The sequence below is a fragment of the Castor canadensis genome, chromosome 5 (genome assembly GCF_047511655.1).
Source record: "Castor canadensis chromosome 5, mCasCan1.hap1v2, whole genome shotgun sequence".
In the NCBI taxonomy this organism is placed as follows: Eukaryota; Metazoa; Chordata; class Mammalia; order Rodentia; family Castoridae; genus Castor; species Castor canadensis.
The window spans coordinates 155,388,146-155,524,080 of record NC_133390.1 but is presented as its reverse complement, the minus strand read 5'-3'; the positions used below and the strand labels follow the sequence as shown (position 1 = coordinate 155,524,080).

The 135,935-nt window shown below is 44.5% G+C and overlaps 4 protein-coding genes, 1 long non-coding RNA gene and 1 other non-coding gene across 13 annotated transcripts; 3 read left to right on the top strand and 3 right to left on the bottom strand.

Annotated features, from left to right (window-relative positions):
* The first annotated feature begins 19,748 nt into the window (after positions 1 to 19,748).
* Trib3 (tribbles pseudokinase 3) lies at positions 19,749 to 31,031 on the top strand. Of its 2 annotated transcripts, none has more exons than XM_020164578.2 (4): positions 19,749 to 19,989; positions 22,046 to 22,336; positions 26,149 to 26,438; positions 29,455 to 31,031. In XM_020164578.2, exons 2-4 carry the CDS (start codon positions 22,046 to 22,048, stop codon positions 29,951 to 29,953), a joined length of 1,080 nt encoding a protein of 359 aa, XP_020020167.1. In that variant the 5' UTR covers positions 19,749 to 19,989; the 3' UTR covers positions 29,954 to 31,031. The 2 variants fall into 2 exon arrangements, with proteins under 2 accessions (XP_020020167.1, XP_073930603.1); XM_074074502.1 differs by having other exon boundaries at positions 21,991 to 22,336.
* Positions 31,032 to 33,672: 2,641 nt separating this feature from the next.
* Rbck1 (RANBP2-type and C3HC4-type zinc finger containing 1) lies at positions 33,673 to 49,109 on the top strand. Of its 5 annotated transcripts, XM_074074497.1 has the most exons (13): positions 33,673 to 33,719; positions 34,300 to 34,384; positions 34,889 to 35,033; positions 39,018 to 39,111; positions 39,223 to 39,421; positions 40,116 to 40,237; positions 40,310 to 40,483; positions 41,419 to 41,579; positions 42,425 to 42,536; positions 45,262 to 45,441; positions 46,413 to 46,511; positions 46,775 to 46,918; positions 47,690 to 49,109. In XM_074074497.1, exons 2-13 carry the CDS (start codon positions 34,363 to 34,365, stop codon positions 47,768 to 47,770), a joined length of 1,533 nt encoding a protein of 510 aa, XP_073930598.1. In that variant the 5' UTR covers positions 33,673 to 33,719; positions 34,300 to 34,362; the 3' UTR covers positions 47,771 to 49,109. The 5 variants fall into 5 exon arrangements, with proteins under 5 accessions (XP_073930598.1, XP_073930599.1, XP_073930600.1 ...); XM_074074498.1 differs by lacking the exons at positions 33,673 to 33,719; positions 41,419 to 41,579 and adding an exon at positions 41,715 to 41,851 and having other exon boundaries at positions 33,777 to 34,384; XM_020164654.2 differs by lacking the exon at positions 33,673 to 33,719 and having other exon boundaries at positions 33,780 to 34,384.
* A 1,177-nt stretch (positions 49,110 to 50,286) lies between these two features.
* Tbc1d20 (TBC1 domain family member 20) lies at positions 50,287 to 69,360 on the bottom strand. Of its 2 annotated transcripts, XR_002212449.2 has the most exons (9): positions 69,256 to 69,360; positions 60,673 to 60,858; positions 58,974 to 59,054; positions 55,110 to 55,296; positions 54,897 to 54,998; positions 53,793 to 53,934; positions 52,688 to 52,875; positions 51,785 to 52,427; positions 50,287 to 51,257 (listed from the first exon to the last, which is right to left on the bottom strand). XR_002212449.2 is itself a non-coding variant. In XM_020164653.2 (8 exons), the coding sequence occupies exons 1-8, from the start codon at positions 69,320 to 69,322 to the stop codon at positions 52,172 to 52,174; spliced, it is 1,209 nt and encodes a 402-aa protein (XP_020020242.2). In that variant the 5' UTR covers positions 69,323 to 69,360; the 3' UTR covers positions 50,287 to 52,171. The 2 variants fall into 2 exon arrangements, 1 of the variants encoding a protein (XP_020020242.2); XM_020164653.2 differs by having other exon boundaries at positions 50,287 to 52,427.
* A 2,587-nt stretch (positions 69,361 to 71,947) lies between these two features.
* On the top strand, positions 71,948 to 72,009 carry LOC141423680 (U7 small nuclear RNA). Its single transcript, XR_012448507.1, has one exon. It is a non-coding gene; the product is annotated as a U7 small nuclear RNA (small nuclear RNA).
* A 2,392-nt stretch (positions 72,010 to 74,401) lies between these two features.
* On the bottom strand, positions 74,402 to 78,186 carry LOC141423391 (uncharacterized). The gene is made up of 2 exons (XR_012448211.1): positions 75,600 to 78,186; positions 74,402 to 75,091 (listed from the first exon to the last, which is right to left on the bottom strand). It is a non-coding gene; the product is annotated as an uncharacterized lncRNA (long non-coding RNA).
* A 674-nt stretch (positions 78,187 to 78,860) lies between these two features.
* Positions 78,861 to 135,678, bottom strand: Csnk2a1 (casein kinase 2 alpha 1). Of its 2 annotated transcripts, none has more exons than XM_020164650.2 (13): positions 135,543 to 135,678; positions 104,097 to 104,306; positions 101,183 to 101,294; positions 96,504 to 96,605; positions 95,945 to 95,995; positions 94,680 to 94,739; positions 93,087 to 93,170; positions 87,771 to 87,881; positions 87,125 to 87,226; positions 85,692 to 85,792; positions 83,909 to 84,057; positions 82,531 to 82,617; positions 78,861 to 80,229 (listed from the first exon to the last, which is right to left on the bottom strand). In XM_020164650.2, exons 2-13 carry the CDS (start codon positions 104,195 to 104,197, stop codon positions 80,114 to 80,116), a joined length of 1,176 nt encoding a protein of 391 aa, XP_020020239.1. In that variant the 5' UTR covers positions 104,198 to 104,306; positions 135,543 to 135,678; the 3' UTR covers positions 78,861 to 80,113. The 2 variants fall into 2 exon arrangements, with proteins under 2 accessions (XP_020020239.1, XP_020020240.1); XM_020164651.2 differs by lacking the exon at positions 135,543 to 135,678 and adding an exon at positions 124,928 to 125,002.
* Between the last annotated feature and the right edge of the window lie 257 nt (positions 135,679 to 135,935).

Below are 135,935 nucleotides of genomic sequence, written 5' to 3'. Positions count from 1 at the left end.
ATAAGGCCCTGAGTTCAAGCCCCAGTACCAGGAAAAAAAAAAAAAAAGGCTTTGACTTTTGTTTACTCATAGCACTGGTCACCTTTCAGCCCACTGTATAACTTAGCTGCTTGTTATGTTTATGTGTTTATGGCCTATCTACACCCCCCTCTCCCATATACAAGCTCCACAAGAGCAAGGATCTTTACATTCCAGTGTGTCAAATAATGCCTGGCACATAGTAAATGCTTGAGAAAACTTTGTTGTCTTAATCAGTCCTAGTTTTTGGGTTTATCTGTTTTGGTTTTTTTTTTTTTTTTTTTCAGCCCTGAGGTTTGAACTCGGGGCCTCATGCTTGCTAGGCAGGTGCTGTACCACTTGAGCTGCTCCATCAGTCCAAAGACATTGATGCTTAGAGAATGCACAGTTAACAAGTGGCAGATCTGGAATTCAGAGTCCATAGCCCAGGCTGCAACCCTACACTGTTTCCTTGTGTGAAGGCCCAGAGTTGGGGACATAACATGACCAAAAATTTATCCAGATGTTTGTTGCCATTCTGAGATGTAAGATGTGAGGTTTGGTTGTTTTGTTTTGTTTTTCTTTCCAGAGAAGTTAGGAATCCCAATTCTTAAAATTTATCCACTTTAAAATATTAGCATCCAATATGAAATTTGACTATGCCTTGGACAAAACAAAATATCCCCAATGCAGCTTCAATCCATGAGCAGCCATGTGTGACCTCTGACCTGGACCCTCCAGGTTGCTGCTCACACTGGTCAGGACCAGAGATAGAATTCCACACTGACTAAATGGCCCAGGAAACTGAGGTGGACTCTATGTCACATCAGCTTTCCTTCCCAGATGTCACATGAGGAGCCAACCCTTGTCTGCAACCCACACAGCCCAGTCCCTACTGAGCATCGAGTTACAGAGAAGCAGAATCCAATAACCAAAATTAATTCCTAATCCTGTCACTGCCACTCAAGTCCCTGGAGAACATTTAAGGAAGTTCAATTTCACTCTCAAATGCTACTAGTGGGGACATGAGCTAGGTTGAAGAGTGTTTCCAAAAACTAATGAGAGCTGGACCCTGTGAAAATGTGACAGGATTTGGAAACAGGGTTTTGCAAATATAATCCAGTTAAGATGAGGTCATGCTGGATTGGGATGGGGCCCTCATCCAGTGGCCAGTATCCTTACTGAAAGAGGGAAATTCGGACGCAGCAGAAAGGTGGTCACATGAGGCAGAGATTGGAGTGATGCACATACAGGCCAGGGCACACCAAGGGCTGCCTGTAAGCACCAGACACTAGAAGAAGCAAGGAAGGATTCTTCCCTGTAGACTGCAGAGGGAGCAGGGCTCTGCTGACACCTTGGTTTCAGACTTCTAGCCTCCAGAGATGTGAAGGAATAAATTTCCATTGTTTTAAGCTACATAGTTTGTGCTACTTTGTTATGGCACCCCTAGGACACTATTACAGGAATAATTGGTGCAGCCTTTACGAGAGACAATATGAGCTAGCTCCAGTGGTTCACGCATATAATCCTAGCTACGTGGGAGGCTGAGACTGGGAGAGTCTTGGTTGGAGGCCAGCCTAGGCAAATCGTTCTTAAGACCCCATTTCCAAAATAACCAGAGCAAAATGGACTTGGAGGTGTGGCTCAAACAGTAGAGCACATGCTTTGCAAGTGTGAAGCCCAGAGTTCAAACCCCAGTCCCACCAAAACATTAAAAAAAATGTAGATGGAATATGTACATGCCCTTTGATCTGCCCTCTTCTGACAGATGTATCCAATGTGCACATTGGAACACTACAGTATTGTCATAGGAAGCATTTGGAAACAGCTGAAATGCTCATTAGTTGGAGGATATTTAAGAAAGTATTAAATACACTGGGAAACTGTGTAAAAGAACGAGACAGCTCCTAGTGGGGCATGGTGGCACACATCCCATCTACTCTGCAGGCTAGGCAGGAGGATCAGTTGAGTTCAAGGCCACCCTGGGCAACACAGATCCTTAAGGAAAAAAAAAAATCTTTCTGTGGTAGCGTATACCTAAAATCCACTGACTTTCTGAGGTCAGCTCCATGCAAAAAGTGTGAGACCCTATCTAAAAAACAGCTGAAGTCAAAAAGGATTGGGGGCCTTCCTAGTAAACTTGAAGTCCTGAGTTCAAACCCCAGTATCACCAAAAGAAAACAAAACAAAAAAGAAACCCTAGCCAGGTATGGTAGCTTGTGCCTATAATTCCAGCACTCTGGATGCTGAGGCAGGAGGATTACAAGTTTGAAGCCAGACTGGGCTACATAGTGAGCTCCTGTCTCAAAAAAAAAAAAAAAAAAAAAAAAGCAGGGCGGCAGTGGCTCACACTTCTAATACTATCTGTCTAGGAGGCAGAGATCAGGAGGATTGCGGGTTCCGGAGACCCTATCTGGAAAAAACCCATCACAAAAAAAGGGCTGGTGGAGTGGCTCACGGTGGAGGCCTTGAGTACAAACCCCAGTACTGCAACAACAACAACAACAACAACAAAAACAAGCCAACAAACAAGCAAAACAAGATCACCGTAATTACTGTTGCAGACAAAATCCACCAATGTATGACAAAACAAGTGTATGAAGATTCAGGGTGAAACAGGAGTACTTGCATGGTCACAATGTATCTCCCCCCAGATATGTACAAATTACTGTGGTATTTTTAACATATGTGAACCTGTTCTACTTTCTAGGAGGAGAGCTTAATTCTTCTCCCTGATGCCATGGGACTTAGCAAGTAGCTTCTGACAAGATAGTAGAACTCAGAAAAGCAAAACTAGTAACTTTGCTGGGGAGAAAAACCTGGCAGACAACACCTTAACCAAATGATCAAGGTTAGCATTGCCAGTAAGTACTGTTAACAAATCCTCTGGGTGATGTGAGGAAAAGGGTGCTTCACCTGGTGGGGCTCTTCCCCCAAATCCACAACTTCAGCCTAATCAGGAGACCCATTCCACTGAAGATCTGGCCAGCACTTTTCAAAAGTGATCAGGTCAGGGACCGGGGCATAGCACATGCTTAGCATGTGTGATACTCTGGGTTCGTTCAATCTCTGGCACCATAAATAAATAAATAAATAAAAGTGTTCAAGTCACAAAAGTCCAGGAAAAGACAAGACACCGAGACTAAGGAAATGTGGCACAACACCACACACACACAAAAAAAAAAATTCAAAAAACTCCAATTGATATGGTCAAGATTGAGTAACAGGCTGGAGGCGAAGCTCAAGTGTAAAGTGCCTAACTAGCAAGCATGAGGCCCTGAGTTCAAACCCCAATACCATTCCCCCACCCCCACCCGGGTCAAAAAAAAAACCAAGATGGAGTAACACAGGGATCAGGTTTATACCCCAACAAATCTGAAAGAACAAATGAACGTACCAGGAAGTAAGTGAATGAGATGAACTGATGTCCCTGAGAAAGAGCCCAGGCCATAGTATAAATTGTAATGTCCTCTCTCCCTAACTGGTGGAGTTGACAAGAAGTCAGTGAGGATGGGAAGACTTGACCTTGACCTAATTGAGAATGCACAAAGCCTTGGCCTGGGTGGTTTCTGGAGACCCCAGGGGGCAGATGCAGTTTCCTGCAGGTGCTCCTAGGGGTGTCTCAGAAGTGCTTGGCAGCCCCCTTCCCTCTTCTCTTCAAGGGGGATCCTGGGAGAGGGAGGAAGAGAGACTGGCCAGTGGGGTTCACCTTCTGGTCAGCACCCAACCCCACCCCAGCTGGAGGCTGCCTTCCCCCTACTGGGTCTCAAACTCTGCCCATCCCTATCAACCTGGGGGACTAGGTTATTGCAGAGAAATCTCTTTGCCTCATTCCCACCGAACCAAAAAGGGGTGATCTGGGGTCATTATGGTCTGGCCTCTGGCAAAGCAGGGAGCCAAGATGCCTAGGAGTGAGAAAGAAAAACAGCAATATTCCTAGAGATAAGGGAAGGTGAAATGGGAGGAGGGAGAGAGCCGGCTGGGGGCAGTCAGAGAGAGCAACACTCGTGCTCTAGCATCTTCTTCCAAATCTTCTGTCCACTGGGGGCAAGGGTGCAGTCTGTGATCAGAAGACTTCCAAAGCCTTTGTGTCCCTCAGGGAAGAATCCATGGCAGGACACTGGCTATAAAGGGAGTTCATTAAAAGTCAAGGAAGGGAAATACAAAAGGGAACATGGCAGGCACAGGTGGAATCCGGAGGCTGAGAGATTGAGCGTCTCTTCTTCAGGTGCTTTGAAAACTTAACGCCATTCGAGAGGAAGGGAGGAACAAGGTGATTCCCATTCAATAATCAATGAATGGGGAAGGACCCCCCCCCTGCCAGGTGAGGGTGGTTCCTGACCCAGAGCACCGGCTATCTAAAATGCATTATTTTTCTATATGTCCCAAAATTTCCCTAATTTTAGCCTGCCTCATATCTACTGCCTGCTGAGAGTGAGCCGGTGTCAGAGTTCAAGGCACTGTGTGAGGCTAGGGAATTTCTTAACCTCTCTGAGCCTCAGGTTATGTTGTTTTGGCTTTGTTTCTGTTTCTAAGATAGGGACAACAACGATACCAATCTCCTGAGATTATCTGAAGCCCTAATGGGTTCAACATGGTGCCTGGCACACAGACATGCCCATAAATGCTAGCTAATACTGTAGGCTCACGCGGTCTCTGATCAGAAGATTTCTAAATTCTTTGTGTCCCAAATGGAAGCATCTAGGCAGGGCCTGTGTGTGTTAGGGAGGTAATGGCGTTTATTAAAGATTAAGGAGTGACAAAAGGCCATGATGATGCCAAGTGGAAGCCAGGAAACAAAGAGAGCATCTTCCTCTTTCCAGGTGCTTTTAAAACCTACACTAATCAATGGGAAGGGAATAACCTGGCAATTCCCAAATGGGGAGGGGCATGGGTGGTCCCTGGGCCAGGATGCGAATAACCTACACACATTTACAACTGAAAAGGCTGAGAAAAAGAGGAGAATGTTCAACCTGGAATACAATATTAAGTCAAAGATGTTTTAAGAGTCCTGAACTTTTCCTATCTTAGCCTGCCTTAACTTCCCCCAAGGGACAATATTCCAAAAAAAAAAAAAAAAAAAATCTGTTCCTCTTTCCTTAATCTGGAAAGAGGAAGACGCTCTCTCTGCTTCCAGCTTCTACCTGGCCCCACCATGCCTTTTGTAACTTCTTAATCTTTAATAAATCCCATTACCTTCCTTCCTACACACGTGACCTGCCTGGATGCTTCCATCTGGGACACAAAGAATTTGGAAATCTTTTGATCAGAGACTGTGTGGGCCTACCACAAAATGAAAAAGAGAAAGCTGAGGTTCAGAATAAGGGGATAAGGCAGGTTAAAACTACTACTACTCAAGGGCTGGGGGCCGGTAGCTCACGCCTGTAATCCCAATTACTCAGGAAGCAGAGATCAGGAGGATCGCAGTTCTAAGCCAGCCAGGGCTAATAGTTCTCGAGACCCTATTTCAAAAAAACCTTTCACAATAAAGGGCTGGTGAAGCGGCTCAAGGTAAAGGTCCTGAGTTCAAGCCCCAGTGCCATATACACACACAAACTACTACTACTTGGACAGGACCCTGCTGTCCAGAGACTCATGGTGTAAGGGAAATGACATCCCGGCCAACAAATGATGGCAATGTGCGGGGTAAGCACTGTACCAGAACAATGTACTATCATATCATGGGGGCAGCAGGGACATTCCCAGAGCAGCACATGAAGGTGGCGTATACAGCACCTGTCTGGGCCAGGCTCGGTCTTCAGTACCGCATACCGTCCAAGGATGGTCATGATTACCACCAATTCACAGATAAGGAACCTGAGAACTGAGCATTTAAGCATCCCACTCAAGACTGCAGAGCTAGCAGAGTTGAAATTTGAACCCCATATTTCTGGCATCCGCAGGCATGGAAATGACCCCACAGTGTCTACCAACCAACCCACTTGCTAAGAGGTGGGTTCATACACCTAACCCCTCACCCAGGTCTACACAGACACAGGCAGCGCGTGTGCGTGTGTGCGTGTCCAGATGAACATCAAAGCCTGCCCTGGATGTTTTCTCAGAAAATCCTCTGGCCATCACCCCCAAAATGGTGTGCATTGCTGGAAACAAATAATCAGTCTCAAAGACATGTATTCCACTGGGGTGCTGACGACTCACTCACGCCTGTAATCCTAGCTACGCAGGAGGCAAAGAGCAGGAGGATCTCTGTTTGAAGCCAGCCTGGGCAAACAGTTCAAGAGACCCTATCTCAAAAATGCTCAACACACACACACACACACACACACACACACACACACACACACACACACACGGCTGGTAAAATGGCTTAAGTGGTAGAGAGCCTACCTAGCAAGCATGAGGTGCTGGGTTCAAACTCCAGTACCTCCAAAAACAGAAAAAAGAAGAATGTATTCAAACGCAACCAGCAATATACAAGTTCTGGAACAAGCATGGTACATGCCTGGGTACACAGCAACTTTTATTCATATGCACGTGACAGGCACCTAGATTATTAGGATGAGGTCTGTACAAATGCTGACACAATACTGTGCTTTGCTCTTCCTCAGCTACTGATTTTTTAGCAGTTACATTTATTGAGCACTTATTAAATGTAAGGTTCACCGAAGTGAAGTGGCTTGCCCGAGGCTAGCAAGTGGCTGAGGTTCAACTCCGGTCCCATCATATGAGGCAGCGGCGGACACCTGTGTCCCTGTCAGTGAATACGTGTGTGGTGGCTCCATCGTCCTCCTGTGGGTGTGTTCCCAGGAGCACTGCATGGATGCACTTGGCGATGACACTCTGGTGTCACTCCAAGTTTCAGCCTGGGTTGGTGTCAACAGGGCTGGGAGCTTCCTGTCCCAGCCTTCCAAAGCTAAACTCTGGGCTCCAGGCCATGAGGGACCGATGAGGGAAGAACTCACAGGATTTCATAAGTGTGTGGCCAGAACACATGGTCAGGGAGATGGAAGGAGAAAAACAGGATGTCCTCAGGGACTGGACCGAGTTCACCAGGAGAGGAGCTGCCCAAGTTGGCACCAACAAGATTGGCACTCAGGAGACATGTGCCTGTGTGCATGTGTGGGCACCGCAGCTTCACTGGCCCTAGGAGGCCACAAGTGAGTGAGTGGCAGGTGTGTGTGGTGGTGGTGTGTGGGGGGGTGGTAAATAAAGGAATAATGGGATGGGAGAGGGGGAATTCATTTTTCCACAGATCTCAAGTGCCTGCTTTGGGCTGGCCCTGGCTGGGTCCTGTGGATGCTTGCTGAGCAATGTGGATGCTAGAACAGGGCTGAGAGCCAGGCTGACCCTAACAGATTGGGGACTAAGAAGACCATTGGCATACAGAGTGACCGGCCAGTGGGAGCAGCAGGGGTGTGTGTGTATGTGTGTGTGCTCCTGTGTATGTGTGTACATGTGTGTGCCCGCACAGTCAAGTGTCTGCCAAAGTGTGTGTCCTAAGAGCACAAGTGTAGCCTCGTTATTTCCCTCCCATGTCTCCACCCTGGCCCTGTCCTGTTGCCCTGTGTGATGCCCAGGACCCGTGTAAAGTTGCTTCTCCAGTCACAGAACGTAGGTCACCTAGCCCAGACCTCATGGGGAAAGCCCTCCCAGCAGAGAAACCGGTGGTTCACCTCAGCCGGACTCCTCCAATAGAAGCCTCAGTGTTGGAAGAAGTCACTACCCTGGGTCCACGTGCCTGGGGGTGTGCTCAGGAATAGCCTGAATTCCAAGCACTGAAGAAGCCTTGGGGAGGTCCCTACCAATGTGCAAATGATGCTCTGGTCACTGAGTCCCCAAGACACAGTGCTAAGTCTTTGGAGACATGCTGACCAGCAAGGTGACCTGAGGCATGTTGGCCTCTCTGGGCATCAGTGTCTAATCTAAATCCTGGGGTGATATTCTCACTTCCCGTCTTGTTAAAATAACTCAGTGATCACGATCTCAATACAGCATGGTTATTTCCCCATAGCTCTTGTCTCCTGCGATGGTTTGAGTGTATCAAAAGGTAACCCCCCGTTCATGTGTTGTTAATGGCGTTTGGAGAGGGGACCTTTGGGAGGTGATAGGGTCGTGAGGGATCTGCCTTCATGACTGAATTAATCCATTCATGGATTAATGTGCTATCAGGGAGTGGCTTTGTCATAAAAACTAGTCCTCCACAAGCTCGTGGTCTCACTGTGTGATGCCCTCCTCCATGTTGGAATGGAACTAGGCCCCCACCAAAAGCCAAACAAGTGCCAGCAGCATGCCTTTTGGACTTCTCAGCCTCCAGAACTGTGATCTACATAAGGGTTTTTTTTGGTTCTGAGGTTTGAACTTAAGGCTGTGTGCTGCTAGGCAGGCACTGTACCACTTGAGCCCTAGCCCCATAAGATTCTATTCTTTACAAGTTACCCAGTCTATGTACTCAGTTATAGCAACAGAAAACAACTGTCTTCCCAGCTGTGTTGTGTGCACCCCATGCCATGCTGAGTCTTACACCCCTCTGCTTCTCCTCACACACTTCCTCGCACAGATCTGAAATACTTGCTCGACGAATTGCTGAGTGAAGTTATTTATTCCTCATAAATAACACTGAGAGCCACTAGGATTTATATAATAATAAGAAGAAACCATGTTGGGTTTTTTGGAACATCAGGCATTGTGCTCAGCACCTTACATTCCTTAGGTCAACAGATGTTCTCAGGACACCTGGCAGGTGCTGGGCCTATGTTTGACATGAGGGGTCCTTGCATTTTAGTGGGGGCAGGAAAGACAAACAATAGCAATTTAATACATAAATGAGATCACACGAAACCATGACAAATGCTAGGTGTAAAGGATGACAGAGTTACAGATGAGACAAGCTGCAGGGGCCGGGGTGGACAGGGTTCTTTGTGAGTGGCCAGGAGGACCTTGCTGAGAAGGTGGTATTTGATGTGAGACCTGAAGGAAGAGGAGTCTGGAGAGTTGGAACAGTAGGGCAAAGGCCCTGGGCAGGAACAAAGAATGGACATGAAACTGGAGTCCAGAGGGCATCATAGGAGTGGACGGTGACTCAGCAGGCTGCCAGAGGTCAGTTCTGTGATACTACCCCACCGTTACAGGCAGGAGACCAGATGCTCACAGAGGGCAAGTGGCTGGTCCAATGTCATGTGGATAATTAGAAACTAAGCAGGGGTCCCGGCCTCTCCTTAACCCAGAACCCAGGCATTTTGTCCTACTCCAAGCTGCCACAGAGACACACATGCCTGTCATACACAGAAATACATGGACTCTGCACACTGACTCACAACTAAGGCGGGACCAGTTGTGACTGACTAAGATGCCATTGTCTTCCCTGGTGTCTGTGCAGCCAACAGAGGGCTGGATGTCACTCCCCCAGCCCAGCCTTCCAGAAACTGGGTCAAGGAAAGGTTAAATGGCAGGAAGAGAGAAATGGCTTCCTAAGGAAGGGAAGGGGGGCCCAGGTGGCCTGTGGGATGCAATAACGGGGGAGATGATAGAGATGTGCGAGCCTATGGGTGCGTCCTGTCTGGGAGGAGGAAGGGGGGGCAAGGACACAGGAAACCAAGACTGTTCTCAGCAGCTGCAGGACCTCCTTGCTGACTGCAACCCTTGCTGAGCCATAGGCCTCCATCTCACCCCTGCTGGGTCACTGCCCACCAGGGAAGGTGCTGATTGGGAAGGAGTTCCTCTTCCACTTCTGCCTTTGGGTTGTAAAATGTGGAAAGATTCACCCATCAGAACAAGGAGAACTCCACGAAAGCTGCACAAAGGCACTTCCATGTTTCCAAATGGGCAACAATCAGAAACTTCGAGAACACCCTGTGCTGTGGAAGTTGGGGGGAGACAGGCACTTGCGCTCTGCTGGCAGGGTAGATGGGTAAAATCCCCATGGAGAGAGTGCTACAAAAGTGCAAACGCACCAACTTTTGATTTGGAAAGTCTGCTTCACTCAGCACACTGTCTGGGTGACCATCGCAGCACTGTCTGTTAGAGCTACAGACTGGAAGCACATGAATGTTCATTGCCAAGGTGGTGTAAAGACACCAGCACATCCCTGCAGTGGAGGACCACAGAGCCGAGAGAACTTGTCAGGAGTTCTTTCTGTGCTGATGTGGAATGGTTCCCAAGACAACTAGTTAAATAGAAAGGGGAAAGTCACCAGAAGGACGCTGTGAATGCTCCCAACTGTATAAAGAGGAATAATAAACCCTCGTAATTTATGTCTTGAAGGAAACACAGAAAATGGGTTACTCCCAGAAAGAGGAAGTAGGGAGCTGGGGAGAAGAGGGGAAGGGAAATTTTGTATTACCCTTCTATACCTTTTGAATGTTAGCCAAAATATGAAAATTATTAATTAATAATTGATATGATACAGCTAATAATTGGCATAAAATAAAATATTTTAAAGTACGTTCTCTTGAAAGTTTCATAGTCCCTTTCTTGCTCCCAGCTGAGTTCTGTCCTCATGGGAGAACATCCTGGAAAGGAAAAACCCAGGTGTGAGTGAGTCCTGGCTCCAGGGCTGACCTGCAATGTGACCTCAGGCAAGATTTGTACTAGGGGACAACTAGGTAAAGTCCCCCAACTGGCATTCTGTATTTTTCCTGCTAAGCCAAGCTCACAGAATGTAGGCACCTGGGGTCTTCTTGTCCTTTAATTCGTCCAGTTCACCTAGATGGAGTTCCCACTATGTACCAGCACTGGGTGCTCCAGGTCTTGCTCTCCTCACCCCACTCCAGGGCCTCGCCTGGTTGCTGGTGCCCTGCCAGGGCTCAGAACAGATTTCTTAGTTCGCGGAGGAGGGACAGATGGTTGGGCTGATGAATGGTAAATGGTAGCAAGTGCTCCACCATTGAGTTACATCCTCCACGGTGAAGGATAGATGGACAGGGGGATGGCAGGTAGTGGTTGAACAGGTTCATGGGTGGGTGGAAGTTGGATGTTGAAACTCGCCTTCACTGGACTGTACAGCCCTCCTTACAACTGCCACCCCATTCTTTGCTTCTTTTTGCACAAGTGTTTGAAAACAAGTCTTTTGCACAAGTCTGTACTCATTGTTCTACTTCTTTTCTCTTAAGTCCATTGCAGTCATGCTCTACCTGCCACCCCCCTAGGGAAACTGCTCTTGTCTAGGTCAGTGTTCCTGGATCCCATGTTCAACTCACCATCTTTGTCTTCTCGAGTCTTCCATAGTTTTTGACACCGTTGATGGCTCCCTGATCCTGGATGCATTTTCTCTCCACCCTCGTGACCCAGCCCTCCACACTGTCCTGCTTTTTCTCCTTCCCAGTCTGCTTTGTTTCTCCACAGCCCTTCCTGTGGGGGTGACCAGCACCCCCAGTCCTTCCTACTTTCACTGGGTCTCATGTTCACGACTCCCAGCCAAGACTGCCCCCCTGAACTCCTCCCACCTGAACCCAAGTACATGTACCCAAGTGCTATCTGAAGTCTTCCCAGGATATCTAAATGACATAACCCAAAATGGGCAAGGTGATGCACATCTGTAATCCCTGCTCCTAAGGAGACAGAGATGGGAGGTTCAAGGGCTGAGGCTAGAGGTAAAAAAAAAGACCCTATTTAAAAAACAAACTAAAAAAAGCAAAAGCCACCCTGCCCAGGGTGTGTGTGTGTGTCTCAAATGGTAGAGCACCATCTGCCTAGCAAGCATGGGGCCCTGAGTTCAATCCCCAATACTGCCAAAAAAGAAGAAAAAAGTACAAGCTAAGCCCTGCCTCTGGCTTCTCCCAAACACCTTGCTCCACCTGATGGTGGCTCCAGGCTTGCCTCTGTCCAGGTAGAGAAAACTTGAAAGCATCCTTTTCCCTCACACCCCAGGTCAGCAGGGGAAGGATGTAGCTCAGGGGTAGAGAATATGCTTGGCATGCACTAGGCCCTGGGTTCCATCCCCAGTACCAAAAATAAATAAAAATAAAGCAGCAACCCTGTTACTCCTATCTTTTTTTTTTTTGGCAGTACTGGGACTTGAACTCAGGGCCTACACCTTGAGCCACTCTACCATCCCTTTTTTGTGAAGCTTTTTTGAGATAGAGTCTCCTGGAACTATTTGCCTGGGCTGGCTTTGAACCACAATCCTCCTGATCTCTGCCTCCTGAGAAGCTAGGAATACAGGTGTGAGCCACTGGCGCCCTGCTCTCCTATCTGTAAAATGCAGATAGTCCCCAATTTACGATGATTCAACTTATAATTTTTCAGCTCTGCATTGGTGCCAAAGTGATACTATGTGTGGAATTTTGAATTTAATCCTTTGCAGGGCTGGTGATATGTGCTGTGATGGTTTCTTACCATGCTGCGCAGCAACAGCAAAACACAAGTCCCTCCAGTCACATGATCAGGACTGAACCAACTGGCACTGCAGCGTGCTGGGTTGCTAAGCTAGGGTGTTTGGTAGGTAGATGTATCCAGTGCCTGTGTGTGTGTGTGTGACTGGAGTTTGAACTCAGGGCTTCCTGTTTGCAGAGCAGGTGCTCTACCGCTTGAGCCATACCTCCAGTCCATTTTGCTCTGGTTATTTTGGAGATGGAGTCTTGCAAACTATTTGCCTGGGCTGGCCTTGAACCTCAGTCCTCCCAATCTCAGCCTCCCAATTAGCTAAGATTACAGGGGTGAGCTACCGGCTAGAGATGAAGAATGGTGTAGATTCTCCTTCCTTCCTCCCTCCCTCCTTCCCTCCCTCTCTCCCTCCTATCCTCCCCACCTTCCTCCCTCCCCCTCTTCCCCCCTTCCTTCCTTCCTTTCCTCCTCCTTTCCTTTCTTTTTTGGTGGGACTGGGGTTTGAACTCAGGGCTTCATGCTTGCAAAATAGACATTCTACTGCTTGAGCTACACCTCCTTCAGTACATTATTTTTTATTCATTTATTCACAGGTGCATACATCGTTTGGGTCATTTCTCCCCCCTCCCCCCTCCCCCATCCCCTTCAGTACATTTTTGACTTAAGATATTTTCAACTTCCAATGGGTTTAGCAGGAAGGTAACTCATAATTTGAGGCCTATCCATATACCCAGAAGCCAATCACGTCTCACCATGCACCCAGCCAGAACTATTGCAACACTTGCTCCCTGTCTCCCTGTGCCTGCTTCCTGCAGTCTATTCCAAGCACCGCTCTTTCAGTGGTGCTATTTTAAAAGTCAGACCACTTTATTTTTTATTATCTATTTATTTATTTTGTGACACTGTGGTTTGAACTCACACTTGGTAGGCAGACCCTCTACTACTTGAGTTACTCCAGCAGCCCAAAGTCAGACCACTTTCTTCTTCTATTTCAACCCTCCTAAGTACCCCCAGAACTCCCCAGAGTCCTTACAAAGGCCTCCAAAGCTCTAGATGGTCTGAACCCCCATTAACTCTCTGACCTCATCCACCACTGCCACCCCCTCACTTGCCACACTAATCTGTCAGTCCAGTGGCTCTAGAGCCTTTGCAGGAGCTACACCTCAGTCCAAACGATTAGACCTTCAGACATTTTCATGGCATCCACTGGACACCATCCGGCCCCCCCAGTCCTCCTCAACCTGTTGGCTCACCCTTTATGACTTTCCTCCCTAGCACTTTCATGTGCTATAATTTATTTATTCTGATTTTTTTTCTTTTTCTTCCTGATGCTACTGAGTTTGAACTCAGGGCTTCGTGATTGCTAGGCAGGTGCTCTAGCACTTGAGTCACAGCCTCAGCCCATTTTTTAATCTGTTAATTATTTTTGCATATTTCTTTCTACTGGGTATAAGAACCATTTTTTGGTTGTTATTCCCTCTGTAGTATCCCAGTCTTTACAACAGTGAAGTGGTAGATACTCAATAAATATTTAATAAATACTTGTTGAATAAATAAGTGAACGTATAAATGGTATGACTGGTACTGGAAAGACATGGCTGGCTGGCTGTTTGTCGAATGGCGTGTAGGTGGAAGAGGGAGAAACAGAAGAATGGGGAGAAACCCACCGTCGAGTGGATAGATGGTGAGTGGATTATGGATGAATGGTGCATGAATGGATATGAGATGAACGAATGTATAGAGCGACAGATGCTTCCAGCTTCTATTTACTGAGCACTTACCATGTGTGGAATCTGGTGCTGGAGGTTCTGGTGAGCTAAACTGGAAGAAGCCTGTCCTACTGGAGCTTATAGTTGAGAGGGGAGACAGGCACTAAATAATTTTTTAAAAATATGTGATTTCAATTATAATAAGTGCTATGATGGAAATTAACAAGCTGCTCTGGGAGAGAGTAAGGCAAGGAAATGATGGAAAAAATAGAAAATAAATGGGTTGATGGAGGTGGGCAGGACTTGGGCCTGGCTACTTTATATTAAAGGTCCTGGCTGGCTGGCTGCCTGCACCATCCAACATTTTCAGACCAGGGCTCCCCACACCACCCGCAGCTATGACCTCACAGACCCTGTCCTTTTACTCCCTGCACTGACTCAGCACCTGCACAGCTAGCCCAGTGGACTCCACCCTGCTGAGTCAGACTTGGACTAGTTAGCAGTCCTCCCTATGTTCAGTGCAGGCCCTCGGCCTCCTGGCCTTGGGCATCGGGGAAAAACCAGAGAGGGTAGCAGGCACCAAACTCTTAATGCCTGTGCCTGAGCCTTAGCCCTCTCGATTGTATATATTTATTTATTTTGGCAGCACTGGGTTTTGAATCAGGCAGGCACTCTACCACTTGAGCCATTCCACCCTCTTGATTCTAGACAGTGTCCATGACCAGTGGTTTCTGAGGCTACAATTGGGGTTAATCTGGGGACTGAGGTCACAAGTAATGGATTAGACAGAGCTAAATCTGCCTCCAGGTTTATAACTCCATCAAGAACTAGAAATGGAATTCAGGAGATGGATCAGTATGGGAAAAGATGGGTGCCCAGTCACGTGACCAAGCCAGTGCTCAATTTGGGCCAGAATCAAGGATTGGCCATGGCTAGGGGCAGTGATCAGGGCTCAAACTATGTCCCAGGTTTCAGGTCAGAGCATAGTCACAGCCCAAAGTCAAGCAATAGAGCTCTCTCTATGGTCAGAGTCAAGGATTAGGGCTCAGTCAGGGTCCAGGACCCTGGGCTAGTCTTCTCTCTCTTTGGAGAGGGACCAGGGCTGAGTTGGCTCTGGATCCCTGGAGGAGCACCTGGTATCAACCAGGAAGCCTAAGACTCTCAGCAGCAGGCCCCTCCCCTTCCCTCTGTCACTCCCTAAGGGCTAGCCTGGCACAGAGTTTTCCACAGGCCTGACAGGGAAGCAGGGTGGGGTCAGAGGCTAGGGGCAGGCACCATCTATCCAGGAGGATGTCTTGCGTAAGATTTTCTGATGCAACTAGCTCAACACTGTCCTGTCCCCCAACCCCCCAGGTTTTCTCAGAAAGGGAAGGGCTGGGCAGTAGCCTGGACAGAACATACAACATCCCTTTCCTTCCCTGGCCTCTGATGGCCTCCAGACCTGCAGAAGACAGGAAAGTGGGAGGAGCAGGGGTCAGATGTCCTGGGAGGGGGCTGGTTTGGGGGCTCTCTCCCCCTCCCAGCTGGGAGATAAGAAAAAAGTCAGGATCTCTGGAAATTTGGAGATCCCCAACTTCCCCAACCTCCCCCTTAACCCCCATCCAGCCCTACACACACACACACTAGTACTTAATGTGTTTGAGTCCCAGGAGGGACTGGTAGCTACCCAAGGTTACTCAAAGTCAGAGGCAAATTTGGAGCCAGAACCAATTGTCCTGGTGCCTTTCTAGCTCCTCCTACCACAGGAAGGAAAAGGACCCTTCACCCTTCAGAAGGGCATGGGGCTTCTTCTGCAACCTTCCTTCAGCCTCACTCAGGCTCCTGAAATAGTGGCTCAATGTGGGCTTTGGATCACATAGACCTAGGATCAAACCCTATCCACTTGCTGTGTGACCCTGAGCAGGTTACTTCTGCCCTCTGACACCCAGTTTACTCACTTGTGACACAAGCATAAATTCATCCTCACCTCATGAGAAAGCAGAGGGAGGGCCCAGGCAGGGCCAAGCTCAGGAAAACAGGTCCACTCCCCCTTCATCCTCTGCCCTTTTGTGCAGGAGGAGGGCTACAAGCAGCCTGTGCTGCTTGGAAATAGGAGCTACTCGTCACTGAATGCTGGCAACCAGCAACCCTATCAGGAGGGTAATACAGTGTTACCAGTCAAGTCTCGGTTTATACACCTGCCTGTGGGGATCAGAGTGGCTGTGTGATTTGCCCAACGTCTTATGAGTGCAAGGCAGCAGACCAGAGATTGCAGGGTTTGAGCCAGACCCACAGGTCTGAATCTCACTGGTCCCTTCCCCCTCTGGCAATGATGTCACTTCTCTGAGCGCTGGTTTCTTCATTTGTCTCCAGGGATAGGAGCAAGAACATGGCGGGGAGGTGTGAGGGTGACATGAGGTGATATAAGGGAAGCATCCACCCAGGCCACGCTGGACCCCAGCCACGGGGCCACCGCTTAGCTGTCCTTCCTTCCTCTCCTGGGTCCAAAACCTGAGACAACTCCAGAGAAAGGGAAGGTGCCCAGTTCCCTAGAAAAGGGCTCCCCAGGAGAAGCACAGGCCTGGCTACAACTTTTGAATCACCCACCATCTTCCCCATATTGACAGGTTCCAATCCATTCATCCATTTGTACCATTACCCCATGTTTTCCTTTTATCCAGCTCATTAAAATGACGGCACCTGTAATCCTAACTATTTAGGAGGCTGAAATCAGGAAGATCTTGGTTTGAAGCTAGCCCAGGCAAATAGTTCATGAGACTCCATCTCATGAACTATTTATTTGCAAAATAACTATTGCAAAATGTCCTGGAGATGTGCCTCAAGTGGTAGAACACCTGCTTTGCAACTGCAAAGCCCTAAGTTCAAATTCCAGTCTCACCAAAAAACAAAACAAAAACTCCTTAGATATATTTATTTAAACTGGAAAATTTAAATCACTCACTGCATTTGGAAAACTATCATTTGCCATAAAGACGAGGTCACCATAAAACTAAATACAAGGAAAGCAAAACAAGTTATGCAACCTTGCTCAATCCTCTTTCCGGCTGAAGGTTCTGGCCTGAGCTCTGCTCTCCTTCCCTATGGAGAGAGGTGTGAAAGGCAGGTGCTGTTCGGTGAGATTTTCCCCCAAGACACTGGAAGAACAGGAAGAACATCACATCGGAAAGGGATCGCCACTTCTCACTCTGGTCCAGTGTTATTTCACACAGAGTCTCAGAAACCCTAAAGCCCTCTGGACGCCATTACTGCACACAGTATATTTTGGAAAACACTGACCTAATCTAACTCTCTCTTACTATTTTACAGATGAGAAACTAAGGCCCTGAAAAGGGAAGTGACTTGTGTACAATCTCCCAGGTTCTTGACTTCAGCCAGACCTGGAATCCAACCAGGAGCTCCAAGGCACGGCTGCACTTCTGTGGGGCAGAAGGTATAAAGACAAAAAGTTGTAATTGGGTGCCAGTGGCTCACACCTGTAATCCTAGCTACTCAGGAGGCAGAGGCCAGGAGGATTGAGGTTCAAAGCCAGCCCTGGCAAATAGATTGTGAGACCCTACCTTGATAATATCCAACACAAAAAGAGGATTGGTGGAGTGGCTCAAGCAGTAGGGCTCCTGAGATCAAACCTCAGTGCCCCACCCCCAAAATTCAATAAAAAATATTAATTACATATGTCATTCCCATTTTGTTTCTTTTGAAAAGTCCTGGTCTAGAGAATTTGGATTTGACAAGGCTCCCAAATTGGAGGGCCATGCTGAAGGTGACATTCCAGTGACCACACCAGGTAGAGGCCGATTGGTTGAAATACTGTGAAATGTCCCAGAACACTGTGAGCATGGTATCATTTGACCCAGGTTTAAATATCAAATCTGCAAGCTAGGTGGCATTAGGTAAGCCCTTCATCTGTCACCCTTGTGATCTATAGAATGGAGGTGACAGTGCTCATTTCACAGTTCCTTAATTGCCTCAAAGTCCTGCCTCAGGGCTTTTGCAACTTAACTTACTACTTTCTCTGTCTCCTCTCATCTTTGCAGCACTCACCCCTTCTCTTCCTTAAAATCTTAAACATCATCTAGAAAAGTGGTGAGAACTGCACACCAGAAAATAGCCATTCTCAGTCATAATAAAGACAAATATATACAATTTTAGTGTTTCTTTCATGTCAAGAAAATACATAACACTTCAATAATCTATTTTAAGTGATCTTGGTTACTGATTTTTAAAATAATGATCTGTCTCCTTACTGTTTTTTAAAGATCTATGAGGACAGGTTTGGGTCAGTTTGGTCACCCCCATCCCAAGCATATTAGAGCAGGGCCTGTTAGAAATGTCCAAGCAAAGCCAGTACAGGTGGTTTACAGAGGTGCTCAGAAATCATATCATCCCTGGCTCCTTTTGCCATTACAGCTGTGGAATCTGCCATCTGTCTCCCAGTAAGGGAGTGGCCAGGGTTAAAAGAGATCCCAGAATCCCCCAGGAAAAGCTCGGAGACAGGGGAGCAGATCCCTGGGTCTGAGGGGAGACAAAGGTGACCACACCCTGCCTCCCCTCCAGCTCTGCAGGGAGGAGTTGTTTTTTGATATTGAGGAGCTGGACCCCTGGGGCTGCACAGGGATATTCCATCCAGGCCTGGGGCTTTGTCCTGTTAGAGACCCTTCCCCTCTGGGAGTCTCATGTTTGCATTCTATTTACTGAATGCCTCTGATGTGCCCCATGTGTCCTCAGCATCTCCTGTGTATGAACTTATTAAAGCCTCACAGCAACTAGGGTTGCGGGTGCAGGCTAGGCAAGTGCTCTGCCACTGAGCTACACCCCAGCTGGAGGCAAGGCTTTAAGTGGCTTTTCTGAGGTACCCCAACTGATGATAGCAGAACTCAAGTGCATACCTAGGTAAGATGGCTCTGGGGTGCTTGCTTTTAGCAACTAGGTCACCCTGCCTCTCTCAAATGAGTGCTAGGAGCTCACCTGCTGTGGAAGCTCACCTGATCTTGGGCCTCCCCAGGCCACCCCACCGATTCTTTCCAGGTCAGAGTCTTGTAGGATCTGAAATTTTTGTGTCAGGAACACTCTTGGGTGACTTTATAGCTGACTCTCAGTAGGATGAGGGACAATGGAGCTTCTCACCTGCCTAGGGTTTTCCTAGGGATTTAATAGGGTGAGAACATGCTTTGTAAAAGAAGTAGCAGCCTGTAATCCCAACATTTGGGAGAATTACAAGTTTCAGGCCAGCTTAAGCTACATAGGAGACCCTCTCTCCAAAACAAAATCAAGCCAGACACAGGTGGCCCACACGTGTAATCCTAGTTACTCAGGAGGCAGTGATCAGGAGGATCGTGGTTAGAAGCCAGCCCTCAGCAAATAGTTCAGGAGACCCTATCTTGAAAATCCCCAACACAAAAAAGGCTGACAGAGTGGCTCAAGAGGTAAGAGCAAACATGAAGCCCTGAGTTCAAATCCAAGTACCGCCAAACAATCAAAACCCACAAAAACAAAAGCAAAAAACCAGGAAACAGTCTGCTTGCTGTTTTTTCTTCTGAATCATCCTGAGAAGAATGTTCTTCCCGTTTCAAAGATGGGGAAACTGAGGCTCAGAGCAGTAAATTGTTTTTGCCAAGGTGATGGGGAGAGTCAGTGGCTGGTACCTGCACTTAAGAGTCTAGTCCCTAGTGGGGCAGCGAGGTGGGGCGGGCAGTGGGCGGACCGAATGGGAGAGGCCCGGTGCAGCGCTGGCGGTGACCAGGGAGGCGGGGCGCCAGGGATGGTGCAATCCCGGGCCGGAGGCCGTCAGGCGGCAGCCGATTAGCTCGGGTTTACATCACCCGGACCAGGAGTGAGACCCGGCTCTGGGCGCGCACAAGATACTCGCAGTCCAAGGGCTTGCGGCTCGGCGCGTGTCCGCAGCTCCGGGCCTGGGCGCGAGCAGACCCCGGATCTCGGAGCGCGTCCCGTTCCACCTGCGATCACCGACGGCGCGGGCGCCCGCGTGGGACTCCAGGACAAGGTATCCGGCGGGGGGCGGCAGAGTGGACATGCCCGAACCTGGCGGCTGGAAGGAGCGGCTGGGACAGAGGGACAGAGGGACAGAGGAACTGAGGGACAGAGGGTGCATCCGGAGTCCCCGGGCGCCGGCGTGTTGCTGCGAGCCGCACGCACTCGCACACACGCGCGCGCGCACAGACACAACTTTGAACAAACTCGGCCGCTGGGGGTCCCTGGGCGGAGAGTTCTGTCCCCAGCCTAGGAGTTGCTGCGAGGCAGGGCGTGGGGGATACCGAGTGTGGCCGAGTTGGGCTGGAGCGGGGTGCGCACCTGTAGGGCGTGGCGGCCGTGTCCCCTGGGGCGGGCGGAGCCCGGGACTGTCACCCAGAGGGCGGTGTGCGGTACTGGGTGTTTTTGTGTTTTGTGAGCGTGGAGCGGGGAGCTCCGTGGTCGGGCTGGGGGGAGGTCCGAGTGTGTGTCCAGCGGGACATCGCAGGATTGTGTCGGGTGGTGTGTGCATTAGCAGGGTGTGGGGGATCTGCGTGAGCGTGCGGGACAGAGGCCGGCTGAAGGCAGGTCCTGGGGATCCAGTAGATAGTGGGAGCGGTGGAGAGGGCTGGCCACCTGGTGGCGGAGGTTGGCTGTGCGAGGACACGGTCCGGGCAAGGCTGGGGTGCTCAGGGAACCTGCCTCGGTGGGAGCGCAGGGTGCGAGTGCAGAGTGATCGGAGGCGAGCACTGGAATTGGGCGCCGCAGGCTGCCCTGAACGCGTGTGTGGTGCGCCCGAAGACCGCCCCGGCTGCACCCGCAGTCTTCGGGGTGTGGAGGGCGAGGGCCTGGCTCCGTCCCCGCTCCCCGCCCAGGCCCAAGCTTCCTAGCTTTGCTTTCCCTCTCCCAGCCCTGGGGAAGAGGGCAGGTTTCCTTTAAACCTTGTAATCCCAGCTGTTGTCGCTGTCGCTTCCGCTCCCGCAGGAGAGGCCTGGCTGCGAAAAGCCGGGCAGGGAGAAGTCGCGACTGCCCTGGGGCCATGTGCGTTGTGTATTCCGTGTGCGTGCGTGTGCGAGCGTCCGCGCTTGCCCGTGGACAGCCAGGTGTATGCCACTGGATGTGTATGCCCCTCTCTGCCCTGGATGTGTCTGTGGCTGGTTGGGTGGGACAAAGTGTGTTTCTGAGAAGGGAGCGCACACCTGTCAGCCCTGGGTGATGGAGTGTGCGAAGTGTAACCTGGGGTCTCCTGCCCAGGTGTGGCAGAGGACAAGAGGTAGATATTAGGGGCTGTCTCCATTCTACAGCTGAGGTTCTAGTCTTGCTCATTTATGGACTCAGTTTCCCCATCTGTTCAGGCTCACCAGGCTCTGAGGGGTGGGTAGGGCCAAGGCAGCCTGGAGTTCCATGTGGCCACCTCCAGGGGACTCCAGGCCAACTCCTGCTGCTGAGGGCACAAAACATTTTCACAGCATTCTCTTGCCTGACTGGACAGTTGAGAGGAAAGGAGAGTTATGGAGCTCCTTTCCCTGGGGAGAGCGCTAAGGCTCCCGGGGCTGGCACTTAGCATACCCCCCTAGGAATAACAACAATAGTAAGGGAGCAAGGTGGGTGTCACCTACCCTGCCACCAGCCCGTGCTTTGTGTTTTCATTTCTTCATCTGAAAAATTCTGTGAGCCTGGCATCGCAGGAACCTAGGCTTAGAAAGGTGGAGGAACTGCTGGGATTAGAACCCAGAGACCCCCCCCACTACAGCACCCCTCCACTCTCATCCCTCTCTCCTACACCCCCTCCGCTGCCATTCCAGTCTTGCCAGGATTGTGGGTCCTCACTCGTCCCTCTCAGGCAACATTTGGGAGCAACAGGACTGAAGTTCAGCCTGAAAGCTGATGTTTCCCCTCTAGTACTGACTTGCACTGTTGGGAAGTTCTTTTCAGGGCTGTGCCACTTTCATACCCTCTCACCCGCAGGAGAGGAGAGGGACTGTTGGGAAGTTCTTTTCAAGGCTGTGCCACTTTCATACCCTCTCACCCGCAGGACAGGAGAGGGACCACCCGCATCCTCCCCTCCTGCCTTTCTTCCCCTGTTCTAGATGCGGGCCACCCCTCTGGCTGCTTCTGTAGCTTCCCTCACCAGGAAGAAGAGGTTGGAGTTGGATGATGACTTCAGTGTGGACTATCCCAGCCGAAAACGAGCTCGACGTGGGCCCCAGCCCAAGCCACCCCCTTGTCTGCTGCCCCTGAGCCCTCCCCCTGCTCCAGACTGTGCCCCTGCTGTGGCCCTTGCTTCTCGGCTGGGATCATATATCCTCCTGGAGCCCGAAGAGGGCGGGCGGGCCTATCGGGCACTGCACAGCCCCACAGGCACAGAATACACCTGCAAGGTATGTCCCCAGGGCGCTCTTTCCTGTGCAGCTCAGGGGCTTGCAAAGGGTCTGGGCTCCTAAGGATTGCCAGGATGCCAAGGGGTCCCCCTGTATTTGTTTATTGCTATGTTTGTTGGAGAAGCAGCTGGTGAGTCCCCGACTGGGCTGAGAGCAGAGAGGTAAAGCAGACATGTACCCAGCACTCAGGGCTTAGGCCCTGTAGCGTGGGAAATGCTGCTGGCTGGAGCTTAGGACCTATGGAAGTGCGGAGGGTACTGCTCAAGAGTGTGTCCTCAAAGGTTGAACAGGAGTTAACCAGCTAGAAGTGGGAGAAGAGAGTCCAGGGGACCTGTGCCAAGGCCCGGACAATTGAGCACTTGGCACTCAGAAGATGAAAAGGACCTTGAGCTGGCCAGAATGGGAAAGGTGTGTAGAATGGGGCAAGCCAGGAGGGTTGGCAACAGGCTGGCGTGAAAGCTTCGGGAGGGTGCTCGCACCTGATCATGTGGGCCGTGCAAGGTGTTTGTACAAGAGAAAGGCAGGGTATGGTAGGACATCAGAAATCCTAGGTCCCAGAGACAATGGGGCCTGACCTGTGCCACTTTACAGATGGGAAGACTGAAGTCGAGAGAGGGAAGGGGCTATGCATGAACCCACTTAGCACCAGGCCTGGAGCCTAGAATAAAATAAAGCAGTAGGGTGAGGCCCCTGAAGGTCAGCCCATGCAGAATGTTGCCAAAGGACATAAATGCCAGTAAGAAGTATATTATTACAGTAAGACAATAGATAGTTTTTGTACACCACACACACTACTCGGGACAGTCTCCCTGTCTCTGTCTCTCTGTCTCTCTCTCTCTCTACAGTACTGGGGTTTGAACTCAGGGCTTTGTGCTTGTGAGGCAGGCGCTCTACCACTTGAGCCACACCTCCAGCCCTCTCTTTTCCTCTTCACCTAAACTAGGTGGTAGTCTTCTTGGCCCATTTTAAAGACAGAGGACACTGAGGCTTATACAGCTATGGTCGTGTCAGAGTCAGGCTGTGTCAGAGGGGCTTGGGCCCAGCAGGTGGAGGCCAGAGCCCAGTGCCCACTGCTAGAATGAGAGTTTCTGACAGAAGCAGGGCAGGCTCCCCAGGGAGGCAAGCATAAGGAAGACGTTTATCTAGACACACAGTCCTTGAAAAGGTGCTGCCAGTGGAGAGACTTCAGCCTCCTTCTGGGAGCAGCCCAGGCTCAGGCAAGGGGATAGAGCTCGACTGGATCCAGCCATTGGCTTCTCCTGGACTCTGGGTTGTCTGATATAGGTCTGTGGTGCTGTACCCCAGGTACTGTCAGGAATCCTGACTTTGGGTCCTCTTCCTACAGTATCACAGGTCTTTCTATTTACACTAGGGAGGGAGCCCATGAGGAAAGAAACGACCCCAGTGGGCTTGGGGCAGAAGCCACGTGGTTTTACGGGACCCCAAATTCCTCCAAATCATTTAGGGAAACCCCTGGGATGCCTTCATTCCTATGCTGGTGTGAACTGTGGAGCCTGCAAGGCGATTTCCAGATCGCTTTGGCTTTTCTGGTCAGTTAGTGCATGGAAGGCTCGGTGTCTTGACTCCATACTTGTTAATGCAGCAAAACTTCACCAAGCCCTGGACATGCCACAAGATTGTGCTGTGGCTAAAAATCAGACCAGGCTGGGCGTGGGGAAGTATGCCTGGTAATCCTAGCACTTGGGAGTCTGAGCCAGGAGGACTGGGAGTTTGAGGCTACCCTGGGCTACATAATGAGATTCTGTCTCAAAAAAAATCATAAAAAAAACAAGGGCCAGTTGTGGTAGCACATGCCTGCGGTCCCAGCTATGTGGGAGGTTCTAGATAGGAGGATCACTGTCTGAGACCAACCTGAGCAAAAACATGAGACCCTATCTGAAAACACTAAAAGCAAAATGGAGCTGGGCACCCGTGGCTCATGCCAGTAATCCTAGCTATCCAGGAGGCAGAGATCAGAAGGATCACTGTTGGAAACTAGCCGCAGGCAAATAGTTTGATAGACCCTTATCTTGAAAAAAACTATCACAAAGGGCTGGAGGAGTAGCTCAAGCGGTAAGGGCTCCTGCCTAGCAAGTGTGAGGCCTTGAGTTCAAATTCCAGTACTGGAAAAAAAAAAAAAAACCCGCACACACTCAACAACAAAAAGACCTAAAACTCCAGGCCCAGTGCTGCTCTCAAGCTGATACTGTGGTGGCCACTGACAAGGTCGATAAAGAAGTACCACAGGGGTCAGGTGATCACAATTGCTATGGAGAAAAACACAGTCAGGAGACAACGGGCGGGGGGTGGGGGGTGGGCACCGGAGTGGGGGGGAGGATAGGGACCAGGGAATTCTAGCTAGGGATCTCCTGGAGGACCTCTGAAAGGTGACATCTGGGCAGTGACTGGGAGGAGCAGAGTCCAATCCTGTGGCAGCAGGTCCAGAAGCATGTGGGGCAAGAATGGGCCTACAGGAACAAAGGGAAAAGCAGTCTCTGTGTTTGCTTCCTCCATCACCCTAGGTGCTTTTTCTTCTAAAGTTATGTGCTCTGTATCTTTTTTCATGGACTATAAATATGTGCTTTATTTATTTTTTTCTGTGTGTCACTCAAAATAACATGCAAAGAGTTTAAAGTCAAACAAATCAGAGTGAGCATGCCCGCTCTGCTACTGGTTAGCTATGCCTTCTAACAAGTTGCTTCCCTTTTCTGAACTTCAATTTTACCATCAGTAAAAGAGGACACACCTTTCAGGTGATGTTTAATGTCCATCAAACTCACCACCCTCACCACATGCCCATCCTCCTCCTCACCCCATTCTGCCCACAATATACCTTTTGGCTGGGTTTCTGGGGCGGTGGAGCTTGTGCTCACCTCAGAGCCTGTGCCCCCAACCTGGGAGCTGGGAGGCTTATCCCATGAGCATCTCTCCATCACTCGAGTCACTTCCCCAGAGTCACTTCTAGACCACACTGTGTGTGTGTGTGTGTGTGTGGTGTATACAGTATTTGAACTCAGGGCTTTGTGCTTGCTAGGCAAACACCCCACTACTCCATCCACACATTGGAGCACACTTGCTAAAACAGTGCCCCTTCTAAAATGCTCAGTCATCTTTCTTGGATCCTTTGCAGCACTTATTAGAATTTAGTTAGTTGGCTTGCTTGCACTGTCTCCTTCCTGTGTTGTGCTGTGGACACCAGGAGAGCAGGGACCATGGCTGCCAGTTCAGTTAGCTCTCTAGTGCCTGGCACCAGTGGGCTCAGTGCCAGCTGGCTGGATGAGTGAAAGGGCTGTGGGTGTGATTCTGAGAGAGGAATGGCTTTGAGGATTTCTTTTTTTCCTTTCTTTTGTCTTGCTATTTAGCTCAGGCTGGCCTGGAACTCCTGATCTTCCTTCCTCAGCCTCCTGAGTGCTAAGATTATAGACAGGCACCTCCATGCGTGGCTGCTTTAGTCTTCTGGCCTTCTGGTCTCCCTGCTTCAAGGGCTGTTTTTTTGTTTGGACTATCCATGTGTTACTTTTCGGTTATCTGAACCTTAATGCCATACAGGGTGGCAGTTTAGAGCACAGAGGAAGGAGTGCATAGGTTCCAGTGCCAGCTGTGCTGAGTGCTGGCCGCCTGGCAGTCAGCTTCCTTCACTGTGAAATGGGGTGCGGCTTGGTCCTTGCAGGACTGTTGGCAGGGTTGGTGACTTGATAAGCAAAGTGCTGGGCACACCGCCTAGTACACGTAAGTGTCTAAAAGCTTGGCTGTGCTGTTTGCAAGGCCAGCTCGGCCCCCCTGTGCTCACCCCGTGCTTGCTCTGCCCACAGGTGTACCCGGCTTGCGAGGCCCGCGCAGTGCTGGAGCCCTACGCGCAACTGCCCCGCCACGATCTGGTGGCACGGCCTGCTGAGGTCCTTCTGGGTCCCCAGCTCTACGCCTTTTTTGCTCGGACCCACGGAGACATGCACAGCCTGGTGCGCAGCCGCCGCAGGGTCCCAGAGCCCGAGGCCGCGGCACTGTTCCGTCAGATGGCGGCCACGGTGGCGTATTGCCACCAGCACGGTCTAGTCCTGCGCGACCTCAAGCTGCGTCGTTTTGTCTTCACCGACTGTGAGAGGTAAGTGTGGTCCAGAGGCCCAGAGACATACCCAGGAGGTGGGTCATGGTGGGGAAACTGAGGCTCAGTGGAGAAGCCAGTGGCAGGGGGTGTGGCTCAGTGGTAGGGCTTTCGCTTAGCTTGGGTGAGGGGCTGGGTTTCAAACACCAGTATGTTCCCCCCAGCCCCCATCCCTTCCACACACACAGAAGCCAAGTCTCCCCCCACTGCCAGCTTCCCTGGAACAAATTGACTCGGTGCTATTGGAAGCCCCTCCCAGAGATGCATGGGGATTGTGAAAGAATAGCTGGTAGTGATGGAGGACATCACTGCATTATCTGCCTTGGTCTGGATCCTGTGTGTGGTACTTGGGATTGAACTCAGTGCTCTACAAGTTGAGCCATGCTCCTTTTTTTTTCTTTTGGTGGTACTGGGGTTTGAACTCAGGGCCTTGAGCTTGCTAAGCACACACTCTACCACTGGAACTAGCCCAGGATCCATAAAAATATGAACTGTTATGAGCCCCAAATGATAGGTAAGAAAACTGAGGCCCAACTAGGTCAGGTGACTTGTCCCAGATCCCACAGCTAGATAAATGGTAGAGCCAGGATTTTGAATCTAGATCAGATTCCAGAGCCCACATTCTAATTCACCCTGAACTTGAGAACAGGGGGCCTGGCTGGGCTGACCGGATCACTCTGGGTGACCAGTGTCTCTGAGCCTCAGTTTCCTCATTGGTACAGGAAAGGGCTGGATTAAGATGTTCTCAGGATCCCAAGGCCACAGGGAACAGCCTATACAGGGTGTGAAGTTCCCTGCATGGGAATTTTTTCTGTGAAACAGAATTAGTAATTTTCACATGAAAATGAATTGTCCTGGGAGAAGGCAGAGGTGCCTCGAATACTGTCCCATTCCCAGACTCCTTGGGGAGGATACTTGGTGTGCAGGATGTATTCAGGAGCACACTAAGGGGCCAGATGCACAGGAACAGGCCTGGAAGCATCATCTTCATTTCAATGGCTTGTGGAGGGAAGGGAGTTTTATCTCATTGCATTTTAAAAGCTTTTTACTTTGAGATAATAATATGAGACCTTCAGAAAAGTGGCAAAAATAATTCACAGAGTTCCCAAATATCCTCCACTCAGTTCCCACTTATGTTAACACCTTACGTAGCCATAGTACAATGATCAAAACTAAGAACTTGGGGCTGGGAGTAGTGTTATGTCCTTACTGTGATGTTAACCTTGATCACATGATAAAGGTAGTAGGAGAACTGGAGTTTGAACTCAGGGCTTCGTGCTCGCAAAGCATGTACTCTACTGCTTGAGACATACTTCCAGTCCATTTTGCTCTGGTTATTGTTGGAGATGGGGTCCATTGAACTAATTGCCTGGGCTGGTCTCAAACCCTGATCCTCCCGATCTTAGTCTCCCAAGCCACTGGAAGTGGCAAGTTTGTTTTTTTTTTTGAACTGGAGATCTTCCTGCCTGAACCTCCAGAGTCAAGCATGATTACGAGCATTGTGCAGCCCAGCTTGTAAAGTTTGTAATTAATAAATACATTGGGTAAGGTATTTGGAGGCTATGTATATAAATATCTAATTTTCCATAGACACCCACCTTGCCTGGAGCAGTAGACTGTGGCCTAAGGCCGCTTTTCTATTTCTTTATTCCTTTCCACATGTTATAATAAAACAAACATACCTCTGACCAAGGAGCAGAGTGGAAAATTTATATTGATTTCTAAGCCCATACATGCTTCAAACAGGTTCCCTTGTCGTTCCAAGGCCATAGTTGGAGAAGAGAGACTGTGGAGCCAGACAGACCTGAGTTTATTTGTTTGGTTTGGTACTGGGAATTGAACCCAAGGCTTTGCACATGCTAAACAATTACTCTGCCACTGAGCTACACCAGCCCCAGACTGGATTTAAATCCTGGTTCTGTTTCTTACCTGCCTTTTTGCCTTGAAGATTGGCATCACCAGCCTGAGCCTTCCTTTCTCCATCTGTGAAATAGGTAGTAATGCTCACAGCCCTCTATCTCCCTCACCCCCATCCCAGGCCATGATTCAGGATCAGTCAGTATTGTGAAAGGCCAGGAGGCACCCAGGAAGTGGGACCCTGAGGAAGAGGATGAGCAGTGGAGGTCACAGCATGATTGCTGTTAAAATCTGGAGTGCTCTGTGGGAATTGTGAAAAGAGGAAGTCACAGGGCTGGGGATGTAACTCAGTGGGAGAGTATGCTAGGCACATGGTTCTGGTCCTACCCCCAGTACTACACAATAAATTAATAAATAAAAATAAGTAAATATTTCTGGCTTTTCTTGGTACAAAATGAGAAGGGGGAGTGGGTGAGAATGACATGAGTGGCTCACAGTCATGGCTTTGGGTGGGACCCAGGGTTCCCTTTCCAGCCCCACACCCTGGAGCTGCACTGTGCTTCGTGCCAAGCCCAGGCACACACAGTAAACACTGGGCGGCTCTATTGTTAGTCCTGACTTTTTTTTTTTTTTTTGGCAGTACTGAGGCTTAAACTCAGGGCCTTCACCTTGAGCCACTTCACCAGCCCGTTTTTTGTGATGGGTTTTTTCAAGAGAGGGTCTTGAAGAACTATTTGCCCAGACTGGCTTCGAACTGTGATCCTCCTGATCTCTGCCTCCTGAGTAGCTAAGATTATAGGTGTGAGCCAGCAGTCCTGCCCTTTGTAGGCCAGCTTGTGCTACACTGCCTATTTCTCTCCTAAAAGGGCCCTAAGTTTGCATTGGTAGAAAAGACAAGCTTAATCCCTTCAGCCCCTCTCTGCTGGAATCTTAGTTTATAAGTAATTGCTTATCCTTTAGAAGCACTTTAGAAGCACTTTAACTTCTCTGAACCTGGGCTTCCTCATCTGTGAAAGGGATCCAGATCTCCAGTCGCACGGACGTCCAGTAGCACAGCATGGGCTCATGCCTGTCAAACGACAGCAGGCCCCGTGCAAGTGGGTGACTCGGAAGGCAATGGGAATTTCAGGTAGGGCCTGACTCTCTGTCTCTGCCCCAGGACGAAGCTGGTGCTGGAGAACCTGGAAGATGCCTGTGTACTGACTGGGCCAGATGATTCCTTGTGGGACAAGCACGCGTGCCCGGCCTATGTGGGACCTGAGATCCTCAGCTCCAAGGCGTGCTACTCCGGCAAGGCAGCCGATGTCTGGAGCCTGGGTGTGGCGCTCTTCACCATGCTGGCTGGCCACTACCCCTTCCAGGACTCAGAGCCTGCCCTACTCTTTGGCAAGATCCGCCGAGGGGCCTTTGCCCTGCCTGAGGGCCTGTCGGCTCCTGCTCGATGCCTGGTTCAGTGTCTCCTTCGGAGGGAGCCAGGGGAGCGACTCACAGCCAGAGGCATCCTGCTGCACCCCTGGCTGCAGGAGGAGCTGATCCTCTCAGCCCCATCCCAGTCCCACTGCGGGCCGGCTGACCAGGTGGTCCCCAGTGGGCCGGGACTGGAGGAAGCTGAGGAGGAGGAGGAGATGGGTGAAGGGGAGGTGGGTCTTTATGGCTAGGGCCACCCCACTGGACTCTCAGCAGCAAACAGTGGGCCTCCAAGCTTTCTCCTGCCTCTTTGGGATGAACCAAACCTTAAGTGCCTTATGGGAAGGAGAAAGAGGAAGCAAGAGCAAGCGTACTGTGTGCATACCTGTGTTCTCACATACATGTCATGCTTAGCTGCTCCCTGTGTACTGAGCCTGCTCTGGGTGCTGGGAGCACAACAGAGAGCAAGAGAAATGCAACCCCTGGCCCACAGAGCTGAGAAGGTGGCACATGCCCACAAGTCATTGTCTGAGCAGGCACACTTTGTACCAGGGTCAGCCTCCACTTGTACTGTGCCAGGCCCCGCTGTCCACAGGACAGTCACCTTCATCAACACCCCAGCTGCCTTGTATCTCACCTTTTCAAAGAAAGGGAGAGCTCTGTGCCAAAGGATGCAGGCCTGGCCCTGCAGGACTGTAAGCCTCGCTCTAGCCTCCTGTCAAGAGTCTCTTTGGAGCTGGGCACCAATGGCTCAAGCCTATAAACCTGGGAAGCTGAGATCGGGAGGATCAAAGTCTGAGGACAGCCCAGGAAATAATTTGTGAGGCCTCTATCTCCAAAATAACCAGAGCAAAATGGACTGAAAAGGTGTGGCTCAAGTGGTATAGCACCTGCTTTGCAAGCATGAAGCTCTGAGTTTAAACCTCAGCCAACAAAAAAGAAGAAGAATCTCCTTGGGCTGGGGGCACAGCTCAGTGACAGGGCGCTTGCCAAGCTTGCTCAAGATCCACCACTGCAAGAAAACAAAACAACAACAATAAAAAAGTCTCCTTGAAGGTCTACCCAAGGATTTGAGCCCAAAGGATAAGAATCCAACATGAGACCAGTTTTCATCTGACTCCAGGAATGATTTGAAATGAGGGTGCAGCCTGACCAGAGCACCAAGGCTGAGAGGCAGGATGAGGCAGGGTCTGTCTTTTGATCACATGGAGTTTCAGACCTTGTTCTGGGGACAGTCAGGGTCCAGGACTACATTGATACTATGGGCTTGGGATCCTGAGAATATATTTTCACCTTGTGCCTAATAAAAGAGAATATGCGATGCTTTTATTTCTCTGGGAGATTTCTTCTACCTTCTACTGTCTTCTGCCAGTTTTCCCCACCTTCATAAAGAGCCCCTTTCTGGAGGCATGGCTCCAGTGGTAGAGCTCCTGCCTAGCGAGCATGAGGCCCTGAGTTCCAACCCCAAAAAAGGCAAAAAAAAAAAAAAAGGATAAACAGTCTCACAGTGAAGGCCAGACATGTGTCAACCCCAGCTCAGTGGTTTATGAGAACAGATTCCACACAATCCTGCTATCTCCTGCATACTCCCCGTTTCTGAGTGGAGCCTCAGGTGGGATACTTTTCTGAGAATGGGCTGGGGGTGTAGCTCAGTGGTAGAACATTTGCCTAGTATGCTCAAGAGCCTGGTTCCATCCCCAGCGCTAGGAAAAAACAACAAAAAAACCCACAAGTGGCTTAAACAGAAGAAAAAATGCTTTCTTTTTCTTTTTTTTTTTTCCCCAAAAGGAAATATATTTCACACAAAGTAAGAAGTCAGTGAATGGGGTGGTCTTTGGAGTGAAATGATTCTCAGAGCTCTTGGCAAGGATGCCCAATCTGCTAGCTCCTTCCATCCTTTGCTCTGTTACCCCTAGAGACAGCTGGCACAATGATGACAGTAGTCACATGTGTTGCTTGAGATGAAGAAGAGTTGCCTTATAGTACTGGAGAACTCAGCACTCTGGAATCTGGTTGCCCAGATTTAAGTCCCACCTCCAGTATTCACTAGCTGTTTGACCTTTGGCAAGATTCTTACCACTCTGTGCCTCTTTGTTTGCGGGGGAGGATAATTGTACGCAACTCATAAGGCCCAAGTGAGTTATTTTATGTCAAGAATTCAGAAGAAGCAGTGCCTGGCATCACAACCCTGCAAGAAGAGTTCATTGCTGTTGTCTTCATAGCACTTTCTTGGGATGGAAGACTTTCTTAGAAGACCTGATAGAGTTCCCCACACATCACAGAACTGGGTCCTGTGGCCTTTTGGGGGCAATCACCAGCAAGGGAAATGTGTCCACACTAATTAAACCTACCAATGGCATACTCTAGTAGCCTTAGCCCCCCATTCCATATGGGTTTCAGAAAGCAGCAAGACAGGATAAGTGCCAATATGCATTCTGTGCTTGTGTCACATTAGCAAATGTCCCACTGGCTAAAGTGTACTACATAGCCAGACTCATAGGCAGAAAAATTAATTCTTTTTTGGTGGGAGTTGTTGATAATGTGTGACCTTTAAAAAAGGCATTGAAAACCAGGCATTGTGGTGTGTGCCTGCACTCCCAGCTGTTGGGAGGCAAAGGCAAGAGGATCACAAGTTCTAGGCCAGCCTGGGAAAAGAAGCAAGTTCCAGGTTAGCCTGGCCTACACAGCAAGACCCTGTTTCAAAAGACAAAAACAAAACAAACGCACACACACACACACACACACACATAAACACACACATACACATGTGTTTGTGCGCATATGTGTGTATGCACATTGGATTACGGCTATAGCTCAGTGGTAAAGCACTTGCCTAGCAGTCACAAGGCCCTGATTTTGCTCTATATTTATACAACACGAAATATACTTGACCAAAGAGGATGACAACTGTGTGCCTTAAACTGGCCCTGATCATTTGCTCCTGCGGAAACTGCTTGGTGCTTTTGGGCCTCCAATTGTTCCCCTTCTCTGTATGTGGCTAAGCCCTGCCCACCACTTGAGGCTGGACTTGGTACTTCTTTTGGCACTTGTCAGAAGTGTCCTGTTCTGCCCTGTGCCTCAAAAATCCCCAGAGCAGGGTTTCTTAAATGTAGCTGGTTGGTGCATCCATTCCCTGGGTGCTTGTTTAAGATACAGAGCCCCCCCCGCCCCCCCACCATAAGATCTGGCGTTTTGCATCTTACAAGCTCCAGGGGTGATGCTGGTGAGAATGCAAGCTGGAGAATTGCTGCTGTATTTGGAGAAATCCCCGCTTCTTGGGAACTCAGAGCACATTAGCTCCTCTCTGGACAGGTATGCTCTATTAGGGCCTTGGGGAAGACTTTGGCTTTTACTTTGAGCAAGAAGAGACTATTTAAGTGGGGGTGACATAAGTTTGATTTACATTTTAACAGCATATTCTGGTTGCTGGGTTGAAATGGACTGGGGTGGGGACAAAAGAAGCAAAGAGCCCAATGAGGAGGCTGGTTCCCGACCCCAAAACAATGAAAATGGAGGTGCAGCGGCGGGATGAGGCATGGAGGCATGTGACTCTTTTAGACCTATTCTGCAGGTGGAACCCACTTGGATGAAGAATGGATGAAAAATTAATAGGGGCAGAAGACTGGGGGACGCAAAGGGCCCCCAGCCTTTGCCAGGCGAATGCAAACTTCACCAACGGATCAATGAAAGGATAGAGGGTGATAGCCTGGTGCGCCAGTGGGCTCAGCCTGCCAAGCTTGGATTCAAATCCCCGGCTTGGGTGGCTGTAGGCAGGTCATAAACCATCAGAGCCTCCGTTTCCTCATCTGCAAACGGAGCCAAAGACCCAGCCTGTCCACCGGTTGGCCGGCAACTTGAGTAATCGCTTGCAGGCCAAGGCCGGCTGGGCGTGGCGCTGGGCTGACCGTCCTATATACTCGCCAGTCTGGTATGCCGGCCGGGTCGGCCCTGCCCCCTTGGTCCAGGCCCCGCCCCCACGCCCCGGCCCCTCCCACTGGGGGGGGTAAGGCGAGGCGGGTGAGCTGGGGCCCCGGAGTGGATGGTCAGCTCGCGGGACGAGGGGGGCCGCCGGGATTCGCGGAGGGGCGGGGACACCAGGGAGAGCCCAGGCTCCGGCCGCAGTGTGTGGGCCGACGGGGGTCCGGGATGAGAAGCTAGTGTTCCGGCCCCCCCACTTCCGGGGCCGCCACTTTCACTTTCTCTTCCGCTCCCTTCCCCCTTCGAATGACCTGGGCCTCCCGGGAGCGCAGGGTTTGGGGCGAAGGTCCGGGAGGCCCGGGCGCTCGCTCATGCGGAGGAGTGGGACCCCGGACTCCAAGCTCTCTGCTGTGTGGCGTCAGGCCGTCCCTTCCTGTCCCCACCCCGCTTTCCCGGTTTCCTTTGTCGCCAGTTGCGGGCTTAGCTCGGTGTCCCCTGCGCTCTCCCCATCCCACGCGGGGGTCCGGCCCTTCCCCTGTGCCAGGCCGGGGTACTGGGGAGCGGGTGGTGTGATGCTGCTCGACTAACGCCCGGGACCCCGAGGCACAGAGGGGGCTTGGTTCACGCCAGAGGCCACTGGCCGGGGCTGAGTCGCTCCTGGCCACCCGCTCTCTCCCAGGTGACCCGGAGGTAGCATTTTCTCAGAGCCGCAGCCCGCTTGGGATGGGCGCAGCCTGGCCAGATGGACGAGAAGACCAAGAAAGGTGGGCATAGACTGGTGACGGGAGACTTGGGGAAGTGGACCCCTGCAGGACCTGACCTCGCCTCCCCCCTCTCACCCCCCGCCTGCCCTTTGGTTTTCTTGGGTTGGCCCTGTACTGATGGGCGGAGGACTCCCAGAGGACACAGGGCACCTGGGCTGGTGGGGAGACGGACATCAGTTGACCTCAGTATGGGGGGGGTTCTTGCCTCTTCCCTCAGCCTTCCACTGGCACCCAGCCCAGCACGGTGACGCGCCCATCTCCATGCATTGCCCCCTTGCTCTGTGTGCTGGAGGCCCCCTAGCCTCTTCTGTTCTGATCCACCTATTTCCTGCCCAAGGCCTTTGCCGGCTGTTTTCCCCCATGGCGTTCAGCTGCTCCTCTGGCCTCTGTTACTTCTTCCCAGACGCCTTCACTTGCACAAAGAATCACCTTCTCTCCCTCCCCTCACTCCCACCTCCCAAAAATAAACCCTATGCTAACAGCTTGTGCTGTGCTGGTTTCCAGCTGAGGAGATGGCCCTCAGCCTCGCAAGGGCAGTGGCCGGCGGGGATGAACAGGCAGCTATGAAGTATGCCATTTGGCTAGCAGAGCAGCGGGTGCCCCTTCGTGTGCAACTGAAGCGGGAGGTCTCCCCGACACAGGACATCAGGTAAGGAGTGCACGGTTCCTCAGGGACTTAAGGCTCCCTGAACCTTAGTCCACAGCCTATGGAACAGGGCTTTTTTGTTTGTTTTTGCTGGGGATTGAACCTGCAGCCTCTTGATGGTAGATTCTGGTGTCAGGAGACTTGGTGTCAAACCCCAGTTCTGTCACTAATCAATTATGAGATACAGGGCAGGTGTTTCCCGTCTGAGATTGTTTTCTAATTTTTAAAATGAGACAATAAGAGTGGCCATCTCATAGGTGTAGGAGGTGTACCAGGGTATTAGGCAGAAAAAAATCTAGCAGTGATGGCAGGCAGTCCAGACTGGAGTCTCTGCTCTCCATGGCCCTCTGAGGCTCATCTTTCTTCCATCTCATTATTCTGTCACAAAATGCTATTCCAGCTCCAGTCATCACATCAGGAGGAAGGGAAGACTCCTCTTAAGAACATAGATCAGAACTGGGTACCAATGGCTTACGCCTATAATCCTAGCTGCTCAGGAGGCAGAGATCAGGAGGATCGCAGTTTAAAGCCAGCAAAATAGTTTGTGAGACCCTATCTTGAAAAAACCCATCATAAGAAAAGGGTTGGTGGAGTGGCTCAAGCAGTAAGAGTGTCTAGTAACACTGCCTAGCAAGTGTGAGGCCCTGAGTTCAAACCCCAGTGCTGCCAAAAAAAAAAAAAAAAAGGAACAAACAAACATAGATCAGGTGATCACATGAAGCTCTGAGTTCAAACCTCAGTTCCACACACACACAAAAAAAAACAAAAACAGAGATAAGAAATTGACATACTTCTGCTTAATTTGTATAGACCAGATCTTATTCTTACAACCACACTCAGGTTGAACAGGGTTTGAAATACAGCCAGATATCCAACTAGAATTCTCTTGTGAAGGGAACAAGGAGATACTGTCTGTCTCTGCCCCCAGGAGACTTATGCTTGATGCCAGAATGTTTCGTACAGTGCCTGGCACATGTTAATCACTGAATAAATATTGAGGATTCTTTTGTTGCTGTTGTACTGGGGCTTGAACTCAGGGCCTTCACCTTGAGCCACTCCACCAACCCTATTTTTGTGAAGGGTGTTTTTTGAGATAGGGTCTCATGAACAGTTTCCTGGGCTGGCTTCAAACTGTGATCCTCCTGATCTCTGCCTCCTGGGTAGCTAGGATTACAGGTGTGAGTTACCGGCTCCTGGGAAAGATCCCAAATCTTTTTTTGGTGGTACTGGGGTTTGAACTCAGGATCTCACACTTGCCAGGCAGGTGCTGTACCACTTGAGCCACTCCACCAGCCCCTGAGGATTCTTTTTGTTTTGTTTTTTGTTTTTGTTTTTGGAGACAAGGTCTCACTATGTAGCACAGGCTAGCCTGGAACTTGCTATATAACTCAGGCTGGCTTCGAACTCTGGATGCTCCTGCCTCAACCTCCCTAGTGGTGGGATAACAGGTGTGTGTCACCACTCCCGGCTTTTCCTGACATCTTGATTTTTATTGAAGCTCTCTCAGTCGAGTTCCACCTGAACCCCTAAATTAACTGGTATGTGGTTTCCTCTGAGAAATGTAGTGCTGCACTTAGCTTGACTCTCACATCAGCCAGCACCTTGCTACTCCAAGTGTGGCTCAGGAGTCAGTAATACAGGGAGAATTTTGGCTCAAACCTGAGGCCAGTGTTCTGAGAGGCTCTGAGCAGCAGTTTCATGGGAGACTCCAAAGAGCAGTTTTACACTCAAAACCAATGTCTGTGTACCCAGAAATTGGCCAGAAAATGTGCACTTATAAATTAAAAGCTAGTGCTTGGTCTTTTTTAATATTTTTTGGGGGAGGAAGGAAGCCAGAGAGAGCCTCACACATGCTAAGCACACATTCTAACACTGAGCTACACCCCAGCCAAGAATTTAAGCTGTATTGTAGCATTTCAGGGATTCTCCACTGATCACCAGTGGATAAGGGGTCTCCCACTGTATTTTTTTTTTTTGTTAGTAGTGTTAAGATTATAGCTTTTGGCTCAGTGGTAGAGTACTTGCCTACCATGTGGAAACCTGGATTCCATCCTCATCACAGCAAAAACAAGAAAACAAACAAAACATCCTGTAAGTAAGGCTTTTATGTTGCCTCAACATTGGTTCTAAATATATGAAGCATATAGCACTTTGATTATGGGAAAATTATCCACTATAGAATAAGTAGTGCAATTTGAACCATATGTACTTTCTTCCATTCTCCTGTATCAAATCCAACTTTTCTTTTTCCTTCATCACTGGGGTTGGAGCTCAGGGCTTTGTGCTTGCTAGCCTCTCATTCTGCCTCTTGAGCCATGCCCCCAGTCCTTTTAGCTTTTAGGTTGTTCATCAGATAGGGTCTTGGACTGTGCTCCTCCTACCTTGAGCTTGCAAGGCAGCTCTACTGCTTGAGCCATGCCTCCAGCCCTCTTTTCTGTTTTTTAGACATGATCTTACCATGTAGCCTAGACTGACCTTGAACTCAGATCCTTTTGCCTTAGTCTCATAAGTGCTGGGATTACAGGGGTACCCAGCACATCCACTGCATAGCATTTCTTAATATATCTTAAGTCTCTTTTATTCTCCTCTATATTTATGTCATTAATTTTATTGAAGAACCTGACCTTTTTTTTGCTGGGTGCCGGTGACTCATGCCTGTAATCCTAGCTACTCAGGAGGCAGAGATCAGGAGGGTCGAGGTTTAAAGCCAGCCCAGGCAAATAGTTTGGGTGACCCTATCTCGAAAATACTCATCACAAAAAAGGGGTGGTAAAGTGACTCAAAGTATAGGCCCTGAGTTCAAACTCATTGCCACCAAAAAAAGAAAAACCTGACCTTTTGGCCTCTAGAATTTTCCACATTCTGGATTTATTAACTTGGTCATGGTGTCACTATTTTCCATTTTTTCCCATAATTTATAGTTACATCTACAGGTTCATTTAGTCAGTAGTCACTTTACATTTATTTATTTTTTCTTTGTGCTGCTGGGAATGGAACTTGCCAAGGCTTCTCTGGTGCTAGGCCAGTGCTCTGCCTCCACCACTGAGCCATATTCCTAGCACTAACAATCACTTTTTTTTTGTTTTGATAGTACTGGGATTTGAACTTAGGGCCTTGCACATGCTAGGCAGGTGCTCTACCACTTGAGCCACAGCCCCAGTCCTAGCAGTTACTTTTTAATGCCCAGGAACTCTTCCTTGCCTTCTGATGGCCTCCTCTTGCCCTTGCTTTAAGGATACAGTGCTTTCCCAAATCTCTCTGAAGTACTAGTCAGACTTCATGGATATTCTGTATCCTTATTCTGTTTCCTTGGGGTCGGTTCTATTTTCTCATTTTGGCCTTTCGTTTTCTTGCTTTCGGTCTTCTAAAAATGTTTGAGGATCCTCGAGAAAGTTGATGCTTAAAATATTAGACCAGGGATGCAGCCCAGTGGTGGAGTGCTGGCCTAGCGTGTGCAAGGCCTGAGGTTTGATTCCCAGCACCACACAGAAATGTGACCTTGGAATAGCACTATATGGATTTAAATCCTGCCTCTAGTGGTTTCTGGCTGCTTGCTTTGGCAGTCACTGTAACAGGTATATGTAAACATGGGATACAATGGTTCCTGCCTAGTGGGGTGGTTGAGAGGATTGAATGAGTTAATACCCGCTAAATAACATGCATTGAGTAACGTTGGCACACAGTGAATAACTGCTGCTGGTATTTGGTGAAGGAGCAGAGAGAGAAGAGAGGAGGCTGGAGAGGGGAGGAGTGGCCGCAGAGGCTGTGTGTGCTGCAGTGAGCTGGTTTATTCTAAGAGATGTGAGCCAGCACAGAGGGGTAGTATGCAGTGGTCCCAACAGAGGAGGAAGCACAGATGATGGGAATGCAGGGAGACTCCCCCACCCTGAGGCTGTGTGTGTATATACATCCACTTGTATGCATGCAGACTTGATCATGTCTGTGCCAGTGGCTAGAGCCCTTTCCCGTCCCCCTCCTTGTCTGCAGGCTGTGTGTGAACGTGGAGGATGTCCAGATGCACACCGTCACCATCTGGCTCACAGTGCGCCCAGACATGACTGTGGCCTCCCTCAAGGACATGGTGAGGGAGGAGGCTGAAGTGGTTGGGGGGTGGATTCCTGGTTTGCTTGTGCCTCCTCTTTCTCTCTTCTTCCCTTCCCACTCTCTCTCTTTGGGTGTCCCCATCCCCCAGGTCTTTGTGGACTACGGCTTCCCCCCGATCCTGCAGCAGTGGGTGATTGGGCAACGGCTGGCACGAGACCAGGAGACCCTGCATTCCCATGGGGTGCGGCGGAATGGGAACAGTGCCTTCCTCTACCTGCTGTCAGCCAGCAATACCTCGCTCAATCCTCAGGAGCTGCAGCGCCAGCGGCAGCTGCGGATGCTGGAAGGTGAGATCCTGGCCCAGGCTACAAGGCACGCAGTGGGGCTGGAGCTGGGCTTTCTGTGAGGGACACACTGGAGGGCCCTGTCCCAGTGTGAAAAAGAGGACACTGGATGTTAGGGAGGGAGCGTTTCATGCGAGCAATTTGAGACTAGCTGGCATGGGGGGTTGGGTTCCTCTTTACCAGCTGTGTGATCTTGGGCAAGTTCATTCCTGTCCTGTTCCTCAGTTTTCTATATTTGTAAATTGAGTATGAGGCTAATTATAACTAGTGTTTATTCTAAATTTTTTATTTTTGCAATATTTCAGAGCCAAAGAAAATTAAAGGATTGTCTGAAAAATTGTAAAATGGTGGGCCTTTCACATGGTTCTCCAAATGTTAATATTTTGTCACATTGCTTTGCTTTGTCATTCTTTATATAAAACTATTTTATGAGTCATCTGACTTCCTCTCCCCTAAATTCTTCAGTATGGCTTTCCTTAAAAAGAAAGGTCATTTTTTTTGTGTGGTCACCTACAACTCTCCAACTCAAGAAATTGTCATTAATGTACGCAATCAATCTGATTTTACAAGTAGTCCCACCAGTGACATGCATTCGGCTGTCACCTCAGCCCTTTCTCACCTTGGGTCTCCTCAGTTCTTTGACTCCTGAAGGAACTGGGAAAGATCAGCATCTATCTCCCTTTACCCTCTTCCGCAGATCTGGGCTTCAAGGACCTTACACTGCAGCCACGAGGCCCCCTGGAGCCAGTCCCTGCCAAGCCCGGGGCCCCTCAAGAGCTGGGACGGGGACAGCCAGATGCACCACCAGAGCACCCACCAGTAAGCAACCTCCTCATCTACCCCTGTGCCCTGCCTGCCCAGCCCAGCCTGCTTATCACTCCTCTGCCCTAGGTGGGCTGGCAGTGCCCAGGATGCACCTTCATCAATAAGCCCACGAGGCCTGGCTGTGAGATGTGCTGCCGGGCGCGGCCGGAGACCTACCAGGTGCCGCCTTCATACCAGCCTGATGAGGAGGAGCGAGCGCGCCTGGCCAGCGAGGAGGAGGCACTGCGCCAGTACCAGCAGGTGGGTACGCACGTCCTAGGACAGACACCTGCAGCCTGGACGGTGGAAGCCTAGGCCAGGAAGGGAGCCACCTGTACCTGCCACACCTCCCTGCCACTGCCTTGGCTCCTCATGAGTACACCGCTAACCATGACCATGCACTTGAGTGAGAGTTGCTCTCGCTGAGGTCACCTTGTGCCTGAGGCTCCTCCTGGGTGTGATGCATATCCAGACTCCTTTACTTACTGTGACCCCTTATGGGCTGTGGCTCTGGCCCTGGTTTTGACCCTCTCCCCACCATACAGACAAGTATCTTGACTGTGACTTAAACCCTGTGACCTTGACCATCAGCTCAGACTTCACCCTGTCACCTGGGACCCAGCCATGACCTTATCCTGGACCCTATTTCTGCCCCACTGCCTTTGGCATGGCCCACCCCTGCCTTCTTGTGACCCTGGCCCCTCACTGCTCCCTTGGCGGGGGGTGACTCCAGCTTCACATTGGTGACACTAGCACCTCACAGTGGTGACACAGTACTCCATCCTGAGTGTTACGGCTCTGAAGACGTGCCCCCACACCCACTGGCATTTCCCTTGAACCCAAACAGTGCCTGCCTCACCCTGGCCATGACCCCATGCCTAGTCCCATCTGTGGCCTTGCTCCCGGCTTCGTCCCTCCCTATCTGTGATCTTGACCCAATGCCACCACCCCTCCACCTGCTCCGCCACCCTGACTTGTCACTCAGACCTTGACCTTTCCTTTCCCACCGCTATTGCCCTTGCATAGCCCTGACCATCCTGCAGCCCCATCCTGGCCCACCGCCTCTTGGCCTCCCCACCTGCTGGCCAGCTTTTTTTGCTTGGCTGGGCCCCCTGCTTCCACCCCCAGCTCTCCCCTGCCTCCTGTTTGACCACCCCTAACCTTGACTGGCCCCGTGGCCCCGCCCATGTGCCCAGCGGAAGCAGCAGCAGCAGGAGGGGAACTACCTGCAGCATGTCCAGCTGGATCAGAGGAGCCTGGTGCTGAACACGGAGCCCGCTGAGTGCCCCGTGTGCTACTCGGTGTTGGCGCCCGGTGAGGCCGTGGTGCTGCGTGAGTGTCTGCACACCTTCTGCAGGTGCGGCTCCCACCCCCACCCCAGCAGTGCCGCACTTATCAAAGCCCAAAGTGAAAGTGGGTGGGGCCTTGAGCTCTTACATCTTACTGGACGCCCACAAAAACTGCGAGGTAGGCTCTGTCTCCCCAATTGCAGATGAGGAAGGGGAGGTGCAGAGAGGCCAAGCAACTTACCCAAGGCTGCACAGCTCATGACAGAAGCCCAGAAATGAATCTTGGCATTCTGGCTCCAGAACCTCCACCCTCACTCTACCCCTTACTGCTCTGGCCTGTGTAAGCACATTGGGACCCCAGCCCTGTCAGGCCTGCACCCACCTGCCTTCTGCTGCTGAATAGTGCCCCACTCTGAGTCTCCTGTTGGGGGCTTTTTCTGACTCTGAGCTGAGAAAATGTGCCTGTTCACCACAGCAGACATTAGTGGGGCTGTTCTGGGTGCCAGATTCCCTTCCTGCCTCCTGGAGATGGCTTATACTGTCCATGGTGTTACAAGCTAAGTAACAGTGCGTTATGAGTCTTGCCCAGGGAGGGGGTCACACTGGAGCGGGGGTAGGAAGGTGCGGCCTATTTGAGGAGACCAGGGAAGTCTCTTCTGGGTGGGACAGGAGGCCCTGGGAAGGGACCAGCTACAGTGTGGAGAGTGGACTCCAGGGGCGAGGGGGAGGTGGGAGGCCAGTAAGGAGGCTGCTACAGTCACCCGGGGCTGGGGTGATGGGGGCCTGGACAGAGCAGCAGGGTGGACAGTAGCTAGGCCTTGTTTGGCCAGAGGGATGTGAGGGGAGGACCCTGCTCAGGCCCTGCCAGGTGGGGTGGAGTCCCCTGAGCCTAAGTCCACTCTCCCGTCCCCAGGGACTGCCTTCAGGGCACCATCCGCAACAGCCGGGAGGCGGAGGTCTCCTGCCCTTTCATCGACAACACCTACTCGTGCCCTGGCAAACTGCTGGAGAGGGAGATCCGGGCGGTAAGGCTGGGGAGGGGAGGGGTCTACAGACAGGGAGCACGGGGCTCCCACAGCGGACACTACAGAGGACAGCCTGGGCCAAGCAGGGCAAGACTGAGGGAAGTAGCTAAAACTTACTAGCTACTTTAAATTTCCCTTTATGAAGGAAGGACAAAATAGTTAGGGTAGGGAAACCCTGGTCATGGATGACCTGGACACTGTGACCTCCAGTCAGACACTCAACTTCTGTTTTCTCCATCAGGGCCAAAGTTACAGTTTCTGTTTCAAGAGTTGCAAAGTAACCTGCTTTCTAGAGTAGTAAGCAGGGCATGGTGATACATGCTTGTAATCCCAGCTCTTGGGAGGCTAAGGCAGAAGGATTGAAAGTTTGAGGCTAGCCTGGGCTACATAGCAATTCCCTGTCTCATTAGGAAAAAAAAAAAAAAAAAAAGGACACATAGTAAGCCCTTGTATCAGTTAGCTTTTGCTGTGTAATAAGTCACTCTAATGTCAGTGGCTTAAGACAGCTTAGCTCGTGAATTGTAAGTTAGGCATTCCTGTCGGGCCTCCCTGGGTGGTGTCCAGGTCCGGGCTGAACCTGGCTGGTGTCATCTGAGCTTAGCAGTGGTAGATGTGCTGGGCTGGTTCACCATTGTCTCACTGGGCCAGCTGGAGCCTCTTTCCACTTTGACCAGAACCTGCTCATGTGGCAATGGTCTGTGGGTTCCTGTAGGGCAGTCCCACAGGAATGCTTTCCAAGTGTGCTCTGTCCATCCCATTAGCCAAGGCAAGGCCCGCAGTCAAGCCCAGAGTCCCTGTGGGAGGAGCAGGAGTCTGTGGTGCTATGCCTCTGCCTGTGTGTGCCTTTGAGCCTCCCTGTGGTCCAGCTCCCTCTGACTGCTGATGGGCACCTGAAACATATCCGCTCCCTTCTCTGGGTCTATTTCCCCATCCATATGTGCACTGTCGGACCTGAATCTAGGACTTCATAAATTGCTGAAAAATGGCCTTTCCGAACAGGGCCAGAGGTGACCAGGACCAGAAGGGAGACCCCCAGACAGACACACAAGACCCCTGTCTCTTCCCATCTTGCCTCTCTTCACTGAGCCTGTTTCTTCTGACCTTCCCCATGTGTTTTCTGGAGGCCAAGGGGTTTGGCCTGGAGGAAGAGGGGAAGCTGTTGTGGTAGAACTTGGGCAAGGTCTACCCCTTACATCAGAGTGGCCCCACTTTTGTTTTTTTTTTCATGGTGCTAGGGATTGAACCCAGGACCTGGTGCATGCCAGGCAGGTGCTATACCTCTGAGCTACATTGCCAGCCCCCAGAGCAGCCCCACTTCCATCTGGTCCCTGGGGCTTCTGAGTAGGGCAGGTCCTGCTTTACTGAGGGGTCCTCGCTGTGGCCTTTGGAGACCCCAAGGCAGTCTTTTCATCTGTCCCCAGCTCCCATAGTCACTGGCCTTAGCTTCACCCAGTGAAGGCCCCCCTGTTAAGGGCTCTGCCCTGGGATGGGGCCAGTGTGAACACTAAGGGGCTGCAGAGCCCCGTGGAAGCCATTGGAGCTGACCCACACCTTAGAGCAAGGTTAAGTGAGAGGGAGAAGAGAGGAGAGAGAGACTGATGGAGAGAAGCAGGGATCAGCAGACTAATGCAGTAGAGGTGGCTTTTATAAAAACAGTAGCAGCAAAAAACACTTAAACCACAGAAAATCAGAGCGAAATCTGAGAAAATCACCTACAGCCCATGATCCTCTGAATTGTATTTTGACCTGCCTCCCTCAGTGTTTCTAGGTCAATGCCATGCACCCATTGTTGAGTGTGCAGACAGATGAGTTTTGACAAGTATGTCTTATGACCCCTGCCCAGTCAAGACACAGAACAAAGGCCTGACGTTTGCCTCACGGTGGCCTGCACAGCTATACCACTTTTGCTGTTGTGTACAGAATCTGGAGCGATCCCTTCAAATCTCTGGCCTACATCCTGTCTATGCGTCTTGGTAGTTAGTACCTAACTGCTCGTGGTGCCTCCTCTCATGTCTTATTTTCTTAGGATAAACTTGTGGAGGGTGGGATGGTAGAAACATTGCTGCTACATTGCGTTCGCAGGGGGTGGTGCACATGCTAATTTAAGCACATTGTCCCATCATTGCTTATTATGATTTCTGTCCATTTTCCTCTTTTTTTTTTTTTTTGGTGGGACTGGAGTCTGACCTCAGGGCTTTGCACTTGCAAAGCAGGCACTCTATCAACTTGAGCCACCCTTCAGTCCATTTTGCTCTGGTTATTTTGGAGATGGGATCTCATAAACTGTTTGCCCGGCTGACTTGGAACCATGAACTCAGCCTCCTAAGTAGCTAGGATTACAGGTGTGAGCCCCCTGCACCTGGCCTTCCTGATTTGTTTTTGAGGTAGAGTCTTGCTGCTTTTTGCCAGGGCTGGCCTCAAACCATGTCCTCCTCTGGAGTAGCTGGGATTACAGGGCCACCCACATACAGTTCTGACACATTAAGTGCCTTTGCACTGCTGAGCAGCCACCGCCACCCTCTGTCTTCCGGTCTTGGTTTAGCCTTTCTGGCAGTGCTGGAAATTGAACTCAGGGCCTTGCCACTGGTCTACAACTTGAGCCATGCCTTCAGCCTTGCTTAAGGGTTGGATGAAGGCAGAGCTTTGGACTACAGTAGAGTTGAAGGGTTGGGGGGTGTAATGAAGACCTCTGTGGGGGTCTGAGTGACCAGGGTGTGTCTGGCAGCTTCTGCCCCCTGAGGACTACCAGCGCTTCCTGGACCTGAGCGTCTCCCTCGCGGAGACCCGCAGCGCTTTCAGCTACCACTGCAAGACCCCTGACTGCAAGGGCTGGTGCTTCTTTGAGGACGATGTCAATGAGTTCACCTGCCCCGTGTGCTTCCACGTCAACTGTCTGCTCTGCAAGGTGGGAACAGACTTCCATGCTGCCTAGTCACCTGCATCCAGCAGGGCTTACTGCAGTTCCATGCTTGGGAAGGGAGCCATGACCCAGAGCTGTACGTCAGTGAGAACCTGGTTCTCGCCCAGAAACCGAGCCCCAGCCCTAGACAGGCCTGGCTCATTACAGAGCACTAACCCCAGCCCCAGCCTGAGCCATGAATCTGGACTGAGTCTTAGCCCTGGGCTCAGTTCAACTCTGGCCTCAGTCACAGACAGTCTTGATCCCATACTGAGGCCTTGACCTCATCCATATCCCAAACTGATTCCAAGTTCTGGTCTGAGCCCAGCCTCTGCACTGAGTCAGCCACTGTGGCCTGACCCTGACCTAAGCCTTACCCTGGCCACAGACCATGTCTCAGCCCGTCCTGAGCTGAGTTCTGACCTGAGACCTGGATTGAGTCCTGCCTAATTCTCCCCAGGCCTTCCTGCCCCTCCCCTCAGAAGCCACCAGTTAAGGTGTGGAGTAGGTGAACAGGCCTGGAGCCCTAGCTCACCTCAGCCTGGGTAAGCTCAGCCCCTGAGTGCTGCGCCTGGAATGGGCAGAACCGAGGCTGGGCCCTAGGGGTCACTACCTGGTGAGAGCTGCTTTAAGATTTCCACGTCCATCAGGACTTGCAACAGAGAAGAATATGCGATCACGATCCTGTTGACAACCCTGGCTCCACCTACCTAGCTGCCACATCCTCTTCTGTAAGATGAGTGTAGCTTACGGAGCTAGACTCTGCCGCTGATGACGTCCTACATCAAATACTGGTGTTCAGCCAGCACTTGGGAGGCTGAGGCAGGAAGATCATGAGTTCAAGGCCAGCCTGGGTTATATAGCAAGCATCTGTCTCAAAACAAACAAACTCGTGGCCATGCCTGCTCTGCCCCTCTCCCATCCCAGCTTCTTGAGCCCCTGGGGAGCCTTCTCACCTGGAGCCCTCATCCCTGCAGGCCATCCACGAACACATGAACTGCAAGGAGTATCAGGACGACCTGGCCCTGCGGGCTCAGAATGATGTAGCTGCCCGGCAGACAACTGAGATGCTCAGGGTGAGGCAGGGTCAAGTGAGGACCTGGGGATTTGAGTTCTGGGAGCTTCTTAGAAAGGGCTGAGTTCATCCATCCATGGATGCATGGGCCTCTCTTCAGGCCACACTCCTAGCCACAGATGGGCCTTCGGCTAGGTGGGAGGAGGGTCTGCTTGGTGGGACAAAGAGGCAGCTGGACAAGCCTGATCCAGCTGAGGAGCCTAGAAAGGGAGCACCCCTCTCGCTGGAGGTAGGCCAGCTTATCACCTGCCTGCCCCACCCTAGGTGATGCTGCAGCAGGGCGAGGCCATGCATTGCCCACAGTGCCGGATCGTGGTGCAGAAGAAGGATGGCTGTGACTGGATCCGCTGCACTGTCTGCCACACTGAGATCTGCTGGGTCACCAAGGGCCCACGCTGGGGCCCTGGGGTGAGTCCCCTGGGGAGCAGAGGGCTGGTGCCCATGTGCAATCAGCTGGACGGAGCTTGGAAAACTACAGGGTCACTTCCTGTATTGTACAGCTTGTGAGCTAAGGATATTTTTACATCTTTAAATGGTTTAAAACTTATCAAAAGGCTGTAATATTTCATGACATGTGAAAATGATAATCCAAGTTCAAGTGTCTGTTGGAGCCCGCCATGCCCACTCATTTACCTCCTGTCTGTATTCTCTCTGCAGAGGTTGAAGGTGTGAGGCTTGTGGGCAGGGTTTGCCCACTCTGCCCAAGGGGACAGTGGGAAAGGTTTAGTCTGGAGTCAGTTGCCTCTCAGCCTTCTTTCTCCCTGAAATAGGGACAGTGGCAGGGCTTCTTGTCAGAATCAACTGAAAAAATGCAGAAGTCCTCATCTGAGTGTGCACTCAGCAAATGGCAGCTGTTGTTACTGGTGTGCTGTGGGAATGGGGCTCCTGGTCCATCCCAGTGGTCTGAAACAGGTGGAAGTGAAGGGAGCCCCTGCACTGACCATGCAGAACACAGTTACAGCTCCTCCCCAGCCTGCTCTTAGGAGGGTAGACTGAGACCATGCAGTGGGGTCAGGGCATTGTAGGGGCCCAGAAAGGCCTCCATGACCACTTCCACAGGAGACCTGTGGGGCCATGGTGCAGGGTAACAGGTGTGCTTGGCCTTGGGCTGATGGAGTGGCGTAAGGGGCAGACTGTCTTCACCACCCTGACATCCTTTTCTCTCCCTCTGTCCTCTAGGGCCCAGGGGACACCAGTGGGGGCTGCCGCTGCCGGGTCAATGGGATTCCTTGCCATCCCAGCTGTCAGAACTGCCACTGAGACAGAGATGGCTAGTCCCCATGCTGACCCAGCCTCATGTCTATAGGCAGTTGTTGGGCAGGTCTGGGCCTGGGGCTTTGGCTCTTGATTTCTGGCCTGTGGGAGGCCTTTGTGCTTGGCTGAGGCAAAGCATAGGCATTACAATGACCCCACCCGAACCAGCTGTTGTCCAGTCACATCTGCTCCAGTGCCTTTGCCCTTCTCCTGGGGCTTGCCAGGCCAGATGTATCATTGCTTCTGGCAGCTCCCACCTCTGCCCAGTGTCAGCCTTAAACACAGCCCCTGGCCAGAGGCTTCACTGGCTGGAACTTCTGAGTGACTCCATTCTCACCCTCATCACCCTCACCCCTGGACACTGAGCACCGCAGCCTCCCCCATTCCCCTGCCAGCTTTCTGGGTGACTGCTCTGCTGTTGCTGTCAGAGGCCTGGTGCCTCTTGGGGCTGCTTGAACCTGTTCAGAGCCAGAAAGAGAGTGGCAGGGCCTCACTCTGCCTCTCCCTGTCACTGTGTAAGGGAATTAAAATGGCTTTCCAGGAAGGGGTGTGTGTGATGTCCTTGAGAAAGAGTGACTGTCATGACCTGGGGCTCTACTCACAGGCACAATGTCAGGAAAGTGATCTGTTGACCTTTTTAGTGGTAGGGTAAGGCTATGACTGAGCTCTGGGATCCCTATAGACCTGGCACCCCTGGGCCCAATTTCAGGGGCAAGGACACTCTAGAGCCAGTGTTAGGTGGGACAGGTAGAGTTTGCAGGGCATCAGGTCTGCAGAGCCGGGTGTGTGGGAGGGAGGTTGGTGGGAAAGTCCCACTGTTCCCTTTTGCCCTCTTGGTGGGCATCCAGAGTGAGGACCAGAGCTACCTCAGGAACAGTCGAGGTTGCTGCTATGGAGTGAGGAGGCCTGTCATGCTCAACGTATCAGTCAAGACATAAGTGTTGACCTAGGAATTTTGTTAGTGCTCACTGCTGGGCAGATTAGTGAAGTACTGGACTCGGTGTCCATTCTGTGTGCTTTTCTTCTACCCTGTCACCCTACTGAGAGCTAGTATTTGATGCCCAACACATGGTCTGCCCACAATGTGATTCTTACAGCAGGCCAAGGCACCTCTGCTGTTCAAGGCCTCACTCCAGGCTCCATGATGGGCTGGTGGTTTTTGGGGGGACAGGTTTATTCTAGCCCCTGGCACTGCCACCCTGTTGTTGAATGCTCAGACTGAAGAGTTGATTCAGGGCCATCAAGAAGTAGCTCAAGCAGTAAGAGCGCCTGCCTAGCAAGTGTGAGGCCCTCAGCTCAAACCCCAGTGCCCCCCCCAAATAAAATAAAAAATGTTTAAGCTAAACACCAGTGTCTCATGTCTGTAATCCTAGCTACTCAGGAGGCAGAGATCAGGAAGATCATGGTTCAAAGCCAGCCTGGGCAAATAGTTCGTGAGACCCTATCTTGAAAAAACCCATCACAAAAAGGGCTGGTGGAGTGACCCAAGGTGTAGACTCTGAGTTCAAACCCCAGTACCACAAAAAAGGAAAACAAGAGTTGGCCCAGGCACTGTGAGTAGAGGCAGCAGAGAATGTGTGAGGGGACCAATTGCCTTCAGCTCCAGTGTGGGCACAGGCAAGGGCATTAACTGGAGGGCATAGTTGGGGAATCCCAGCCCTGGGAGGGGCGTTGGGCAGTGCTATTTCCAGCTGGTGTCCTGTTGGCTGTCCAAGCCCCAGGCCTCCTGGGCTTTGCTGTTCCACAACCCCACGTTTTAGTCAGCTGTTATTTTTATGCAGGCTATTTTCTCCTCAGCCTTGCACATTGTGTGGGGTTTTCTAACACCAACCAGGCATCCAGTAATTCAACTCTGAAACTACCTGGAGTCAGTGTAAGGTTCCACATGCTAAACAGCTCAATCGCAAAGGCTGTTGCTTTTGGATGTAGTATGGAGTGCCCATACTACGTACACTTGTGCCTGTCCAAGGGCAAATTCAGGGGCTCCAATGATACCCCTCCCTCAGGCTCAGTAATTTGTTGAAACAACTCACAGACACTGGATTTAGCTTCACCAGTGTATTACATAGGATATGCGGAAGCAACCAGGTGGGCAAGGTAGGCCTTCCATGTTTTGTTTGTCTCTCCCCCAGCAGGTGACAGCTCCATCTCCAGGGCCCTCACCCCAGAAGGTCAATTTGACTATCTGGTCTTTCTGGTGACCAGCCCCATCCTGAGGCCATCCCACCTGAAAGTCCTACCTAAGTCACCTCGTTAGCATGAACTCAGGTGGGATCAGAAGGATCACTGACAACACACTCCTGGATCTTCCACTCCTTGAGAATTCCAAATTTTGCACACCACTGACATTTAGCAGTGACAGTACCCCACAGCAGCTGCAGTGTACAGGCCAGGTGAAACAAAATGACTGTAGGGATTGCCCCAGGTCTCCTGGCAAGTCAAGGTCAACCAGGTATCCATGGACCACCGCGTGGGCCTGGGAAGGTGGGCATATCAAGGCTTGGCAAATGAATGACAGGTGCTTAGTATCACATATGGCTCTTTATTTCATACAGGGCTCTGTACAAAATATTTACATGTATTCTTTACAGAACAAGTAAATTACCTGAAGGAAATGGATAATGCTTTCTTCTTAGTGGCAGGGGAGAATCCTGGTGTGAGCAAACCACAGAAAAAACTCTTCTCCTTAGGCCACAGCACAAGCATCACCTGCTTCCTGGGATCCAGAGTCATGGCTTCGGGACCCTGGCACCACCTCCTCCCTTCTTGCCATCATCTTCTGCTCATGTCCAAGCAGGCTTGAGGGTTTGTGGCTGGAGGTACAGACACTGCTGCCATCCATTTGCACAGAGGACAAGAGAACAAACTTGCCAAGGGAGAAGACTGGGAATGTCTGCCGCCTTGCCATCTCTGAGTCATGGGAGAATTTTCCTTTGTCCTGATGAATCTGCCACTTTCAAATTAATCCAGATACATTGCACTTACCCTAGGCAGGGTGAATGACCTAGGCATGGAGAATGACCCACCCCTGTGGGCTTGTTTTGGTTTTAAAGTGCTTAGTATAACTCAGCAGACGCCTGTCTCAAGTGCTCTGGTCTGGCGGCTGCCCGCACAGTGGGTGTTCAAGGAGAATGTGTCAGTCTGGACACAGTGGGGGGCTTCTAGCATGTTCACTTTAAGAAATCACCTGCTGAGAGAGAACAGTGCCCAGGAAAGACCAGGAAAATGAAAGCACATGGCTGCTTCATACTGCATACTCGATTCTTCAAAGCAGCAAAAGGCACTTTTTTTTTTCAAGCCAGAGCTGATGTGAAATCAACCTGGCTTTGCTTACAGGAACACTGTCCCAAAAGGAATGCGTGTCCTTTGTTCCCGAGGTCTGAGGGTCCATGGAAAAGCCTAGGGCAGGGCTGGCTGTTGGGGCTCCTGCCAAGCTCTTCAGGCTACAGTCTGCCCTTTTCTGGGTGCCGGCAGGTTTCCAATGCATTTCCAACTAGGCAGAGACCAGCAGTTAGGAGACAAACCCAAAAACCATGCCAAGGCAGCTGGGAGTAGAGGGGAGTTTGCAGAAATGGGAAGGAAGGAAGGAAAGCAGGTCAGGAGGGGACACTTTAGAAGTGCAGGACTGTTTACAAACAGCAACTCTGGCTAAAGTGAAATTTGGAACAACTGCGTAGAAAGGTAACTTCAGGATCTCATAAGCTCACCCTTCTGATGAGAACCATTTTTTCCATGAAGGAACTATTATTTTTAAAGTGAGAATACTTTACATGTTAGGTGTATATAATTCTAAAAATAGTAATAAAAGTGCCTTTTATAAGTAATGTCACGTGGCTTGTAGAGAAGCAGGTGGAAAAAAAGGCAGGTGAAACCAGTTTAGGTGACTAAGACTGCTTCGCTGGGCTGGGAATACCCTTGTGATTTCCAGGCTGAAAATAGGTAGGATTTAACTAGTAACCTAGTTCACATCTGGCTCTCTGGGTCTGACCAGCTAGCGGAGCCACTCTTAAAAGGACCCACCTGGCTCCCAGGCTACTGTCTCTTGCTTTCCTTCCAAGGCTTGACCTCTTCAGCAGCAGCCTCTTCCTTCCTTGTCCATCTGAAGCAGACAGAATGAGGCACTGGGAGCAGGAAATGCTTACTTTCTACAGGGTAGCCAGGAGGTACCCCGACAGCCAGGGAAGCCCAGGCCCAGAAGTTCCCCAACACGGGGAGGCAGGAGAGTGCTGTGCCAGGTCCCGGAGCCCGCAGTGTTGGGCTGCCTCTGCTATAGCCTCCCAAGCCAAGGCAAACAGACAGGCAGGCAAGGGTGGCAGGAACAGAACACCCGACAGAAACCCATTCAGTTACGGCAGTTTCACCCTCCCCGTCCTTCCAGAGGGCGAAACCTTGCTGCACTGGGCAGATTCAGGGGAACAGCTGTAGCTGAAACTTGGGGGCCCATTCCAGGGCACTTTTCACCACTGCCAGCGCTGCAGCCCCCAGTGCCACCGTCAGCCCCATCACTGCCAGTTTCACAAAGCGGCTGGTCCTTGGTTTGGTCAGGACATCTTGTGTTCGAGCCTCAGGCCGCAGAAGTCCCCGAGACCGCTGCCGCAGCACCATGTCTGGCCTCTGCTGGGCTGATGCCAGCTCAAAGTCTTCGAAGGTAGAGGCTGCTGTTCTGTGTGGGAGAGCGAGAAAGAAGGTGTGGTGGATAAGGAGAAGAGCTGGAGGGAGCAGCTCTGCTAGGTGGGCTGCAGGCCGAGCATTTTCCCACTGCTCAGGAAACTTCTCTAGACAAAGACCCATGGAGGCTAGGGACGGACTCCACCTCACAGTGTAGATCTGTGGCATCATCCCCAGCCCTGTCCCACCAGACACAGGTCCCCCTCACTTCTGCTCGTTACACCACCCAGCTCCACGTGGGCCTCAGCCCCTAACCTCTCGGCTTGCTGCTGGGCGGCTGCCTCACGTGCGAGTTCCGAAGGGGGAAACTGAACAAAGAGGTCTCCTGCTCTGCTGATGAGCGTCTCATAGGGAAGGTCCTGAGGGATCTGGGACAACAGGTGGTGGACTGAAGCCATGTCACAGTCACAGTCCAGAACTTCCTGCTCACGATACAACACGATCTGTGGGGAGTAAGGCCTTACATCAGAGACTACACACAAGGGGCCACTTGCCTTTTGTTCTCCACAGAGATGAGTTTAAGCTGGCAACAGTCAGAGCTCAGCCCAAATGGTTAGCAAACTGTCCAATGAGGAGGGAGTAAGGCACACATTTTCTGTGCTGATCCTATGGCTGACCCCTCCTGCTACAGGCAAACTTTCACTATGATGTGAAAGACTAACTTGGTACAGTAGGTCCTTCCAGGCACATTTGTCTGCTCAAGTATCCCTCAAAGTCATAAAAGAAATGAAGGAGTGTGTTAGGAAGAAGAGAAGGAGAGGGATCCCTAACCCTACTCCTAACTCTAGAGAGAGCTTACTAGAAGATTCTTGAAGCTCCAGCAGAAAAGAAATGGTTCAAAACAGTGCAAAGAATGGTCCTGCTCTCGCTAAAAATCTTCCTTTTGACTGCTGGTCCACAAATCCACAGCTGAAGGGACCATGAAGAACTTCCTGGGGCCAACACTCCAAGACATCACTAAGGCCCTTCTGATAATGGAGCCCCACCCGCTACCGCAGGCCACCTCCCTTCTCTAGCTGAATGCCAGGTCTCTGCTTCCCTTAAATCTGATGCTGATGGTGGTACCAACACTATTGACTGTCCCTAGTGGTGTTACCAGGTGAACAGCTCCAGGAGGTGTCAGGACACTGACAACTTACAATGATTGGGAAGAGTCTCACAGTAAAATCTGGTTATCTAGTATTTACCAACTTTTTTCATGACGCCCCCACTAATATCACACAGAATGAGTCAAGGGATACCAGACTGAGAAATGCTGTCTTTTGCAGGTTTCCATAATCACTGCCTTCCCTTCAGGGATCTAATCAAGCCAGAATGGGTGATGGCAAACCCAGTCACTGGCTCATAAGCAGGTACCTACCACAGCTGCAAAGTAAATGGGCATCAGTGGGTGGCAGGCCAGGAAGAAGTCATATAACCGCACAACGTGCCTTAAGTCTGACAGGACATGTCCAAACCAGGTGATGAGCCAGCTGAGGGCAAAGATGGTCCCCACTTCAGCACTAGGAGAAAAGGAAATCTATGTTAGGTTCCCTGCTGGGCAATCCCTGCCCTCTCTGGGCCTTCTTGGTCCTCAGAAGAAAGAAGCATTTAGAAAATATATCTCCTGAAACTGCCACCTAGGAATTTACCACCTTCTCCTCACAAAATATATAGTATTTGAAATGTATTATGAGCTCAGGAGTAGAGCATCTGCCCAGCAAGCACAAAGCCCTGTTTGATCCCCAGCACCACAAAATAAATAACATATTCTCATCTCACTAGGTGTGCTCTCCTAATGCTCAACAAGTGTCAACTACAGGATAAGGAGGAGATGTTTGCAGATGTTTGCCATATCTTATTCTTTTTGAGGGCCTAGGCATATATTCTCAGGCTTAAAACACAACTGAGCCAGGCATCAGTGGCTCATGCCAGTAATCCTAGCTACTCAGGAGGCAGAAATCAGGAGGATCGAGGTTCCAAGCCAGACCAGCAAACAGTTTGCAAGACCCTATCTCGAAAAAAAAAAAAAAAGAAAAACCATCACAAAAAGGACTGGCAGACTGGCTCAAGGTGTAGACCCTGAGTTCAAACCCCAGTACCACAAACAAACAAACAAAAAAAACTAAACTGCCCACGGATGGTCTTGTCCTTTCCTCCTCTGATTCCTCCAGGACTCTAATTGTTGGGGCAAAACTTCAAAGTCTATGTTGGCATACTTAGCCACCACACCCCGCCAAATGTAAACTCCTCGAGTCATGGGCTGTGTCATCTTTGAGACTCAAAACAGTACAGTACCAAAAAAGTGCCCTAAGATTGTGTACAGAACTGATTTATTCAGATCTTAAGTGACTAGAAAGGAGAGCTTGAAGCAACTTAACACTAATCAACATAAGATGATGATGAAACTGAGCTAGACTGGTAAGGAAGCAATAAAAGGTCGGAGAGCCAGGTGAAGGGTGTGTGCATGCATACACACACATACCTTTGCATGAAGTCATGGAGCTCTGGATTCACCTGGTCAATGATGGGCATCAGATAGCTTAATATGTGCTTGGTGTTGTCCATTGTAGGATCCATGAAATCCCTAGAGGGAAATGATCAATGAGTGCGGTCAGGCCTGGTGGGTGGAGTCGGCTCAAACCAATCAAGCACCTGACTAGAGAATGGGCCACAGCTTGCCTAACTTCTTATGTACCTGAGGTGGTGGGTAGACAACTTTTCAACCAGAGATACTGCCAGCCTCTCGCCCACCACCAGCAGGAAGGTAACCACGATGTCATGGTAGCCCTGGTAGTAGTGCAGCTGAGGGTTGCGCTCCAAGATCACCAGGATGATGTCAATCAGCTCCTCCTGGAGCCCCTCTCGCTGCTCATCTGGCATGCCTGGGGAAAAGGGGAGAAGTGCAGTTGAGCATTCTAGTGACAAGGAAGTTAGGAGGAGACCAGAAGTGGGTTCCCAGAGACAGTGTCCAGTAGGAGAAAACAAATTACAAACAAGGTAAGAACATCATGCAAGATCTGCACACTACTGATCCCACCTGGCACAAGGAAAGAACCACGACATCAACTTCACAGGGGGGACCTCTGGCAACACCTTCTTAACCAAGTCTTACAGTAAGTGTCACAATTATGGGACTAGGGGAAATCAGGAGGGGCCCCTTGAAGTGACGTGCTGTCAGGAGCGCTATGCCATGTCGTGCATAACCCTGAATCTCCTGAGGCAACACCAGACAAACCCAAAGTAAGGGACACTTAGCAGAGCAATTGCTCAGCCATAAAATACAAAGGAACTGTTACAGATTAAAGGAGACTAAAGAGAGATAATTATCAGGAGTGGTGCTATACTTGGGAGAATGAGTCAGGAGCCTATGCTACATAGTGAGATCCTGTCTCAAAAAAAGAACAAAAACAATGGTTGGGTGTGGTGGTTCACACCTGTAAGCCCAGTTACTTAGAAAGTGGAGATTGGGATGATCGAGGTTCAAGGCCAGTCTGGGCAAAAAAAATTAGTGAGACCCCATCTCAACCGAAAAGCCAAGTGTGGTGGTGAACAACTGTAATACCAGCTATGTGGAGGCACAGGTCAGACTGCAGACTGAGGCCAGCCCCAGCCAAAAGTGTGAGACCCTATCTGAAAAATAACTAAATACAAATGGCTGGGGTATGGCTCAAGTGGTACAGCAACTGCCTAGCAAGCACAAGGTACTGAGTTCAAACCTAGTACTGCTGAACACAAACACACACACACACACACACACACACACAACCCAAAAACAAAACTGGAGAGAGAGAAAGTATATGTGTTAGTCAGCGACTGAATGGGAAATGCATGAAATTGTATTTCCCTTTCACATGAAGGCCATTAGGGTAAAAGGTGGATTCAGAATCATTTTACAGATTAGGTGACAATTTATTGTCACTGATTTTGATAGGTGTACTGTGATTATGTTAAGAGGCCTTATTTTAGAATTATATCCTGAAATACTTGAGTAAAGGGGGGACCATGTTCACTGTGCTCTGAAGCAGTTTGGAAGATTATGTGTATGGTGCATGAAAGAGAGTAAGCAGTTATTGCAACTCTGGTAAAATGTTAAAACTAAGGAAATCTGGGTAAAAGGTAGCAGGGGACTTCTTTGCCCTATTTTGCAACTGTTTGGAATAAAATTATGTCAAAAATTATACAAAAACTACAAATTACAAAAGTTGTGTTACCCTCTAAACAAAACCAAGTATTCCAGCAAGGACTGATCTCAATGCAAACCTGCAGCTGGGACAGGGGTGCCATCTTGGAGCTCCCCAGAGCATGGGGCCAGTCCTGCTAGGGGCAGAGCGCAGCTCCTTAGCTCATCTGGTTTTCAGTGCAAAAATGCCGAACTTGCTCTGCCTACGCCAGCTCAACAAGAAGGCCGTGCTCAGCATGAAAGCACAGATCATGAAGGCCAAAGGTGAGAAGCTGATGAGGTCAACTCCAGCATCTCCCAGGCACTTCTGGAGTTGGAGGTGCACTCGGACCTCAAGGCTCAGGTAATGAGTTGAACACAACAGCACCAAAGAAAGCGGAGTTGGCAGTGGTCAGAGCAGATCATCATCTTGCTCCAGCTTCTCATTTGAAATCTTTCCAGAATATCCAAGTCTGGCTGGCATGTGAGCTGGAGAACAAGTTCACTGGGAAGCATGTGGTCTTGACAAACAGCCTAAGCCATGTGAAAAAGAAGCAAAAGTGTCTTAGGAAGCATATTGAGTCATACACACTGGGATCCTTGAGGAACTGGTCTTCCCAAGAGAAACTACAGGCAAGAGACCGTGCTACATGTGATGGCAACCTGCTCACAAAAAGGTTCACATGCACAAAACATGGCAGAGCAATGGTGAACACAAGTGACACCTTTTCATCTGTCTGCAAGCAGCTCAGGCAAAGATGTTAATTTTGAATTCCCAGAGTTTGAGTTGTAAATAAAAATGACTAAATAATGTATTATTCATGATTTAAAAAAAAAAAGAGCAAAGGAAAAAAGAATGTCAAACTGTGGACCCCTGAACTGCTTCAGAATGGCTCGGAGCACAGTTTTCCTACACTGCTAGCATACCTTTCAGTTACAAACACATACTGAGAGAGAGAGCAGCTATGTCAGGGCCCAGATGACACCGAACAGTACAGGGCTCAAGGCAAGGGCAAAGCTCACTTCTTGCCCATATTTATTCCTCCCCTTCTCAAAAGAGGCATACTGTAAAAGATAAAATAAGAAACAAAATGAGGCAACCCAAGAACTATGGAGAGGTAAAATAAGCAAAGTAGTGGGAGTAAAAATTACAGCCTGTTTGAGTTTCCAGGGAAGAGTGGTCAGTCAAGCCCCCAAAAACTGGATGGACAAAAGCTGAAACCACAGGACGGACACTGCAGAATGATATGACATAAAAGAGGAATCCAGGGTTCACGGGGAAAACAGGATGCTGTCCTGTATAGTCTCATCTAGACTAGCAAGACAAGAAAATGGGACTGGACCATGGCACAGGTGTTATCAAAACTAAGTTGTCAGACAACTGGCAACATGGGAGTCACAAGAGCCTCTCCAGTGAGCAGGAAATGCAAGTGGGACAGAAGGCCTATAATAGACACATCCAAGCCAGAGCTTGGTTTCTGGTAGGTAAAGCAAACTGATCCTTATTCCCTATAGCAACCCTCACCTCATGGACCTCAAGGTTGAGCTGCCAGAGGAAGAGAAGTAGATCACACAGAAGAGGCTTGTTGCCCAGTGAAAATGGAAACAAAGGTTATTCTTTTTTTCCTGGAAAGTGAGAGGCAATTTAGGAACAGATTCTATAAACATGCAGGGAATGGCCTCCTGTGCAGTCCAAGGGACTCAAGGTACACATAAGTAAGATAATATTTATAAATCTAATTATATGAAGGTACTAACAGTTCTTGTTAGGGTGCAATCCCAAACCAATCTGCTTTCTAAAGCCAGACCAATGGCCTTAATGATTCCTACCAAATCCTTTCTGTGGCATGAAGAAAACACAAAGATCAAATCTCCTCTACTCTCACTCAACATCTCTGGCCTGAGAAATTACTCTGGGTTCAGACCTTCACAGTGGGGGTCAGACAGTGCCGCATCAACAAAAGAATGACTCAGCTGAGCACTGGTGGCAAATGCCTATAATCCTAACTACCTGGAATGCAGAAATCAGGAGAACTGCAGTTCAAAGCCAGCCCAGCAACAGTTTGCAAGACCATATCTTGAAAATACCCAGGACATGCACGCACACATGCACGCACATGCATACACACGGCTGGCAGAGTGGCTCAAGTTGTAGCGCCTGGCTAGAGAGTGAGAAGCCAAGTTCAAACACCCCAGTACCACCAAAAAAAAAAAAAAAGAGAGAGAGACTCAGCAGATTAAGATTGAGGGCACCAGAGTGCCCGAGGAGAGGGTCCTGGCATGGTCAGTCGCTAGATGCTAGGATAGAAACTACTGCAACTGGCAAGCACCAACTCAAGAAGGTAGGTGCTGGGGACAGAAAGCCTTGAGCAGATGTGGGAAGATCAGACTGCTTCTCACCAGGAGGGAACCGCCGTAAAGACCGCCTGACGTCCAGCAGCACTTGTTGGTAGTCCTTGCTCATCTGCCGTAGGTCCTTCCCTATGTGGGGCGGGGGGAGAGGAACATGTTATTGTAGGAATGTCTGCAAAGCCAGAGAAGGAGCAAAGCATTCTTGGGCTACAAATGGAGCTCAGTGATACAGCACTCGCCTAGCATGCCCAAGGTCCTGGGTTTTGAGCGCCAGCACCACAAGTTAAAAAGAAAAGAAAAAGATTCTTAACACCATTTGGTTCTGAAATTCTAAAACTAAGACACTGTGAACAGGAGACAGAACTTGTGCACAGCTGATAAGCCCAACACACTGTGAAAGGAAAGAAAAGAGTCTCTTGGATTATATATACAAGTGTACATTTCCCTCAACCCAAACCAGGTGCTGTATTAATAAGGATCTAGTCTCCTCACAACCCAAAATGAAGACTGGCATTGGAACCTGTGCGATACTTCCTCACCCATAAATGTCATCTCATAAGGGACATGGGAAGTCTGGAATCTGCCAGAAGAGCATCGTCCCAGTACTGAGCATATGAATATGGCAATGCCTTTGCCTTCCAGCAAAAAGCTGACTGCTCTGAGGCAGTCCATTCCAAAGATAATAAGAAGTGGCAACTCAGCACCTACTTGGTGGCACCATGACACTGTGAACTTTTTAGCTGCAGAGTCCTGTTTTAATCACTTCCAGAACCTGGCACACAGAGCAGCACAGCGGACATCTGCAAATGAATGGGAATTCCCAGCACCCGGCATTATCCCTAAGCACAGGAAAGCAATAAAGTGAACAGGCTGTGTGAGTGAGCAGTCAAGTGGCTTCACTAGGCTACAGAGCCTTCTTTCGTATGTTCAACTGCATTCCATGGAATTCCTTTCACTACATGACCCTGCAAATTAGCTAAATAACAACTTTTAGTAGAACTACAGAATTTGAGAACTCCAAAGGATTGTAGTATTTCCTGGTAAGACAGGTTTTTTTGTTTTTGTTTTATGCTTCTCCAAATGTTCATCCTTCTACATCAGAGTCAGCTGGGTGCATGTTAGAATACAGAGTCCTACAACCCACCCCCATCAAGTGAACCTGAGCTAGGACAGGCATCTTAAATAAACTTCCCACCTAGCCAATATTTTAACCCCTAATAAAAGCTTATTTCAGCTTTTTTTTTTTTTTTTTTGGTGGTGGTGGTACTGGGGTTTAAACTCAGGGCTTCATGCTTGCTAGGCAGGTGCTCTACCACTTGAGCCATTCACACGGCCTTTTTTGTGATGGGCATTTTCGAGATAGGCCCTCAAGAACTATTTGCCCCAGCTGGCTTCAAACCAAGATCGTCCTGATCTCTGCCTACTGAGTAGATAGGATTAGAAGCATGAGCTGCCGGATCAGTTTTTCTGTTTAAAAAAAATTTTTTTTGGCCGTACTGGGGTCATTTCAGTTTTGAATAAAATTCTACTTCCCATGGTGGGCTCAAGCATTTCCTAAAGTTTTTTTCTCTTTACTCATCTACTCTCAGTTCAAAATGAGCAAAAAAGGGTGGGTGGGCAAAGGCGTGGTCCTCCATGTTGTAAAATAAAGCCCTAAAGTCTAAAAAAAAAAAAAAAAGAGCAAAAAAAATCCAAGCTTTTGGAATTTTCTCTCCCTGCCTCCTAGATAGACTCCCTCCCCCCTTACCTGATTCAGGAGGTGGGTCACTGGTGTTGACATTGAGGAGCTTGGGCCACACTTTTCTTCTGATCTCATCATTCAGGAGCCCTCCTTCACTGATAGCCATGCGTCTGAGGGCAGCCACGTCAGTGGGATCACTGTTCAGGGCCTGGTATATCTCTGCTACTTTCTTTTTCCTTTTGGCATTAAAATCTGTAGAAAAAAAAGTGAGCGTGTGGAGGACAAGGCACACATTTAGCAGGCGTTAGTTTTCTACTTAGAGCTCCATCTCCCTATTTGGTTGGAGGGAAAGCAGGGATCTCTTCTTAGATAGATAGCTCTGAAATCATGGGTTGGCACAAAAAATCATGGGTTGCCTCTCTCATAGCCAGAGGCATTATCAATTTCGGAGCCAGTGCGATATATCTGAACTGGGGGACCTCACATGCTCATGATAAAATAGATTTGAAGGTGCTTACTTTTAAAAAGATGAATCATCAATCATAGGTGCACCCAGAATAATTATGGGGATATTTTTGAGACAGGGTCTTGCTACATAGCCAGGCTAGCCTCGAACTTGCTATGTAGTCCAGGCTGGCCTTGAATTCCCAATCCTCCTGCCTCAGCCTCCTGAGTAATCACATTTTTAAAGAAACAAAAGTGCAATGACAAAAGTATGTGTGAACATCAGGCAGATCTGGCTCTCTCAATTCTCTGTTCTGTAACTTTGGTAATATCACTTCACCTTTCTAGGCTGCAGGATTGATGCCTTCCTGTCATGAGAATCATCACATACACACTTGACATTTATTAAGTATTACTTCCCCTCCTCAAAACAATATAGATTTTAAGAATCAACCTACATATATTTAATTAGCAATTAATGTATAGAACAGTATGGAAATACACTGTAGGTAATAAGCAAGGAATTACAACTGTAATAAATGCTCAGTAAATTCAGGCCTTCCTAGCAGTTACTGTTGATGTTTTTTTTCTTTCTTTTATTTTGTCATTTTTACATTTACTTACATGTCTTTACATTGTTTAGGCCACCTCCCCCCATTAATATTTTCCTATTCTTCTTAATACCTAAACTTTATAGACCATATATATCTCCATATAAGAAGTTTTTCCTGGTAGAGCACTTTGTCAGCATGTGCAAGACCCCTTAGGTTCCATCAGCTCTGGAAAAAATTTGTTTGTTTTTTATTTTCCTGTTGTTTACGTAAGAAAAATGTATTTCAAAACTGTACTAGGGCTGGGGATGTGGCTCAATGGTAGAACACTTGCTGAGTGCTGGGTTCGATGACCAGCACCACAATAAACAAAAAAACCTCAATAATATACTTTAACAAGGCCACAAGGGAAAGTCTCCAGTTACCTGCTAATACAACTGGTGAAACATTAGAATCGCATGAGATTTTTTTCAGAAGCTCAGTGTCAAAGAGTACATGAGTTTCCAGTGTGGCTGGTGATGTTTCTTGATAGCCATATTAATTACTGGTGATCAGGAAGTAATGTTTTAAGCACCTTACATTCTTATGTGATAATCTATTATTTATAAGCATTTAACATGTTTAAATTATTTTTTAAGAGCTAGGTAGGGAGTTTGTGGTTGACATCTATCATAATTTCCCTATTTGAAATAATGGGGCCGTAGGCTCTCAGTGTTTTCAAGCAGAATGTCTACTCTTGAGAATGGCTCACTGAAGTTAAGTGGATGATGCCTGTATTTAGATTTTGTCTGGTTGTTTGCACCATTAAGAAAATAAATTGGCTGGAGGTGTGGCTCAAGTGAGAGCACCTGCCTAACCTAGCAAGCATAAGGCGCTGGGTTTGATCGATCCCCCAGCACCACAAAAGAAAGAAAGAAAGAAAGAAGAAACATAAGGGCTGGAGGCATGTCTCAAGAGGTGGAGAGCCTGCCTAGAAAGCGCAAAGCCCTGAATTGAAACTCCAGTATTGCCAAAATAAATACATAAATAAATAAATAAAAAGGAAAAGTCAGACATGACAACAATAAATGTCACAAGGCCCTGCATTATAACTGCCACTTCCCCCCACCCCCCCAAAAAAGGCCTTAATATAAGGCCTGAAACTTTGAAACTACTGCAGGAAAGAGTAGGACTACACTGGAACATACAGGCATAGGCAGTAACTCCCTAAATAGAACTGCAATAACTCAGCAATTAAGAGAAAGAATGGACAAATGGGACTGTGTCAAACTAAAGAGTTTCTGCACAGCAAAGGAAACAGTCACTGAGCTCAAGAGACAGCACACAGAATGGGAGGAAATCTTTGCCAGCTACTCATCTGATAACCAGAATCTACAGGGAGTTCAAAAAAACTAAATTCCCAAACTAACAACCCAATGAAGAAATGGGCAAATGAATTGAACAGGCAGTTTTCAAAGGAAGAAGAACAAATGGCCAGTAAATACATGAAGCAGCGCTTAACTTCCCTGGCCATAAAGGAAATGCAAATTGAAACTACACAAAGATTTCATCTCACCCCAGTTAGAATGGCCATCTTCAAGAGCAAAAACAACAAATGCTGGTGAGGATGTGGTGAAATAGGAACCCTTATATACTACTGGTGAAAATGTAACTTAGTACAACTATTATGAAAAGCAGTATGGAGATTCCTCAAAAAGCTAAACAAAGAATTGCCATACGATCCAGTGACGCCACTCTTGGGCATCTACCCAAAGGAATGTAACTCAGGATACAATAGAGACACTTGCACACCAATGTTTATTGCAGCACTGTTAACAATAGCTAAGCTATGGAAACCCAGATGCCCTACAATTGATGAATGGATTAAGAAAATATGACATACATACACAACGGAGTACTACTCAGCCATAAAGAAGAATGAAATTATGCTGTTTGCAGGTAAATGGATGGAATTGGAGGACATAATGTTAAGTGAAGTAAACCATGTTCAGAAAGACAAAGGCCACATGTTTTCTCTCTTATATGGAGGATAGATCGATAAGATAAACGTATATGCAAAAACAAACATGATTATATGCACATTTATATACAGAACATGTTTATAATGGTGGAACTACTCTATGGAGCTCAGGGAAAGAGAATAATAGTCAACAACATGGAAATGCATTACATCTGGGCAGGTAGAGGATGTAATGATATGTACTGAAAGCTGTTGAATAATAGGGCGTGGGGGGAAAGGGGAAGGAAGAGTAATAGAGGGGTTGACAAATCAAAGCACAGTACATTCACAGCTGACATACATTTAGAAACCCCTTTTAACACTGACTTTGGAATTAAAAATGAAAGGACTGTAAAATAGGTCCTGTGACTGGGAATGGAAGGGCTAAAGGAGAGGGAATATGGTAGGTGTGCTTTGTATACATATATAATATAGAACAATGAAACCTTTTGCAATTGTGTTAAGTAGGAGGGAGGCGGGTGAGGGACAGAGATGGTGGGAGAGAACCTAACCAAGGTACAATGTAAGCACATTTAGAAATGTCACAATGAATCCCCAAATGCTTTAAGAAAAAAAAGTGTGCAGACAATAAAGGCCAAGAGCTCAAAGAGAAAGCAGGGGTCAGGGTCACCTGAGAAAGGCACCTTAAAAAGAGGACTTAGTGGGACAGAGAATTTAGAAGGCTTGCAACAGGAAAATTAAGGCCCTTCCATTTGACAGCAAATAGACTCATTAAAAAATCTTTGTGGAGTAGATGTAACTACAAGGCACTAGAGTTAATGTGAGTGGAAGATAATGCCGGAAGATAAGTTAGACTTTAGAAGGGACTAACATCAGATGGTGTATTAGGTTTTAGAAGGGGCATTAAACAGCTTTCTGAAATGTTCTCTTCCAAGATAACAGTCTACAACTGTCTCCATGACCAACCTGCTTACTATTAACACAAATGAGAGTCGGTACTCAGAGCCCTGGTGACCTACCTATGACAGCTGTGACATATATATAAGCTGCATAAACAGAGAGTTGGAGTCACATGCAATTGCAGGTGCAGACAAGAAATAACACAAGTGACTTTTAGCCCAGGGAAACTTGTTCTCTTGATTAGACTACTGTTGTTTTTCCCAATAACCTAGAAGAGCAGCTACTGCCTGAGACCAACCCAGTGCCCTATACTCTTGCCATAACTGTTCAGAGCAAACCCAGACTGCTCCCTGCACTTTCACAAACAGCCCAGTTTGGATGCTAAATTAAAACAGTTGCTTTCCCAACAAATCATGAAAAATCAAGCCTCCAATTCCCTTTGTCAGCACAGTACTTCCTTAGTCAAATGTTTCTGAGGTGCATCAAGCTTTTGGCTCAGGTGCATCCTTCCATCCACCTACCCACCTGCCCGCCTGTCCACCCATCATCATCATCCATCAGTTAACAAGAGTCTTCCGTACCAGGCACTAGACTGGGGCAAAAGATGAATGTGAGTCTCTCCCAACTCTCAAGAACCTCGTGGTATAGAGAAACACAGTTATTACATAGGACAGAAAAGTCATGAAGGATGATGAAAACCGAGGAAAGAATGACTACTTTTTTTTGACAGTGCCGGGCCTGCACTTACTAGGCAGGTGTTCTACAACTAGAGGCATGTCCCCTCAAGAGCAACGACTTCCAAGGCAAGGAAGAAAGGCTTCGCTAACAATGCGTTCTGGCACCTTCTTGAAAACCTTGCCACATAGAAGAGTGTGTCACAGGGAAAACATCCCTGGCAAAGGAAAGAGTATGTCATATGAATGAAATACCTTGTCAGGAGGCACAGAGAAGTTCTGGGAAGTGCATGCTAGGCACAGGGAGAGAGGACAAGTGCAAGTCAAAGTCAACTGGGTTGTCTGACTAGGGAGTCTGGGCCCCCTGCAGGGCCATCATCCTTCAGAAGACCAGGATGGATGTGTCAAAGGAAGGTCACCAGAATCACTGACACACAGGAGGTTTTGTTTATTTGCTTGTTTTTGCAGTGCTAATGAATGAATTCAGGGACTCGTGCATGCTATGCAAGTGCTCTATCACTGAGCCCCACACCCAGCCCGAGAAGACTTTTTATATGACAGTATAAGTTGGGACAAATTATGAACAGGAACTAATTGAGTTACTTTTCAGAAAAGGAAAAAAAAGCTAACAGATATCTAAGTTTTTAACTTGAGGACCCTTGCACGTCCCACAGGTTGAATTAAGAACAATGATAGAGCAATCCTGAGTATTGCTTAAGGGAATCTGACATTTACTAGTTTTGTTGACCCGTTGCTAAGAGTATGGAGAATTCGTCTCAATTTTCCAAGTAAGCTATTCAGCAATGTGGGGGACAGGACAATTGCTGCTTGTAGTCAGGGACAACACTGTAATCATCTAGGTGTCCCTGAGGTTTGGACAAAATAACTGGCCAGAACATTAACTGATGCTGAACCCGAACCACAGCTCCAAAACTTTATTTCTCTTAAGACTGTTCCAATTCTATTTTTAATCCTGCATTTCAAAACTTACTATCTTCTTTTTTTGGCTCTCTGTGGGGACTCAATAAACGTGCAGAATAGATTATTTAGCATAGTTACTGCTCCTCTGGAAAAAACTGGCCTGTAGTAAATGGCATCACTCTTCCCATACTACTGTTAAGAATATGCTTACTGGGCTGGGATGTGGCTCAAGTGGCAGAGTGTCTGCCTGGCAAGTATGAGCCCTGAGTTCAAACCCCATTACCACCAAAAGAGAAAGGGAGAGACAGGAAGCAGGGGGGCGGGGAAGAGAGAGAAAGAGAGAGAGAGAGAGAGAGAGAGAGAGAATATTCACTGTAGAACTCTAAGTAGACCTCTACAACTCCTGATGCTTTTCCAGAGCAGGGTGCTGCTCATATATGGATTTTGGCTGCTTTCTGTTCAGGCCATGATACTGCCTTTTCATGTCCCAATACTTAAACCTTAGTGGCAGATGAGACATGCCACCCCACAATCTCATTGTGATACAGAAAGATAAAACAGAAAACTCAATGGAGCTAGTGATATATAAACCACAGTGTGAGAAGGTCAACTGCTAGCCTACACATAAGTGAGAAGAGGTTGGCAGATCTCAGTGAATGATTAATTCACATGCATAAAAGAGAAAAGTCATCCAGTCACCCCTGGGATGTTCAGGAAAAGATTAAAATGAATGCTTACTATCTATTTTATGGTAACTTTTATGTATATAGATTTTAGAGCTGGACACAAATTGTTGGACTTGTGAATACTGAATGTGGGCTCAGAGTAAAAGCTTACCTCTCCTCTACTGTTGTCATAAATACCATTCTAATCTCCCTGAATCCTTGCTTCTCCGATTTCTTTATTGCCTCACTTATAAGAGAGGTGTACTGTATATTCCAAAGCTCATACCTTCCAAATTTCTTTGTAGTAGAAGACTTGGCTATCTTAAGCATGATGGAATGAAATGCTTGTCCTACAGCTGGCAGCAAAATATATGACTGCTATAAATAAATCCCTGATGCCTGAAAAGTAATTCATTCAACAAAGGAAAAAGAAATGACAGAGGCACTACTTGGGCCTGCTCTCCATTAACATGTGTTCTTTGTTCTTCTTTTTTACTGAACTGGAGATGGAACTCAGGGCCTCAAAGGTGCTAGGTAAGCCCTCTACCACTAAGCCACATTCCCAGTCCTTATTCTATATAAGGGCCACTGAAGCAGCCATTCTTAACAGTTCAGATACAGATGGCTGAGTCCATTGTTGCCTCTAACAATTCGGCTATAGAACCCAGGTGGAGATTTCTGTCTCCTTAGAATAACTTAATATTCTGGGAAGGACAACTACAGATGGTCACAGCTATGCATCCTCTCAGTTTTCCCATTTAAATAATCAGTTATGTGGATTTGGTAAATGGATGACACACTTACATAATGCTTATGTGAGAGTACAAAATTCCATGCATATCCAGAAGCTTTAGTCTTTAAACAGAAGTAAACTCAAATTTTAAAATGCTAGCCTTACTCAAAACAACTGAAGAGCCAGAGAGAGATTCTTCTAGAGAGATATCCTATGCCACCCATGAACTCCTGATATTGACATTAGAAATTAACTTGCAAATTTATGCTTGAACTTCATGTCTGTATGGAAGATAGACAGTTAAAAAGGAAAACCTTAATGTATTCTGAGTAAGATTCCTATTAAAAAGAAAATAAAACAAAGTAGCCTCTGTCTTTGATAGTTCTAATTAGTTTCTACAAAACAGAAAATTAGAAGAAAATGACTACATGAAACAAAGAAAGGCTGAGGCAGGAGGTTCACAAGTTTGAGGTTGGCCTTAGTGAGATCCCCTACCTCAAAATAAAATAACAAAAGGGCTGGGGATGTTACTCAGTGATCCTGGTTCATTCCCCAATTACCTCCCCCACCCCCCAATAAGGATGCTTTACTTCAAAAATGGAGAATACAGTCCTCAGAGTAAACCAATCTGACCATAAACTCTACAGAGCAGAAACGACAACTTCTCTAAATTCCTCCTTTTCATCCAGAGAAGCAGAATCAAGGGAAACTGGAGGAGGGAGAGTCTTACAACCTAGATATAGTCACGCTGCAACAGGTCACAAGACCAATGTGGCTTGGGGTGTTGACTATTATGCCGTGAGGACAAATGTCGCACAAACACCAGCGAAAGGCTACAATTCCAAAGAGCCCAGACAAGTTAATATGTGGAGCGAGCTGAGCTTCCCACCAGTATCAGAAAAAAAGAAAAGCAGGGTAACAGGAAATGAGCCCTAAGAAGTGAATACCAGAAAACTCATCAAAACACTGAATTACATGGCTTGTTTTATTATGGACACCATCCAGAAATGGATGGCAAAGTGGAGAAGCACCTTAGCATTCCCTGAGGGAGGAAAAGGATTATTTTGCTTGGTACAGGATAGACGTTCAGATTTTTTTTTTTTTTTGGCGGTCCTGGGAGTTGAACTCAGGACCCCGGGCTTGCTAGACAGACGCTAAACAATCAGAATTTTAACTGTCATGTACTTGCTGTATGGAAAGATGTATTTTTAGAACATGGCCAGCAAAGCCATGATTTCACAGCAATTATTTAGACTGAAAGCGTGTAACAAACAGAATCTACACAACTAAGTGACATTAATATCTGTGGCACGGGACAAGACAGAAAGTAAGAGGAGCGGTTGCCAGAAGCCGGGGAGCTGGGAACGGGGTGTGACCGCTAATGGGAGGGGGCTTTCAGCAATCAGAAGTGTTCTGTAATCGGACAGTGGCGATGTCTGCACAACTTTGTGATGTATTAAGAAACCAGGGGTGAATTTTATGGTAACTCAAAGAAGCAGGTGGCACCCGGCGGCCGCGGGAGGGAGGATGGTCCCATGAGAGTGAAGTTTGGGAAGGCGGCTCTGGACGGAGTGTGCGGACGTGGCCGGCGGCGAGGCCTGCCCAGCCGTCGGGGAGCCGGCTCTCCACTCCACACGGAAGGAGGCCGCAACGCCCAGCCCCCGCCCGTCCCATCCCTCTGGGACTCGGTCCTACCGGGGCTCCTTCCTTCAGCGGCCCATTTTTAACTCCAGGCCGGAGACCGGGCCCTTCCTCTCTGTCCTCTCCTCTCCCACCAGCCGCCCCCGACCAGCTTCCATACCTGCTTTCTCGGCGCCGTCCCAGCGGCTGAAGGTGGGGCCGTCTCCCTGCGCACGCCGGAGGGCCATGCCCCGGGGGCCCGGGCCACCCCCCACCCCCCCCACCCCCCCGAGCCCCGGCTGGTGGCCGAGCGGGAGAAGACGCGGCCCCCGCCGCGGACGCAGAGCCCGCTCCGCCGCGGAAGGCTCGGCTCCGTCGGCCGTGACACGCAGAAGCCACGCCCCCACACGCCGGCACGTGACCTCCGCTACGCCTGGCGGGCAGCGGAGGGGTGGGGGCCGGCGGCGGGCTGGGCGCGTGCGCATGCGCCTTGAGCGACCGGGAAAACGAGCCGGACTCGGTGTTGGGATCCGTTCAGTGTGAACCGTAGAACGTGAACCACGGTGGGTGCGGGGTCGGGCCTTGCCATTGCTTTACATGTGAGATAGTAATGATGATCATAAAAGTACCGAGCTCCTGGTGATTGAGCTTGTGCTTAGAACATCACTGAGCAGAGGGCTAACGCTCTGCTGCCTGGTTAGGAGCTGTTATTTTTGCTTACCAAGGATTCTACCTACCTCCTGTCTCACTCTCCCACACGAGCTCCGGTCATACTTGGCTACTTCAAATTTCAGCAGCACCACCGCATAGGGCTTCGCAGCATGCACTGCACAACGCAGGGGGTGCCATTCATGTAGACGACCATGGGAACAGCGCATCCCTCTCCCCCTCTGAGTTGTGCAAAACAGTGGCCACTCATCCAAAATAGCACTCTGTCTTAGTAGGTCTTTGGTCTCCTTATCTCCAATGGTATTCCTTTATTTCCAGCCGGACACCCGTTCTCCAGCCACATTAGTTTGTTTTTTTTTTTTTCCCCTTTTTCGGTACTGGAGCTTGAACTCAGGACCTCACGCTTTCTAGGCAGGAGTTCCATCACTTGAGCCACTCCTCCAACCCCCTCAGCCACACTTGTGATAGCATCGTGGCCAGAAACTGCCTCACTTCCAAGGCTAGAGACTACTCTGCTGTTCTTGTGATTCTAGTTGCTTGATGGCCCTCTTCTCCAGCCCCACCACAGACCGCCTTCCCATGAACTACGATGCTGGACCCTCCTGCTTTCATGTTCTGTCTAGTTCAGTTTCCAGAGTTCACCATTTATTACACTGTAAGTCCTTTTTTAAGTCTCCGTAATGACTTTCATGAGCAGAAATGAAGTTACTTTGATTTTTAAAACTAATATTCAATTTATTAAGATTAGAAACCTAATCTAATTTCAAGTCACAAATTTCATAATTCTACTTACAAATCTAGCAAATTATAAATTTTTTTTTTTTGCAGTACTGGGGTTTGAACTCAGGGCCTACACCTTGTCACTCCACCAGCCCTTTTTTTGATGGTTATTTTTTCGAGATAGTCTCTCGAACTATTTGCTCAGGCTTGCTTTGAACCACGATTCTCCTGATCTCTGCCTCCTGAGAAACTAGAACAATTTTTTTTTTTAATCGCACTAATGAACTCAGTTTAAAATCTTTTGGGGCTGGCAGTGGCTTAAGTGGTAAACAGCCTGCCTGGCAAATATGAGGTCCTTTCAACTCTTAGTATCACGCCCCCAACAAAAAAATTTACAATCTTTTGAACACTTGATTCTACATATATACATATATTTTTTGTTTGTTTGTTTGAACTCAGGGCTTCAAGCTCTACTGCCTGAGCTACACCTCCAGTCCATTTTGCTCTGGTTATTTTGGAGATGGGGGTCTTGAGAACTATTTGTCTGGGCTGGGCTTGAACCATGATCCTCCCAATCTCAGCCTCCAAGTAGCTAGGATTACAGACCCGAGCCACTGGCGCCCAGTTTGAAAGGCTTTTAAGCAAAAGATGAGAAGATGAAGATGTATGTTTCTCAAAGATTTCTCTGGTTGCAGGGTATAGGATGAATCTAGAATTAAGAGCCACAGGGAAGACATGGAGACCTGCTATGATAATCCAGGCAGAATAGTGGCCTTCATGAAGGATTTGGCAGTTAGCATGGTGGGAAAGGATGCATTCAAAAATAAATATCCGTTTATTGAAATTTAGTTGACTTTTTCACTATAGTAGTACATAGTTTTAAAAGCACATAGTGCTATGTTTACAATAAAAACATCAAAACAGCATTCCTATAGTTTTTTTCAATTTTAGCCATTATTTACATCCTTCTATAAATGATGAGCATTTAGTACTCTTACAGAGCAAATCCACACAATTATCACCTCAATAAATAGAACATTGGTAGACCCCAGAAGTTACCTATGTGTATAGGATTTTATGTTGTTTCTGGCCAGGGAGCCTCAAAGCCTAATTTGATTACTGTTGCTCGAAAATAAGAATTCTCTCTGGAATAAAAAAAAAAAAAAAAAAAGAATTCTCTCTGGTAAGTACACATATAATTGGTCCTCTGTAACTGAGAGTTCCACATCCATGGCTTCAGCTGAGAGATGAAAACATTCGGGTAAAAATTGCCTGGTCTGAGCAATTTTGTTCTTATCGTTACCTAAATGACCTAGTGTTAACTACCTACACAGAATTTACACTGTGTTAGGTATTGTAAGTCATCTAGAAATGGCTTCAAAGTATGACAAGGGTTTTTGTTGGTTAGTTTCTACATCCCTTCGTGGAGTATCTGTGGGGGTCCTGGGACCAATCCTCCACTGACACCAAAATATGACTATTTAAAGTGTCACAGGTCTCTTAGAATTTGTCCAGCAGGTTTTCTGGCTTATGCTAGAAAATCCCCCCAGTTAAAAAAAAAATCTGTATAGCTGTAACTCATGTATACCTTAGATAATACAAATGAATAAAATTACCCACAATTCCTACTCCTCAGTGATAACCAGCTGGTATAAAAGTTTTTCATGCAAACATACATACAGATATTATATACAAGGCCTTCATGGTTGAGACAACTTGGTTGATTGCATTATTGGTTTCCATGCCTCACTGCCCTGAAATGAAACTATACATGCATACCCTTTGCCATACAACCTCAAGTAGCTCTTATAGCACAGAGTATACATCTCCTTGCCCCACTGATGTTGGGCTTGGGCATGTGACTTGCTCTGGCCAAAGGGTTGAGAGTGGAGGTGACACAAACAGAAGATTGAGATGTGCCTGTGTGACTGCATTTGCAGTCTAAGATATTCACCGCAGTCCTGGGACGCTGTAGCTTCAGCATGGTACCCAGAAGAAACCACACATAGAGCCAATGTTCAGTCCAATCCACAGGGCACTGCCCAACTCAGCTGACAACCTCAAGCACAGCTGTTTGGCTGAACCTAGTCTAGACCAGTTTGAAGTACAGTTGACCTAGAATTCTTATGTAAGGACAAGACTAGAGCGTGTGAACAAAAGCAAGAAAAAGTTCATCTGTTATGACTGGCTAGAAAGCTGGATAGAGAGATTCCTAAAAGCAGAAGTGCTCAGGAAGCTGAATGACCCAGTAGAGTTCTGAATCTCAAGTGTGGGGCCTAATAGTTGGAGCTTACTAAAGTAAATCTTTTTTTCCAAGCCAGCTAAGGCAGCCCCTCTCTAAGAATGCTTCCCTGACCATTCTTCCTTTTCCAAGAGTTCAGGGTCCTTTCCTAAAATGAGTTTTTCTGTGACATCTATCATCATCACATCCCCCAGGGCAATTACACCTCATATTTTGTTTTCCAATTTTGCTTCTGTGGAGGCAGTCCTTTTAAGTTTCAAGGAATTGTTTCAGTTTCTACCTTGAAAGGCCCTGAGGCTGTCTCCTACCTCCCTGGGGGCATTCAAACCTTAATCTCTAGTCTCTGAGGCTTGTCTGTATCTAGGCCTGGTGTCTACTAAGTCACTAGTGACTTTAATACCACTTACCTTCAGAATGAATTCCTCTTTTCTGCCACCTGGGAATTTCTGCTTCTTTGAAATGGGCTATTTATTCGAAAGTAAATTAAGCTATTTTGTGTAGCACTACTTGTATTTGGAACAAGAAGGGGATATATATGTAAGTTGGTTCAGTCTACCATGTTGACTGGAAACCTTCAATTTTCCTAAGAAGTTTGTTTTTTTGGTGCTGCAGAACCCAGAGTCTCACACACATCAGGCAAGGGCTCTACCACTGAGCAATACTTGCAGCCCTTCCTAGGGAACTAAACAAAAAATCAGAATAAATACACATCCAGGCTCTTGCCTTTCACTTTTCCATTTAACAACATCTACTTCCCTACAAATGTGGGTCTTGTCTCTCCATCTCAGTATTTGGCACAAGGCCAGGCTCTCAGACCCAGCACGTTTATTTAAGGGCATCTCTTAAGAGAAATTACCTCTGTAAAGGCCAGTCAAGGTGGGTGAGTGGCTGAGGAAGCCCAGATGAAGTGGGGAACAAAATCATATATAGCTTAGGGTGTGAAGAGCTGAGGGGATTTAGGTTTCTTCAAAAGAAATTCACCATGGTGGGGGGAGTGAGGGATAAAGGAGAATAGTGGAGGGGGTGAATTCAAGTATATTTGATATATTGTAAGAATTTCTGTAAATGCCACAATGTACCCCCACCCAGAATAAAAAAAAAAAGAAATTCACCTTGGACTTTACCACACAGAAGCAATGTTCTCCCTTCCAAGGTCCAGTTAGAAATATTTATCTACAGCTGAGACTGACTCACAGGGTGGGATCAAGAAGCCACTTACCAGCTGCTGTTGACTCCCCTTATCCCTCTTTTCTCATTAGAGGAGCCAAGACAACTCTGTCAAAGTAGGTGATGCAAGAGTGCTGCTGACTCAGAAATGCTTAATCCCCTCAAGAGCTTCTCTGAGAAATGGACTGCTGTTCTGTAAGCTGTCATCTGGAGGTACCTGGGGAAGGGCTTCTTATGTTGCGGTTCAGTAAGAATCCCTATTGACTATAGCCACAGGGAGACAAATCCAGCTTGTAAGTGTAAAAAAGATTTGGCTTTTTCAGGAGACAAAATGATAGGGGAAGAGTGGGAGAGGGTGGAAACAGAGCAATGCTGACCTTTGTACAAACAGAAACTTCACTTACATCTGTTGAAAACCTACCATGTTTAATGTATATCCTTTTTTTTTTTCCCCTCCTAGTGAAGACTTTACTGCCATCTCCTGGAAAATTGTTAGGAACTTCCTAAATGAACAAATCCATGGAATCCCTATGGATGTAGCATCCTTTTATTTTACAGAATTCAAAGTACAAATTGACATTTGATCCAACTTGGCATTTTCCATACATTTATCATCTAATCTGAACAGCTAATGTGTAAAACAGGAATTTTTTACCCCAAGTTCTCAGATGAAGAAAATATTAGCACCTCTGGGGGCTCCATTTATACTGGTAATAGAAATTTACCTTGGGTGGTAGTTTTACGAACGTCTTATAGCTTTCCTTACAATTTGCTATACCTACAGTGTTTTATAATAATTTAAATCACTTGTGAGCACTCAGAGAGGCTAGGTAACTGACTGAAAAATCATAAAACCAGAAGTTGGGGCATCTGCAATTCCACTAGGTTATTTCTCTGAAATGGTTAATCAAAGGAAGGCTATAAAGTCTTCAATACTTGTCTACATAAGATGAACTCCAGAACCAGACAAGTAGCCCAGCACTTGTCTATAAACCAGGGACTCCAGAGTATCTTGTGACACGTTTTATAGATCTTGTCTCACTGGGAGAAGATTCTGAATTTCGTATTATCACATGCAAGTGGTAGAAAGCAAAGATTCTAGCATTTAAATCACTAAATTGGTCAGGATAATTGGCTAGCATATATAATTTCACAAAGGGCTCATTAAATGAACATGTTCTTGCTGGGCATTGTGGCTCACTTCTGTAATCCCAGCTACCTAGGAGACAAAATAGGAGGATCATGGTCAGAGGCCTGCCAAGGCAAAAAAAAAAAAAAAAAAAAAAAACCAAAAAAACACGATGGGCAGGGGATTTGCCTCAAATGGTAGTGTCTGCTAGCAAATGCAAGGTCCTAAGTTCAATTCAGTACATCCAAAACCAACAAAGCAACCCCCTCCCCATTTTATCATATGAATCTGCCCAGCCTGCAGCATATAATTACAGTTACAAACTTAAGGGGAAGGCTCGGTTTTTTTCTTTGGTGGGACTAGAGTTTGAACTCAGGGCTTTACACTTGAAAATGCTCTGCTGGGGAGCCACACCCCCAGTACACTTTGCTCTGGTTATTTTGGAGATGGAATCTCCAATCCAGAACTATTTGCAGGATCTGGCCTTGAACCTTGATCCTCCTGATCTCAGCTTCCCAAGTAGCTAAAATTACAAGCATGAGCCACTAGACCGGGCAAGGGTAAAGTTCTTTATGAAATAATACTTCCATTTACTCACTGTGTGTGTGTATGTATGTGTTTGTATAGATGGGAGTGGACTCATTTATTAAGCATTGCACTATTCCATTCAGTATCTTCAGTTCTTCAGTACTCGGGGATAATGGCCTACATGCAAGTGGGGAGACAGACAATTACACAAATAACATAATACAATGAAAGTTAAGTGTTTTGAGGAAAAAGGGTAAGGGTAGTGATGACAGTGGGAAAGTAGGGAGAGGTCAATAACCTTGGTGAAGCATAAGTTAGGATCCAGTTTTTTAGAGCCATTTTTCTGAGGAGGGAACTGAAAATAACTTTAAAGCCTTTGGGTCAACCTTTTTCGTAATCAAGAAGTGGCCCTGGGAAGACAGCCTTGGTTTCTAGCACACGTATAGCCTAAAGCTGAAGTAACAGGGAGAGAAAATCACTAGCGGCAAAGTAGGCAAGGACTGGTGACTAATAACCAACCCTTCAAACCTCATCCTAACCTGGAAGAGAATCTGCCGGTGGAAATGGATTAGGCAGTGGTGGACAAACTATATTGCTTTCAGGATTTGTTTAAACAGTCAGTTCATTCACAACAGGTAAAACGAAGATGAAATTTCAAGAATCAGAGGAAATTAAAGTCCCTAAATCTGTCAACCAATCCCAGTTTTGTCTATTACCTCAGGACTGCAACGAGTCTTTATAAAATATACTTGTGTCTCTGACAGTCACACCTGAAACAATTTAATCCTCCTGTCTCATGTATAAAATAGAAGTAAGCACCTTACAGATTACGATTCATATAAATTAATGGGCATTTCAATATATCATATGATGTATAATAACCTTACTTCTCAGCCCCCAATAATCTCAACTCCAATATGAAGGTGCCACAAAGTACTACACAGTCAACACTTAAGGGAAATAAGAAATTTGAAATACCAGAATTTTCTCTGGTTTCAATTAAAGAAGAAGAAGAAGAAAAAAAAAACTATGGTTAAATGAAGCAATTCAAGTCTATTTTTATGGATTTTACTCATTTGGTGTTGAGAAGTCAGTCTGTTTCAACTTTTCCCAGTCCTTCTGATGGCTTATATTTAAATTGTCAACTATGTTCCCACAGCTCACCAGCGTGTCCTCGGTCCAGGCTAGCTTCAAGGTTAGCATTCCACAGGACTTATAGTGCCATCTACTGGATACTGGGTCTGTTCTGTAAAACAAGCTGTCTCCAGCTTTATTCAAGCACCACTCAAACTTCCTAAAATCAGTATCAGGGCTGAGAAACACCTCAGAAGACATCTCACTCAGTCTCCCCCTGCTTTAAAACACAGAGGTCCGGAGGAGGGAGGGCCTCCGCCATAGATTGTACTGTGAATTACTGGCGAAGACATGACCAAGGACTAATCTTCCATATCAGAGGGTCAAAGGAATTAGGTTTATCAGGCCTACCAGGTGCCGGACACTTGCTTTAATCACAACGAATCAGCAACCCCATTTAATAAGTAAGTGATTTGCCTAGTGACCTTGTGTATGAAAACGGCAGGAGTAAAATGAGTTTTGTTCAGCAACATCGTGCTCCCTCAATGCAGCTCCACATCAGAAGTCCTAACTTTAGAGCTCTTCAATCTGTCTTCATCCATCCCACCGAACATCTCAAGCAATCCAATATTAAGTTCAAATCACATGAAAATTAAGCCATCTATCATACACGGTGTCGGTTGGAGAAGCATATTGCTCAGGCTGCAGGGACATTTCATTTATTTAAATGTTTTTATTTAAAAAAAATTATAGACCTTCATGGCACAACTTCTTCCCAGCACAGTTATGTTTTAGTTATACCAATTACAATACAATTACAACCAATAAATCAGGGGTGAGGGACTTCTGACTTTAAACTCAAGGGGGGGGCACTTCAGACAAAGTTTAAAAATACTTTAAAAACCTTCAGAGTAACTGCCAACATAGCTGTTTTATATTGGCATCAATCTCCTGCCATCTAAGCAATGCAGACACAGGTAGTGCTGAGAAATAGTGTCCCAATACAAGGAATACAGATGAGGTAATTTACAACAACATAGAAGTTGTTACTCTGTAAACCCTGGCCCCCCAGCCCACCCACCAATTGGGTCATATTTAAACTCTCTCCATGCTTTTGCAGTGACTCTGTAAGTAGCATTTTTAAAAACTTATTTTGAAAGGCTCTTGGGTGGCACTTAAGAGTCCTCTGCATTCAACTTCAGCTCTTACCAGGTCTGAGAGGTGTGAGGAGGTCCAGCTGTCTGCAGCTCTCCACCTCAGCCTCAGCTACACACCTAGATTTCCAAGTTAGAAAAGTGGGGTGTGGAGTATTGATTTACAACCCTCCTCCCTACCTCAAAAAAAAAAAAAAATCATCAGTCACAATATCCTGTTCAAATCACAATCCAGTGCAAACCTAATCACAAACTGCATCTCTGGCACATCTGGTGCTTTTAGCTTCTGCACAATTCAACATGGTAACCCCCACAGCATCCTAGGGCGTAAAAGGGTCAAGTACAATAAATAGTCACTGTAAGTGGCCACAAGGAAGAAAATCACCCAGCCATAATCAGAATAATATCCCTTCAGCTCTCCCTAAGTGTTATAAAAGGAGGTGTGAGCTTCCTGTTGAATTTACCATTACATCCTCTAAAGACACCACCTTCATAAAATTACTAAAGCCAAGAAGGGTTATAAAGTTAGATAAGTTCATTAAATTCAACTCCCCAAACAATTATGTTTGCCTATGATGCCCAGGTGAGAAAGGTTTGTGAATCTATAAAGGTAGGAGAATGGGGAACTAAGATATTAGGCCTTAAAATATGTTGGAAGAATTTTTTCCTAGTCCCCACAAGCAGCTACTGTAATGAAATAACAGGAGAAAAATACAGAGCTGATGGTTTTGCTATTGTGCTTAAAAAACTAGGCTTCCTCAGTGAAGCACCTGATAAACTTAGGTGGTTGGATTACAGTGGAAAGTCCACTTTATACATACACACAAACACACAAAACTGGCAATCTTTTCCATTCCCCAATCCCTGCACTGCTGAGACACAAAATGAGTTTTATGGCAAAGGATCCTTAATCCCCAGAGACGCTTTGGCTTGTGGTACTTTTTTAAGGCCTCTCTGCCCTGCCCGGTACCATGGGTTAAATAAGGGGTGTATAAAAATGGGGGCCTTGGGAAGCCTCCACGGTACAGGGCTGCAGGCCCTTCAGATTTGAATGTGAGACACCCACCCAGCGAGACCTTTACACAGGGAACTTAAATCTAACCTTGATAAATAAAACCAAACGTTTATTTACACCAAAGAATTCCATCACTGGATCTTTCACATATGAAGGACAAAGTATTATATATATACACACAGCAAGGGGTGGCAGGGCTGTAACAAGAGAGTTGATACTTTCCCACAATTACAGGTCTACCATTTCCATTTCACTGGAGATAGTGACTCTGCTCCTGTCTCTCAGATTCATTTACAAGACTGAGGAGCAGGTCTTCTCACTGGATGGCATGTGAGGGAAGGAGAAGGCAGGAGGAAAAGGTAGAAAGCTTAAAATGAAACCCAGTGTGGCCACATCTCCCATTAGCTCTTAGAGTTGCTAGCATGAAACCTATATAAACAATGTTTCTTTTGTAAAAAGCAATAAATTATGCTCAGTAATGAATTGACTTTAAAATGGCCAAGTCAAAAAAGATTTTGCCTTCCCCCCTCCTAGTAGCTATGGAGCACAGCATGTTGGGAGATGAAAGAGGAAAGACTAAAGTGGGAGCCTGGGAGGGAGGTACCACAATTTTGAACTAAACTAAAACTAAAAGTATAAATGAGCTGGATTTAGGGTTAGGGCAATAAGACATGATTCATACTGAACAGAAGTTTTTTAGCATCTGTCTGCGCTTTGGGTACATTTTCAACATGTCAACGTAACCAAGACACACTAGTCACCAGGCCAACCCCAATGAAGCACTTCTGGAGTAAAGTGAGATGACTTAACAGTTCATTGCTCTTATGGATCAACTGGACCTTCCCTGCCTCCTTCCTTCCCACCTCCCCTGAGAAGCTACATATTTTAGAATCTCTGGAGAAGAGCACGACATACAAGCCCCCAAAATGTAAGATGATAAGGGAGCAATGGTGGGACTGGGAAGAAATCTCCACCCAAATGCAGCAGCCGGGATTGAGGCTGATTCATCTTTGTTCTTTAGTGATGGGGAACTGAATTTGGAAGGGGAGAAAACAAAACTGTCCGTGAAATATTCCACCTGCAGGTATTTTTTCAGGGTATCCCCTGAGTTATGAAAAGTTCGAGTTAAAAAAAGGAAAAAAAAGAAAAAAAAAAAAAAAAAAAAAGAAAATCAGCCTATTATAATTTTTTTTTTATGACTGAACTACTATAAATCCACAAGCAACGGTTCAGACACGGTGCTTCTGAAGTGTTTCACCCCTCCCCGCCAGGCGCAGGCTGCATCAAGGAGAGGGTGGACTTCCCCACCTCTGCTCAGGCATCAGGAGACAGACGGGGCCTTTACTGCTGAGCGCCAGCGGCAGCTGGAACAGGCATCCCAAGGGGGTTGGCAGCAGCAATCACTGGTGAGCCTGCCAGAGGTCCAAGGGGTGAAGGGGTTGGCACTGAAGAAATCCCTGAAAGAAAACAGCCAATAGTGAGCCAGGCACCAGCTATGGTGATCTTAGTCACCAGTTTTTCCATAGGGCTTATCTTGAAAGTAACATAATGAAAGAAAGTGTTTTCTTTATTGAAAAGTTCCTCTCTTGGACAGATTTTTATACATACTTCAAGTCTAATCCTTACAAATTCAAGTTAAAATAGCAAGTTCTAATGAATTCATCAAACAGGTAAAGAGATCTAAGCTTGGAGAGTATAGCAGTTTGTCTAAGATGCTCAGCCAATAACTGGCAACTATCCTAGTCCAACAGAACCTTTGGCTCGGCACTCTACTTTCTAACATGGTGCCCACAGCCAGCCACATGTAGCTATTGAGCACTTGAAGTGCTGCTAGAGCAACTGAGGAAACTGACTACCCCCCTCCTCTATGGGAAAACCATTATCAGGGATAAATATATGTGAAACCTGACTGCAAATACCAATGAAATCAATAAATTGCTCTTAATCCCAATGAAGAACAGGATATAAGTGCAGTTGCACCTGTCTGCAATCCTAGCACTCAGAAGGCTGAGGCCAGGAGCTCAACATTTCAATTTTTATTAGTTCGTCATTAGCAAACTGAACAGCAAAGAACTTCAGTCAATGCTCACACACTCTCACACTTGCTGCCTTGACAGCATGTCAAAACTACTAAAAGTAATTTTGAGTGGGAAAAACTAAGATCATGTTTTAGAATTTGTTTCTTCATCTCTCTACTTATCAATTACCTGTTACCTTAACCTCAGTCAGCCAGTTCTTTAATTTCTAAAATTTCTTTATCTATATATTTGCATATCTATTTTTTTTTGTATATTTAAAGAGGCAATACAGTAGTCCCCTCTTATCCATGGGAGGCCCCTAATCACTCTGTGGAAAGAGTCAAGAAATGTTATTTTGGACCAGGAGTATTTAAAACTGTGGATATAGAGGACTATTGTATATTCATTTGGTTAAAAGGTTCAAAGGCATTTATTGTGAAAAATACCGTCTATTCTGTTGATCAGTTTAGGAATGTATCCTTCCAGAGACATTTTATGCATATAGATGAATATAAATCTATGAGACTATGCATGTAAGAGGCATACACAAGAACATGATTATTTCTATTCTTGTACCTCCTGTTAATCAACATGGGTTAGCATCTTGCCCCCCCCCCGCCCCAATTAACAATATTATCTTGGGAGTTATAGCTCTGACAGAACTTGAAATATTTATTCATTCTTCCCTCTGGCCACATCAAATTACACTGAATGGATGCCCTACTGATAGCTGTTTGCAATGTCCTGCTATTATAAAAAAGGCTACCAGCTACCTTGGTTATACACCCTTTGGCACATAGGCAAGATACTCAAGAGCACCTATTTTTTGTTGTTATTTTTTGTTTTGAGACAGGGTCTCACTATGTAGCCCATGCTGTCTTGACCTCACAATCTTCCTGCCTCAGCCTCCTGAGTGGTGGGATCATAGACTGTGCCATCATACCCAGCTAAGAGGACAGTTTCTAAAAGGCAGTTAGGTCTTTAAACAAGGAAGGATCACTGGAAGTACAGCTGGTGATAGACTGCTTGTCTAGCATGATGCCCTGTGTTCAATCCCTAGCATCTCAACAAATAAACAATCAATAACAACAAAATGGCAGCAATTATTTGAGAATGTCTCAGTAAATACCCTTGTGATCACAAGTATACCCCTCACTTGGAGGCTGTCTGCATGTATAATTCTTACGTTATGGGCCCATGGATTCTTCTGAATAACTGTGTACCCTACAAAAACTCACTGCAAATTGCAATGACTCAACAAGAATGAAAAACTTTCATATATGAATTATCACATTTTACTAACACGCTAGATGCTCTGGCAACATGTAGGTCCTTGCACGCATTCACGCCCGTGTATGATTCCCACCTCTGCTCCTCAATTTTGTGATCTTATTGGTAAGAGCCATGTAGCTACTGTTGCTCTACTGTGAAATGAAAGCATCTCTTTATTTGTTGTGGCTTATTGGAACATAAAGTTCCTCTGCAAGGAACTTTTGGGATGCTGTCATCCTGACCTGGAAGGTATCGCTGATAACCTATTCAAGACAGGGTCACTAAAGTCTACCAGGAGTCAAATGCACCTAAAAACCTGATGGGAAAAGCCATACAGGCTACTATGTCATTAAGGACATCCTACAGAGAAGAGAAGGCACGTAAGAAATCAGGGCACAGAGAGAGGACAAACCAAGAATAGTAACTAACTTCCCCGTGTTTGTAAAGAGAATTTACCAATTTACTGACCTGACATCATATTGGCGCTGCTGACAGGTGTACTTCCCCCTGGCATGCTAGATGAACCCATTCGAGCCTGGTCCTTCACAACAGTGTCTAGAAAAGAGACAAAGGTTAGGTTCTGGTTTGGTTTTTTTTTTTTTTCGCTACTGGGTTCTGAACTCTAGGCCTACACCTTGAGCCACTCCATCAGCCCCTTTCTGTGATGAGTTTTTTCGAGATAAGATCTTATGAACTATTTGCCCAGGCTAGCTTCAAACCAGGATCCTCCTGATCTCTGCCTCCTGAGTAGGCGCTGGTGTGAGCCACTGGCACCTGGCTTAGGTTCTGTTTTGCTTACAGGATTAAACTAATTGATCTGAGAGGAGAGAAGGTGTTCTTAAGAGTAGCTACCTTCAATCTTTGCATTTTCTTTATATTCCATATTATTCCTGGAACTTTAAAGAGGCAATTGCCTTTACCATGAATTACACAATTAGTACAAAACAGAAATCTCTTTCCTGTCCATTTGTGGTGAAGATGATCTCTGAAACCAAAAGGTTTCAGAGAAGCCATAGTAGAGCTAATTTAAAATAAAGCAAGTCATGTTGGGGTTTAATGGAGACAATACAATCTAACCTGGTCAAGACAGTAATTTATTATCAGAATCAATTGGTTTTAGTGGTTCTCAGCTCAGCTCGTCAGAACATGGTGCTAAAAGGGCCAAAGTTATATTTGTATAGGTTAGTTATGATCTCAGACCTTACTCTCCATCCCAAGCAGCTTGTCCATCTGCTTCAGGGATAGGAGACTGGGCAAGAGAATAACATTCCCTTTAAAAACCTCCTGCCATTCCCCAAGTAACAATCCAACACTGAAGTGAGCATTACTGTGAGGCCAGGGTGGGTCTAAGTGGCATCTCACCCACAGTGAAGAATTAGCTATACTCACAACCTTCAACAAGGTATTTATACAATACTAAGATTTGCCTCAGTGGCTCTCTCCAATGAATGATTACCAGAGACAGGATACACATAAGACTGTTTATTATAAGGGTGGGAGTGCTCAAATGGTAGAGTGCCTGACCAACAAGCACAAGAGTCAACTTCCAGTACCACAAAAAGGAAGCACAGGAATGTTAATTCTAACTCAACCACACCCACATAGTAAGAAATCTATACAGCAGAATCCTCCCAACTGTTCTGCATGACAATTGCTATCACTGTCCCCACCTGAGGAAACAGAGGCTCAGTGTGAGAGAAGTTAACTTCCTGGTGAGCTTACAGGAGATGGATGACAACTTTACTCTCTAGGACTCTAGTTTCAGCACTCTCTTCACAGCATATATTCTCCCCTGCCTCATGATTATCTGCCGAGCAGTGGTGGGAGAGCCTGCAGACGGACTCACAGAAATAGGGGTGCTCCATGGCCTCTCTCGCAGTGAGCCGTGACTGGTGGTCATATCGCAGCAGCTTGTCCAGAAAATCCAAGGCCTCAGGGCTGACAAGGTGCTGGTTTTCACTGTGGACAAAGCGTTCCCATCGCTTACGAGAGTGTCTGCAAGGCCAAAAGTGGGGAATGAGAAATGGGCCAGTGACAAAAAGCCCAAAACTTTATTCTTATAATTTTTTTCGTGGCTACCACCTTAGATGATGACAAAGGGGTAAAATTTGAGAGTAGTCTTCTATCACTCTGCGATGGGGCGACACACAGAAAAAAAATGAATTGGCAGCTTATGGCAATGCTGCAGAAGAGAAACTTGAACCCTCCAACTTTTTGTTTAGTAGGACTGGGGTTTAACCTCAGGGCTTCTGGCTCACAAAGCAGGCACTCTACTACTTCAGCCACACCTCCAGTCCACTTTGCTCTGGTTATTTTGGAGATGGGGGTCTCATGAACTCTTTGCCCAGATTGGTCTCAAATCTTGATCTTCCTGATCTTAGCCTACGAAGTAGTGAGTCACCAGCACCCCCTGCCCCTCCCAATTTTAAGAAGAGAATTCCAGGTTTGTTCTAGGATATGAATGATCCTGTGCAGCAAGGAGGGTCAAGTGGCTGAGCTGACCAGCACCTCTCACACCCCCGTGCCAAATTCATGTACCTTTGCCACTTGTCCAGCAGAAGTCTTTGCACCAGTCAAGTCCATCTCCTCGTGTTAAGTGGCTAATATATTAGCAATGTGTCTAGGTACTACCACCAGTCAGATATCTGCACATCAGTCTATTTCCTTCTCTTGGAGAGATTTTGATTTGATTTATTCCACTGTAACCCTTCCTCTAGAACCTACACTTCATGCATTTCATAAGAATCCTTTGACTATAATTCTCATACTCATAACCCTCTAAGTAAAACTGGGCAAAGAGCCACTCAATCCAATGTTTAAAAAAAATTATCATAAATTAACCATACAAAGAGCTTTCATGACCAATGCTTTCATTTTTGGGGAGTAGGGTGGGGAACAGTACTGGGGTTTGAATTTAGGGCCTTACACTTGCTAGGAAAGTGTTCCCAGCCCTTTTTGCTTTAGTTAATTTTCAGATAGGGTCTTAAGCTTTTTGCCCAGAACCAGCATCAGACCATGATTCTTCTACCTGCCTCTTGCACAGCTAGGACTACAGCTGTGAGCCACTACACACAGCTTATTCTTTGAAATAGTTTCACTAACTTTTTGCCAAGGCTGACCTCAAACAGCCTGTTTCCATCTCCCATATAGCTGGGATTATAGGTGTGAGCCACTGCACCCAGCTCACATAATGCTCTTATCACGGGCCTGATCACTGATATATTCTGAAGCACCAGATCAGACATCTGACCATCTGACTCTTTCTCCTCTCTCCCACACCTTTTTTTGTTTTTGTTTTTGCAGTACGGCGGTTTGAACATAGGGCCTACACTGTGAGCCACCCCATCAGCCCTTCTTTGTGATGGGATTTTTTCGATAGGGTCTCGTGAACTATTTCCCTCAGTTGGCTTCGAACTTTGATCCTCCTGAGACGCTAGGATTATAGGCGTAAGCCACCAGGTGCCCAGCTTTCACTCTCTCTTTTTTTTTTTGAGTACTGGGAATTGAACTCAGTGCTTACCACTTGAGCCATGCCCTCAGTCCAAACATAACTATTTTGAGGATCCAAAGCCCAGTTCACACCCAAAGTGCTAAAGCCATAGAGGCACAGGTTTTGTTTTATGGCTTACCTGCCCAAGATATCATTGAAACGTGGATCTAGTTCAATGTTGTACTTGTCAATATAGTCATACAAATCTTCTGTGCCCAAAACCTTGGCTATCCTCACCAACTAGTATTGAAGAAAAGACAAAAACCCACACCACAAGCATATTACATGATCAAATCAACAATGGATCATAAATGAACAGAAGGGTATCAAAATGCCCTTAGGTGTGAGTGTTACCTCCTAATTTCTGTATATGGCAGGAGTGCATTTTCACATAAAATTCCCTAAATCAACTCAATATGAAAATGTCAGAAAACCAAAATTGCTTTATAACCCAGATTCTTCCCCCTTTAAATGTTTCTCTAATTGTCTCATTATTTTTCCTCCCAAAATCCAAATTATGTCCCTTCTTTTGGGAAGTTTCCCATAAACACTCAGAATACTCAACACTCTTGCCTTTTGTAACCTCTTACACTTTTACGCTGATAGGACTACAATTTATTGCCTTATATGTTTGATTCCCTTACAAATAGTCTACAAACTATTTGAGATAAATGACTACTCTTTTTTTCTGTATTTCTTAGTCCTGTATGGCACCTGACACTAAGCTACTAACTTAACTTCAGGTGATAGTCTGTGACTTGCTTAAAATGGCCACTGTGTCCAAAGGCAACAAGGCAAGAGTACATTCCATAAGATCCTAGAATCATTCCAAGTTCTCTTGGATGAAATAGTTCACTGATATTGAAGAGGAAAGTGGAATTAGTCCAAAAACATCATCTACATTTATATTGACATATATGAACTTAATCCATTTAAAGAGATTAAAGGACCACAAAAATACAGATAAACCAGCATGTAGGGAAAAATATTTTCAACCCTACAAAAAATTCATATTAGGAGATTCTATGATAATGTACTCATTTTTAATCTCGATGACAGTTACATGTTTGTTCACTTCAATATAATTCTTTGTACATGTCTTAAAAAGTATTTTTGTATTTCATAATAACACAAGAAATCCAAACAAACTGGGGAACAAGAAGTCTGATTTCAAAAAGCTTAACTAGGGAGCTCTCAAAATACCAATGTGATGATCAGTGTAAGTCTGGCTGAACAAGCAGTCAGGTGAGAATCGTTACCCACACTCAGAAATTCTGAGTAAGTTTCAGGAGAGGGGATAGACACCTGTACTTTATTTATGTACCTTTTTTTTTGTTTGCAGGTACTGGAATTTGAACTCAGGGCTTCATGCTTGGTAGGCAGGTGATCTACCCTGCCAGACCTAGTTTATTTCTTTCTCTAAAACAAGGTCTCACTATGTAGCCTACGCTGGCTAGAAATTACAATCCCCCCTGCCTCTGGACAAGCCCGGCTCAGGCACCTGCATTTTAGCGAGTGAGTAGGTCTGGCTATCACATAGATAAGTTCCTTAATGGGAACAACATGTATCACCTGGTCATAATTGTCATGTCCGTGGAAAAATGGCTCCTTCCGGAAGATCATACTTGCCAGCATACAACCCAAGCTCCACATATCCAAACTATAATCGTACATCTGCGTTAAAGTAAAGAAACTCATTGTGATCAAACATAAATCCCTAGGCTTCTCACTTCAAAATAAAAACTAGATTAAAAACAAAAAATTCACTCTACTGAATCAAAGTCAAACATCAATAATGTCTTCATTAATTTTTCTATCTTTTCTTCATTTTTTTTCATCCAGTTTTAAAATAAATAAAGTAAGGAATGTTTTTATACATAATGTTTTTTTAGCTTTGGGCAATATTCTTTTAGATCCCAGAAATGGAAGTTTTAGGGCAGGTTTCTAACTAGAAAAATTATCTTGGGTGTGGTTTTTCCTTAACTTAGGAAAATGCAGAGCTATTCATATTCTACTGATATAACAACACAAGCAACGTAAGTTATGGGAGATGAACTGAGGTGACTTATCTGTTACATTTCACATAAAAGGAACAGCTAAGAAAAACTACGAATATGGGTAATAAATGGCTTACTCCAAAGCACAAAGTGACATGTTTTTCCCAATTATGTGCAAAACAAACTTAGGACTGAAATTGTCCTTGCCTTTCTCATCTCACCTGATAATCTACAAGTAGTTCAGGACCTTTGAAGTATCGGGAAGCAACTCGAACATTGTATTCTTGGCCAGGATGGTAAAACTCAGCCAAACCCCAATCTATTAGCCGTAACTGAAAGGAAAAGAAAAAGAGAATGAACTGTAAGTGTCCTCCAAGCTACTCCCATTTGGTCATTAGAGTGCTTTATTAAAAATGCCACATGTATCATTCTTATAGCTTTACCTACCGCTTTCTCCACACCTAGTTTCTGAAGGGCAATATTAAAGCAGGCTCGAGTCTCACCTCCAGTCCATTTTACTCTGGTTATTTTGGAGATGTGTCTCATGAAGTACTTTCCCGGGCCGGCATCAAACTGCAATCCTCCCAATCTCAGTTTCCCAAGTAGCTAGGACACAGCTACAATCTGTGAATTTCTTAAACTGCTCATTTGACTAAAATGTTCCCCACTACTCAACATGTACTCCAACTGCTGAACATCTCAATTTTTTGTTGATATCTTCCTCAATGAAGTCTTGTCTGATCATCCAATGAACCACTGCCTTCATTCCCAAGCCTCAGAAGTTATTTCTTTAATAGAAACCTAAAATTTGTACACTTGCTTTCTATCTTTATTTTTTTCAATATAAACTGCATGCTCTTTTAGAGTAAGGACTGCTTTATTCACCTTTGTAATCCTCAAAATTCAACCCAATGCCTGGAATACAGGAGGAAAAAAAAAGAATAAATATGGCTTAGTGAATGAAGTCACAGAAAAGCCATACAAACACATCCATTACCAAAATGTGTGTTGAAAGTGGAAAAAGAACTAATAGGGATAAGAGGCAACCTTAATTTGACCACTGTGCAAAACAGCCGTGATTTGCACACACTTCAGTAGGCCCTGAGAAATAATGCCAGAGTCTTCTGACACTAAGTAACTTGTTTACATTTTAAAACTAAATCTCTAATTATTTCCAGCAAAATCAATTCCATAGTCTCCCCCATCTTAGTTAAAGGTGATCTCAATCATTCTCCCATTCAGATCAAAACTTAAGATTCAATCAGAATTCTTATTTCCTTCATACTTCACATTGAAGTTGTTGACAAATCCTGCTGGCCATACCATATTCTGACCACTACCATCACCTCCACTCCCTCTGCCTTGGTCCATTCCATCATTACCTCTTGTTTGATTTACTGCACTAGACCCTTCTTAACACATAAAAGGGCCAGCAGAATGGTACAAATGGTAGAGTGCCTGTCTAGCATGCATGAGGTCCTGAGTTCAAATTCCAGTACCACAAAACAACAAAAAAAATATTTAAATAATTGTAGAGTCGTATGAAGTTGTACAGAGGTTCTGTATACACTTCATCCAGTGTTTCCCAAGAGCAATACCTTACATACTAACGGTACATCAAAACTAGGAAGCTGACATTGGAATAATTCACAAAGTACTTCAAATTTCATCGGTTTTACATGCACTTCTGTTTATGCGTGCAGTGCATGTGTCTGTGGTTCTATGCAATTTTATACGTATCACCTCCACCATAAGAAACTGTTCCATTACCACACAGATGTGTAGTATGTTATTTCAACCCTGGGAACCTCTCTATTCTTAATCATTACAACAAACGGGGCCATTACCATATAACTTCATGAAATTGTCTTCTTTTCACTCAGCATAAAATCAAAGTTGTTGCATGAAACAACAGCTCTTTGCTATGACAGTTGAGAAATACTACCAGTGATAGTAATATAGCCACAGCTTGCTTAACCACTTGCCCGCTGGAGGGCATTTCTTTTGTTTCCAATCATAAGCTATTACAAAGTAAGCTGTATTTATGCAGCTAACAGGTTTTTGTGTGGACCCACTTTTGTTTCTCTAGGATGAATAACACAGTTGGAGCATGTATTAATTATACACTTAGCTTTGAAATGACAAAACAGTTTGGCATTTCCCAAAATGACAAATTTTACATTCCCACCAGCAATGTATAAGATAACGAGTTTCTTCACATTCTTGCCAGCCATCTGATCTTGTCATTATTTAATTTGAGCTGTTCTAATACAAGTGCAATGAACTTTTAAAATGCAAGAGAATATGCCGATGCTCTACTCAGAGCCTGCGAAAACTTTCCATTTTCAGAGAATAGCCCATTAAGGGTATGCCTCTCTTTACCTCTTTTCCTTCTCTCCCTTTATTCTATCACAGCTCCACCCTGCTGCTATTCCAACATGTCAAGCTGTAGTATTATGATTATATACTCATATGCATATACTTATGTATTTGTATATAGTTTTTACCCATGATTTCTGGCCCATAATTTCAATAGTCCCTGTTATTTTATAAATGACATAGCTTCTGAAGTACTTGGACTTTTTTTCCTTTCATTTTTGTGCTGGGAATTGAACCCAGGGCCGTGTGTTTGCTAGGTAAGCATTCTACCATTCTACCCCAGTATTTGGCCTTTTATCCTTGGTTCCTGAAGCAGCTTCAGAACAATAAAGGTGAAAGACAGTAATGCTCAGGTGCTTTAGGCTTCTGAAAGCAAAATTTCTGGAACTGAGGGTGGTGGTACATTATGTAACCCAAGCACTATGGAGGCAGAGGCAGGAGGATCACAAGCTTGAGGCCAGTCTGAGTCACATAGTTGAAATCCTCTCTAAAAAAAAAGAAAAACCAAAAGAGAGCTGTGGGTGTGGCTTAGTCAGTGATAGAGCACCTGCCTAGCCCAGAACTGAAAGGAAAAAAAAAAAAAAAGAGCAAGTATTTTTTTCTGTCTTCCTTTTGTCTATTCCTTTTTCTTCCCAAGGCATACCATAGAAATTGAATTTCTCTGGGAGTTCTCCTCCGTAAGATGGATAAAGGAAACTAAAGTCTGTTTTGGAGCTGACCATATTCAGGTGGGTCCTGTGCCTTATCTGGGAGGAATGTGAACAGAGGCAAGAAGAATCTGAACAGACAGGCCTTGCTAGCCTTCTACTCTCAGTCTATCCTTTGTGTTCAATCACATTGCTACCCTGTTGTCCATGCTTCAATCACTTATGCAATGAAGTTGCCATAAAACCTCAAAAGGCAGGGTTTGAAGAGTTTCTAGCTAACCAAGCACAGGGAGGTTCCTACAGAGTGGTGGGCCTGGAGAAGCATGGAAACTGTGTGACCCTCCCATGCCTCTTCATCTGTAGCCTTTCCAATATTTTTTTCAATAAACCAGTAAATGTATTTCCTGGAATTCTTAGCCACTCTCACAAACTAACTGAACCTGAGGAGGTACTGCGAGAACTTAAGTTTTAGCCAGCTGGCTCATAAGCAGAGGTAAACCCACCTAGGGCTTGTGACTGGCATGTAAAACTCTTTTGGTCTTATTACCAGAAGTAAAAAAGAAGGAAGATGAGGCAGAGGTATGACTAAACTAGTTTGTGTACTCCTGGAGGCCAGAGTAACGGAAACAAGGAATGACAGAAGCTGGGATACTGGTATAAGTTGTTAGATTGCATGCTGTCTAGAATTTGTCTCTCAGTGGGTCTAGAACTTCTATCACCATCCAACCACTAAGACCAGTTCTGGGAGTTCTACCTTGCTCATAACCTAACAGTCCCTGTTGGTATTCTGCCCTGAACTCGTGGCATTCTGGACTAGTTCTGTTTTCAGTTGTGGCTGAATGTGACATGTATAATGAATCATCTCTTCTGCTGTCTCAGCTCAAAAATTAATAAAACAAAAACAGAAAAACAAGGGAAGTAGTAGTTTTGGGATCTGACGCCATCTCCAGATAGATGTATCAGAACTGAATTAAATTAGAGGACACTCGGTTGGTGTCTGCTGTAGAGTTGATGGCTGACTTACCAGTAGGGAGAAACTTCCAGACATTTTGAGTCTCGGAAATGATCTGTGTTGTGCGTATACAGGAGAAAATGAGTTTGTGTTTGTTTTTCCTGTGTCCAGACAGGCACATGTTCCTGCCCCAGGGCTTTTGTACTTACTATTTCCTCTGTGTGGAATATGTTTCTTCTTAACACTGCATGGCAAGACCTTTCCAGTGCTCTCTAAAATGTCCCTTTTCCAACAAACCCTTCCTTAAAAACCCTGCGCACCATTCCCTACTCCTTAACTAATTTTATTTCCACATTACTTTTGACTTCCTATCCCACCAGCCTCCCCCACATATAACTTTGTTATAGGCAACCGATTTTATCTTCTTTGTTCAATCATATAACCCCAGTCCTTAAAACAATGCCTGTTATATATATAGCATGTATCTTAAAAAACAAAATCACTTGAATGAACAAATCATCCGCAGTTGCCAAGACTACAATAGCCATCACTACCTGAAGGAACTAGGGCATGACAACATTAAAAAACTCATGGCATATCTATAATCCCAGTACCAGGAAGCAGTCAGGAGGATCATGAGGTTGAGGCCAGCCTAAACTACACAGCGAGACCCTAAGTCAAAAACAAAAATGAAACAATACAACCTGAAATATTACAAACATGTAATCATCGTGGCTTCCATGTAATAATATTTTGTAGAGGTCAGCAGCCCCAGGACACTTGCTAACAAAAACAGCATCTTCAGAGTATTTCATCCACTTCACAACTGTTTGGTTTTGGGGTGTTTTTTTTCTTTTTGGCAGTACAGGGTTTGAACTCAGGGCTTTGTGCTAGGCACTATCACTGAAGTCATACCTCCTGCCTACTCCATCTTGACTACAGCAATTGGAGTTTTTTTTTTAATCGTGTGTGTGTGTGTGTGTGTGTGTGTGGAGTGTGTGTGTGTGTGTGTGTGTGTGTGCGCGCGCGCGTGTGTAGCCCTTTCTGCTCTCGTTATTTTTGAGACAGGGTCTTGCTTTCTGACTGGGCCACCCTGATGCCTGATCCTCCCATTTATGCTTCCTGCCATGGTAGGTGCATGCCACCATGCCACCATATCTCACTCTTTCTTTTCAGAAGGGGTTCTCACATTCTTTGGCCTGAGCTGGCCTCAAACTGTTATCTTCCTGATCTCAGCCTCCCACGTAGCTAAGATTACAGGTTTGAACTACCAGGCCTGGCTACAACTGTGTACTTTTAATTCTAGTTAGACTAGAAGTCAGGTTTCCTAGCCTATACAAACGTTTTACCCACTATCCTAATCTATTTCCCAGATAGTACTCTTAGGAATATGAATAATGGTCTAAACATGTTAATTTAATTCATTCAGTCAGTTACCAAATATTTATCAAGTACCTAATAGGTACTGGAGATTATGACACATACTAGGGATAAAGTGTTGAAGATGAGCTGCTGACTCCATTACATGGATAAGTAAACTTGTCAGTCTATCACTTTACCTTTCTGTGTTCATGATCAATCATGACATTATGGGGTTTCACATCTCTATGCATAATTCCCATACTGTGACAATAATCCAGGGCCTGTAAGAAGAACAGGTAAGAAAGAGTTTAGCCAGCATACCTGTGATTATTTTTTCCTCCATGTAATTTTTCCTACTAGCCTCACAGTACCTCTGGGAATTAGGATTAGGACAATCTTTCCCACAGCTACTCTTTAGATACTTGCTCAGGATTCCAAAGTCAAACAAACTTTAAGTTCTGTTCCTTACACAGCTGTTTCAACATCCTGTTTAAAAAGACCCAAAGTATAGACTATTTTCCAAATTTTCCCTTTTCTTCAAAGTCTAGATTATTTCTTTAAACACAAGCCTTGAGAAAGAAGAATATTGGTCTAAATACAAACCATACAAATCTCTTATTTGAGAAACAGCAATTTCTTTCTTCCTTTACTTATTTATTTTTTTTCTTCAGTACTGGGGTTTGAACTTAGGACTTCAAAACTGCTCTGCCACTTAAGCCACGCCCCAGTCCTTTTTGCTGTAGTTATTTTTCAGACAGTCTTGAACTTTTTGCCTGGTGGGCATCAGACCTCAATCCTCCTACTTATTATACCTCTTATGTAGCTGAAATTACAGCTATGCACCACCACACCCAGTTTAAGAAGAGTAATTTCTTTAGCAGCTAAAAGTCTATGACTGAGGTTGGCCAAATTTGGCCTGCTGTCCGTTTCTGTGAAAAATGTTTTACTGGAACATGTTTGCATATTGTCCATGCTACATCAGCCTTGAGTAATGGAACAAAGACTTGGCAAACAAAGCCTAAAATAGTTACCGTTTGGCCCTTTAAAGAAGTTTGTCAATCCGTGATGTAGGTCATCTAATCCAATTTGAAGTTTCCAACCTTGAACCAAAGTGAACTGAGTGACATAACCTTTGGATATGTTAATCCCAGCCTTTCAGGTAATTGCTGTAATTAGCCAAGTTCTTGTCTTTCCTGAAGGGCAACCTAGATTCCTACAGCTCACAGGGCTAGACAAACATCTGTAACTTTGTGAAGCCCTACTTGCCACAAGACAGTGTGAGCCATTGGAAAGATCTCTGGAGTTACCACCTCTTTTGGGTACTCCTAAAGTTTAGATACTTGGCCATCTGTTAGCAATTCTCTCCTACAAAAACTGATCTTATAACTACTGGGAGCAAGATATTTGGTGATCCCACTTTACTAATCAAAGACCACATTCAGTTAGCAATCTGTAAGCGGAGCTTTACACAAGCCTTAGGACAATCAATCTTTTAGAACCAAGTTAAAAGCTTACCATTTTACTTGTCGAATCTTAAGTGAAATAAAGGTATCAGAAGCCAGCACATCAAGAGTTCTTTTTACAAGGTTTGACAATGTAAGTATCATTCCTCGCTATCTTCTAAATAACCTTAGCCCAAGGTTCTAATACTAACTTAATAAAAACGTTTATGTAGAGGCCTTCTTTCAATATACTACACAAAGTGAATTCATTGGCTTTTCTATCATCAATTGAACTATTTAACAAAGCCAAGACCAATTTAAAGATATTTGGAATCCAAGGTTTCTTACCTTCAGAATCTCATACATGTAAAATCGAATATCATAGTCTGTTAGCGTCTGGTACAATTGCTGCAAAAAAACAAATGCAACATTTAAGCCATGAAATGATGCTGACAGGAAGGCAATTTCTCATCAGTATTCACAGTAATTCAAACTAAGATTTCGCTCATTTGCCACTGCTCCAAGATTTTTCTGCTCATCATTATTTCTCTAATACAAAACCCACTTTAAAGAGATAACTTGGGTCTTCAACTTTACATGTAAAAGTGAGGAATTACTTAAACTTATATTGCTAAAGCTAAAATCCATTGTTGGGAACATATCTATATATTGTTGATGATCACAATAATAATACACACACAGAACATGCACTGAAACACATTTACAATTTAGTTTGCTTTTCATTTACCTTAAGACCTTCTCATAAAAGGCATTTGGATAAAGACAGCCTCCTTTGTAGGGAACTAACCCATCTTGGGCTTGCACAATTGCAGACCACCAATAGGTAGGCAAAGGGTATGATGCCAAACTTGTTGAGCCAATTTAATAGAACTATTCTTGTCCCAAGCTGAAAGCAAACTCTGTTATGTGACCTTTCCAGTCCCTAAAAAGTTGCAGGATTTTAAAATGTATATTCTTGACAATGTCAAATACCTTTAAACTTCTAAGAGAGTGCCTATATTCTTCTGCTACACTGGAATTGAGAACTGTTTAAAATAAGTAGGCCACAGGATAGGCTAGAATTCAGAGATATCTGTGTGAAATTATCTTTCCCCATTCCCCATCTTTTAAGATCCACTGTCCAAGGGCCTGGAGGTATAGCTCAGGGATAGACAAGCTGCCTAGCATACAAAACTGTGAGGCCTTGGGTTCAAGCTCCAACACTGTAGCAGTGGGGAAAAGACTCACAGCCTAGAGCTTCTGAGGAATCCTAAAGAATATGCAGTTCCTGCTATTCCTTGAACCAGATGCCTTAAAGTGTATTGTCCGAAGTCTAGATCTTGAGTGAACCGAGTACTGTTGCCTTCATTAGGATGGACATCAGCAGAAAATGTTAAATGAGTGATAAAAAGGATGAGATGTATATAGTGGTAGATAAGCAATTGGGTAAAATATCAAGAAGTGTGAAGTGGGTGCTACTTGTATACAAGTTTTTCCATTTAGCAATGTAAGGATGAAAACAAATGAGAAGCAAGCTCTTCTAGTATCCCCAAAAGACTTTCGGTATGTCTAAAAACCTAACAGCTTAAAACAGTTCGATAAATATATAATACCTTGAAGTCTGTGTTGTTTACGTGTTCAAAAACCAAGGCAGGGGTTCGCGACTAGGGGAAAGAAAGAGAATATATGTTAGTAATGGTTCTGGCAGCTTAGTGGGCACGTTTGCAGATGCTGAGTGGTAAATGTGACAGCCATAACCTCAGTAGTAAGAAACCCTCTATTGCTAAAAGTCCTCTCCATTCTAATCATCACCACATTTAGGTCACTTTGGGGATGGATTTCAAACAGAAGACACGAAGCTGAAATCTCACCAAGCTCTAGACGGTCCAAAAACCCACCCATCACCCATCAGCACCAGACCCGAGTTTGCAAAATACATTAACACATTTCAGTTTCTAGTGCTATCCGTCTCTTAGCCTAGAAGAATAAGAAATAATATGTGGGTGGAAGTCTCTTTAAAAGAAAAACCTAAGCTAGTTAAATGTATATGTGACTAAGCACTTTTAAAGCAGGACTTAATGATGAAAGTGTGGTGACAGAAACAGACCAGCTGTGTTCCGGGTCCAACATATCTCAGTCCTGGTGTGCCTCGCTAACATCTACCATACTCACCACAGGGTCTTTTACAATGTCTGCCAGCGTGATGATGTTGGGACCACCTCTTAAATTCTCCAAAATCTTTATTTCGCGCTTAATTTTCTTCTTTTTAACTGGCTGAAAGGGTAAAACTGTATCAGCGAAAACAAGTATTTCAGAGTATTTCGACATACAGTAGAATACATAAATGGCTTACTTAGGGGCTCCTTGAAGGAAGGAAAGTGACAGATTCGCCTCAAATCCTCTTCTCCTAGCACTACTGTGCCAGGAACTCTGCAGGTACTTACAAAAGATTAAAGGATAAAAAGATTTCCACCCAAAAGACCAGACCTCCACAGAAATAGTACATAATTTCAATCAACAGTCATAATATGTTGTGCTTTAAAACCTTACAAACTAGCAAGGTAAATGGCAACATGAATGTTCATCTTTTATGGGTCCTTTCATTCCTCCCTCTCCATCTGTAACCCTGTGTAAAGTGAAGCAATTCAGGACCAACAGCAAAAAGAGCCAAAACTATCTTTGAAATGTGGGCCTTGAAGCTTACAGATACGAATCCTGCCTTAAACCTGTGAGACGTTTGCCCTTGTGACTAAAAGGAGTAACAAGACCGTAACGAGAATCAAATGAGTGTAGCTGGGACACAGCCCATAATTCTCTTGCATTATCACTCTTGTAAACAAACCCCTTCATTTTAAAAGACTCCACTGCAGAGTCTCTGGAGTATACCCTCCACATTCCTTTGTTCTCACCCACCCTTTGCACATCTGTTTTGGTGTAGTAGAAATCCTTGTCATTTTTCTGAGGGCCTTGGTCCAACTGTACCTCCAAAAAGACTGAATAGTCTAAAAACAGTGCTGGCCCAAGAGAAATACAATGGAAGCTACATGTATATGGTTAATGTTCTAATCGTCACGCAAAAGAGCAAAAACAGACAAAATTTTAATAATGTATTTAACTTATATTCAAAACCTTAAATCTCAACATATAAATCAATTTAAACGATCACTAACCTTTTCTGGTACTAATCTTTGAAGTCTAGTGTATTTTACTCTTATAGCATATCTCAACTCAGCCCAGCCACATTTCAAATGCTCAGTAGTCACATGTGGCCTTTGTTTGCTATACTGGACCTTCCACATCTTTCCAGGGTGGTCACCTCAGACAGCTAACATGCTGCATACAATTCTTCAAAGTTGTTTTAAGGGTTTCATGTCTATTAGCAATATTGGTGGTTACTAAACTTTGATGATCAACAATCACCTGGATTTTTAAATACACAGATGTGCAGAACTCACCTTGACTTACTAAATTAGAATCTTATGCAACTGGGATCTATTTTTAGGTGATGCCCAAGTCAGTGATCCAGGTCCAGGAACTCTTAGTCTTTTAACCTTCTCTTACATTCTAAACTCATGTACAGCAGGGAGAAAGCAAATTTTGGAAAAAGAGTCCACAAACCTGGCTTTGCAGCTGTGTGGTTTCAAGAATATTAATGTTTCTCAATTTTATTAATACTGAAAGGAGATTATACATCCCTCACAGAGTGTGGTTTATGTATCACAGTTAAAACAGACCCCCGCACAATAAGATACTTAATAAATGGAAGGCACTTTACTTCCACATAGCCCACACTCAATTCAATCCATGGCGATTTTTTTTTGCAGTGCTGGGGCTTTAACTCAAGGCCTTCACCTTGAGACATTTCACCAGCCCTTTTTGTGATTTGTATTTTCGAGACAGGGCCTCACGAACTATTTGCCCTGGCTGGCTTTGAACTGAGATCCTCCTGATCTCTGCCTCCAGAGTAGCTAGGATTACAGGCGTGAGTCACCGGCACCTGACAATCCATGGCTTCTTTACCCTTGCTTCTATCAGAACTCAGTACACTGACTGCCTGGGAAGCAAGGTCATCAGTTTCTCTCTTTTTTTTTTTTGATGGTAGTGGGGACTGAACTCAGGGCCTCTTGCTTGCTAGGCAAGCAAACTACCACTTGAATTATGCTTCCAGTCAATTGCGTTTAGTGTTTTTTAGATAGAGTCTTGTGCTTTTGCCCATGCTTGCCATGGACCTGGGATTACACCACACCCGGTCCCAATTTCTCTTTTTCAACTCTTCAGATCCCTTTGATTTGCTATCCTATGTGGGAGACCATTTCCCCATACAAACACTAACTCATCAATCTACATCCTGTTTTGTACTAATATCACAACTTCCCAATAGCTGCATTAGGGTCAAAAGCTATTGGTTTACAAGACTTTTTTTTTTTTTTTCCCCTCTAAAGAAGTCTTCAAATCTTTAAGCTTACATGAAAGCTGGCTCATGACAGACCACATAGATATCTTGCACTGTAATTTAATGTGATTATTGTAACTTTTCTCTAGTGACAAATAGGGATAAAAAATTTTTAAAATAGGGTTGGCAGAGCTGCTCAAGTGGTAAATCTCCTGCTTAGAAAGCTTGAGGCCCTGAGTTCAAGCCCCAGCATGGTCAGGAAAAAAATTAATAAAAAATTTAAATATAATTTATAAAGGAACTTTGCCTATATTTATACTTTACCTACAGTTATAGCAAAGCACACATTCCAGTTAGGACAAATGAGTTGACTATTTCTAAATCACCCTTCATCTAAAAACATTAATAGCTCTCACCTACCTAGGAGATAAAGTCATACAACATTTTTTTTTTTTTTTTTGGCAGTACTGGGTTTGAACTCAGGCTTCACACTTGCTAGGCAGGTGTTCTACTACTTGAGCCACTTCTCCAGTCCAAGTCATACAACTTTTAAGACTGGAAGGAAATGCAGTGCTTCACAAATTTAATCTCCCTCTCCAAGTTCACCTTCTGTGTATGGTCACATGACAATCTTCCACATGCAACATTTTTCTCACTTATTTCTTCCTTTTCCTCTTTTCTAGTCTTGGTGCAATCTAGAGTATGTTCCCCCTTCCCTACTCTCACTTTATCTATCCAAACCCCCTCCCATTCAGCATGAAGCCAGCTTTAGGGAGCTTTCCCTAACTTCTAACCTCTTCTGAATGTCAGAGCTACTTCCTATGCCTTTTGTGAGGCTTTAAAAAATGTCATCTTATTCTGTCATGTATGTTTCCATAGGAAGACCATCCTGCAATTACAAAGAACTTCAGTCTCCAAGTATGTCTCCATATATGATTTTGTATTCAATTCTTATTTATATCCTGAGAAAGGTAAGGCAACATCATCTCCACTTTCACAGATGGACTTCCATGGCTAACTGCTTTTAGAGTTTGGATTAAAATCGAAGTGTTTTGTTTTCCAGCCTACTTTGTTTTCTACATATTGTAAGACAAAAGAAATTTTAAGTTTTTGAGAGAAACTCAACAATCAATATTTGACACCTGCTAGACACAAAGTGCACTACTAGCTTAACACAGTTTAACACTAGGCTTCATAGTTTCAACATTAGACTTCAACACTATATTCCTTTTGAGGACCTATTTTTGTGAAGCTGTTTTCAACATCAAGTATTGTATAAGAAAGAAATGTGGACCATGAAATGATCTCTACATGTGAGAAGCTGTGCAGTGACTAACAGGTTTACGTATCCCAATGGCAATTAATTATGGATACAAAGAATAAAACAGGCCAGGCGCCAGTGGTTCACCCCTGTAATCCTAGCTACTCAGGAGGAAGAGATCAGGAGGATCATGGTTTGAAGCAAGCCCAAGCAAATAGTTTAAGAGACCCTATCACACACACAAAATAAAGGCTGTTAGAGTGGCTCTAGGCGCAGGCCTTGAGTTCAAGCCCCAGTACCTTTAAAAAAAAAAAAAAAAGAATAAAACAGGAGTCTCTACTCCCTTCTCTTGCATGGGGGGCAGGAAATGTTTCTCTCTCTGATTTCTCCCCACCTTTTCCCATTATACTAAATTTCATTCCTAATAAACTTTAGTATTACTTTTACTATTACAAAAAAGATTTCTCTTTTCTGCATTCTTCAAACTTTGTTTTGAATTTTTGTATATACTCAGCATTTAGGAACTAGCTGGTAAGTACCTCTGGCTTGGGGCACTCTCATCATTGAAGTCAGTGTGGGTGTTTCAGACCCAGGCATGATTGCTGCCAGCATCTGGCTTCAACTCCATCACAGGCCAACATTTCATCAAAATTTATTTACAAATATGAATTTCTGACTTCTCTTTGCAAAAAGGAGTATCACGCAACACTGGACTTGCACTGCTACAGTGCAATAGTGGCTGGAGCCAAGAAGCAGCTACTTCCTTCTAAAGAGGCATGTACTTCCCACTTTGCCTCAGTCCCTACCACTCACATCAGCTGAACATGGGCAGTTATACCATTCTAGCTGCATTGATGCTTGTTCCCTTAATGCCTATTATTTATTATTATTATTTATGACTCCTCAGCCTTATGAAGTAGAAGTATGATTTAAAAAAAAAACCAAAAACCTGAAAGTACAAAACATGAACATTAGGGAAATCCTAGGAGAGAGGAGTTGTACCTTTACTACTTTCCACTTCCACAACCCAACAGTGTGATTTGAGTCAAATCAATTCTCACTTCTGCTTCAGTTCCTCATCTGTTCTATTGACTTCAGAAAATAAAGGGCAAAAACAATCCAAAAACCTTTCAAATGAAACTGTTATTTTTTTAAATCTATATTCCAAATACCTCTGAAACTCTCTCTCATACTCACCTTGAGTATTTTAACAACAACTTTTTCATTATTTGTGATGTTGATAGCTTCAAATACTTCACTGTATTTACCTCTGCCTAATTTTCGAACAAGCTGGTAATCATCTTGATTTCTGTGAACAAAAACAAGTCAGTCACAATGATTTGAAAAGTTCAAATTATCAAGCACCAATTCAACCTATAAAGCTCTATTACCAGCTGAGAGCATAGTTCAACTGGTAGATCACTTGCCCAGAAAGTATAAGCCCCGAGTTCAAACCCCAATAGCACAAAAACAAAACTCCATTACCAGTAGAAATAATACACCTAAGAGTATCTTGAATGTTTCATTATATTTTTTAAAAACTGGATCAATTAAAAATGAGTGCACCAAATCTAGAAATAGAAAAATTTAAGCCTTTCAATTATTTTTACAAATTCCAAATTGTTCATGTCTCTGGCACACCATAGTTAGCTAGTATTAGGATTTGTATCTATGTTTGTCCCCAACAAGAGACTGTTTTTTTCTCACAGAATAATTTTTACACATTCCTGTTCCGTAGTACCTGGTCCAGTTTTGGCACTTGGAAGAAACGCAGCACATGTGTAACACTGTAATTGAGCCAAGCTTTGGGGGCAGCATTTTTTTTTTTTTGTGGTACTGGGATTTGCACTCAGTGCCTACACCTTGAGTCACTCCATCATTTTTTGTGTTGGGGGTTTTCAAGATAGGGTCTCACAAACTATCTGCCCAAGCTCTGAACCACGATCTTCCTGATCTCTGCTTCCTGAGTGGCTAGGATTATAGATGTGAGCCACCGGCACCCGGCTAGCAGCTCATTTTGAATGGGACTCTTTGCAGGCAAGTGGCATCAAAACAATCTCTGAGGATAAATCCACATAACAAAAGTTTGCAAATCATGCTACAGATCATGAACCATGGTTAGGGGTTCCTTCTACTTTTATCCATGTTCTGTGATCAATAAGCAATATCAGAGGTCACAGAGAGAGGTAAAAAAGAATAAGGAAGGTGGGTGCTGCTGGCTCACGCCTGTGATCCTAGCTAGTTGGGAGACTGAAATCAGGAGGATAGCAGTTCAAAAGCTAGCCTGGGCAAATAGTTCATGAGATCCTACCTTGAAAATACTCACCACAAAAAACAGGGCTGGCAGAGTGGCTCAAGAGGTAGAGTGCCTGCCTAGCAGGCATCAGGATACTCTCTCCCCCCCAAAAAAGGAAAATGTTCATACATTCTGTATATCCTTACTGTCAACATAGAGGACTTTAAAAAATGACATAGTTCCTTCATTAAGGACTAGCTGCACCTGGTGGTGCACACTTGCGATCCCAGCACTCAAGCTGAGGCTAGCCAGGGATACATAGCTAAGTCCCTGTCACAAACACACAACGTATCAATCAGGCCTAAGTTCCATTTTCTTTTATGCACCATTTACTCATTACCTGACAAATCAGCCATTCATTTTCCTCAATCAGCTAAAAAGAATGGAACAGAGAAAGGCAAAAGGCACTAAGAACAATTGACAAAGTAAAAATCCTAGCAAATCTAGGGGAAGAAACTTCTCTTTTAGTTCTCCTTCTATGGGACAGCATACAAAACAAATGCAAGCAAGCCAATATGGCACCATACTAAAAGCTTTTTTTGTTGGGTGGCAGTGGGGTCTGAACTGATGGCCTCACACTTGCTAGGCAGGTGCTCTTACCACTTGAGCCACTCCACCAGTCCCTAAAAGGTTTTTAAAACGGTTATTTAGTGCCATTTAAGCAAAGCTAAGCAAATTGTAGAGAGTATTTGAAATTTCTCCAGTAGAACACCAATACTACCTACAGTCCAAAGCCTTACATAAGAGGGGAATGACTAGGTTATCAATACTGGTAACATTTATTGGTATCGTATCATGGTTTTGTTTCATATTTTTAATTTTTTTAAATCGTTTTTACATTTACTCATGTGTATACATTGTTTGGGCCACTGCCCCCTGCCCCCATCATGGTTAAAGCACACTAGTGTCTCTTTATGCAGAGACAAAGTACTTGTTGTTAGGAATCATGGCATAACTAGAATGAAAAATACATCCCATGACAGTTTAGGGAAACAGAATTAGTCACTTATGGGCTACAGCAATCACGTATAGTCAGATATAAAATACAATGTGTAGGAGTTGGGATTTTTTTTTTTTTAAGATAGGGTTTTATATGTAGTCCAGGTTCCAGTTACATCTTTGTGAGTCTCAAATTACTTTCTTTTACACATGAACATCAAAATGCTTTTAAAATGAAAAGTATGATCTGATCAGTTAAATGCATGCAATACAGGGACAGGAAATGCAAATGTTCAAATGAGGCTGCACAGAGAATTAAGAGGGCAAACAAAGCTGTTCAGGCAGACCATAAGTTGGAATTTGGGCTATATTCCATGTTATACATGCCTAGACTCAGTGTAAGGGCAAATATCTGAGTATTTAATTTTGGTTCTTATCAAAAAGAGGACACCTTTCTGGAGAATTGTTTCATCCCTCAGTATCATCATGGGATAACTTTCTCTGACCTCAAAAGTACTTTATGTAAGAGTTTCGTGTTTTTAAAGTCTCTCAAGAATCAATCCTCACGTATCTGCAATGCACTTAGCTTGAGAAGCAAGCTGATAAGTCTTTGTTACCAACTTCATATACAGAATATATAAATCAGAGAAAAGGATAAGATACCAAAATGATTTTTTATATGATAAGTCTGTCAAAACCGCTAACTTGTCAAAGCAATAGTCTGTGCCCTACAGAATCAAACTCTCAACTCAAAAGAAGAAAACAAGTTGGGCTTCAACCCTGAGATTTGGAGAAGAGTCAGGGAGTTTACTGACATAAATTATTCAAGAAATCCACAAGATTCAGTCTTTTGGGTGAGTAAGTGGAAACAATTACCCCCATTCCACCACATGTGACTCGTAATCCCAGTACTCTCGGGGTCTGTGCGTATTAACATCTGTGTAAACTCTGGCCCTGCTTGGCACGGGTCCCGACATGTCAGACAGGTTGGCAGACAAAGCTGAACTTGATGTCTGAAGATCTGGCAGTCACCGTGTTCAGAAGCAGCCAGGGACAAGACCTGGTTTCAGACCTGTTTTCTTCAAACTGTAGAAACAAAATGCAAAAAGGCCATGAAATTATTTTTAAAGTACATGGAAAGAAAAAAAAAATCATTTTCTAAATTATAATGGTCTCAAATACACCTGTGACCCTCCACACTATTAATATTACACCCCCGCTCTGTCAACCAGTGTTTCCTATTATCATGGGAGGAAAAAACCCTCAAAATATGTAAAACAGAGATGGGTCCTAATCATATTTGGCAAAGAAGGAGCCTGTAACCTCCGCACAGATGTTTAGATAGTCTGTGTAAGACAGCTTGGAAAGTGAACATGGCATTGATGATAAGATGCATCAGCAGTGCCATTGATTATACATTCCACAAAAAGCACTAACGCAAACAGCACCTTCCTTTCAGGAGCTTTCTACAGCTCAAGTAGGGGTGCTAAAAGGTTCTAGAATGGTGGCAAAGTTGAGAGTACAAATTATCAGTCTAATATCTGATGAAACTAGGAAGGGGATAACTACTTGTTGTCATACACCTTCAATGTTATGTTATATTCATCCAAATAATTTGAGCGACCTTATATAATAATTACTAGACACTTGAACATTTGAAATACACTTGATTTCATCAAATTTAAAAATAGCCAGGAATTTCTTTTTCTCTACAGGAATGAGCTTAATTAAAAATTGTATTAAATTGTAACATATATTAGGTAAGCTAACACAAAATTTAAAACAGGGAAAATTTTAAAAATGCATTATGAAATCAACTATTCCATTCTTTTTGTTTTCATTCTTTGAAATCCCTTCATTATGAATTTAATTAAAAATGTACTAAGTCTTCACATGTGAAGGACATACCATTCATGCAGTTTTCTAGCTGAAACTGCACAACCTCAATCTAATTATCAGAAAACATTGGACAAATAGAAAATGAGACAGCATCATCTTTAACAAAAGGAGGGAAGGTTGGGGGGCATGGCTCAAGTGGTAAAGCACTTACATACTAAGCTCAATGCTGAGATCAATCCCTAGTAAACTGCCCTCCACCAAAAGAAGAAGTAGTTTATCCTTTATGTAAAAAAAAAGGTTAGTTTTAGCTGTCACGTCTGCAATCCTAGCTATTTAGCAGGCAGAGATCAGAAGGATCATGGTTCAAAGCCAGCCCAGGAAAATAGCTCGTGACACCCTATCTTGAAAAATACCATCACAAAAAATGGCTGATGGAGTGGCTCAAGGTGTAGGCCCTGAGTTCAAACCTCTGTACTGCAAAAAACAAAACAAAAATTATCACAGGAGACAAAGGGAGGCTAAAGAGACATGATAACTAAATGCAATTAATCTCCTTGTTCCACAGGGTAGAGAGATGCTGTAAAAACAACACTGACAAATTTTTTTGTGTATGGCAGTACTGTGGTTTGAATTCAGAGCCTTGCACTTGCTAGGCAAGTGAGCAACCACTGGAGCCACACTTGAGCCCAAAACAACACTGACAAAACTGGACTTTAGAATGGTAGATTAACGCATTATACTAATAAAAATTATGAAGCTGGAACATAATAGTTAAGAAATTGTGTTGGGTGTGGTGGTACATACCTGTAATCCCAGCACTTGGGAGATGGATGCAGGAGGATGGTATCCAGTCTAGACTACATAGCAAGACCTCATCTCAAAAACCAAAAAAGGACTGGAGGCGTGGCTCCAGTGGTAAAGTGCCCACCTGGTGAGCACAAAGCCCTGAGTTCAAATCCTAACACTTCAAAAAAAAGAGAGAAATTTTCCTGAAGTAATTACATAATTACAGGTGTGCCCACATTTGTGTACATATAAAACACACACCAGAGCACACTTACAAACGATTTTAAAAAATGGGGAAAATGTGACAGGTAAATTTGAGATGAGTGGACTGATGTTCTTTGTACTACTCTTATATACTTTGTTGAAACACTTTTAAAAATTGTGTTAAAATATTACCGCTCTAACAATATTTAAGCATGAAGTTTAGTGACACTGATTATATTCACATTCTTGTGCCACTATCACTCCCCTAGAAGTATGCACCTTTCTGAGCTAAAACTCTGTATCCTATCCATTCAGCACTAAACCCCCCACTTCCTGTATTCACAGTTCTGTTTTCTCTGTGAGCTGACTACAATTCAGCATAATGTCTTCAGGGTTCATCCACACTGTACATTCCTTTTTAAGGCTGAGTAGTAGTTCACTGCATCTATGTGCCACATTTATTCATCCATTTGTTAATGGGTATTTGGATTAGTTCCACATTTTAGATATTGTGAATAATGCTGCTATGAACATGTGCATACAAATACCTGACTAAGACCCTGCTTTCAATTCCTTTGGAAAAAATGCCAAGAAGCAGAACTGCTGACCCCTCTGGTAATTTTATGTATAATTTTTCTTTTCTCCCTTTCTTCTTTGTGGTACTGGGGAACAAACCCAGGGCCTTGGGCAGGCTAGGCAAGCACTTGACACTGAGCTATATCCCCAGCCCTTGTTTTTTTGAGACAGGGTCTGGTCTCACCATGTAGCTCAGGCTGGCCTTGGACTACATTACCAAGGCTGACTTCAAACTTGCTATCCTCCCACTTCAGTTTCCCAACTGCTGGGATTACAGGTGTGTACACCACCATGCCCAGGTTAATATTTTGAGGAATCATCATGTTGATTTCCAGAGAAGCTATACTATTTTGCATTCCCTACCAAGGGCGCAAAAGAGTTCAAATTTCTCCTAATGTGTGTGAAATGGTATCTCATTGATTGTGATTTTTTTTTTTTTTTGGGTGGTACTGGTGTTTCAACTCAGAGCTTCATGCTTGCAAAACATGCACTTTATACCTTGAGCCGCACCTCTAGTCCATTTTGCTCTGGCTATTTTGGGTATGTGGTCTCAAGAACTATTTGACCGGGATGATATCAAACCTTATCCTCCTCATCTCAGCCACTCTAGTAGCTAAAATTACAGCCATGAGCTACCAGCACCCAGCTCGATGGTGCTTTTGATTTGCACTTCCTTAGTGATTAGGGATGTTGAGCATCTTTTCCAGTGCTAATTGGCCAGTCCTATATCTCTGGAGAAATGTCTATTTAAGATTTTTGCTAATACTGTTGTCTATTCTTTGGCTGTCCTATCCATACTTTTATTTTTGTCTATGTAAATCTGAATTTATTTCTAATAGAAATTTAAAATAAGTTTAAGAAAAGTGATACTAAAAAAGAGGAAATTTATCCACACATAATTACTTAATAGCAGAGCAGGGACCAGAAATCAAATTTCTAATAGTGATCTGTCAGCATGTAATCAGACTAGACAACACACCAACACACATTTAGCATATGCCAGGTACTTCTTTATAAGGTTTACTTCATTTAATCCTCAAGGAAATGGTGAGGAAGTTGCTCTTATCCCCATTTTATAGATGAAGCTGAGGTAAAGAAATGGTAATTTGCCAAAAGATATATAGTAGAGGGAACTGAGATTCAAACCCAGTTGGCCTAGTTCAACTTTAAAACTCAGACAACTACATTTACCTTATAGGTTTGTGGTGAGTAGTCAGAGATAATCAATGTAAAGTGTTTAAAACTGCCTATTTGAGAGCTGTAAGAGGCCTGTGTCTTTCCAAGGTTGTATTAAGCTGGAGCTAAGCTGCACACTCAAGGAAGACAAGCAAGAAGAGATATCCCATGCCCATGGTTTCAGAGGCTTAAAGCTTTCAGAGAAATAGCAAGAGACTGGGATGGGGGGTAATGCTATTATTTCGTAAGTGTGACAAACACAAGTTATACTAGTGTTCCTGCCCCAAACTCATGAGGTCCAAAGAAATTCCTGTAATTCATTTTTGTTCAACTCAAACCTTCTGGGGGTTCCATAAATGGATGCTATAGGTGGCCAGAAAACAACAAAAGGTCTTCAAGTACCAAAACAGTCTTTAAAATTATTTCCAAATATTTCTTTATCTGTAGCAACAATTTGGGTGATACACAGAAACACATACATCCCCCAAACAAGAAAATAGAAAGCAGGTACTTTTCTTGTAATATTATTTGAACTATAGGACTGCTAACTTTTTCTATGACTGCCATACCTGCATTGACAGCAGCAAAAGACGCCAGGAAAATGGGTAAATAAAAAGGTGTGTATATATAAAAATAGCCAAAATAGCATAATCAGCATTAAGGCAAAAGAAATACTGTCCTCAGAAATTTACAATTTTTCTGTTTTCTTTCTCTCTCTCTCTTTTTTGGAGGTACTGAGGCTTGAACTCAGGGCTTTGCGCTTGCTAAGCAGGCCCTCTATTGCTTGAGCTACACCTCCAACCTAATACTAAACTTTTGAATTCTTAATTTCTGAGAGAAACAGTACTTTTCTTTTTAATCTCTACATAGCTTTATAGGCATTCTCTGGTTGATTTTTTTTTTTCTTGGAGATGGAATCTTACCATTAGCCCAGGCTGGTCACAAACTCTTGATCCTCAACCTCTGCAATGTTGGGATTACAAGTGTGTACCACCACACCCAGATGGTTGTTATTTTATACCAATAAGACACCCTTTATCTGTGGATCTCAAAACCCTTTCCCTATGAACTTAAGAAGTTTGTAAAACCAACACAAATTTAGAAGCTGAGACTAGATACATTAAAGTAATGAAACAAGCAGTGGTGTACTGGGTCCAAATCCCTAGCTGGCTACAAGGATTCTCTGTGAGGTTTCTCCCAGTTCTGGTTCATCACTTACAAAACCTGTCTAACTGCATTTTGCAGACTGAAAGGAAGAGCAAATGAGATCATCCTCCAGAAAGGACTTAGAAACACAAAACACATAAAATAGTATTAAATAATTACTATGCTATATAGTTCCATAGTGAAAACTAATAAGCAAAAACTTACCTTTAAAAGTATGGAGTGTTAAGTTGGAGTGTGGTGTCTCATGTCCATAATCCTAGCTACTCAGGAGGCAGAGATTGGAAGACTGAGGTTCTAAGAGAGCCTGGACAAAAAGTTACCAGGACCCTCTCTCAACTAACAAAAAAGCTGGTGTAGTGACATGCACTTGCCATTCCCACTATGCAGGATTAATAGGAGGATCATGATCCATGCCTATCTAGACATAAAGTGAGCCCTTATCTCAAAAAGCTAAAAGGGATGGGGCTGGGGCTCAAGTAGTAGAGCACCTGCCTAGCAAGCACAAGGCCTTGAGTTCAGTCCCCAGTACTGGGAAGGAAAAAAAAAAAAATTTTTGGAGTTTCCATTCTGGGCTTTAACATACAGGAACTGTACTGAAGCCCAAGCATCTGAGGGTTAATTCATGGATGGATGTGACATTATAAAATGAGTCCTTGTACCTCTCTGAAAACCATCTGACATATGTGGAAAATATTACCAACTCCTATTCACATCCTTATCACCCAGACTTCCTCTGTTCTCTCAAGGTCTTGCCAGTCTCTGTGAAGAGCAGAGCAAGAATAATTACTAATGAAACTCTTGAGATTCTCAAGTACTCATCTGAATGACCCTTGCAGCTTTAGGACTTATCAGCTGGGACCTAATTTGTGAACTGGTGCATTTGATTCTCCACTGGGAAGAGTAGCTAGCTGTTTTGCAGCACCCCAAAGAGAGACTTATTGCCATGCATACCAAATAACCCGCTTATGGTAAGAGAGGCATTCACAAGAATTTCAAATGGTTGTCTTAATTATATGGGGAGACTAAAACAAGATTCTTGGACTAAAGTACTGCAATTTAGATGAATATAGTGGGACTTAAGAGGAATGGGAATAAAGGGATGGTTGAAAACCAGAAGAGTTGTCATCAAAGATAAACATTATTTTATTTGGATACAGTATTTCACTTAAACCTCTGTAAATGTATATATGCATTTTACATACACATTTGAAAGGAAATAGAAAAGAAACACAATGACATTTCAATTCTTGCTTTGGTTTTTTTCAGGTATTCCCTTTTGGCTCAACTACTTTTATTCCTAGGCCTTAGGAATATAGTTGTCCTTGCTTCTGCAGAGGAATGATTTTCAACCCCCTTAAAGATGCCAAAACCCACAAGTGTTCAGGTTCTTTATGTAAAGTGATACCCTACTGTACACTTTAAATTATCTCCAGCTTATTTGTAATGTACAATATGTATAACACCTAATACAATGTAAATGTTATGCAAATAGGTGACATACAGTATTGTTCCTGGAGCCCCAATGTGGGGCTGGTAGAATGGGTCAAGTGTCACCTGCCTAGCAAATACGAGGACCTGAACTCCAACACTTCCAAAAATTAAAAAAAAGGAAAAACGTCTGAATATGTTCAGTACAGACATAACCTGTCTTTAATCCAATGACTGAGTGAATATACAGAAGCAGAACTAGTATACATGGAGGGCCACCTGCAATACTGAGAGCAAGGCAGATCAGGTATGAGACAAGTTAAAGAATTAAGGATTTATCTGTGGACTAAGAATAATGAAAATTCACTTAATAGTTGTTTTTCCCTTTCAGTTTGTCTCTAAATTCACTAAGAAGTTTTATCTTTTTGTTTTATTTTTATTTTTTTGTGAACGTTTTTTTTTTTTTTGAGATAGGGTTTGCCCAGACTGGCTTCAAACTGAGATCCTTCTTTTCTGGGCCTGAGTAGCTAGGATTTCAGGAATGAGCCACTGGCACCCAGTTAATTATTCTATTTTCATACATGAATACAAAATACATACAATACCACATCTGTCCTCATTCACCCTTTCCTTATGCTCTCACCCCTCCCACTATAGTTACTCCCGGAAAGGAGCTATTTTAACCTTCCTGTCCTTCACTTTTTTTTTAAAATAAGTATTTATTGATAGTCCAAGGGGGTTTCATCTTGGCATTTCAGACATGTGTATATCATACTTTAATCAGTATTACTGACCCTGTCACTTACTCTTTTGCTATTGCCCTGCTCCCCCATTATTTAACAGCTTACAGTGCATTACATTATATTATTTTTATACACAGATGGAATGTGTCAATATTTTTCATTGTCTAACATTCTCTTTCCTGTAGTCTCTTCAGACAGACCCACTAATAAAATCTTGTTCTCTCTCCCCCATATATACGTGTATGTATGTATGCATAAGATCATATATGTATTTATGTGTGTATTTATCTTAAAGGTCGAGCTTCCATATGAGGGAAAACACGCAACTTTTGATCTTTTGAGTCTGGCTTATTTCGCTTAACATGATGTTCTCCAGTTCCACTCATCCACCTGCAAACAACATAATTCCATTCTTCTTTATGGCTTTGTGCATATATACATTTTCTTATCTATTTATCAGTTGTGGTGTGAAATTTTTTTAAAAAGTGCAAACCATAAAAAAAAGTTACCCATATGTACATTTAAAAATTTTTTACTTTGTTGTTTGCTGAACAGGATTTAGGGAGACATAAGGCTGTTACAATAGCCTATGTGAGAGAAATGATAATAGTTTGATCTAGGGTGGTATCAATAACTCTGGGGAGACTGGAAAGTGCAGTATGAAGTGGGAGGTAACTCTTCTGGCTTGACTGCCTGTTGCTGTCATTCATGGGGACAGGAAAAAATTCTCTAAGACAACTCACAAGACAGGTTTTGGACTTAATGTTAAAATGGCTTTGAGAAACTGAAAAGATGATTCTGAATGGGCAATTAGATATTGCAAGTCTGAAGTTGACAGATTTCAGTTTTAAATACCTAATCCTCTCAAAAATTCCATGAGGTAAGCATTATTTTTCCTAACCTACAAATAAGAAAATAGCCTAAATAAATTCAGTAGCATGACAAAGAGTACCCAGTACAGATGGAGCTGGAGTTCAAATCCAAAGTGATTGGCCTCCAAGGTTCAAGTTTTTTCATTCCTATAGAATTCACTAATTTATTTGTTTTTTGAGACGGGGTGTGTGTGTGTGTGTGTGTGTGTGTGTGTGTGTGTGTGTGTGAGTGACTGGCATTTGAACTCAAGGGGCTCACATGAGGCAGACACTGTCTGAGTTGAGTTACTCCACTAGCCCTTGGGACAGGGTCTTGCTAGGTAGCTTAGCTCCTCCTGCCTTAGTCTCCCAAGTGCTAAAACTACAGGCATGCATCACCACATCTGGCTAGAATTCATTATTTCCTAGCACATTACACTAGTCTTCTAATCTTAACTTACCTCTTGGATTTTTTAAAATTTTTTTGGTGGTGGTGGTAGTACTGGGGTTTGAACTCAGGGCCTCATACTCTAGCTCTTAAACCACTCTGTCAGCTCCCCCAGGATCTTCAGCTCCCCAAGTCAAGACGCATGTCTAACACAACTTTTTTTTTTTGCACTGGAGTTTGAACTCAGGGCTTCATACTTGCTAGGCAAGCCCTCCACCACTTGAGTCACACCCCCAGCACTTAACCTTCTTAATTTTTAGTATTCCCACCAATGTTTTGCAGCTTGTAGTATGTTCAGTTAAGATTATTTGTTGATCAAGTTAATGTGGGTTTTTGTTAAATGAAATCAAAGTATACAGTACCCATAGACATGTCATGTCATCTGGTAAAACACCAAGGGAAATGGAAAACCTTTTGCTTCCTTTCTCCAAACACTGTGACTTCTTTTATTAGATAACAAGACTACAATTAAGATTTAATTGTTTTCTCCAAAAATTAAAATTAAGAGACTACTAGAAAACTTTATTTTAGCAATTTTTACAACAGCTTATTTGGAAATTGGGCAAAGTGCCTGAGAACTAGACAACTGCAAGGTCAATTCTCCATGCCTGCTCATGATACAAGTACATCTAAGAAAATCTGAATTTCAACAAAGTATTACATTTCCTAATAATGTCTATTTTAAATGATCCCTATTGTTCCCACATAATTGCATTAAAGGAAGTGCAATTTTGGTGACTAACATTTCCAGAAACCTATCTAAAAGTCCTCAGACTGATTTCCAAACTATAGCTAAACCTTGTTTCCTCAAAGTTTACCAACAGAGGCCTAGGAAAAAAACATTTTGTCAACAAAAATTTTTCTACTAAAATCAAGCCAAATAGCATGGCTTTACATAACTTTTTTTTTTTTTTTTGCAGTACTGGGGCTTGAACTTTGAGCCACTCCACCAGCCCTTTTTGTGTTATGTGTTTCCGAGATAGGGTCTCTCAAACTATTTGCCCAGGCTGGCTTTGAACTGTTATCCTCCTATCTCTGCCTCCTGAGTAGCTAGGATTACAGGCATGAGCCACCGCAGCCTGGCTACCTATTTTTAATAATGGAAAATTCTCTTAAATCAAGCTAAATTACACATTGACAAAATTTTTAGTTTACTGACAAACTATATATAGAATTAGTTTCAATGCACACGCTTCTTGCCTTTAGCTAGACTCTCCTAATCTCTTCTAGTCATGTGACTCCTATTTTTCAATCTGGCAACTAAAAAGAAAACTAGAGGCTTAACAATGGTCTAACACCAGGCAACTATGTTAAGTATGATTAGTCATGTCTATTAATATATTTTTGTTGAAGAATTTCCTAATATTTGAAAATGGTAAAAATTATTCAGGAACTTTAAATTTAAAATGTCAATTTCCCACTGTAATATAATTTATTTATTTTTAACCCTAATGCTTGTATCTCTAATCAAAAACAAAACCCCTTCCACACCTAGATCAACCACAATGGATAAACAAACTCTTAATCAGACAGTTCAAAGATTTCTATGGTAAAGAACGATGGCTAGGGGAACAGCTTAAGTAGTAGAGCACCTGCCTACTAACCACAAGGCCATGAGTTCAAAATCCTAGTAACACCAAAAAAGAGGAATGTGCTTAGACTGCGTAACATAGGTCTGCTTGTTTAAAGGCCAAGTGAACATGTGAGGAAAACACCTTAAGCACTGCTGCAGAGAATGAACAAGATCTGTGGAACCAACCCAGGCAAAGCATCACTATACCTTCCTGTCCAGTAGAAACAAAGATAAAAATGGAGTCAAACTTGTCTTGCTTTTCTAATCTGATTAGAAAGCCAAATGAACACAAAAAAGCTTAAGTAACTAATAGACTAATACCTGAATTGTTTCAAATGTCCACAGATGTCCCTTAATTTCCAATTCTCTCTTTCCTCCAAATCAACAGTACAATGCTCATTTAGTAAGTACTTACTGAACAGTTACTATGTACCAGGAATGTGCGTCTGTCCACCAGGAAGGAATTCTTTCTTTACACCCTGGAGAATAAGGGTTTTCTCAAAGGAAATAGATCATTACAATCTCAAGTGATCAGTGCTTGAAGAAATTAAGTCTGCAGACACCAAAGGGTATTTTAACAACATACCAGCCCACCATTCATTCAACAAATATTTACATATTTGTAAACAAATATTTACATATTACATAAAATGTTTTGAGAGAAAGTTATTAGGGAAAAAGTAACATCCAAGCTTAGTTTTGACAGAAGCACAGGAATCATACAAATGAATAACACTAAAATGAATTGTAAAGCACAACACTTTAACCAAACTAAGAATTTTAAAGGTGGCACCAGTAATTCTAGCCACTCAAGAGGCAGAGATCAGAAGGATTGCTGACTGAAGGTGGGGAGAGGGGAACAGTTCTCAAGAGACCCTATCTTAAAAAAAGGTAGGTTTGGGGGGGAGAGTGGGTAGAGTGGCTTAAGGTGTAGGCCCTGAGTTCAAACCCCAGTACCATGATTTTTAAAGACCCACAATTCTATTCCCTCAAAACGTTGATATACTTTGTTACCTCCTGCAAGAAGCACATCAGAGTCACACCCTTTACAACTGACTTGGGGGCTATTAATCTACTTACTACTATTTGTGCTTAGAACAGCAATCACAATTCTTTTTCTCTTCTCCTTTCTCCATTCCCCATACAAATCAGTTTTACTTACAGAGGTCACAAAACAAAATGCTTAGAAGGACAACTAGCTAAAGGGCGAATGTATACCATCTCTGAAAATGTGGTTAGAGCTTCTTGGTTTTCAAAACGAGAAATAAAGATTTTTCCAGGTGCGGTGCACACCTATGTAATCCCAGAACTAAAGTCTGAGGCAGAAGAATCGCAAGTTTAAGGTCAGCATGGGCTACACAAGGAAACCCAGTTTCCAAAGGGGAAGAGGGGAAAAAAAAAAAAAAATCAAGACAATTTTCCTGTTTTTGCTAATGGTGGGCTAGGTTATTTAAATAATCCTCTCCACTGAGAACTAAAGAGAATAGATTACACTAACACAGAGAACACACTTGTGTGTGCACATATACTCTCTCATTCTTAAAGAATGACAGAGAAGCAATTATAGCCAGAAGTGAAAACAAAATGGAAATCAAGAGAAGCAAGCAATGAGGCCCAACGCACCTATGTTGTTCCTTCAAAACTAAAATTTTGTTCAGACCTAAGCCAAAACCCAGGGCCCTCAACAGGTAACCACCTCCATAAAAAGCTGGGGCTTCAGAGGACTTCTGCCTTAGGGTAATAGTGACTGAGAAGATCCAGGGAGGAATTAAAGCCCTACTGGACAGAATATCGTATCTTGAACTTGTTTTAAGATGGCCCCTGGATACCTGAAAAACAAGGTCCCTGTTTTCTTTTTTTTTTTTTAAAGGGAGTGGGGAATGCCTTGTTGTGGACCTCAAACTATCCCCAAAAATAATTTTTCAAATACAAGGTCCAGTGTACAATCAGATAATTAGGAATTAAAGGAAAAGACTCCAAGAGTAGAAACTGGCAAAAAGAAGAATAGAGAATAGAAAAGATGCACAGAAACTTCTGATCTTATCAAACTATGAAAACTATGCTAACTACAGTTATAGAAAAAAGATAAACTTCAGAATATCTGCAAAAGACAGGATATTTTAGAGTAATACAGAAGATTCAAAGAGGAAAACAGAACACTTAGCAATAAATAAATGAAATGGATTGATTTAACAGTAAAATCAAAAAAGGTGAAAAGAAACGAATCAATAAGAAAATAGGTTAGAAACTGTTTACAATGTACATCAAAACTATGGAAAAATGAGGAATAATATTATGAAACAGTTTAGTATACATTTTTTTTGGTGAGGGGGTACTGAGGTTTGAACTCAAGGCCCAGAGCTTGCTAGGCAGGCACTCTACCATTTGAGCCACATCACCAGCATTTTTTTGCTTTAATTATTTCTCAGGAACCAAAATCCTATCTATGCTGGGATTACAAGTGTGAATCACTACACCCTGCATAATGTTAATGGTACTAGTAGAAAAGGTGAGAAGACAGTTGAATTTCCCAGGAGCAATCAAAAACATATGCCAGAAGCCAATAATTTCCAAACAAGATCAACAGAAAGAAATCCTCAAAACATACAACAATAAAATTGCAGAAAAACCAAAAAGAAATTTGAAAACAAGAGAAAAAGATTTCATTCAAACATTAGAAAGGTTTATTTTCTAACCCAGTACAGCCAAAAAGCTTATTTTCTAACGTCAATAATGAAGCCAAAATAAATACCTGCAATGTGCTGAGAAAAAAATCAACATTAAAACTCTACCATCTCAATGCTTCTACTGTTAAGCAAATATGACTAATAGAGTATAAATGGAATAAATTATCCAGGTAAAGGACAAAGGCTGTAAGACTGGATTTAAAAGTGGAGCTATATGTGGTACACATCTATAATTTCAGCATTTAGGAGGCTAAGACAGGAGGACTGAATTTGAGACTAGCAAGAAAGACCCTGTTTCCAAAAAAAAAAAAAAAAAAAGTGCTAGGGGAATAAAGTAGAATTCTTGCCTACTAAGTGCAAGGCTCTAAGTACTGTGCCCGCTCCCCTATGGAAAAAATCAGTCTGGTATTTTCTTTTTTTGAGGGGGAGTGTTGGTGGTAGGGAGACAGCCCTACTGGGGTTTGAACTCTTGGCCTAGCAAATACTCTACCACTTGAACTACACCTACAGTCAGTTTGGCAGTTTTTCATAAAATTAAACATACTCTGATGAAGTTAAAAAATAACGAGGATTGTCACTTTATTCAGTGAAATGAAAACCTATGTCTAAACAAAAGCCTCTAATTATAGCAGCTTTATTCGTAATTACGAAAAAATGGAAAGTCAAGATGTCTAACAAGTAAAAATGGGTAAACAAATGGTGTTACAAATCATACAATGGAATACTCCCCGAGAACAAACTACTGGTTTGTGCAGCATGAGTAAGTTTCAAATGTATTTTGGTAAGTGAAAATGTCAGACTCGTAAGACTACATATTATATACTTCCATTTGAGTCTGGAAAAGACAAAACCACAGAGCTGAAGAACAAATGAGTGATTATTCCATGGCAATGTAACTGTTTTGCATAGTGCTATCTTGTACAGGTAATTTTGTAGCATCTCATAATACTGTATTCTGCAGAGTGCTCACAAATTTGAGGCCTGCCTGGGATACAGAGACCCTGTCTCAAAAAAAGAGGAGGAGGGCTGGTGGAGTGGCTCAAGTAGTAGAGTGCCTACCTAGCAAGAGTGAGGCCCTGAGTTCAAACCCAAGTATCACCAAAAAAAAGTAGAAGAGGAAACAGCCAGGCACTGGAGGCTCACCCCTGTAATCCCAGCTATTTAGGAGGCAGAGATTAGGAGGATCTGTTTGAAGCAAGCCTGGGCAAATAGTTCTGAAGACTCTATCTCGAAAAACCCCTTCACAAAAAAGGAGTGGTAGAGTGGCTCAAGGTATAGGCCCTGAGTTCAAGCCCCAGTACTGACAAAAGAGAGAGAGAGAGAGAGAAACTGGAAAATAGAGGAATTAACATCCTCTCTCTTCCCACTACTGTCATGGAGGCTGCTTACATTGGAGACAACTATACTCCCTGAATATGCAATAGGCAATAGGTAAATAGAGTAGGTTGTCCTAGACTTGCCAAAGACAGAAAATAGGCTGCAACACAGAGCAGCAAACATTTCCTGACTTTCAATTCTAAAGATATGTGAATGCCTATGTCAGTCATTGATTCTTCATACTTTCTACTTTCAAAGCATCAAGTCTATAAACAGGGTAATGTCTTTCCCATTTTACAGAAGGCAAAACCATGTAACCTCCAATGTAACAAAGACATGGCAATTTGAAGATAGTTTATCTAGATTCACAGCCCTTCATTCTGCTCTGTAGCAAAAACTGTAAATGGGACACTTGAGGATAATCTATATAGTTCACACAATACTTTAAAAAACTGAGATAAAACCTATATAACATAAAATTTACAACTCAATGTGTTTCTGAGTATTGACAATGTTCAGCAATGAACACTACTATCTTGATTATAGGACATTTTTACCACCCTAAAAAGAAACCTAATACCCCAGCCAAATCACTCCTAATACCTACCTTCCTACAATTCCTGGCAACCATTAATCTGCTTTCTGTCTCTATGGATGTGTCTGTTGCAGACACTTCATATAAATAAAATCATGTAACATACGGCTTTTTATGTCTAACTTCTATCATTTTATCAGTACTTCATTCTTTTTTTATAACTGACCCACAATATGGATATATCACATTTTTTTTCATTTTTCTTTTATTATTCATATGTGCATACAAGGCTTGGTTCATTTCTCCCCCCTGCCCCCACCCCCTCCCTTACCACCCACTCCACCCCCTCCCGCTCCCCCCCTCAATACCCAGCAGAAACTATTTTGCCCTTATCTCTAATTTTGTTGTAGAGAGAGTATAAGCAATAATAGGAAGGAACAAGGGGTTTTACTGGTTGAGATAAGGATAGCTATACAGGGCATTGACTCACATTGATTTCCTGTGTGTGGGTGTTACCTTCTAGGTTAATTCTTTTTGATCTAACCTTTTCTCTAGTTCCTGGTCCCCTTTTCCTATTGGCCTCCATTGCTTTAAGGTATCTGCTTTAGTTTCTCTGCATTAAGGGCAACAAATGCTAGCTAGTTTTTTAGGTGTCTTACCTATCCTCACCCCTCCCTTGTGTGCTCTCGTTTTTATCATGTGCTCATAGTCCAATCCCCTTGTTGTGTTTGCCCTTGATCTAATGTCCACATATGAGGGAGAACATACGATTTTTGGTCTTTTGGGCCAGGCTAACCTCACTCAGAATGATGTTCTCCAATTCCATCCATTTACCAGCGAATGATAACATTTCGTTCTTCTTCATGGCTGCATAAAATTCCATTGTGTATAGATACCACATTTTCTTAATCCATTCGTCAGTGCTGGGGCATCTTGGCTGTTTCCATAACTTGGCTATTGTGAATAGTGCCGCAATAAACATGGATGTGCAGGTGCCTCTGGAGTAACAGTCTTTTGGGTATATCCCCAAGAGTGGTATTGCTGGATCAAATGGTAGATCGATGTCCAGCTTTTTAAGTAGCCTCCAAATTTTTTTCCAGAGTGGTTGTACTAGTCTACATTCCCACCAACAGTGTAAGAGGGTTCCTTTTTCCCCCGCATCCTCGCCAACACCTGTTGTTGGTGGTGTTGCTGATGATGGCTATTCTAACAGGGGTGAGGTGGAATCTTAGTGTGGTTTTAATTTGCATTTCCTTTATTGCTAGAGATGGTGAGCATTTTTTCATGTGTTTTCTGGCCATTTGAATTTCTTCTTTTGAGAAAGTTCTGTTTAGTTCACATGCCCATTTCTTTATTGGTTCATTAGTTTTGGGAGAATTTAGTTTTTTAAGTTCCCTGTATATTCTGGTTATCAGTCCTTTGTCTGATGTATAATTGGCAAATATTTTCTCCCACTCTGTGGGTGTTCTCTTCAGTTTAGGGACCATTTCTTTTGATGAACAGAAGCTTTTTAGTTTTATGAGGTCCCATTTATCTATGCTATCTCTTAGTTGCTGTGCTGCTGGGGTTTCATTGAGAAAGTTCTTACCTATACCTACTAACTCCAGAGTATTTCCTACTCTGTCTTGTATCAACTTAAGAGTTTGTGGTCTGATATTAAGATCCTTGATCCATTTTGAGTTAATCTTGGTATAGGGTGATATACATGGATCTAGTTTCAGTTTTTTGCAGACTGCTAACCAGTTTTCCCAGCAGTTTTTGTTGAAGAGGCTGCTACTTCTCCATCGTATATTTTTAGCTCCTTTGTCAAAGATAAGTTGCTCATAGTTGTGTGGCTTCATATCTGGATCCTCTATTCTGTTCCACTGGTCTTCATGTCTGTTTTTGTGCCAGTACCATGCTGTTTTTATTGTTATTGCTTTGTAATATAGTTTGAAGTCAGGTATTGTGATACCTCCTGCATTGTTCTTTTGACTGAGTACTGCCTTGGCTATTCGTGGCCTCTTGTGTTTCCATATAAATTTAACAGTAGATTTTTCAATCTCTTTAATGAATGTCATTGGAATTTTGATGGGAACTGCATTAAACATGTAGATTACTTTGGTGAGTATCGTCATTTTTACTATGTTGATTCTACCAATCCATGAGCATGGGAGATCTCTCCACTTTCTATAGTCTTCCTCAATCTCTTTCTTCAGAAGTTTATAGTTTTCCTTGTAGAGGTCTTTCACATCTTTTGTTAGGTTTACACCTAGGTATTTGATTTTGTTTGAGGCTATTGTAAATGGAATTGTTTTCATACATTCTTTTTCCGTTTGCTCATTGTTAGTGTATAGAAATGCTAATGATTTTTCTATGTTGATTTTAGGATATATCACATTTTACTTATCCATTCATCAGCTGATAGACATTTGGGTTGTTTCTACTTTTTGGCTACTAAGAACATTGCTATAATATTTCTGTACAATTTTCAGTGTTTTTTAAAAAGTGTATTATTTCTTAAGGTGGACTATGCATTAAAATTTTTCATAAATATTTTTTAAAGTGACAGTTTCAGTTAGTTTTTTTCTTTTCTTTCTTTTTTTTTTTTCTGTGGTACTGGGGTTTGAATTGAAGACTTCCTTGCTTTCTAGGCAAATACTCTAACACTTGAACAATACCTTCAGCCTTAATTTTATTTTTCAAAAGGAGGGAAAGTTGGTAGGTCAATCTGTTCAATAACAATGGACTCGTTACTCCTGATCTGACACAAACCAATGATTTAAAACAATCATTTGGATCTGGTGAGCTGTAAGTAACCAAGGACTGGCTCTTGGGGGTTTGACTGATTAAAGTACAATATATTTACAGGCAAAATACCAAGGCAAAACCCATTGAACAATGAACAGACACTTAAACAATGAAAGACAGGAATGTAAAATAGGTCATGTTAAGGAGAGGGTAGTAGCAGGAGGGGAAGGGGAAATGTGGTTGAGGTACTTTCTACACATTTATGAATATGGAACACTAAAACCAGTCAAAATCATTTAAAGAAGGGAAGTGGGGCAAGAGGGAGAAAAATGGAGGGGATAAACCAAACTGGGGTACAATATATGGAAATGGAAATGTCACAATGAAATCCCCTGCACAACTATCATATACTAATAAAAATGTTTAAAAACTGGCTCTTTTAAAATACACCCACTGGAAATGCCCCATGTAAACCTCAGCAGCTCTATTTATTTATCTCTTACTGACCTGACTCCTGAAGGCCCTTCAGTTATCAGTATCTACTGATACTGATATGCAAATCTAGAAATATATTTAAAAACAATAAAAAGGGGAGACAATTACTTGGATTATACAAATTATAGCACTGAACTAAGTGCAAGTGGCTCACATCTATAATCCTAGCTACTTCGGAGGCAGAGATCAGGAGGATGGAGGTTCAGTCCAGGCAAATAGTTCATAAGACCCTATCTTGAAAATACTCAACACAAAAAAGGGCTAGCAGAATGGCTCAAGTGGTAAGAGCACCTGCCTATCAAGTGTGAGGCCCTAAGTTCAAACCCCAGAACTGCTAAAAACAAACAAAAACTTTGCAAGGCCTGGCAGAGTGGCTCAAGTTATAGACTTGCCTGCCTAGCAAGTCTGGCAAGTGTGAAGACTCTGATTTCAAGCCCCAGAGCCACCAAAAAATAACTTTAAAAAACCTCTAGTAACCCCAAAAAATTATGCCACTGAAAAATGTATTACAAAATACCAGGTACATAAATACATGTATTTATTTATTTTTTGTGGTGCTGGGGTTTGCACTCAGGACCTATACCTTAAGCCTCTCCACCAGCCCTTTTTTGGTGAAGGGTTTTTTTTGGAGATAGGGTCTCTCCAACTATTTGCCCAGGCTGGTTTCGAACCTTGATACTTCTGACCTCTGCCTCCTGAGTAGAGATAACTACAGGCGTGAGCCACTGCCACCCAGCTAGCATGTGCACATATTTTTTGAAGAAAGATTTATTATAGGCTTAGAGGGATCTCTGAACCAACAGCAAAATTAATAATTGCTGAGTCAGACAAATAAGAAATGTAGCAGGTCTGTGTGTGTGGTGGCGAAGACTGAATACAGGGCCTTGTGCACTCAAAGCATGTGCTCTACCTCTGAGCTTTACCAGCAGCCTGGAAATGTACATTTTTAACATTGTAGAAGTCCCATTTAAACAGGTTAATTTGGGGGTGTGGCTCAAGCAGTAGAGTGCCTGCCCATCAACAGCAGACACGAAGCCCTGAGTTCAAACTCCCAATACTACAAAAAAAAGTTAACTTGGTAATTTACATAAAATACCTTAAAAATTAAACTAAGTACATCTCATTCTTTCTTGAAGAAACTGAGGGAGGTAATGTAGCATGGGCTTCAATTCATATTCCAGTGTAAAACTCCAGCTTGATGAATGATTAACAAAAGCCAGCTTCAGAAAAGATGGGGTGTGTGAGGGAAGGGTACTGGGGATGAAGAGGATGGACGCACTCTACACACATACATATGAAGACAGCATAATGAAACCTAGGGACACTGTTTGAAGAAGAGGGAGGAGAACAAGAAAATGGAGATACAACGGAAGGTGTGGTGTGAATTTGTTCAAGGACTATTGTATGCATGTTAGGATTATCATGAAATCCCCTCATATTCAAAATAAAATTCAAAAATAAAATTTAAAAATAGATACAGTGACTTTCCAATTTAGACAGGTAAGGCAACAAATTTATAAAAGTTAAATTTATTTTTGCCTCATTTTACTGCTAAAGAAGGAAAAATAACTTGGCATGCACAGGACCCTGGATTTGCGAAACTCAAACAAAAAACTTGAATTTCTCCACATGTATCCAGTCTTAAATCTTTAAGTCTTACATTTTTAAGCATAACACTTAAAATGTGGAAAGAAATTACTTGAGGGGTGAAAGAGACACCTTTCTAAACTTGAAGGTAAGATTATTATACTATTTGTATGGCAAACTGGGGTAAATGGTCAAGACTGCTTCCATTTGGGCTGGCAAAGTGGCTCTAGCAAGGCCTTGAGTTCAAACTCCAGTACAAAAAAAAAAAAAAAACTTCTCCCAATCAAAGGTCATGGATGCACTGTTCCCTATACAAGTGTCCAAAGGTCTTAGAGGACAAGCATCTCAGCACATTTGTAACTCTCCAACACAGTACACTGGCTAAGAAATTCTGGCTTAAATAAGTCATGGCAATCATGACCTGAATAGCCAAAACACATGCAGAAGGCTGATAAAACTATTTAGCAGCCTTCTTCTGGAAGACCATATACTTGGAGGTTACCTCACTGGCACAAAGAAATATGAACACAGAATATGAATAAGCCAAAACAAAACAGGTAATGATTTAAAAATGTAAAATTAAATAAAAAATTTCCCCTTTCATGTTATCTTGATTCTCTTCGCCTTTTTCAGTTTAAGGTGGTAACCATGGCCAACAATGTTCTCACTTCTCAAACTAATACCATGTAAGTAGTGGTATTTTTGCTCAAGTTGGGGAGAAAATACAGATGAAAAAAGTTGACAGCTAGCTCCTTGACACCTCTCTTTCACCTTTAAATTTAAAAATTCCAAGTACACAATGAATTAAGAAAACTACCTGTTTGAAGCTAAAAGAATCAATTCTTTCTGGTTCTATTGAATAACAGAAGTATTCACAACAGCTGATAATGCAGCTTAGTGGTAGAGCACTTTCTCAGCATGCACAAGGTCCTGAGTTTGATCTCCAGCACTATCAATCAGTAAGTAAAACACAATTACACTTTAAAGCTGGGTGTGGCTGGGAGTATAGCTCAAGTTGGTAGAATGTTGGCCTAGCATGTACAAGACCCTGGGATTCAATTCCCACGACTGGGGGTAGGGGGTGGAAGGATTCAGAATCGTTCCATAAATCAGGCACAGTGGCACACATTTGTAATTCCAGCCCTCAGGAGGTGGAGGCAGGAGGATTGCAAATTTGAGGACAGCCTGGTTAAAAAGCAAGAGCCTATTTCAAAAAGAGAAAAATCACAGTGCCTGATAATTTATAGTTACTGCTTGTATAAACTGGCAGGACATTATAATCCTATCATACAACTGGAGCCTTTTCCTTTTATTCTTACTTACAAAATATGAAACATTCTTATTTTAAAAGGCAACACACAGCATTTCTAACATAAAACAAAGAGGGGAAAACAAAAAGCATGAGCAAAGTGATACAGCAAAACTGGAGGATCTTCCAATGAAATGAGTGGTTTATAAGAAAGCCCAATAGTTCTCCCTAAAAACCTAACAGAAATTTATAGTATTGTCTGCTACAATACAAAACATAATAAATGGTCACAGAAGCCATGATCTGAGTACTATACCTTTTGATCAGCCAACACAAGCAAAATAAAGTCACAATGTGAAACTTTATTACACTGGCCACCATCCTCTGGAACCTAAAGATGGAAAACTTCATTTGAGACCTACAGTAATCTAAAGCAGAACCCAGCATTTGTGTTTATAATAATTACTGCTACCATCTGAATGTCTCACAAAACTAGGCACAGTATGAGATGCATACTCTGTTAGAAGTAAACAGATTCAGAGGTTAAATAACCTACCCCAACTTACAGATTACTAACTGGAGGACAGATTTAAACCCAGGTCTATTTAGGATTCAAGACCTACACAGGTCCTTTTTATTAAATTCAACACTATTTCCTTAATTCTGCAGGCAAGGTGCAAGAGATGAGGTGAGTTTCAACAAACGGGTTTCTTCTCTTATCTGAATGATCCTGTCATTAGTCAGAATTGTATAAAAACTCGGTTTTAAAACATGGCATAAACGCTAGATGCCTTAGTGGCTCATGCCTATAATGTTGTCTACTTGGGAGACTGAGATGAGGAAGATTGCAAGGTCAGCCCAAGCAAATAGTTCACCAGACCCCCACCACCAAAATAATCAGAGCAAAATAGACTGGAGGTATGGCTCAAGTGGTAGAGCACCTGCTTTACAAACAAAAAGCCCTGAGTTTACACCCCAGTCAGAGGGCTGGAGGAATGGCTGAAGTGGTAGAGTGCCTTCCTAGTGAGCATTAGGCCCTCAGTTCAAACCCCAGTGCTACCAAAAATAAGTAAGTAAATAAGCAAGCCCCAATACCACCAAAAAAAAAAAAAAAGATAAAACATGGAAAAGTTTGGGCTAGGGGAATGGTTGAAGTGGCACAGCACCTGCTTAGCAAGTCTAAGACCCTTAGTTCAAACCCCAGTATCTTTTAAAATAAAAAAAGAGGGAAAGGCTTTTCTATGTGACTTCCAAGGAAAATTATCCTGATAAATGTTTTCCAGAAACTGTCAGAGGATGCCTGTTTAAAAAAAAAACACTAGGCTCACAATTACATGTAACAAGGGAATATATGTAGCTGCAGGTGAAAAGTTTAAGTTCTTAGCTGTGGTATTTGACAATTCTTCACTACCTTTAAGTGTGACATGCATCATTTTGGAAGGAAAAATAAACTGGTCAGGAAGACATGAATAAAAGCAAATGATGAAAATATTTTGACACTGATCGTCTCATAATAAATTATATAGAAAAATACATGCTTGAATACTTACTATTTTAATTGCTAGGCAATAAAATGTTTCTATTTTTTAAAAACATGAGGACAACTCCACCAGAGATGGTTCATTTGTAGTTATTGAATATAATCATAAATATTCAACTTGAAAGTACCAATAAAGACATGTTCCAGCACTGCCTAGGGAGTTTATGTCTTAAGAATACAGAGCATGCTGGGCTCCGGTGGCTCAAGCCTGTTATCGTAGCTACTCAGGAGGAAAAGATCAGGAGGATTGTGGTTCGAAGCCAGCCTGGCAAACAGTTCAAAAGACCCTATCTCGAAAAAATCCAACACAAAAAAGGGCTGGCGTCAGGAAGCAGAGATCGATCAGGAGGATCACAGTTTGAAGCTAGCCCAAGCAAATAGTTCACGAGACCCTATCTTGAAAAACCCTTCCCAAAAATAGGGCTGGTGGATTAGCTCAAGGTGAAGGCCCTGAGTTCAAACCCCAGTACCACAAAAGAAAAAAAGAAATATACAGAGCAGGCTAGGCACATATCAGTGATACAGAGCATGCTAAGCAGAAGCCTTGGGTAAATACCCAGCATCACAAAATAAAAAAACAAAAAAACTCCAGCAAACAAGAAAGCAAGTTGGTGAGAGAGAAGGACAGAGAAGATGTTTAATGCAGGAAGAATCCTCCTGCAAACATGTCCCTAATATGCAGTTCTCAATTCCCAAACTGTGAGTACAGTATCACTGATAAGATCTTTAGTCCATATCCACATGCCCATAGGTGAGCAGACCTAAAATTTTTCCTGAGTCTGCAAGAGTAACTTCTCTATCTAGAAGCAAGAGAATCCTACACTAGCCAAGACTAGTAACTATTCTGGCAATAACACAGCATACCTGAGGGATTGAAGCAATCTACATGGGGTGGGGCTTACATATTGATCCACCTCTCAGCAACAATTCAGTACCTCCATCCACCCAGCAGGCTACACCAAAAACAGGAAGTACAAGTCAAAACTCTCATTAAAAAAATAAGAACTTAGGGGGGAGAAATGACCCAAGCCTTGTATGCACATATGAATTAAAAAAAAAAAAAAAAAACTCTTGGCAGCAGAAAATGAAAATAAAAGAGCAAAGAATAGCAGCATCAGCAATACACACTGTCTTCATTAACAAAGAAGGGAATGAACCAATGTTAGTTGGGCTAGGCATTTCATAAATTAGCTCTTTAAATCTTCATAGTAATCCTGATGTAAGAATATTACTGGTGCTTTCGTTATTAATCTTCACAAGACCTTTGAAGTTAAGGGCTACTAAACCTCATTTCACAGATGAAGAAACTGAACATTAGTAAATTGCCCAAGACAGTGTTATTTCAATTGTAGACATGAGAAAACTCAGGCTATGGATGTTACATGAGCTTCCCCCAACTCTCAGTCTACATGTAGTTCTTTCCCATCAACCCCCTGCCTTCACCTTCCTACCAGCAATCTCAGTCAATTCTAAATTCCACTCCACCTCTCATCCCTTAATTCCTATAGTTGTTTTAGAAGTTATATCTAAGTAAGAGTTTCACAAGGCAACACGTCTGAAAGCTACTAAATTGTGAGCTTGAGAGCAAAAACAATCTGGAGATCCTTAGCACAGGACCTGACAGGTATGTAGCAGGAAGTCAGGGGCTGCTGAATGAACAGCTTTTGAATGGTTAAAAAACTCAATAGCCCAAAATGGCTGTATTTTCTGAAATGACATGATGCACTTTTTAATGAAAATTTGCCCATGGGGGAGGGGGGTTCTCTAGGTGGTCCAGGGTGGCCATGAACTTGACATCTTCCTGCCTCAGGCTCTTAGTGTGGGGATTACAGGCATATACAACCAGCCCTGCTAACCCATTCTTTTCTTTGGTGGCACTGGGGTTTGAACGAGGCCTCATGCTTGGTAGGTAGGCACTCTTTACCACTTAAGCCAGTCCACCAGTTCTTTTTTTGTGATGGGTTTTTTCCAGATAGGATCTTGTGAACTATTTGCCTAGGGCTGGCTATTTTTATTTTGGATGATCATGAGGGTTGAACTCAGGACCTCATGCTGCCAGGGAGGTGCTCTACAACTTGAGCCACACCTCCAGTCTTTTTTGCTTTAGTTATTTTGGGGATGTCAATTTATGCCGTGGCTCACCTGTACTGTGATCCTATTTAGGCTTCCCTCATAGTTGGGACGACATGCCCAGCTTTTTATCAGTTAAGATAGGGGGAAAGGAGGGGGGTGTCTATCTTTTTTTGCCTGGTCTGGTCTCAAAACTAGATCCTCCCATAGTAACCCAAGTAGCTGGGATAACAGACGTGAGCTAACACATCCAGCTATTTTTTTTTTTTTAAAGACAGGATCTCCCTATGTAGCCCAGGTGGGGCAGAACTCATTCTGTAGTCCAGGATGGCATCAAACTCACAATCCTCTAGCCGTAGCCTCCCAAACGTTGGGATTACAGGCATGTACCATTGCCCATTCATTTTTAACAGGGTGGCTGTCTTAAAATTCATAGAACATTAGTGAAACAGCTAAATTAAGAAATGAACATTAGAGCAGTGATCATAACTTTAGAAAAATTCCAAGTGTTCACTTTTCTAAGCAGTCTAAAATGTTCCTGCTAATAAAAACAAGTCAGAAAGATTCACAAGACCAGAAAGCGTTAAAGAGAACGGAATAGCCAATATAAGAACATCTGAGATGTGACACACACAAAATTATGAAAGATTAATCTAATCCTATTTAACCCTAAAATCCTCACTTCAGATAACAATATTTTCCACAAGAAAAAATTACCATCACTAATGTGAAAAAAAAAAAAAAAAAAAAAGATTGCCCGTTATAGCAACTGTTGCTAAGTAGTTTTGGGTTTTTTTTTTTTTTTTTTTTTTTAATGTCTGAGACTGAATTTGTAGAAACTAATGAAATGCCATTCCGAGCTATACCTGTGAGTCTGTGAGTTCTTTTACCCAGTTTTTTTTTGGGAGGTGGTTCTACTGAGGTTTGAACTCAGGGTCTCATGCTTGCTAGGCAGGCACTCTACCACTTGAGTTCACCAGCCCAATTCCAAACTTTTTAAAGACTCAATCCTTGATTTCTATAACATTTTAAGAAAAGAAAAAAGAAGAGTATCCTTAATCAACAACTATACCTTCTGAATTCTACTCCGAAGCACATACTTTTTAAAATTATCAATTGTCTACAACACAACACAAACACATCCTCTGTTACAATGACAGCAGACACTTTTTCTTAATAATCATAGAAGAATTTCTTCATCTGAAAAGCAACCTGGCCTAGATTTCTATTAAGAAACTACACTTGGGAGACTGAGGCAGGATTCCAAGTTCAAGGCCAGCCTGAGCTACATGGTGAGACCTTGCCTCAAAAGAAGGAAAAGTAATATGTTACTTTTGAAATACCCATCTTAGCAACCCAAAGAAATTTAGGTGTAAGAACACAATACTCTTATGAAACAAACTTGGCCCCAATCACTCAGTGATTGGCAACAGATGAAATATTAAATCTGTTCTTTTCATTTTAAACCAAGTATCACAAGCATTATTATTACCTGAAAAATGCTCTGTCCTTACCTAACTCAATGGAAAACTTAGTTTTCAGTTTCTGAACTTGTATAAATTAAACCATAAAAGTTATCATACAACTGTCCAAAGTTATCATAAATCTTATAAACAGTTAACATTTTGGGGGCCTCTCTGTTAGGTACCAGGTTATATGCATTATCTCAATTAATCCTTACAAAGACCCTATGGGGAAACAGGCAGAGAGAGATAAAGCAGCTAGTCCCAGTAATACTTAGGAAAGAGGCAAGACAGGATGATCAGGAAATACAGTTCGAAGGACTCTTCACTACCTGAACCAAGATTCTTTGGCCAGCTCTAGAGCTAACACATCTTGGTCAAACACTTAAACCTTCAGATAGTCCAAACTTCCTTACTCTAAACCAAAGTCCAACAGATAATCTCCAAAGTCCTTCTTACCCTGATATACTGACTTCTATCATCTTTCTATTCACATAATAAAAAGAAATGGTCTTATTTCCTTCATGCTCTGACTGGTACACATTTTATGAATCCAATCGAGGAAATTAGTAAAGAACAAAAAAGACTTTGCCAGGTGTCAGTGGCTCATGTCTATAATTCTGACTACTTGGGAGGTGGCAATTGGGAGGATCAAGTTCAGGGCCAGCCTGGACAAATAGTTGGAGAGAATCTCATCTCCAAAATAACCAAAGCAAAATGGACTAGAGGTATGGCTCAAGCAGTAAGAGTACCTGGTCTGTAAGCGCTAAACCCTGAGTTCAAACCCCAGTACACACACACACACACACACACACACACACACACACACACACACACAGACTTCTTAAAAGCTAGAAACTGCATTCTATAGTTATGATTGCTAAATCTGATTCTTAACCTCAAATGATAATGACGGGGGAAAAAAATCTTTCATGTTTGGTTTTGAAAGATGGCAAAACAAATAGACCACTGTTTAATTAATTTACAAAAATATGGCTCATTTCCATGTCCAAAATATAGTAAATGTTTTAAAGACATTGTCATATAAGCCTACTGATTTATTCAGTAATAAAAATTAAGGAAGAAGTGGGCACCAGTGGCTCATGCCTATAATCTTAGCTACTCAGGAGGCAGAGATCAGGAGGAACACAGTTGAAGCAAGCCCAGGGAAATAGTTCGAGAGACCCTATCTTAAAAAAAACCTTCACAAAAAAGGGCTGGTGGAGTGGTTCAAGGTGTAGGTCCTGAATTCAAGCCCCAGTACCACAAAAAAAAAAAAAAAAAGTAAAAGAAAAAGGGAGGAAATTATGTCATTTATCCAAGAAGTTTATTATAGAAATAGAAGAATCACCAATTTGTAGAAATCCTACCAAAATGGTCCAGTGCTCTAGAATCTACATTTTAGACTCTACATTTCTAGATTCATCTAGCCCCTTCAAACTGTATCCAAGGACAATAATAGAATATTTTGTTTATTTAGGTGGTACTGGCATTTAAATTCAGGGCCTCACTTGCTAAGCAGGTGCTCTACTGCTTGAGCCACTCACCAGCTCAGTAATATTTAAACATCAAGGAAGAAGCATGGGTTCCGCTCAACACCACTGTTCTGTGAAGTCTTCTAAGACCAAATCACTTTACAGAATTATCTTTGCTGCTTTTTTCTCTAGAAAATTGTCCTCAGAGATCCCAAAATAAAACCAGCAAAACCCAGTATTAGTTTTTTCTTACTGCCAAAACAAATTGTCACAAACAAAACAACACAAATTTATTCTCATTTTCTATAGGCCAGAAGTCCAATGAGCTCAACTGTGTCTCACAAAGCCAAAATCAAGGTGGATTCCTTGTTGGAAACCAGCAGAAAATAAGCTCCCTGCTCATTTAATTTGTTAGCTAAACTTAGTTCCTTGTAGTTGTAGGACTGAGGTCCTCATTCCTTTGCTGGTAGTCAGATGGGGGCTGGCCTTGATACTAGAGAATATAGCATTTATGTATCTTCCCCTTCAGTAATGGCAGGCTTAATTCTTCTGGTGCATCAAATCTAACTTTAGCCTCATCTCTCTGACTTTAGCCAGAGAAAGTTTTCTGGTTTTAAGATCTCATGTAATGACACTGGACCCACTGAAAAAAATCCAGAATAATCTTCCTATTTTAAGATCGTTAGCCTTACAAGTCCCTTCTGCTACATAACATTCAGAATCCAGGGACTAGAGTACAGACATCTCAGAGCATCATTCTGTCTACCACACTCCACGCTCTGGCTTCCAAAGAGTCACATCTCTACCATATGCAAAATACATTCATCCCATTGCAAGTTCCCCGAAGGTCTCATACCACACTACAGCATCATCTCAAAGTCCAAAAATCTCATCTAAAGCTTGTCAATTAAAAAGTTGCAGATATCATCCTTTAATTCGGGTGTGGGAGGTTCTGGAACACATTAAGTACAATACCTGGGCCATAATTCCTTTAAAAAAAAAAAAGTTATCCGCACCCAACATACTACGACAAGAAGGGCATAGGGTAATAGTTATATTTTAGTTCAAATGAGTAAAATGTGAAAGGAAACATGTCCAAAGTAATTTCAAAACTCAGGCAAAATCCATTCCATTACATAGTTGGGAAGAAGCCTCTGCAGCTTTTTGCTCTATTCCTCTGGGCTCTTGGTTCCACCTGAGTCACCCTTCTTTTTTATGAAAAGCAGCACATTCACATGTGAGTAGTTTTCTCAGCTTGTTTCTTGTCAGTAGAAGGATCCAACAACCATATTTCATTTCTTACTTTCTGTCTCTTTCAACTGAAACTAGCATGGTTTCTGCTGGCATAAAATTATCAAGAATGTAGTGGGCTTTGCATGAATTTCAAAGAGGTTTACTACCTTAGAAATACATCTATAAAAAAACAGCTGTACCTTAAACATTATGCTTGAAAATCTCCTCAGTTAAATATCCAAGTTTATCACTGCCTTCCACATAAGACACAGTATACAATTGTGCTAAGCGTATTTGCCACTATGTAACAAGAATCCCCTCTCTGCCAGTTTCCAGTAACATGCACCACACTTCAATCTGAGCCCTCACTAAGTAAGTCATTAACATCCAAATTCCTACTAGCAATCTGTTCCAGGTCTTTTCTATCATTCTCCTCAAAATTCTTGTAACGTCCAACCAATGCGACTCCATTTTCAGGTAACAGTAGCCCACTCCCAGCACCAAAATCTATACTAGTGTTCTTACTGCTCCCATAATACATTACCACAAAGGCTTACAATATCACAAATTTATTATCTCACATTTCTGTAGTTTGTAATTTGGGTAAACTTGTCTAGATCTTCTGCTTAGGACATCAAGGCCAAAATCAAGGTGTTTGGAAAGCTGTATTTCTTGTTATAAACTCTGGGGCAGAAACCACTTCCAAGCTTATTCAGATTGTTGGTCAAGTTCAGTTCCTTGTGGCTGCAGGACTGAGGTCTCCATTCCCTTGCTGGCTGTCAGATACTGGAGTCTCCAACATTCCTTCTCATACTTCACATATGGCCCTCTCTAACAAGAGCAAATGGAGTCCCTCTTATGCTTCAAATCTCTGATTTCGCCTGTCCATCTCTGATTCCTCCTGTCCATCTCTGATTCCAACTAGAGAAAATTCTCTGCTTTTAAAGGCTCAGATGATCAGTGGGCCTACCCAGAAGATCAAGGAAAATGTTCCTATTTTAAGAGCCTTAACTTTAATTGTATCTTCAAAGTCTCCTGCCCCATAACATACTTGTAGGTTCTAAGGATTAAATCTAGGGTATGGAGTGGAGTGTTATTCTGACTATCACAACTCAAATTCTAACACTCTGAACTTGTTTTCTAAGGAAACCTTCCTTTTCTTTAAAACAACATGCGACAGGCCAGGTGCCAGTGGCTCACACCTGCAATCCTAGCTCCTTGGAAGTCTGAGATCTGGGGGATGGTGGCTCAAGGCCAGCCCCAGCAAATAGTTTGGGAGACCCCCATCTACAAAAATATCCAGAACAAGGTGGGCTGGAGGATGGCTCAAGCAATAGAGCATCTGCTTTACAAGTATGAACACCTAATTTAAAACCCAAGTAGCACCAAAAAAAAAAAATTAAAGTAATACGTGACATAAAGGACCTGAGTTCAAACCCTAGTACCGCCAAAAATAAAATAACATGTGCCATAAAGGTGTATGTGCAGAAATAGAGACAATAATAAAAGCAAAGCCTCATCCTGGAAGAGAATGGGTAGGCAACAGGAGAACTAAAGGTACAATGTGAGAAAGAAGCTGCCATCTGTTTCCTCCTCAAATAGCAAGGCAATTCTCCCATAACTCAGAAATCAATCAGTGTTTCACCTTCAATGCATACTTTTCTGTTCCTCTTTTAAGGAAAAGTTGCCACAGGGTAACCTATCTTTGCAACCATTAATAAAATCAATCTAAGTAAATATCCAACCTTCTTTCCTCAAGCTCACACCCTCCTCCAATAGCGAATGAAAGCCAAATATTTCAAAGTCATAGAAGGACAAACTTGCCCTGGTAAGACTGCAGGCAAACTTTTCAAAATGATAAGGAAGAGATCTAGTGTTGGTCCCGGACTATAAAGCCAGTTAAACCAACTGATTTGCAGTAACTACTGAGATAATTTCTGATGCCATTCTTGAAAATAAACTTTACCTAGAACTCCAAATATACCACCTAGCCCCTTTAATAACAGTGACATGTAAGACATATTATTGGGCACTACTACCTGCCAGGCACTGTGGTGAGCACTTGATACAAATTACCTTATTTACTTCCTTGCCACAAACTTATGAACTAAGAAATCTCACCACCCACATTTTACAGATAGGATAACTGAGGCTTACAGAGATTAGGTCACACAGCTAAATGGTAGAGGCAGAGGCCCTGGTATTTGAGAACCTGAAAAGTCTAGTTCTAACGACTGGCCTGTACTGCCACTCCTTAGATGGAATGAGTTTCCAACTCCGGGGAGGAAAAAAATTCTTCCCTTAATTTTATTTCATTTCCTTTCCCCATGCCCCTTTCTCAGAACTCCTTCCTCCCCCACAAAAGCAAAAGTGAAGAAGCAATTATCCTGACCCTGACTTTGCTTCCCTAAAACAAACTACACAAGCTCCACCCACCACCTGCCTAACCTGATTATGTTCCAACACTGCAAAAACCTAACGAGAAATAAAATCTAAAAGTCTTCCTCTTTTAAAGGGTCACCAACATATGTATACGCTCAGCCAGCTTTTCATACTCCATACTTGGTCCTTGTCAACACGAGGCCAAAAACTAGCCTTCAACCCCAACTCCACCAGTTCTGCTCCACTTGGTGGTTCCCTGCCACCCCGCCCGAGATGCCCTCCACTGCTCACTCAGTATGCAGGTGGGAGGCTCGGCCCCGCCCAGAGGGACCCTAGGGAGGCCCCGACTCCAGCTGCCCCGCTCCGCGGGAGGCTTAACGCCACCATACCCAGCAGGCACCACTCCTTCGGCACCTTCCCACAGCATCCCCATGGCCCCACCCCTAAAGCTCCCTTCCCCCTCTGACGACCCCCCCACGTCCAAGTTACCCCTCAGTCTCCGCCCAGTCTAACCACCCTTCTGCAAGAAGCTGGAGTACAACAGCCGGTTCCCACCCTCGCATCGGCCTCTGCCTTGCTCTCCGCCCTGGGGGGTGGCCCCGGGCCTCCCAGATGGACTGCAGGGGCCTGGGCTGGTGGGGGGGCAGCAAGGGAAGGCTATAGGCCGCTCGGGAGTCTACTGGGAGCATGAGAGGCAGTCGCACCCTCCGCCCCATCTTGGATCCACCCCCACCCAACAACAACATCGCCTGGTGGCTCCCACGGTACCTGTGGTGGAAGCGGCAGCAGCGGCGGCCACTCTCCCCTCTCCTCACACAGACAATATGGCGGCGACGGAGGAGGAGACACACGGCTCGGCCGCCAGCCGCAGGGACCAGAGCGAGGCTGCAGCCTCCGCTGCCGGAAGCGGAAGCCCCCTCCTATAAGGAGGCGTGGCAAGTCACTTCCGGCTCCGCCCTCAGCGGAATCTAGCTGAGCGCGGCCATGCTGGGATGTCCTATTGCATCCCTGAAGGTTCAGTTAGTAGACTGTGGAGCAATGGAAAGAATTCTCAATGTTGAGGATAATAACGAAACTTCTAATAATTAAGAACATTTTATTTCAGCACCTGTACTAACTGACGAGAGAGAACACGAGCCTCCCACTAGGCGTACAGTTGGT

Bases quoted from the DNA above. Each gene is read 5' to 3' on its own strand.
- Trib3 (XM_020164578.2), top strand. From the start codon at position 22,046: ATGCGGGCCACCCCTCTGGCTGCTTCTGTAGCTTCCCTCACCAGGAAG. The intron at 22,337-26,148 runs GTATGTCCCCAG...CTCTGCCCACAG, and splicing joins GCACAGAATACACCTGCAAG to GTGTACCCGGCTTGCGAGGC. The intron at 26,439-29,454 runs GTAAGTGTGGTC...TCTCTGCCCCAG, and splicing joins GTCTTCACCGACTGTGAGAG to GACGAAGCTGGTGCTGGAGA.
- Rbck1 (XM_074074497.1), top strand. From the start codon at position 34,363: ATGGACGAGAAGACCAAGAAAG. The intron at 42,537-45,261 runs GTAAGGCTGGGG...TGTGTCTGGCAG, and splicing joins TGGAGAGGGAGATCCGGGCG to CTTCTGCCCCCTGAGGACTA. The intron at 45,442-46,412 runs GTGGGAACAGAC...TCATCCCTGCAG, and splicing joins TCAACTGTCTGCTCTGCAAG to GCCATCCACGAACACATGAA.
- Tbc1d20 (XM_020164653.2), bottom strand. From the start codon at position 69,322: ATGGCCCTCCGGCGTGCGCAGGGAGACGGCCCCACCTTCAGCCGCTGG. The intron at 59,055-60,672 runs GTAAGGGGGGAG...CGCCCCACATAG, and splicing joins TGACCCACCTCCTGAATCAG to GGAAGGACCTACGGCAGATG. The intron at 54,999-55,109 runs GTACATAAGAAG...ATTTCCCTCTAG, and splicing joins TTGTCTACCCACCACCTCAG to GGATTTCATGGATCCTACAA.
- Csnk2a1 (XM_020164650.2), bottom strand. From the start codon at position 104,197: ATGTCGGGACCCGTGCCAAGCAGGGCCAGAGTTTACACAGATGTTAAT. The intron at 101,295-104,096 runs GTAATTGTTTCC...TTTTGTTCACAG, and splicing joins TCACATGTGGTGGAATGGGG to AAATCAAGATGATTACCAGC. The intron at 84,058-85,691 runs GTAAGCCATAAA...TTGGCCTTGCAG, and splicing joins TTCAATGATATCTTGGGCAG to ACACTCTCGTAAGCGATGGG.